Source organism: Hemicordylus capensis, chromosome 11 (genome assembly GCF_027244095.1).
Source record: "Hemicordylus capensis ecotype Gifberg chromosome 11, rHemCap1.1.pri, whole genome shotgun sequence".
Classification (NCBI taxonomy): domain Eukaryota; kingdom Metazoa; phylum Chordata; class Lepidosauria; order Squamata; family Cordylidae; genus Hemicordylus; species Hemicordylus capensis.
In genome coordinates this window covers 10,438,199-10,581,492 of record NC_069667.1, presented here as the reverse complement: position 1 = coordinate 10,581,492, position 143,294 = coordinate 10,438,199, and the positions used below count along the sequence as shown (strand labels likewise).

At 46.6% G+C, this 143,294-nt stretch overlaps 4 protein-coding genes across 8 annotated transcripts in view; 2 read left to right on the top strand and 2 right to left on the bottom strand.

Moving 5' to 3' along the window:
* Positions 1–53,799: 53,799 nt before the first annotated feature.
* LOC128335595 (endothelin receptor type B-like) lies at positions 53,800–78,431 on the top strand. The gene is made up of 7 exons (XM_053274139.1): positions 53,800–54,255; positions 67,751–67,863; positions 70,550–70,754; positions 72,601–72,750; positions 75,125–75,258; positions 77,304–77,412; positions 78,282–78,431. Exons 1-7 carry the CDS (start codon positions 53,800–53,802, stop codon positions 78,429–78,431), a joined length of 1,317 nt encoding a protein of 438 aa, XP_053130114.1.
* Positions 78,432–89,928: 11,497 nt separating this feature from the next.
* Positions 89,929–100,674, bottom strand: LOC128335273 (DNA-directed RNA polymerases I and III subunit RPAC2-like). The gene is made up of 5 exons (XM_053273263.1): positions 100,521–100,674; positions 96,932–97,029; positions 94,940–95,016; positions 91,548–91,630; positions 89,929–90,077 (listed from the first exon to the last, which is right to left on the bottom strand). The coding sequence occupies exons 1-5, from the start codon at positions 100,563–100,565 to the stop codon at positions 90,030–90,032; spliced, it is 351 nt and encodes a 116-aa protein (XP_053129238.1). The 5' UTR covers positions 100,566–100,674; the 3' UTR covers positions 89,929–90,029.
* A 2,116-nt stretch (positions 100,675–102,790) lies between these two features.
* VAMP7 (vesicle associated membrane protein 7) lies at positions 102,791–125,647 on the top strand. The gene is made up of 8 exons (XM_053274143.1): positions 102,791–102,950; positions 112,549–112,706; positions 113,797–113,854; positions 115,666–115,803; positions 116,894–116,984; positions 118,307–118,374; positions 123,047–123,139; positions 123,809–125,647. Exons 2-8 carry the CDS (start codon positions 112,561–112,563, stop codon positions 123,875–123,877), a joined length of 663 nt encoding a protein of 220 aa, XP_053130118.1. The 5' UTR covers positions 102,791–102,950; positions 112,549–112,560; the 3' UTR covers positions 123,878–125,647.
* An 8,163-nt stretch (positions 125,648–133,810) lies between these two features.
* The window catches only part of LOC128335653 (SLAIN motif-containing protein-like), a 21,887-nt gene continuing 12,403 nt past the window's right edge, over positions 133,811–143,294 (bottom strand). For 3 of the 5 annotated variants that reach the window (XM_053274269.1, XM_053274268.1, XM_053274270.1), the window contains exons 5-10: positions 142,536–142,685; positions 139,474–139,614; positions 137,229–137,543; positions 136,970–137,107; positions 136,092–136,413; positions 133,811–134,833 (exon numbers count right to left, since the gene is read on the bottom strand). In XM_053274269.1, the coding sequence (XP_053130244.1) occupies positions 134,776–134,833; positions 136,092–136,413; positions 136,970–137,107; positions 137,229–137,543; positions 139,474–139,614; positions 142,536–142,685 (1,124 nt within the window). In that variant the 3' untranslated portion in view covers positions 133,811–134,775. The remainder of the gene's footprint in view (positions 134,834–136,091; positions 136,414–136,969; positions 137,108–137,228; positions 137,544–139,473; positions 139,615–142,535; positions 142,686–143,294) is intronic. The other 2 variants (XM_053274271.1, XM_053274272.1) reach the window with 2 other exon arrangements.

Below are 143,294 nucleotides of genomic sequence, written 5' to 3'. Positions count from 1 at the left end.
GCTTCTCCCAGTCAATGGATGATACCAAGGACTGAACCTGAGACCTTCTGCCTGAAAAGCAGATGCTCTTCCACTGAGCTACAGCCCCATCCTCACACATTTCCCCCAATGGTAAGCTGTCAGAGTCAGATCATTGGTCAGTCAATCAATCAATCAATCATCTTTATTATGGTCAAAGACCAGCACAGGATATAAGCACAAGACTTGTGTTTTGGGTGGTATATAAAAATGTCGAGGGGGGGGAATACAGATACAGTAAAAGAGAAGATCATGTGGCAATAAAATCATATTCCCTGCTAACCCCTGCTAACTGGGCAAAGAGGCACCTTTTAACGTGGTGATTCTCTTTATTGAGCAGGGGGAGAGTAACTGGCCCGATCCACCCCCAGCACAGCATCCCTCCAGTGACTGTTGCTGGTGTCTATCTTGGGTTTCTTTTTAGATTGTGAGCCCCTTCGGGGGACAGGGATCCATCTTATTTATTTATTATTTCTCTGTGTAAACCACCCTGGGCCATTTTTGGAAAGGCGGTATAGAAATTGAATACATAAATAAAATACATACATAAATATTCCATTAGAATTATTATAATCTTGAAATAGTTACAACTAAACTACTACAAATCCATTTCCTATAGACTATGAAATTATAATTTATAAAATACAAGTCTAAAAATTGTGGGGAGTCCTCTGGCCCCTAGGAACATAGGAAGCTGCCAATTACTGAGTCAGACCATTGGTCCATCTAGCTTAGGGTTGTCTACACTGACTGGCAACAGCTTTCTGAGGACTTAGGCAAGAGTCTTTTTCAGCCCTACCTGGAGATGCTGCCATGGATTGCACCTGGGACCTTCTGCCTGAAGAGCAGATTATCTGCTCCTGAGCTATAGTCCCTAACCCTCTAACAAAATGGCACAGGCACTGGGGAAGAGAAAGGAGTGCATCACCAGTAACGTTACAGTCACTAGCCAGTAGGTACACAGTAACATAGGGAGCTGCCTTATACGAATATGATGAATATTTATATACCGCTTTTCAACAAAAAGTTCCCAAAGCTGTTTACATAGATATAAACAATCAAATTTAAAAACACATGAATAAACAAACAAACAAACAAATAAATAAATAAATAAAATGGCTCCCTATCCCCAAATGGCTCATATAATCTAAAATAGAAACATAAGAGAGGCACCAGCAACAGCCACTGGAGGGCTGCTGTGCTGGGGATAGAGAGGGTCATACTGAGTCAGGCCATTGGTTTATCTAGCTCAGTAGTGTCTACACCATCTGGCAGCGGCTCTCCAGGTTTTCAGGCAGGAGTCTTTCTCAGCCCTGCCTGGAGATGCTGCCAGGGATCGAACCTGGGACCTTCTGCAGGCAAAACAGATGGAGCTACAGTTTGATACCTCTTCAAAATGGCACAGGCAGAAGGGGAAGAGAAAGGAATGCATCATTCATCACCAGTAACGTCACAGTCACTAGCCAATAGGTACATAGTAAAATAGGAAGCCATACACCGAGTCAGACCATTGGTCCATCTAGCTCAGTATCGTCTATGCTGACTGGCAGCGGCTCTCCCACATATCAGGAAGAAGAAGATTTTCCCAGCCCTTCCTGGAGAGAGAAGCTGGGGCCTTCTGCAGGCAAAGCTGATGCTCTTCCACTGAACTGCATCCTCATCCCCTCTCTCAGGTTCTTCCATTTCAGCCTGCTGTATACTCTTCAGCCATCCTGCGTTGGGGCTTTCTTCTTTCTTATGCTATATTCCAATGAAGCCACCAAGGGATTAATAGAAGAGAGAGGAGAGCTGGACCTTGAGAGGAGAGCTGGTCTAGCAAGCATGACTTGTCCCCTTAGCTAAGCAGGGTCTGCCCTGATTGCATATGAAAGGGAGACTAGAAGTATGAGCACTGGGAGATATTCCCCTTAAGGGATGGAGCTGCTCTGGGAAGAGCAGGAGATTCCAAGTTCCCTCCCTGGCAGTATCTCCAAGATAGGGCTGAGAGAGATTCCCGCCTGCAACCTTGGAGAAGCCGCTGCCAGTCTTTGAAGATAATCCTGAGCTAGATAGACCATTGGTCTGACTCAATACATGGCAGCTTCCTATGTCCCTATGTCCCTAATACAGGTGTGATCTCGCCCTTCGCCCGGCCACACGACTAGCCCCCAGCTGTGGCTTCCAAACCAACAGCCCCATTGCTTTGCTGAGTGCTAGCTGTCCTGGGCCCGCTCTTTCACAGAGGTGCCTGCCTTCCCTTCCCTTCCTCTTCCTCCTCAAGGCCTGAGGGAATCCTGCTCCAACCCCGAAACAAGGGATGCCGGCCTACTATCGAACAGGCTTCAAAAAGTATCCGGGGGAAGATGGAGAGCCTGAACGTGGCTATCAATCAAAGCCGCAGTTCCATTAGCCACCCCGAGGAACACCCCCCCCCCGACCTCCTCCCTACCCAGAATCCATCTTTGCTTTGTGGGTTTTGAATGGCTGCTTGTCTTTGCGCTTTCGGTAATCTTATGGATGTCATAAATAACTCCGTGGAACCCACATAGTGAATTTAGCCCGGTGGGGTTATTTTTACAGCATCGCTGATAGGAAAGGAGGCAGGGGAAGGGGGAATTTCTTCCCAACCAGGAAACCACTGCTTGAAAACTCCGTAGGAGCCGAGCATCAATGCCGTGACTTTCCTGCCAGCACCATCTACTGGCCACGCAGGGCAGTGACGCGGCTTTCCCCGTAGCCCACCCCAACACTCACACTCCAGGCAGATTCAGCCAATCAGCAAGCAGCCAAATATGCATAGAGAAGAGAGCACTTTGGGAAGAGCATCTGCATGCAGAATGTCCCAAGTTCCCTCCCTGGCAGCATCTCCAAGATAGGCCTGAGAGAGACTCTTGCCTGCAGCCTTGGAGAACCCGCTGCCAGTCTGTGTAGACCATAGAGGGCTAGATGGACCAAGGGTCTGACTTGGTATAGGGCAGCTTCCTGTGTTCCAAATACTGCATTAATTATTATTATTATTATTATTATTACATTTATATCCTGCTCTTCCTCCAAGGAGCCCAGAGCAGTGTACTACATACTTAGGTTTCTATTTCACAACAACCCTGTGAAGTAGGCCAGGCTGAGAGAGAAGTGACTGGCCCAGAGTCACCCAGCAAGTCTCATGGCTGAATGGGGATTTGAACTCGGGTCTCCCCGGTCCTAGTCCAGCACTCTAACCACTACACCACGAATGCATGGACTCGAAGCATATGCTTTCACAAGTACATGCAATAGCATTGTCAAGCACCATAATATACATTATATTTTGTCATATAATGTATAGCTTTCAAATTTCTCTCTGCCAGCTAGGGGTAGCAAGTGACCAGAAGAAGAAGCAAGTTGTGTGCCTTTAATATGCATTATAATAATTAATAGTTGAAAGCAGCGTTTCTCAAACTTGGGTCCCCAGATGTTGCTGGATTACAACTCCCATCAGTTCCAGCTACAATGGCCAAAGACCAAATTTGAGAACCCTGGCTAAACATGATTGTGTTCATACAGTCATAGAGATCCTGGTTAACCAGGATAGCTGGGTCCTGCAGAGCCGATTGTTAGAACCCAGAAGATCCTGGCTATCTATCCTGGTTAAATGCAGCTTGACCCCAGAGGTTTGACCAGGATTGCCTGGGAAATCTGTGTTCTTGCCAGAGGCGCTCTTACACCTGGACTTCCAGGCCAAAATCCATTGCCTCCACACCCGCTAGGGGCCACCAAATCCTTTTTAGTCTGTCCTGGGTGGTGTGGCCGTGTTAAAAATGTGTTTAAAATACTGTGTGTGGGGGTAGGGGGGCCCTCCAAAAGCCTTTAGTTCCAGGCTCCAAAATTACCTAGGTGCACCTCTGGTTCTCAAAACCAGCTTGATGGGGCTCAGCAATCCTACTTAACTCCGTAACCAGGATCTCCGTGACTGTGAGAATTCAACCTGTGTACAAATTGGTAGGCAATCCTTTCCTCAGCATTGTCATCGGGGCCGGCTTGTCTATGAAGATACCTTACGTAGCAAATTTGGTGAGCAGCAAATTTGGAGCCATTCTCTCTCTGCCTGTTTGTTCAGTTCTGCCACAGCTGGCAACACCAAAGAGCAGTGATGCAGATACTCTAGCCAGCCTAGAGTGGCCCAGCCTATTCCAGCTATGGGTGTCAATCTCTCCCTTCCACCCTCCCTCCTTTTCATCCTCTGTGGCTGCCACTGGAGAAGTATGGAGACCGAAGAGGTGATACCGCTATGCAAGCCAACTGTACCTAAAGTAGGTAAAGTCCAGCATTCCCTGTCACAGGGATTCTCAGGCGTCATTGACTCCCATCAGCCCCAGCCAGAGGTCACTGCAGCAGGGGATAATGGGAGTTGTAGTCAACAATATCTGGGAATCCATAGGAACATAGGAAACTGCCATATACTGAGTCAGACCATTGGTCTATCTAGCTCAGTATTGTCTTCACAGACTGGCAGCGGCTTCTCCAAGGTTGCAGGCAGGAATCTCTCTCTGCCCTATCTTGGAGATGCTGCCAGGGAGGGAACTTGAAACCTTCTGCTCTTCCCAGAGCAGCTTCATCCCCTGAGGGGAATATCTTGCAGTGCTCACACATCAACTCTCCCAATAGGGGATTCCTTCTCACTGGGGAATTGACCTCATTTCTTCCCGGGGCGGTTTAGTCCACAATCAAACTGAACCAATTTGGCCCGGTTTGATGGTCTGACCAGACACGGAACCGCATCGGGCCGGGCTGGTTCAAATTTGAACCGAACCAGCCAAACCAGTTCCGTATACACCCCTATTCCCAGGTTTGCAGTGTTTGCCTAGGCTGCTGCCGCCATGAAAGACTGATACGTTTGGACTGTCGAGAGTCTCTCACTGGGACCAAAATGTCTTTCTCAAAGCACTGCAGTTTAGCACGGCGGCACTGGATGGCAGCAGGCAGTGACACAGAGCATCCTCAGTGCAGACCAAACAGCTATTTGTTTACATACATTAAAGCTATTGCTGGACTAAAGAACCATAAACCTCTAAGCTCTCTGCATATCATTATTTACCCATATCCAAGATGAGTTTCCCCCCTAGTTCCTGTTAAATATAAGGGTCCCCCCCTCTTGAATTTGGCTTCCTCTTTCATTCAGGTAAATACAGGTATCAAGGCAGAGACTGCACACCTACCAGAAACTGCTGTGCAGGGGCCGGGGGTGGGTGGGGGCGTTTGTGCACACACACGCACATACACACGCTCACCAGAGGGAACAGTGGTCCTGACCTTTCTGAATTACAGATAAAATGTCTCACAATCACTTTATCAAGGTGGATCATTCTTGGAAAAGAATTATACATAACCCTCCTTGAGGACAGTGTTTATGGGATTATGTTCCCACTCAATAACTTCAAATTTCTTGGATTTATTTATTTATTTATTATGTATTTGTCACATTTATATACCACCCAAACTTTCGTTTCTGGGCGGTTAACATAAAACATTTAAAACACATATAAAAAGTTAAAACAATTCAACAATTTAAGATCAATCACAAAATTAAAAACAACAAATTTTAAAAGGCTGAGAAAGCTTGGTTGAAAAGATGGGTTTTCAGAGGTTTTTTAAAAATTGCCAGAGATGGGGAGGATTGTATCTTAGTAGAGAGCGTATTCCACAATCTCGGGGCAGCAACTGAGAAGCCCCGTCTCTGTGTAGCTATCAGACGAGTTGGCAGTAACTGGAGAAGGACCTCCTCAGATGACTTCAATGGGCGGTGGGGCTCATAGTGAAGAAGACACTCTCTTAAATACCCAGGGCCTAAGTCGTTTATAAGTTATAACTAGCACTTTGTATTTTGCCCAGAAGCCAATTGGCAGCCAGTGTAACTCCATCAGCAAAGGAGTAATGTGGTCTTTCCGAGATGACCCAGAGACCAACCCAGCTGCCGCATTCTCATCCAACTGAATTTTCTGGACTACGTACAAAGGCAGCCCCACGTAGAGCGCATTACAGAAGTCAAATCTGGAGGTCACCAACAGATGTACCACTGTTTTGAGGTCATTGATCTCGAGAAACAGCCGCAGCTGGCGTATCAGCTGAAGCTGATAGAAAGCACCCCTGGCCACTGCCTCAACCTGAGAAACCAGGGAGAGGTGTGAATCCAGAAGTACTCCCAGACTGTGGATGACTGAGATGTTGGCCACATTTGCACATAATATGAAATTGGAAATCCCTTCACTTCTGGAAACTGCTAGGGGTGTGCACAAAACCACCTGGCCCAGTTCGGTTCGTGTTCAAACTGGACTGGGCCAGTTTGGTTTTGCCCTCCATTGAAACTTCCCCCTGTTTGGTTCAGTTTGGGGGTGGGGGGTTGTCAAACCTTTTTTCAAAAAAACTTTTTTCCAAAAAAATGTTCCCCCTTTTTAAAAACTTACCCCCTCGGGGGGGGCTTCTCTGAGGTGGTGGTGGGGGGATCTGTGAGGGTTCCCCCTCCCCCCACCATCCTGCCTTTATGCAAAAATTGCCTGGTTCCAGTAGTCTTCAGCCATTTCCGGGCCTATTCCCCAGTGCAGTGGCCATTTTGGAGGCATGTGCATACTGCTGTGAACCCAGCCCACCACCCCGAACCTTCAAACTGAATCAGTTTGATATTGAACCGGTTTGGATTCGAACCTATTTTCACACCTGTAGAAACTGCATGTCTGAATGCAGGCAACTGCAGTTTCGGCATTAAAAATAAAATGGACCCACGTTTTCCGTCACCGGACAGAGAATTGTACCTTCAGTTTGTAGCAAGGTCCGCCGCCTGGACCTCCAGTTCCATGGTGCCAGCATTACGTCCGAATGCTGCCACCACCGTCTGCCTGTTTCCCAACCAGAGTTAAGAGAGGAAGCTCCTCCCTTACTCCAGATGCTATTGACTGTGTGGGTTGTCCTTCAGGAGAGAAGGAAGCCCACACAGCCAGTTCCCCTCCTCTCTGCAGTCAGTGAGACTGCAGAAAAGAAGCTCTCCATTTTGTCTGAATGCAGACAGGAGAGTGGAGCACGGAACCGCAAGTCCATTGGACCCACAGTTCCATGTTACGTGCGAAGGCTGCCTCTGAAATGCCAACAACTTTTATTCTCATATATGCAGCCCAAACACAGCTGGAATCACCCCATGTCCCGTGTTCTAGAGAACTCTTCTTGTTTCATAGCAGTTTGTTGGGGATCACAGACTTCCAAAAGAAGTGCTGTCTCTGAGCAGATGTGGCTAATTTTGTCACACATAGGATCCCATTGTTTGCAGTTACAGCTGTGGGGCGGGAACCTAGACTCAGCTTTTGGAGTCGACTGCAGTACCCTAGAGTAGAGATCACTTGACATCAACTGTCATGAGGACATTTTTATACAATGCCCTTTTATGCAAAATTTGTTGATTATTTAACTGTATTCTTATCCTTCCCTTTTTCTAAGGAGCTCGAAGTGGTGTACCTGCTGCTTGCGCCCTGCTTTGATTTATTCTTACAACAGCCCTGCAAGGTGGCAATTGCCAAAACCACCCAGTGACCAGGCTTAGTGTATTCTTCAAAGAATGCTCCTTTTATCTACATTTGAGAATTGACCTGATCTGATCTCTCTCCTTTTCTTGATTTCTCTTTTCTCTTCCCCTTAGTTTATTCTTCCCGCCTAGTTTTTTTCCTTCTTTTACCTAGACTCTCCAATTTATCTATACGTCATTTTAAAAACAAAGAAAAACATCTTCTTGGTTTTTAAGCAGGTTTTTGTGAGAAGCTGGTTTGTTATATTATTATTATTATTTCTTGTTTACACAGTCAGACAGGTGTTATTGACTGGTTTGTTTTATCCAGACATCGAGTCCTTCCCAAGGACCTGGGATGCCAGAATTTTATTGTCAATGGTTATAGATATCATCGCAGAATATAGGCTGTTCCCAGTAAAGCTGCTTTTTGTAATCGGCTGATGGTGATTTCTGTGGCCCCGATGGTGTTGAGGTGCTCTTCAAGGTCTTTTGGAACTGCACCCAGGGTGCCAATTACCACTGGGATTATTTTGATCTTTTTCTGCCACAGCCTTTCAATTTCAATTTGTAGATCTTTGTATTTTGTGATTTTTTTCTATTTCTTTTTCTTCTATTCTGCTATCCCCTGGTATTGCTATGTCGATTATTATTATTATTATTATTATTATTATTATTATTATTATTATTTCAATTTCTATACCGCCCTTCCAAAAATAGCCCAGGGTGGTTTACACAGAGAAATAATAAACAAATAAGATGGATCCCTGTCCCCCAAAGGGACTCACAATCTAAAAAGAAACATAAGATAGACACCAGCAACAGTCACTGGAGGTCCTGTGCTGGGGGTGGAGAGGGCCAGTTACTCTCCCCCTGCTAAATAAAGAGAATCACCAAAGGTGCCTCTTTGCCAAGTTAGCAGGGGTTAGGGTTAGGGTTAGGGTCATAACATCTCCAGCTGTTTTGGAAGTACATAAAAGAGTAAACTTTAGTCCTTAAAGGGATTGGGATAAAAGATCTTAGTTGGGTCTTTCTAATATGCGGGGGGTGGGGGGGAGACGATTTCTATTTTTCTATTTCTTTTTCTTCTATTCTGCTATCCCCTGGTATTGCTATGTCGATTATTTTGACTTGTTTTTCTTTCTTCTCGACTACAGTGATATCTTATTATTATTATTATTATTATTATTATTATTATTATTATTATTATTAAAACTTTTATACCGCCCTTCCAAAAGGCTCAGGGCGGTTTACATTAAAACACCATTAAAATAAATTAATCATTAAAACAAAAATTATAAAACATAAAAAAATAATTAACAATTAAAAACATCATAAAACAACAATTAAATATTCAGAACTATTTAAAAACAAGTTTTAAAAAGCTGAAAAAGCCTGGTTGAAGAGGTGTGTTTTCAGGTATTTTCTGAAAATTGCGAGAGAATTATATGATGAGCTAGCTTGTGAATACATATCTGCTTTTAAATAGGTTTTTATGATAAGCCTTCCAGGTCCCCGACTTGCTCCATGACAGAGCTGGTAATCATCTGGGTGGCTGATCCAGCCTCCCAGGGTGGGCTAGCCAATAGTTTGTGGGGAGTGTGGGTCAAACCTGCTCCCCCCACAACCCCCCTTTAGGTTCTCCACAGTGCTCATGTGGAGTGCCTCACTATCTTCAAATTTCCCTTGCCTTGTAATGTTATAGTAATCATACATTTTTAGGATTTCAGAATCTTCAGTCTAAGAGAAGAGTTGAAGTTATTATGTTACAAAAGCCATTCATGTATGTGTACACTCACAAAATCCAGATTGCTAATTTTTTTTACAGCCAGCCAGTCTTAAGTGCCAGTCTTAAGTGTGCTATTTTAAAAAAAATGTTGTTGAATATCAGTATCCTGTGCACTTTTATATTGTTCTTACATCATTACATAAACTTACCATGTATTTCCTCCATTATTTATTTATTGAATTTTTATACTGCCCTTCCCAATTTGGCCAAGGGTGGTTTACAAACAAAACAAAAACAGTTAAAATCAGCCAACAACAACAAAAAATCCTAAAATACCATAAAACAATCAGTTAAAAAACAATTAAAAAACCCCCAAAACCCAGTACATTAAAAACCCCTTACAACAATTTAAAAACCCTGGAAGGTCAGGCCAAACAGACAAATCCTAAGGGCTCTCCTGAAGGTCAATAAAGAGTTCAAATTACAGATGTCTGCAGGGAGCGCATTCCACAGTCCAGGAGCGGCTACAGAGAAGGCCCACCTCTGAGTTGCCACCAGATGTACCGGTGGTAACTGGAGACGGACCTCCTTAGATGACCTTAACATGTGGTGGGGATCATACGGAAGAAGGCGCTCTCTAAAGTAACCTGGACCTAAGCCATTTAGGGCTTTAAAGGTAATAACCAGCACTTTGTATTTTGCCCGGAAACATATCAGGAGCCAAGGCAACTGTTTCAAAACAGGCATAATATGGACTCTCCGAGTTGCCCCGGAGACCAATCTGGCTGCCGCACTTTGAACTAACTGAAGTTTCCGAACTACGTATAAAGGCAGCCCCAGGTAGAGCGCATTGCAGTAGTCAAGCCTGGAGGTTACCAGCTGGTGCACCACTGTTTTGAGGTGTCCAAGGAATGGACGCAGCTATCAAATCAGCCGAAGCTGATCTGGCATTATTGCCAAATTTCCTGGCATATCTGATGAGTTTTATATTCATCAGATCATGACTGGTAAATAATCAAGAGAATCACAAAGCACCAAATATATGGATTCCCACCTCAAAACTGCAATCTTCCATAGAATCCAAACTGAAATTATACCTTCTTATATAACTTCACAGAGGTTTTAATGAAAATATTTAGAATCAATATAAGAACCTTAATATGAAAAATATTATATATTTAATCCAATATCAATATTATAAAGCTCATAGCAGAGTTATAAACTCACAGAAACACAAAATACCGTCTTTCAAAAGGCAATATTTTAAAAAGGACAAATTAGCCCCATTGATCCTGAAATAGGAAATTGCCTTTAAAAGGATTTATCTGATAGCCACAAAGGTGAAGTTGCAACACAGAATTGTGGAATCTACTGTAGCTTGCTAGTAGGATCGTTACTTGAGAATGATTCGCAACTGATTCGCAAATCCAAACTGTTGACATCAAATTCATGACATCCGAATGATTCGCAAATCCGAACTGTTGACATCAAACTGCCAAATGCAGCCAGAAACATTTTTGCTGCGATCTGTATTCACCGACAGACTCCTGAACGGTGTGTACTCTACGCTGTGCTTTATGTATCTTATGAATGATTTGAGGGTTGTTTGTTGTTTTAATTGTGTTGTACCTTATGCCATGTTTTTAAGGCTTATTTGTTTCTTACGAATTTTCTAAAGTTTTTCTTGGATTTATTCGCTTGGTTTATGGGCCTTGTGTGGAAGGCATCTAGTATGATGCTGGTCAAAAGACTATTTAAAAAATTTCTATCCTATTCTACGAACGTAACATATAATTTGGCCCTTGGTGTGTAGTGGAGCCAGCGAACTGTCTGGAGATATAGGTGCTCCTGAGGAATAATCATGTGCAATCTGAAACATGGGGGCGGGGGAGTGGGATTGCTCACTGACACCCCACCCTAAATGGGTCTCTCCCTCCTGCAGCAAGAGCAACATCTCTGCCCTCCCTTGCCCCTCAACATCCAAAGTGGCCTCTGACTTTTATTTATTATTTACTGAGGGCCATGTGCAGCCAGGGCAAAGATCAACAGAAGGTTAATAAGATGGAAATGTTCCCTGAGGAGGCTGAGCTGTTGCATATCTCTGAGTTGAGAATACAGAAAAGCCACTCTGCTTTTGCCTCCGTGAACAAGATTCGGACATTTTCCTCAAATTAAACTCTGTAGAATAAGGGTAGCTCAGCAGAACGAACTTTACCAATGTGACTTTTGTCATATTGCCAGGACAGTGCAGTACACAGAGCAAGCAGGAATTGTCCTCTTTGCTAAGCAGGTTCTGCCCTGGTTTGCATTTGAAGGGGGGACTGCATGTGAACACTGTAAGGTACTCCCCTTTGGGGATGGGGCTGCTCTGGGAAGAGCATCTGCATGTTTGCTTACAGAAGGTTGCAAGTTCTCTTCCCTCTCTGGAAGCTTTAGATAGGATTAGGAGAGACTCCTGCCTGTAACCTTGGAGAAGCTGCTGCCAGTCTGGGTAGACAATATTGAGCTAAGATGGACCAATGACCTGACTCAGTATATAGCAGCTTCCTATGTTCCAAATGGCCCCTACGGGAATATCTCACAGCAGACAGCATTCACAAATAGTCACCCATCCAAATGCAGACCAGAGCAGACCCCAATTAGCAAAGGGGACAATTCATGCTTGCAGAAGCAAGACCAGCTCTTTCCCCCAGTTCTGTAAAGAAAATGAAGATCTGGACCAGAATTTTTAGCACCAGGATTTTTACAAATATAAATATCTATTTCCAAGAATTCCTTGGGGGAAACCATGCCAGCTAAATTGGTATAAATTCTAAGGTTTATAATGTCATTATGACCTGTTATGTCCTGTTACTGCTCTACTGTTAGATTCGGTAATCCAATGACCTAGGAGTGGACCGCATCTGGGAGAAAACATCCCAAGCAAAGTCTCTGACTCAGATTTGCTCCTGAACTGAAGGTCGCTCATTAGCAGTTTTGCTTTCCAGCTTGGTACAGCTTTGGAGCAGGCAGTGATGGAAGCCTTAGGTGGGTCCATAGACTAGCACAGTGGGAGAGCAAAAGACCAAGATACCAGCTCTGGAAAAGTCTCCCTGTCTCTATCCATTACTCCTTGCTTCACCAATTCTTTCTTCAAGCCTTCTTCTTTCGCATAGCTCTTCCGGTTCCTGGCATCTCTCCAGAGCTGCAAACACAGAGTTCTGCCAGAAGTCTTGGAGGGAGATGGAATGGAGTTAGGTGGACCAATTAGAGATGTGCATGAAGCAAATTTTTCAAATCTGGTCCAAACGTTCAATTTGAATCAAATTTGAATCTGTTCGACCCTGTTTTGGTGCCTTTTTTTATCCGACCAGGGGGCCTGAATGGTTTTAGAAAGGTGCCAAACTGCTATCAAATTTTAATCGAATCAAACTGCCCTTTTAAGGGCTGATTCAATTCAAATTAACCAGATTTGAGTTGAATCGATTTGCACATCCCTAGGACCAATAGTCTAACTAAGCAAAGGCAGCTTCATAAGGTAGTTTTTTCTGGGGGTGGCTCCAACCTGGAACCCTGAACAGCTGCTGCCAGGCATAGCAGACAACACTGAACTAGGTGGACCAATTTATTTATTTATTTATTTATTTTTACATTTTATATTCCGCACTTCCTCCAAGGAGCCCAGAGTCCTACATACTTAGGTTTCTCCTCACAACAACCCTGTGAAGGAGGTTAGGCTGAGATAGAAGTGACGGGCCCAGAGTCACCCAGCAAGTCTCATGGCTGACTGGGGATTTGAACTTGGGTCTCCCCGGTCCTAGTCCAGCACTCTAGCCACTACACCACACTGGCTCCAATGATCAACTCAGTGGAAGGCAGCTTCTCACTACTTTGCAGAAGGTCCCAGGTTCAAACCCAGGGATCACCAAGTAGGGCTGGGAGAGACGCCTGTCTGAAATCCTGGAGAGATGCTGCTAGTCAGAGTAGAGCATACTGAGCAAGATGGGCAAAGGATTTGACTCAGTAGATGGCAGCTTCCTATTTTGGGGGTGAGGCTATAGCTCAGTGGTAGAGCATCTGCTTGCATGCAGTAGGTCCCAGGTTCACTTCCTGGCATCATCTCCAAGTGGGGCTGGGCAAGTCCCCCTGAGTCTGAAACTTTGGAGAGCCTCTACCAGTCAGTGTAGACCAGGGATTCTCAGCATTGAGTCTCCAGATGTTATTGGACTTCAACTCCCATAATCCCCAACCAAAGGACACTGGGGCTAGGAATTATGGGAGTTGAAGTCCAATAACATCTAGAGACCCAGTGTTGAGAATCCCCGGTGTAGACAATACTGAGCTAGATGGACCAATGGTTTGATCCCGTATCAGGCAGCTCCCTATGTTCCGAAGACATGACTTTATATGGAACAAATTCATCCTAGGTTGTTGCTAACCTCTGATTTGAGACACGGAGAAGCTTGCAGCATGGGGAAATGTGGATATGGGGCCAAAGCCCCACAGAATCACCCCAGTCCCTCTGTTCTTAGAGCCCTCATTTGGACTATGCTTCCATTTTTAATTCCAGACTTGGGAAACACAAAATTGTCTAAGGAAATGGAAGAAAAACAGAGATGAATGGCCTGCAAACAAAAAAAACCCTCAGCACAGATGTTTTATTAACACCGCTTGCACAGCGGGAGGTGCATTTCAAGATTCCTTTTGCGAGTGATTAAAGCAACATGGCCTCCAGCATGCCCAGAATCCTCTGGCTTTGACTCTGCACACATAACAACTGTCGGCAGGAGAAGGAGTCATAGGACCAAACCATAACCCTGGAGCCAGGTGCCCCAAACTTTGGGAGCGTTAGAACTTTGTGGCATGGGCCCAGAAATGTACTTTCATCCGGTGCTTGTAGCATGCATGCGTGCACACACACAAACACACACACACTCCTGTCATTGGTAAAAATTGGCAGAACATGACAAGTATGGAATATCCGTACAGAGCATTATGGGCTAGTGGCAACATTTTTCACAACTATGCTCTACTCAAAGCACTATTAGAACATAGTGAGTATGTCATTAAAAGCATGCAAACCACTTTCACATTTGCATCAGGAAACTAGTTATACTGGACCTTGTTTTGTTTGAGGCAGAAACTGGCAATTTTGATTGGGTCAAAAATTCTCGTTGAAAATGAATAGATTGTGCGAATAATATCCAACTGGCCATGCTTTGTGCCCTTACTCTGAATTGATTTCATGATGTTGCCATGTTGCCATTTGAACCGAACTGCCTTTCTCCAAACTGGTTCAGTCAAACCGACCAGCCAGTCCATTCAGTTTGGTCGAACCGGTTCAGAGGTTTGAGCGCCAATACTTGTAAGGGGGAATCAAGTTCTTACCTCCCACCCTTCGTATTGCGCATCCGTGGAGGCCGGAACCATGCCGCTGGGTGGGCAGCCTGCTTAAAGATGGAGGCGGAAACGATCGGGTAGTTCCAGGGGGTGGCAAGCCGTGGTGTCAGCACCTGCACCAGGCTGGGCAGTAGGAACTTTAGACTACCTTTCTTGCCAACCCCCCGTGCCACTGCTTCTCGTAATTGAACCGGTCCCCTTGAACCAGCTTGATTGCAGACTGAAGTGACCCCGGTTCAGTTAGCAATCGAGCCACCAAACCGGACCAGTTCAATACAAGTCAGTTCAACTTCGAATGGTTCATGCACACCCCTAGGTCCTACTCTGGCATAAAAGGAAAGAGAAGCGGCACCAAGGATGAGCATGAAGCATGTTTGCCACCAGCACCATAACGGTTGCCACTAAAGTGGGTAAACACTTCACACAGGCTCTCCCTGAAGAACCACCAAAAGGGAGGTCCTCTTCTCAGCCTTTGAACCCAGCAATGAAATTTGCTCTACTTTTGAGTAAATATCCGATCTGCAGCTCTCCAAAAGCTTCCCCCCCCCAATCTAACAAACAGGCTGCTGCTTAGATAAGAATGACACGGAGAAGACAGTATCTTGCCATTTCAGGAACTCTAACACAAAACTGGGGGTTGGTGGGCATGAACATAGCCCAAGTCACCCATGTCCTAGGTTCATGCTATTAAATATAAATTATTTGGAGCTCTGGGAGACTGTGAACCTGGCCACGGAAAGAAACATCTCTGTTCACCCAGAGGCCTGAAGAAGCAGGAAGTCCCTGTGCTGGGATGGCCATCTTTAAACTCCCTGTATTTGGGGGCAGGAGGTTAATTAGGAAACCAGGTAATAAGGAGTCATTAAGTCTGCCTGCATAATGCTGTTACCATAACAAGGGCAAGCTAAGAAGGTTAGAGCCCAGATTCTTGTTTGCCCCATGACTTCAATTAACCTCTCGATGTTTTCAGGATGCTCAAACCTCCTGAGATGGGTTTCCTGGTGTCCTTTTGGAGGCTGCTAATTAGCAGGATATGGAAGACCTGGCACAGAAGGCCCTCCTGTCCACACCAAGATACCAGCTCTGAAAAAGTCTCCCCGTCTCTATCCATTACTCCTTGCTTCACCAATTCTTTCTTCAAGCCTTCTTCTTTCGCACAGCTCTTCCGGGAAAGGGGGACAACCTCTCTAAGCACTCACAAGCCAATGAACAATATAATGGGGCTTCTGGGAGGAAATACAGCCTGGAAACCTCACAATATTAAGGAATGAGGGAGCTTGCCTTTCCATGCATAAAAGAAAAAGATTGTTTCGGTAGAGGCGATTGGTGTACGCAAGATCATCCATTCCCATTGGTGGGCTGATTCATATGAAGTTTCAGGGCTGGCCAAGTATACCAGAAAGTTCAGCCACCTAATGGTACAGTGGGGAAATGACTTGCCTAGCAAACTTGAGGTTGCCGGTTCAAATCCCCACTGGTATGTTTCCTATATCAAGAGCAGCAATATCGGAAGATGCCCTCCTGTATTCTAGAAGACCCCTCCTGTATTCTACCAAAGAAAAACCACAGGGCTCTGTGGTCGCCAGGAGTCGACACCGACTCGAGGAGGAGTCGACACTGAGGAGGAGAAGGACACCAAGAAGGACACTCGAGGAGGAGTCCGACACCGAGGAGGACATGTGAGGAGGAGTTGACACCGACTCACCAGGAGTCAACACTGACTCCACGGCACACTTTACCTTTATCAGGAAGTTGAGTTTTTGCCCTTGACAGTCTCACAGCAGTATCTCATGTCTTGCAATATTTCACAGGTACAAAAAAAGGGAGTTGCTTTATTGTTATACCAAGAACTGCTCCCAAAGCACTGCCTCCCCAAATATATATTTTGAAGAGCTTGGTGGATGTGTTTGTGTGAAATAAAGTCACACTTCCCGATTGCCTACAGATACCAGATTTTGTGTACACAATCCTGCCACTGAAATTAGCTGAGAATCCCACCACTGGAATTTTTACACCAGAATATGCTGGGGGAGGGGGAGATTTAAATATTTATCATTATTATTTGTGTTTACACTGTCAGACAGGTGTTATTGACTGGTTTGTTTTATCCAGACATCGAGTCCTTCCCAAGGACCTGGGATGGCTGAATTTTATTATCAGTGTTGTTGCTGTTATTATTATAGATATCGTCACAGAATATAGGCTGTTCCCAGTAAAGTTGCTTTTTGTAATTGGCTGATGGTGATTTCTGTGGCCCCTATGGTGTTGAGGTGCTCTTCAAGGTCTTTTGGAACTGCACCCAGGGTGCCAATTACCACTGGGATTATTTTGGTCTTTTTCTGCCACAGCCTTTCAATTTCAATTTGGAAATCTTTGTATTTTGTGATTTTTTTCTATTTCTTTTTCTTCTATTCTGCTATCCCCTGGTATTGCTATGTTGATTATTTTAACTTGTGTTTCTTTCTTCTCGACTACAGTTATATCTGGTGCATTGTGTGGCAGATGTTTGTCTGTTTGTAGACGGAAGTCCCATAATTTGCATCTTAATTTTCTTCAACTTTTTCAATTTGATGATCCCACCAATTTTTGGCTACAGGTAGCTTGTATTTTTTGCAGATGTTCCAGTGTATCATCCCTGCTACCTTGTCATGCCTTTGTTTGTAGTCAATCTGTGCAAACTTTTTACAACAGCTGATTAGGTGGTCCACGGTTTCATCTGCTTCTTTACAAAGGTGGCACTTGCTGTTTGTTGTTGAGTTTTCTACTTTTGCTCTTATTGCATTTGTTCTTAGTGCCTGTTCTTGTGCAGCCAGTATTAAACCCTCTGTTTCGTTCTTCAAGTTGCCATTCTTAAGCCATTGCAAGGTCTTGGTGATGTCTGATTTTCCACTTATATTGTGCAAATATTGACAATGCAGGGGCTTATATTTCCATTTTTCTGCTCGGTTCTTGACTTGTTCTTTTTTGTAGGCCTGCTTTGTTTCATTGGTGTTGAATAGTTTCCCGTTCTTGACCATTTGAAGTGCATCTTCTTCACTGTCCTTGATATATTCTTCAAGGCCTCTTTGCTCCTCCTCTACTGTTTGATGGACTTGCAGCATTCCTCTTCCACCTGAAGTGCGAGGGAGGTATAGCCTATCTACATCACTGTGGGGGTGCAAAGCATGATTGATGGTCATTATTTTCCTGGTCTTACGATCTAGCATCTCTAGCTCTGCCTGGGTCCAGTCTATTATTCCTGCAGTGTATCTGATAACAGGTATAGCCCAGGTGTTTATGGCTTGTATGGTGTTCCCGCCATTGAGTTTGGACTTGAGGATTTTTCTAACTCTCCTGATGTATTCACTTCCCATTTTTCTTTTAACTTCAGTGTGTGCGATGTTATCAACCTGGAGAATGCCCAAGTATTTGTAAGGTTCTTTCTCTTCCACGTTCTTGATCTTGCTTCCATTGGGCAGTTCTATTCCTTCTGATTTTGTTATTTTTCCTCTGTTCATTATCAATGCAGCACACTTGTCTAGTTCAAACTCCATTGCTATATCACTACTGAATATATGGACAGTGTTTAGCAGTGATTCGATTTCTGATTGGGACTTTCCATACAACTTCAAATCGTCCATGTAGAACAGATGGTTTATTTTACTTGATGTTTCAGATGTTTGGTATCCAAGGCCTGTTTTGTTCAGTATTTGTGAAAGTGGAGTCATGGCGATTACAAACAACAGAGGAGATAGTGAGTAGTAGTAGTAGTAGTTGTTGTTATACATTCTGGATATAATCATCAGAATTTAACTGTTATTGTTCTTGTAGTGATGGGAAGGATTTGAGGGAGGACAAGGCCTCACTTACAGCAACTCTTTGGCAGGTGGATCTTTCCTAATAAAGTAAAATGCCCAGGAAAATCAGAACAGAAGGCCCAGTCCAGAGGACTGGGTGGGAACTACAATCACAGCCATCAGAAGCAAAAGAGAAAGCTTTGTTATGTTTGTGTGTTCTGTCCCAAGAGTGCCTTGGGGAAGCAGCTGGCTGAGAAGCTGCTGGGGAAATGGGAAGGCCACAGCCTGGAGGCAGCAGGAAGATCCCTGCCAGTGAGTAATCAAAGAGGGACCAGTTAGATGTGTGGGGGAAGTTAATTTCCTTTATGGTATTGCTTGAAAATTGTTCTTATTGCATTCTCTTGTTTTCCTTTTAATCAAATAATAACCCTTGTTGGTGTGTGCTACTCTTCATTTTGGGTCTGCCTTAGTCGCACACCTCTCTGGCCTAGGAATGCTCAGCCCCTTCTAGGGAGGGTTTTGTCACTTTACCCCCCAGGAATCTTATATGGATGGAGAGAGTGGTTTGTCCCATATCAAAATAAAGTGGATGGTGGTGGCAGCCTACTGTGAATCACTTACAGTTAAGGATTCACCCCAGTGAACTCCCCCCTCCCCCTCTGGCTCTGGTGGGAGCTATGACATTCCTCAACAGATTTTAAACACTCAGTCAGATCACCAATTCCATAATGACATTATAAACAAAAGAAGCAGAATATCTTTCTCAGAGTCAAATTTACTATAATTCAAATATGCCATATATGGCGTTTATTCAATAACAAGTATAATTTATTTATCATATTTATCATATTTTTACACCGCCCAAAACTTACATCTCTGGGCAGTTTACAACAAGATTAAAAGTAAAACATTAATTAAAAACAAAAACAAAAAATTTAAAAGCAAGACATTTAAAACACAATTTAAAATTTTAAAACAATATTCTAAAAACAACATTAAAACAATCAAAACAATATCAAACAATGTTTGAAGTCAAAATCCTACAGATTTTGAATTGTTCTGTTATTTCTCTTTTGCAAGTGTATCTATTTTTTAAAAAAATTCTACGACATATTTAATTGCTTTAACTTTCCTCTAAGTGTAATCTATGCAAGCTTCCTTTGCCCGGTCAAAAATGGGCCTCACTTACCAGTTTTATATAGCTGAAGGTTTTGTTCTGTCGGCTGCAGGGGGTCTCAAACGCGAGTCCCCAGATGGATAACAACTCCTATCATTCCCAGCCACAATTCTGTGCTCATATTGGAGTATTCACCATATTAAAAGGTTATTACAAATTAGGAATGTCCGAACCAGTTCAGAATCGTATGCAGAGGCCCGAAACAGCCCTCAGCCGGCCCGGGCTGTCATTTTGGAGGCCAGTGGGAGGGTGTTAGGAGCTCACCACCAGCTCTGCTGCCATCCCCACAGTTGCTGCAGTGACCACCCTTTACTTGTATCCTTGCCAGAATCCCCTTTACAGGTATAGTCATCAAGCCCCTTGAGCTGGCTCAATGGTGGAACCAAACTGGGCTTGATCAAGCCCAAGCCTGAGCTGCCTGAGGCGGTTCGAATCCAGTTCGGATTTGAGCTGAACCGGGCAATCTGGTTCTGTGCAGTGATTCAAGTGCTGGACTAGGACCAGGGAGACCTGAGTTCAAATCCCCATTCAGCCTCATGATACTAGCTGGGTGACTCTGGGCCAGTCACTTCTCTCTCAGCCTAACCTACTTCACAGGGTTGTTGTGAGGAGAAACTTAAGTATGTAGTACAATGGGCTCTGGGCTCCTTGGAGGAAGAGCGGGATAGAAATGTTAAAAAAAAAATTAAAATAAAATTAAAATAAATATTACAGATCTTTGGAACTTTCAAGTCTGTTACTGATCTTAGCAAAATGCTTTTCCTATTCGATAGCCAAAACTGCTCTTCAATAGCATGTTTTGTTTTGTTTTAACACTCGTGGACTATCATGTCCCCCACAACTTTTCTTTTCAGGAAGAGACAAGCCCAATTCTGACCACAACTTACACTGAAATTATGTTTTTTTTTCTTCCTCCAAAGAAGAGCCTTAGAAGTGTTCCACTCCCGAACTAATTCCCATAGCCTCCAACATGTCACAGATGAAAACAGGGACACGCTTATAACATCTCCATCCTCATCCAAAAAGACACTGGCTGACATCCAGGTTAATGCTACACCCATGTGCCAGTGCTTTCTGTCTTGTAAAGGAGGATGGGCAGTCTTCAACGCTCACTGGTGAGCATAACTGAGGGGTTGAATGGGCAGTGATATAGGACAGTTCCGGGCTAGAAAATGTTGGGAGGGAGGATGGGCTCCAGGTTTGAAGGGCCAGGGGACAAATTGCCCTCTGTAGGCAGGCCCCCGATGAAGTAATGGCAGCATTACAGCACAGCTGCTATTTCCCTTCCCCCCCAGTGAGACTGTTTTCACAAGCAGCCAAGAGACTAAGGCAGCCAAGCCTGGTCTTGAGAAGCAGCAGAGTCTACAGCTTAAACATGTTTAAGGTCGCAAGCACTCCTTAGCGCCATTTTAACGATCGCCTACTGGCTCCGGCTTGCAGACTGCGGGGCTCCTGGCCGGTGCCAGGTAGCGGTGTGCAAACAGGCTCGAAACTGAACCAGTTCGATGTTGAACCAGTTCAGTTTGAAGGTTCGGGATTGAGACGAACCCCCCCAAGTTCGGGGTTGACCCCCACCCCCAGGTTCAACTCTATCCTGAGCCAAACCCTGCCCCCCAGTTCAGGGGTTAGACAAGCCTTTTATTTTTTTTAACTTACCCCTGGGGGGCTTCTCCAAGGTGGCGGGGGGGGGGTTCAGCAGAGGTCCACGGAGGTCCTTCCTCCCCCCGCTGGCCTTCCTTCCTTTAAAATTCACCTGGTTCGGTCATCTTTGGCCCTTTCTGGGCCTATTCCCTGGTGCAGCAACCATTTTGGAGGCCACCGCGCCTGCACAGTGGAACCCTGCATGTTTGGGTCATGGCCCAGGCCAGTGGGTGGAGGGGGTACCTCTGCAGACCCCCCTCCCACCACCTTGGAGAAGCCCCCCAGAGAGGGTAAGTTTAAAAGAATTTTTTTTAAGGCTTGTCGAACCCCCGCAGACTGAACCGAACTGGGGAGGGGTTCGAAGGGGGCCCAAAACAAACTGGTCTGGTGCAGTTCAAATTCGCTTTGAACTCGAACCAAACCGGGCCATGTGGTTTTGTGCACATCCCTAGTGCCAGGGATTACCCACAATGCACTGTGGAGGTTGACAAATCTGTGGCCTTGGGGGCTCCTCTGTGTCTGTCAGATCTACCTGTATGATCAAGCTTGGTTGGGATGACTAAGCCCAATCTCCGCCTGGGCTTCCAGCTCACAGATCCTGGATTCAGGTGGTCCTGAGCCCTCAGACCTTATGAGATCTTCCTGGGAGGTTGTCAGGATTTCAGCTGACTGGGAATCCTCCAGTGGTGTTGGGGGGAGCCTCACTGGAGCCCTCAGGTGAATCAGGCTTGTCCACACCTGGATTATCTTCCGGAGGAGTGTCCTTTTACTCTCCTTCCCCTACGGACTCTTCTGGGAGTTGGCAGGAATTTGGAGAACATGTCTGAGTCCATCTTGTCTGGGTCCTCTGAGAAGAAACCTGGATGTATCACAGCAGCCTTACAGTTGTGCTGAGGTCAGGCCAGTGGGGTGGTGACGCAGCCAAATGCAGGGAACAAAAGCCCTGCTGGATCAGGCCAAGCTCCATCCAGTCCAGCATCTCGCCTCACACAGCAGCCAATCAGGTGTACTCAAAAAGCTTGCAGATAGGGGAAAAGAGGGAAACTGCCCCCTCCCCCTTCGTGTTCAGGGACATGCCACTCTGACCCTGATGGGAGTATATAGCTTCCAAGACTAGCAGCCACTGATAACCATATCCCCCATGAATTTATCTAATCAACATTTAAAAGTGTCTAGATCAGGGTTTCTTAACCTTGGGCTCCCAGATGTTGTTGGACTACAACTCCCATCATCCCCAGAAATGGCCTTTGTGTCTGAGGATGATGTGAGTTGTAGTCCAACAACATCTGGGGGCCCAAAGTTAAGAAACCCTGGTCTAGATTGGTGGCCATCACCACATCTGGCACCAGTGAATTACACAGTTTAATTACACATTGTGTGGGGGTGTATTTTGTACATCAGTCAGCAAGAAACAAGGATGCATTTCACAGCAGCTGAAAGTACCCAGGCTCTGGGGACCTTCTGACTGGCCTCTGGTTTTTTTAAAAATATACTCTAGAGATGTGCATGAAACACATTTTTTTGATTCGTTTCAAATTTGAATTGAATTCCAAAAAATTATTTTGAATTTGAATCGACTCAACCCTGTTTTGGTGCCTTTTCTAACCAATCAGGGGGGCTGGATGGTTTTCTAGAAGGTGTCAAACAGCTCTGGAATCTAACTTTAATCGAATTTTAAGGGATGATTAGATTTGAATTTGAATCACTCGAATCACCCAGATTAGAGCTGAATTGATTCAAATTCGAATCAATTTGCACATCCCTAACATACTCGCTTTTCTAGTCCCTAAGGACTTTAAGTCTTGGAGATGAAACCTTTGCCTGGAACCAGCTAGTTATCTTGCTGTCCTGACAGCACCCAAAGATCAGAAAGCTTTTTCAAGGGCATGATTCAATGTCCTCCCATCTGCGTTCCTAGAGGGTAGGTCTAGCAACATCCCTTATGAAGAATGTGCCTGTCCACACAGATCAGCAGCAATGGAAAGAGTTGGGCATGTCCCATTTAACTGTGCCTTTTGTAGCGATTTACATAATAAGTTAATTGCAGCTTTTGAAAATATATTCTCCAGGTCGATCAGATGAATGTTACACCAGCTTGCTATCGCTCATAATGGTTGTTCTCATGATCAGATTCTGGACTGGGGAGGGCTGGGAAGAAGGCAGAAGCATACCTGCTTTCCCCCAAACAAACTGAGCCCGAATAAGGCTCCATCACTCATGCACCCAGACAAGCAAAATGGCGGCCAGGGGGAGGTGGAAGAAAGACAGCCACACTGCCAGATATCACACAATGCACGATGGAAGCAGCACAGTGCATCGGGATATCTCCCTGCTTCTGGGCCATTCCTTCCCCTGACCTCTATGGCCAAGATGGCTGCTGGCAGATGGAGTGCCAAAACAAGAGCTGGTCTTGTGGTAGCAAGCATGACTTGTCTCCTTAGCTAAGCAGGGTCCACCCTGGTTGCATATGAATGGGAGACTAGAAGTGTGAGCACTGTAAGATCTTTCCCTTAGGGGATGGAGCCGCTCTGGGAAGAGCTGAAGGTCCCCTGGCAGCATCTCCAAGATAGGGCTGAGAGCGACTCCTGCCTGCAACCTCGGAGAAGCCACTGCCAGCCTGTGTTGACAATACTGAGCTAGACGGACTAATGGTCTGACTTGGTATATGGCAGCTTCCTATGTTCCTATGTTCCTAACTGGGCAGTGATGTAGGAGGTGCATGCATGTCCTCCTATTTTGTTTTTAGCTTGGGTTTAAAACCAAGGCTAACTCAATCCTACTGCCAGGACTGGGAATGATCCTGGCACTGCACATGACCAGCCCTGCCTTGGGTAGCCCTCTTCTACCCCTGTAGGGCTGGTCATGTGAATGACCTTACGATGTTGCCAAGTTTTGTGTGTCCGCTTCTAGATTACACCGCCAAATTATGATGGGTTCCTCTAATGGCAGAAAGAACAAAGAAAATAGTGCCTGATGTGTTGGTTTGTGGTTACTGTATATATGCACAGGCAAACCTTGACATTTCCAGATGCAACACCCACAATTTCATCTTTCCGCGGTTGGGTAATTGGCACCTAAGCCTGACACATGCAATAAAAACCGGCACTCAGAGTTTTAAGATCTGCGTGTCCGTGGGTCGAGGGTGGGTAGAAATGACCTCTGAGGTCATTTCCACCCGCCATTTTGCAACTAGGAGCCATTTGATGCTCATTTTGTTTCTTTAAAGCTGTGAGGCATTGCTGGAAGCCAGTGGACTATGGTAGGGCACTTTAATTAGAGTTTCTCCCTCGTTTTTGCTCTTTTGTCCACAATTTTCAGGCCTCCAGGAACCTAACCCCCACAATGCCCTTGCCCCAATTACTTGGTATTTGCAGTTTCAGTTTACGCAGCACTAGCTGGGAATGGAACCCCTGCAAATGCCAAGGTTTCCCTGTATGTCTCCTTTTAAAAATTTGTATTTTTACGTTTACTTAAAGCTGTTCACCGTAGGTGTCATTTATGTCGTTGGTTTCATTGCTGGTCTCTCACCATAATAAAGTTATTCATGCATTCATACTCGCTCTTCTAATCAGAAAGCACCCAGTTCCAGCCATTGTTCAAGATGGGCCTGAAAGAGTTTGTTATGTACTGCAATGCCCCACCAGAAGTCATGTTCCTAAAGGATTCCGGCCTTCCGAAAACATAACTCATTGTCAGCTCTCTTGAACGAGGATAAATTTCTGACAGGACGGTTTTCCTGGAAGAGTCTCTTCTTAGCTTGACCACTATCTGGATTTCTAGATAAGGCTTTCTGAATAAGAGCCCTTATGGAAACGGAACGCAAATGCTTCCCCAGTCACATGCTCCACTTGTGACTTTCCAGTCGCCACTGGGCATCCTTGATTCCACAGAGAGCGCACTGTCCTCGGAGGATAAGGACTCCATTCACAGGCCTGACAGAAAACCAGTCACCACTCATGTGCATGACCAATGTTTACCCCGACCATTCTTGATTAATGCACAGGACCTATTTGATTTTTTTTAAAAAATATGAACCTTCATGTATTTCCAGCTTCTGCTTTCATGAAGAAAAGCCCCCGAGGCCTCCTCAGTCAGCAAAGCCTTATCATTTGACAGGTCACAGGCCAAAGTATTGGCTTCATCCTAGCTTTTTGAGCCAACCTCCTTAACCTGTCAAGGAAGGCTCACCACACAACTCAATGAGCCCTCACGGAGCCAGTCCAGAATCTCTGAGGGAAGGAGCGTCACGCCTCATATGACTTCCCCCCTCCTCGTTTTTCAAGTTCATCAAGGAAAATCTTGTGATGGATCACTTCAGAAGGCCTTGCTGCTGGTGCCGATAAGGAGCAGGGCCTTCTCTGTGGGTTTTCAGTCCTTTCATGAGGCAACTGTGGATATTTTAACCACCCACTCCAGATGGGATTTATTTTGTTGGCTGTGGTTTTGGTTGCTTTTTCTTCATTCTCTGCCGTTCCATATTTATTACTCCCAGTTACTATCTTATGAATTAATTCTGTTGTTCTAAAATGCATTGTAACTCCTTAATACTCCAGTGATAAGTAAAGTAAAGCTGTGGTGTCGAGTCGGTGTCGACTCCTGGAGAACACAGAGCCCTGAGGTTTTCTTTGGTGGAATGCAGGATGGGTTTACCATTGCCGTCTCCCGTGCAGATGATGCCTTTCAGCATCTTTCTTATATTGCTGCTGCCTGATATAGGTGTTTCCTATCATCTGGGAAACATCCCAGCAGGGATTCAAACCAGCAACCTCTGGCTTGCTAGTCAAATCATTTCCCCACTGCGCCATCAATTATCTTGTTATTCATTCATTCATTGTAATTTCAGAGAGCAGTGTGAAGCCCTGGAGAGTCTCTGCCAGTCAGTGTAGGCAATACTCACCTCGCTGGACCAAGGGTCTGACTCAGGAGACAGCAGCTTCATTAGTTGCATACATTCAAGCAAAGAAACAAAGTTCCAAATTGCCATGAAATTGCACTGCGGCAAAATGCTATGGCATTTCTACCACAGGATGCCAATGTAATTAATAACTAACTAACTGACCTGGCTCAGAGCATCTGTGCCCCTAGTTCTCCCTGTCTCTCCCCTCCCCCTTCAGCCCCATTTCATTCTCCCCCCCCCACCTCAGTTTGTTCTCTCCCTGCCCTGCCCTAGTCTCTGCCCGGATAATACTGTAAGGCGTTATTTAGCTCTAGGAATGAGGTACCAGTATTAAGGAGGCTGATGAAGCTTTGCCCGCGAAACGGCGAGTATCTGGAATAGCCGTTCTACTTTGACTTGTTTAGTTTACATTCCTCCACAGGGCATGCAGTGGGCTTTATCTTTGATTTACAACATCTTTTGAAGCCACGCTTGACTGGTTCTCTGCAATTTGCGTCTTTGCTATTGGGAATTGTCACTCCTGTGTGGATGACACTGAGCATTCTCCGACAAGCCAGCACCCCTCTTTCTTTTGCCCTCAGCTACATCTCTACGCGTTTAGTTTGCGTTCTCTTGAAAGGGCATGAGGGACGGTGAAGTCAAGTGAATGTTGACTTCCACACCTTATTGAGACGACGTTTGATGCGGCTTTTCTGCAGTTGGGAACTTCCATCACTGTATGGATGACATTGAACTTTGCCCATTTACTCAGCAGCCCTATTTTACCTTGCTGGTGACACCTCCTCTGGAAACTTTGGACTGTTATTGTATATGTTTATACTCTTGTATTTTGTATTATGTGATGGTATGAATATTATTGTACATATTATTATTCTTGCCCAAATTTGTGTTTGGATTTATGATTTATGGTTCATGAGTATCAGGAATTAGAGATTATTTTACTATTGGTTTATTGTCTTCAATATCTATTTCCAGAGTTTGGTTGCTTTATATCATTTGTATATATGTTTGCCACAGTCACGGTATAGTGTGTTGCAACCAGCCTCTGAGAGCAGCCAGCCCAGGACAGAAGCATTCGCTCAGGAGGTCGGTTGTGGTCTGTTCTCAGAAGGGCTGGAGTTGTGTCTTGGACTGCAGCCGTCGGCTCATTCTCCCCCCCCCCGCCCCAGTTCGTTCTGCCTCGGCGGCCAAGCTTTCCCCTCCCACCTGGCAGCCAGCCGCCACTTCTCCTCCCCACCCAGCCGGCCTGGCCTCTAGTTTGCCGCCGCCACCGTCTTCTTCCCCCGCCAGCCTCTACCACCATTCGCCCCCTGCCTCACCCGCCTGCCCGCCGCCGTTGTTGCCGCCGCCCTCCCTCTTTCCCCCCCCTGGCCACGCCACCACTTGCCAGCATTTTGTTTCCCAGCCGCCACAGCCGCCATTCTTTTTCCTCCCAGCCATCTCTGTCGCTATCCCAGACCCTCACGAGAGCTGCCACGCATGGGATTAGTGACGGGTATGTTTAAAAGGATTATGAGACGAGAGCTGGTCTTGTGGTAGCAAGCAGGACCTGTCCCCTTAGCTAAGCAGGGTCTGCCCTGGTTGCATTTGAATGGGAGACTTGACATGTGAGCACTGGAAGAGATTCCCCTCAGGGGATGGAGCTGCTCTGGGAACAGCAGAAGGTTCCAAGTTCTCTCCCTGGCAGCTTCTCCAAGATAGGGCCGAGAGAGATTCCTGCCTGCCACCTTGGAGAAGCTGCTTTCAGTCTGTGAAGACAATAATGGGCTAGATAGACCAATGGTCTAACTCAGTATACGGCAGCTTCCTATGTTCCTATAATATCGGTGTGGGAAGTGAGCTTCATAATTACACTCCTGAATGCATTTAGCTCTCCAGGAAGGGAAGAAACAAGACAGAGGAGTAAATAGTGCGGTGTTGTTGTTTTTTACCCATTTGCCAATACTGTCTGCAGTTTCAAACATGTGATGACTATATGGTTTCGTACTCAACCCTTCTGAGAACATCTCCTTCATTTGCCGCTCATGATGAGTCAACATATTGGGACTATGAATACTTGATAACTTGAATATGTGAAACATCCAGAAACAGTCATCCTAGAAAACATACCTTTTCATCATGGCTGAGAATTACCCAAAATGATTACCCAATTTGTGGGTTGGGTGGTAGGCAGCACCCACCATGCCCTACTGCACAACCCACTTTGGTATCCCTAGGAGCTACCATGGGGAACAATGGAGTGGAAGCACTGGAAACATTTTGCGTTTGTTTCATCGCAACAGCCAGCTTGGCCGCCGTTTTGATGAAACATTTCAAGCATTTTGCATTTCCTTTCAAGCTCGAAACAAAACACAGAATCCATTTCATGCACAGCCCTAGGGTCTTTCCCAGCCCTACCTGGAGATACCACCAGGGAGTAAACCTGGGATCTTCTGAATGCAAACAGATGCTCTACCACTGAGGTGTGGCATCTCCAAAGGGGAATATCTTACAGCAGACGACACTCACATGTACTTACCCAGCCAAATGGAAACCCTGCTTAGCAAATTCATGCTTGCTATCACAAGACCAGCTCTCCCAACACAGACCAGATCTCCTCCCAGCTATGGGCTATTGTCCTAGCTATGGTCTTGTGTGATTTTTGAACCTGCAATTGTGGCTTAATCTTGCTTTGTTTCATTAGCTCTGCCCTTGCACCTCCACCTCACATAGAGCGAGGTGGATCTAGATCATGGAAGGGGCATGAACCAAACCAACCAAGATCCGCAGAAACAAACCAAGATTTGGTGATCATCTTTGGTCCAATCCAGGTTTCTCAATTAAACTGAAAGTTGAAAGTGATATTAGAAACAAGAAAGGGAGGAAAGAGAAAAGGGAAGCAAGAGGCATCAGTGAGGCTAATATCTGCCTGGAGATAAGAGGCGTGCTTACTCTGCTTTCTGCCCAATTTCTTGCACTCACAAGCGATCATGGGACTCTAGCTTCATTTTGTTGTTGAGGCCTGAGCATCCCAAGCCCCCAAATAAAAAGAACAAGAAAGCAGTCTATTAATACAGCTTCATAGCATCATTAAGCGTGGTATCATTCTAGTTCGACAATTGCAGTAAGCATCCCCTAAGGCAAAGAGGGATCTTTCAAACTGGTGATTATATTTAGCAGGGGGAGAGCAACAGGCCCTATCCAGCCCCAGCACAGCATCCCTCCAGTGGTTGTTGCTAGGGTCTAACTGGTGTTCCTTTTAGATTGTGAGCCCTTTGGGGACAGGGAACCATCTTCTCATTCTTCTGTGTAAAATGCTTTGAGAACTTGGTTGTTGAAAGTGGTATGTTTAGTAAGCTTGAGGAACCACCTTTGAAAAATTCACCAACTTTAAATTTAAAAATGTCTTGGTCTCTCTCATGAAGGCTAGTGTGGAGTCAGGGTGGGCAGAGTCTTGTAGCTACAGGCAGAGCATGGATAAATCCAATAAGCCAGATTCAAGGAAGGGGCAGAGTCAAGGTGAACTGGGAACCGTGCAGGTCGCAATTAGAAGGCAGGCTGGTACCTCGCAAGCGATGAGTGAAGCCTAGCAATATCTGGTAATTTAGTGGTTGAGCCAAGGAAGACCCTAGCAGGTTATAAGTAGCAAAATCTGATGGGTTATGGGTAGAGCTGATTGGATCGGACGTGGTGTAGTGGTTAGAGTGCTGGACTAGGACCGGGGAGACCCCAGTTCAAATCCCCATTCAGCCATAAGACTTGCTGGGTGACTCTGGGCCAGTAACTTCGCTCTCAGCCTAAGCTACTTCACAGGGTTGTTGGGGGGAGAAACTCAAGTATGTAGTACACTGCTCTGGGCTCCTTGGAGGAAGAGTGGGATATAAATGTAATAATAATAATAATAATAATAATAATAATAATAATAATAATATTGGCATCCCAGACCCCAGTCCTTATTGTACTGGGATCTGAGAACTACTAAAGTCATCTGCTGGTCACCTCCAGACTTGACTACTGCAATGAATTCGAGTCGCTTGAATCACCCCGATCCGAGACAAACTGATTCGAATCAATTTTCACACCCCCTAGTGTTCAACACACTGTGTGAATAACTGTACCTGTGTACAGCTCTGTACCTGTGTACACATATATTTGTCACACAAGTGTTGAACATGATGGGAATAGGGCTAAGGAGGTGAGCGGGTAGGCTGCTGACTTCTGAGTCACACCACTGGTCCATCTAGCTCAATTCTTTTGCAGATGCTGGATGTTAATGGCTGGGTTATTTCCAAGCATATCAGAATGAGTGTGAACCAACTCTGAATGCACCCTGACCAATCGGCTGCCTCGACAAAATAAAATCAAACACATCCAGACAAAGCAAGTTGTGCAAGCAGAAACTGCTATGGCATAATGGGCTTTAGGTAAGTGACTCTGTATGGGAACACTTGTTCACCTCTGGGGTACGAACATACCCCAGGCAGTCTTTTATCCACAGAGGCCAAACTATGTATTTTAACTGTTTATTGTGGCAGGGTTTGCATACTGCGATGTCCTTAGAAGATATTATAGAACCACAAAACAACAATTAATGCACGTTGTGAGCATTGTGGGGTCCCAAACCACCCCACGATTCTAACGGAGGGTTAGCTACCTGCTGCTTTTGTGCGATTTGATATTAAAAACATTGTACAGCATCCAGAATAGTTAGTCATGACTAAACACCATTGAAATCAATGAGGAAAGTTAGTTACGACTAAATTAAGTCCTATTAATTTCAAGGGACTTAGTCATAACTAACAAAGTTTACAACATGTCCATCAAGATAAGGCGTTGAAATGGCTGAAGATCTAGTTAAGCAACCGAAATACTTTCCCCCTCGCTCAAAGTCACCAAAATGTTGAAATCATTGTTTTTCACCATAAGGTGGAGATTTTTTCTTCTGTAACTCCACTATGTGTAATCAACAAGATTAAAGCTGAGTCTGGATAAACAACTCATCACATGGTCTTTGACTGTGGCACTTCAGGTCATGGGTAAGTGAAATCATTCATTTGTATGCTTGCCCGGGAAAATCAAAATTCTTACACAGAAAACTAGCCTATCAACTGGAAGAAATTTCCAGTACCACTAAAAATAAACAGCTAGGCAAAGCATAGGAGTTAAATCAAACTTGTGAAACTAACTGCATATTTGAAATCAAATAGTAACCAGCCTTCCATGGTTGGGCAAGGTAATTGAGAGGGTTGTGGCCTCCCAGCTCCAGGCAGTCCTGGAGGAAGCTGATTATCTAGACCAGGCCTGCTCAACTTCGGCCCTCCTGCAGATGTTGGCCTACAATTCCCATAATTCCTGGCTATTGGCTGCTGTGGCTGAGAATTATGGGAGTTGTAGTCCGAAAACAGCTTGGGGGCCTAAGTTGAGCAGGTCTGATCTAGACCCATTTCAAACTGGTTTTCAGGCTGGCTATGGGGTGGAGACAGCCTTGGTTGGCCTGGTGGATGATCTCCTATTGGGAATTGACAGAGGGCGTGTGACTCTGTTGGTCCTTCTGGATCTCTTGGCAGCTTTTGATACTATCTACTATAGTATCCTTCTGAAGCATCTGAGGGGGTTGGGGTGGGAGGTACTGGTTTCAGTGGTTCTGCTCCTACCTTTCAGGCAAATTCCAGATGGTGTCCCTTGCAGACTACTGTTCTTCAAAATGTGAACTTTTATATGGCATCCCCCAGGGCTCCATACTGTCTCCACTGTTTTTTAACATCTACATGAAACCTCCCCAGAAGGAACAGGCACACAGTCTGTGAGTGCTTCTGGATCTGGTGTCTAAGGTTGAGGTGGTGGACAGAGGTGCTTTCTATCAGCTCTGCCTGATACTCCGGCAGTGTGTATGCTTTGAAATAAACGACCTCAGAACAGTGGTACATATATTCTGCAATGCACTCTACTACAATGAAAGCTCTACTGCAATGCACTCTATGTGGGGCTGCCTTTGTATGTAGTCTGGAAACTGCAGTTGGTACAGAAAGTGGCAGCCAGTTTGGTCTCTGGGTCATCTCAGAGAGACCATATTACTCCTATATTAAAAGAACTACACAGGCTACTGAAAAGGTTTCCAGGCAAAATACAAAGTGCTGGTCACAACCTATGAAGACCTACACAGCTTGGGCCCCGGGTATCAGAGAGAATGTCTTCTTCAGTATGAGTCCCACCACCCACTGAGATCATCTGGAGGAGTTTGTCTGCAGTTGGAACCTTCTCGTCTGGTGGCTACATGGGGATGGACCTTCTCTGTTGCTGCCCCGAGACTCTGGAATGCGTTCCTTGCTGAAATAAGAGCCTCACCATCTCTTTTTAAACAACTTTTTAAAAATTGCAAAAGATTTATTCACCCAAGCTTTTCAACTAGACTTGTGGTTCTAAGGTTTAATTTCTGTTTTAATATTTTAATGTTGGAAACCGCCCAGAGACAGAAGTTTGGGGTGGTGTACAAATACAATAAATACATACATACATAACAATCGTATAGAGCAGGGATGTGCAAAGTTTGCTCTCCAGTTGCTGAACTACAGCTCCCAGAATCCCCAGCCACAATCCCCAAGCCAGGTTTGCCCACCCTCAGATGTAGAGGAATGATGGGAGTTGTAGTCCAACAACATCTGGGGACCCAAGTTTGAGAAATGAATTTCAGAAAAAGTGTCTTTCTTTGAGTCTGGTATTTAATTATATTTCAGGAGCACCTACCAACACAAATATAAATTCTGCAGCTGAATATTTCAACTTCGTATTTAGTAATTTCAGTATTTTGATTTAGTATTTAGTAATTAATGCATATTTTATATATTGCTATTTACACCGTTATTTTTACATTATTGATATTTTATCATTTATTGTGTATATAGCAACTTCTGTTTCATTTTATTTTTTAAAAAACCCTAATTTATTAGGGAAATATGGAACCCTATTCAGTCATACTATCTCCCTTCTGTAGTCTGAAGTGGTACACAGTCCCTTGACAGTTGTTCCTAGTTATAGTGTTGAAATTTGTAGACTTGTTTCTGAATATAACTTTTCTTCAGCTTGTGATGCTCACCAGTATTATGAATCATGCGGCATCTCCTCCACAACAACAACTTCAGCTTGAATGAAAAATGAGATGCTGCCCATGATCTTTGAAGACAATTTGATAATGCACATGCACACAACACCATCAGCATGCATGTGCAAACACAACGAGACTAAGAAAACTGACCAAGAATGCTTGTAAATATGATGGACGTCATCTATTCTTTATTTTTAGCCTGTGAACTGCTGCTTCTTTCCACTGGGCTATAGAAGTATCCAGTTTGCACCAAGTGAGCTGGTTGAATCACGTGACCAAGTCATTAACTCTGAACCTGACCCTCTAACATGTGGATCGGACATGGAGGATTCACACAGTGAGGGGCTCAAGACTTAGGAACATAGGAAGCTGCCATATACTGAGTCAGACCATTGGTCTATCTAGCTCAGTATTGTCTTCACAGACTGGCAGCAGCTTCTCCAAGGTTGCAGGCAGGAGTCTCTCTCAGCCCTATCTTGGAGAAGCTGCCAGGGAGGGAACTTGGAACCTTCTGCTCTTCCCAGAGCAGCTCCATCCTCTAAGGGGAATCTCTTAGAGTGCTCACACTTCTAGTCTCCCATTCATGTGCAACCAGGGTGGACCCTGCTTAGCTAAGGGGACAAGTCATGCTTGCTACAACCAGACCAGCTCTCCTCTCTACCCACAACACTAGATAAGATGCCAAAACATCACAGGAGAAAGCGGAGCTTGAGAGGCCTCCACCTTCAATACCAGCAGTGTGTTCCCTCTAACAGGGATTTCCAGATGTTGTTGACGACAACTCCCATTTCCCCAGCCAAAGCGCACTGCAGCTGGGGATGCTGGGAGTTGTAGTCAACAACATCTGGAAATCCCTGTTAGAGGGAACAGTGAATACCAGTGGTCCCTGTACCTCCTGATCACCTCAATACCCCTTTATGCGGGCTTAGGGGAAGGAGCAGGGTTACTGCCAATTCCACCAGTGGCAAGGTAGATTCATAATAGTCAGTAGGGATGTGCAGATTCAAGCTATTTGAATTTGAATTGAATCACCCCAATTCAAATTCGAATTGAATTTTCTAAACTCAATTTGAGAGCTGTTCAGCACCTTATTTTAGCCAATCAGGGCCCTGATTGGTTTTAAAAGGTGCCATAACAGAGTCAAATTGATCTGAATTCAGAACAAATTTTTGAACCAGATTCAAATTTGAAATGAATTTTCAGAATTCGGTTTGAATTTGAAATGAATCAAAAAAATTCATTTCGTGCACATCACTAGTAATCAGCGCCTGGGAAATAGGACATGACCAGGCTCTTCAAAACTCGACCAGGAACATTCCTTTAGCCCAAGTGGGGCCACAGTTCAAGCTCCTTCTTTAAGCCTTCAGCTTGCCTCTGTCTCCTGCTGAAGCAACTTGGTTGGGCATATGCTCTGATTGATCCTGGTTCCCTGTTCTTGAGATTTCCTGGCATCTGACTTCTTGCTTGTTTTGACTGGCTGAGCTTCAGGGACGTAACTATATTAGGGCAAGTGGAGACAGTTGTCTGGGGGCCCACTGCCTTGGGGGGGGCGGCATAGGCAAGTCACATGACTAACTCCCCCAGCTGCGCACCCGCCCGGCCTTCCTTCAGTTGTACTCATCCTTTGAAATTGATGTGAGCGTTAAGAGACCTGGAGCTACCAGAACAGCATATCTTTCTCTAGTACCATTACATGACTTGCATCGTCCACAATTTACAAAACCTTTAAAAAATAATTTAGGATGATGTTCTATTGTGTCACATAGGAGATCACACACACACACACTGCTTTTTGTTACCACTATTCAGCCTCATTTAAGATTTCTTTATTTCATGAGCTGAGCTTCAGTGAATGGGGTGCATTTTAAAATCTCGTCTCTGGGCCCACTCCAACCTTGCTACGCCCCTGCTGAGCTCCTGCTTATTCTTGACTCTAATCCAGAGTCGAGATTCAAAGAGTGTACCCTGGCAGTTGCTTCCCAGCTCCTCATCTCCTGGCCGGCTCTCTCCCAATGCATCAGCCCTGCCCACTCACAGAACCGAGTACCGCACGGCTAACCCTGTTGAAAGTTAGAATGGTGGCGGGATTTCCCCTAGCCGGAATGTAAAGGGTTAATCTCACCTCTAGGGGTGAAGGGTTGTGGGGAGTTTCACAGGGAAATGGATTCTCTGCGTACCTGCCTTTGTGTCAACTGGGCCCAGACACACAGAAAAAAAGACAGAGACACACAGACACCGACTTCTCTCTCTATCCAAACAGACATGCCGCTCTCACCTATGCTCTGTCTTATTTCCCAAGCAAAGTTTCTTACCGTTGTTAGCTATGGTTCCAAGTTGTTTGCATCAGAACCCAATGCGGCTAACACTCCCAAGGATCGCTGGCACCACCGGAGACGCCTGGCTTTGGTGCCCCCACCCCCTTTAGGTGGGCACCTCTTATAATCAGAATGGGGGGTGTTTAGGTGGCCAGACAGTTCCTGTCGACTGAGTGGGTTGGTGGGTGGGCAGTCCCTGTTGTCTAGGTGGAACATAGTAACATAGGAAGCTGCCATATACTGAGTCGGACCATAGGTCCATCTTGCTCAGTGTTGTCTACACAGACTGGCAGCGGCTTTTTCAGAGTTGCAGGCAGGAGTCTCTCTCAGCCTTGGAGATGCTGCCAGGGAGGGAACTTGGAATCTCCTGCTCTTCCCAGAGCGGCACCACGCCCTAAGAGGAATCTCTTCCAGTCCTCACATTTCTAGTCTCCCTTTCCTATGCAACCAGGCCGGACCCTGCTTAGCTAAGGGGACAAGTCATGCTTGCTACCACCAGACCAGCTCTCCTCTTGTTGCAAGCCAGCAGCAACAAGAGTGGCAGATGGACGTACTGAGGAGAGCAAGTGGGTGGCTGGGCATGTGGCAGGGATGGGAAGTGCCCTCTCAGTTGTCTGCCCACTTGGATGGGTGGTGAGCCTGCCTATGGGGACAGTGGGCTCCTGCACTAGGGACGTGCGAACCAGTTCGGGGGCTCGGGGGTTCAGTTCAGGGGTTCAATGGCTCGGGGTCGAACCGAACCCCCTCCCGGTTCCATCCAGAACGGGACCGAACCTGCCTCCCCCTGCCAGTTTGTGATTTTTTTAAAAATAAATAAATAGAAATTTACCTCTTGCCCCTTCAGGGGGCTTCCTCTAGGCCGCGGCGGGGGGGGGGAGGTCTGCGAAGGTTCCCCCTCCCCCCGCCAGCCTTGTTTATCACTGCCACAGCCCGGTTCACCCCCTTTAGTAAGCTGGCAAGGCAGCCATGTTGCCTGCGGCCACGCATGTGCAACTAGCCTCTGCGTGTCAGACCTTCTGCAAGCAAAGCAAATACTCTACCACCGAGCTACCCTAAGGGAGGGGAATATCTTACAGCAGACAGCACTCACATGAGCGCTTCCTACCACAAGACCAGATCTCCTCCCCAAGAGTTAGTAACAGTAACTTCTATCCTCCCCAGCCAAAGTGGCCAATAGTGGGGAAGCAACAGCCAGACAGTCCTAAGAACATACCGGCAGAAGGAAACCCTTCTTGACACAGCGCAGAATTAACCTATGGGATTCCCTGCCACAGGATGTGTTCACAGCCTGGATGGCTTTAAGGAGGGCTTAGACAAATTCGTGGAGGACAGGTCAATCAATGGCTACTAGTCTGGGGGCTATAGGCCACCTCCAGTCTCAGAGGCGAAATGCCTCTCAATCCCAGTTGCAGGGGAGCAGCAAACCTTGGGGGCTTCCCAGAGGCATCTGGTGGGCCACTGTGGGAAACAGGATGCTGGGGTAGATGGGCCTGATCCATCAGGGCTGCTCTTCTGTCCCGCCAGCTGTCACTCCCAGACTGTGGCTGGGCAGTCTTGGTCTAACCCATACTGGGGCAGGCATATTCCTGCCTGCCCCAGTTTTGAAGCTGCTAGTCCTGGCCTGGGAAGCAGCTTCCGCCAGGCATGTTATCTCATCCCATTGACACCTCCAGTCCCAGTCACACAGCTCTCCTTCTGTACTCCAAAGTGTTTCCTTTTTAACTTCATGCTCCATCATCAACAAACGTTTCTACTCCAAAGTGAAGGGAGACCAAATGCCATTGGTCTCGGATAATGCCTCCATGCCTCCCCTTCTCTGTGAGCCTTTATGCTCCTTTCTTGGATCCAAATTCCCATGCATTTGTCCTTTCACTGACAACTAGTTTCAGCCGGTTTGTTTCTCCCAGAATCAGTCATGGAGCAATTCTGCCTTAGACCAAGGAGAGACTGTTTTCTCCTTCCTCGAAGAGGAGGATCTTGGAGTTTCTCCATGCCAGCTATCATATGAAAACATTTAGAGCATGCAGCCAAATGAATTGGGACTTCCCAATGGAGGACATCAGGACAGAAGAGCAGTCCACTTATATGATGATTATATGGTAAATATGGGAGGTTAAGAAAATTACCCACTTGAGAGAAAGTGGAAATAAAGTAAACGTATATATAGCAACAACAAATATTTATATATCACTTTTCAACAAAGCTTTCCAAAGCAGTTTACATAGAGAAATATTAAATAAAAAGTAAGATGGATCCCTGTCCCCAAAGGGCTCACAATCTAAAAAGATATATAAGATAGAGGCCAGCAACAGTCACTGGAGGTACTGTGATGGGGGTGGATAGTGCCAGTTACTCTCCTGCTAAGTAAAGAGAATCACCATGTTGAAAGGTGCCTCTTTGCCCAGTTAGCAGGGGTTAGAGTGCTGGACTAGGACCAGGGAGACCCGAGTTCAAATCCCCATTCAGCCATGATACTTGCTGGGTGACTCTGGGCCAGTCACTTCTCTCTCAGCCTAACTTACTTCACAGGGTTGTTGTGAGGAGAAACCTAAGTATGTAGTACACCGCTCTGGGCTCCTTGGAGGAAGAGTGGGATATAAAATGTAAAATAAATAATATATAAAGCATATGCTATGTTAGCTAAATTGATCCATTATATAAAGGCTGGAGGAGGTGGACAACATTGTAATGAAAACTGGTGAAATTTTATTGGAAAAACAGAATAAGTATATTTATCAGTGTAGATCATTGATTAGGGATGTGCGCTAATTGAATTTGAAACATTCATTTCAAATTTGAATTGAATTCAAAAACTTGTTTCTAATTTGAATTGAATTCGAATCTATTCAACCCTGTTTTGGTGCCTTTTTTAACCTATCAAGGGGCTTGAATAGTTTAACACAGGTGCCAAATGGCTCTCAAATTGAATTAATTATAATCAAATTTTGAAAAATCGATTCAATTTTCGAGGGGTGATTCGATGCAAATTCTGGTCACTCGAATCACCCAGATTTGAGTTGAATCTATTCAAATTCTAAGCAATTTGCACATCACTATTATTGATCCAATTTATGATGATGAACATATTATGGTGATTTTATAATACAAATTTTAATTCAACAAAAAAGAAGGAATAAGAAGTCCAAGGGCCAAGACTGAGAGGATCAGGACAGAAAGAATCTTCAATAAAAGTCTTGTTCACACAATCATTTAAATCTAGGTTTAATGTGGGTTACCAACATTAGCGTGATTTTGTGAACTACGCCAAGGTGAGAATCTCAGATTCATCTCGGGCCATAATCCATCACCTGTACAATAATATACTATCCACAGTTCTTTAGTGATGTAGGGCGGATGTTATCAACCTTGGTCCACAGATGTTTTGGGACTACAATCCTCATCATGATGGGAGTTGAAGTCCCACAACGTCTGGGTCCCCAAGTTTTAGAACATCTGCCCTACATCACTAAAGAACTGTGGATAGCATCCTGTTGAACAGCTGAAAGTTTAGATGTTGTTTGAAACATGTGTCTGTTCCTCCAGACCAATCACCATCTCCTTCCCTATTAAAAATAGTAGAGCTAGCTATTCATGTTAGCCTTGTGAAGTTGATGCAACTGCTTTTGGGGGGCTGGTTTATGGATTTTAGCTGACCCACCAGAAATGGAACTACCACACAATACATTATTGAGAAGATTTTTCTCTTCTGCACTGCTAAGGTTGTGATAGTGGAAGTCAAGACCTGGGCTTTTTATAGAACTGGACATACTTGGTTATAAATTCAGAAGAGGTATGTAATCATTAGCTTGCTTTTGTCTACAGGCCAAGACAAAGTCTTGATTAAAGTTTAGACATATCATTGGCCTGTGGGCTGGCTTTGTTCTTTTCTGTAAACAAGAGAACAATCCAGAGCAAGACCATGGTGGAGGAGATGGTGGTCATTAACCCCTGCCCCAGTCCTGGACCAGATCACGCCTTCTGCATGTGCTATTTTCTCGGGTGGGGGGTTATCTTAATTTGACTCCAACAGGAGCCCTTTTCCCAGGACAAATAATAGCTGCAGATTGTCCTGTCAAAGTTCATCTGGAGACAACACCGGGTGCTATAGGGTTCTAACAATGACAGTCAGACCAAACAAAGATCCCTAAAAATTATTAGAATACCCAACACAATATATAAATTATAATGTGGACATTTAATAATATCAAAAGCAACAACATTTCTGTAAAAAATCTTGAAAACCTGAATAAGTCAAATAGAGACCTATATGAATATGTCCTTCCCAAATGGGGAATTCCATGAAATTCTTCAAGTGCATCTTCAAAAGGGAAATTTTTGTGACAAGTCACATTTTTGTGACAAGTCACATCCTCACTAAATATAATAAAATCCAGTTCTAGATAAAACAAATGTCTTTTCAAAGTGGAGAATGAAATGGAATCCTCAAAAATATTCATGGAATCATCAAAAATATTCATGGAAATAAATATATAAAATGCCAAATGCCAAGTTGCAGCTCCACCAGTTATCATAAGATCCCATTCTCAGATGGAATGAGTGTCCTTCCAAAGTGGAGTGTCAAATGGGGTCACATAATATTTTTAATTTTAAAAACCCCATAAGAATCTTCATGAGGATATTTTAAATGCCAGATGTGTTTCGACAATAAGTCTTCCTCAGTGCCATATATCAGCTATCTATATACAATTGATTGTTTGATTGATTGATTAAGTGCCATCAAGTCTGTGTCGACTCTTAGCGACTGCATAGATAGATTCTCTCCAGGCTGATCTGTCTTCAACTAGGCCTTTAAGGTCTCTCAGTGGTGAATTCATTGCTGTCATAATCTAGGTACTGTTTTCCATATGTATTCCCATCTACTCACAGTAGTTCGTCCTACTCTTTTCAGGTCACCTGGATAGACAATACTAAGCTAGACAGACCAATGGTCTAACTTGGTAGAAGGAAGCTTCCTATATTCCTATGTGCCTAGGTGATCTAGGTGGTTGCTGAGGGCGCCAAGTGGTAGGGATGTGCACAGAACTGGGCAGGGGTGGTTCGAAGGCGGGCGGGTGAATCTCTAAGGGTGGGGAAGGGTGCACTTACCCCTCCCTCTGCTTTCCCCCTGCCAGTGCTCTGTTTTCTTAAAGTCCATCGGGGTGGCAGAATACCTCCCTGCTGCCCCGTTGCCCCCTTTACCGGAAGTAACCAGAAGTATCCAATGCACCTGTGGGAAGTTACCCCTGCTAACTTGGCAAAGAGGCACCTTTGAACGTGGTGATTCTCTTTATTTAGCAGGGGAAGAGTAATTGGCCCTATCCACCCCCAGCACAGTACCTCCAGTGACTGTGGCTGGTGTCTATCTTATGTTTCTTTTTAGATTGTGAGCCCTCTGGGGACAGGCATCCATCTTATTTATTATATCTCTGTATAAACCACCCTGAACCATTTTTGGAAGGGCAATATAGAAATCGAATTAATAATAATAATAATAATAATAATAATAATAATAATAATAATAACTACTACTACTACCTTGGCATTGTTGTGGGGCTTGCATGCTCTGAGGAAGGTGAGAGCTATGCCGGAGGTCCAAGCATACTGGACAGGTCTCACCAGAGGAGCCAGACGAAGAGTGCCTCTCCCATCAACAATATGGTGAGATGTAACTTTAATAAATCTATACCAGATCAGTCGTTGCCTGGGTCAACAAGGACCACGCCAGGTGCTGGAGTCCCTGGACATCTGGTGGCAAGGGGGCTACAGGACTCAGGATCTTCAGTTGAGCAACCAGGGCTGGAGACTGCAGGGTTACTGGAAGAAAAGACGCTTAAGCGGAAAAAATATACGAAAAACGCCAACAAGGAAATAATGATTTGCTGTTACAGGTCTAGTCCAACTAGAAGAGGTTATTTAAAAATAAAAAATGAGAAACTATTAAACACCAATGAAACAAAGCAGGCCTACAAGAAAGAACAAGTCAAGAACCGAGCAGAAAAATGGAAAAATAAGCCACTGCATGGTCAATATTTGCACAATATAACTGGAAGATCTAACATCACCAAGACCTGGCAATGGCTTAAGAATGGCAACTTGAAGAAAGAAACAGAGGGTTTAATACAATTTAATGTTGGTTTAATACAGGCACTAAGAGCAAATGCAATAAGAGTAAAAGTCAAAAAATCAACAACGAACAGCAAGTGCTGCCTTTGTAAAGAAGCAGATGAAACAGTGGACCACCTAATTAGCTGTTGTAAAAAGATCGCACTGACTGACTACAAACAAAGGCATGACAAGGTAGCAGGGATGATGCACTGGAACATCTGCAAAAAATACAAGCTACCTGTAGCCAAAAATTGGTGGGACCATCAAATTGAAAAAGTTGAAGAAAATGAAGATGCAAAAATATTATGGGACTTCCGACTACAAACAGACAAACATCTGCCACACAATACACCAGATATAACTGTAGTCGAGAAGAAAGAAACACAAGTTAAAATAATCGACATAGCAATACCAGGGGATAGCAGAATAGAAGAAAAAGAAATGGAAAAAATCACCAAATACAAAGATCTACAAATTGAAATTGAAAGGCTGTGGCAGAAAAAGACCAAAATAATCCCAGTGGTAATTGGCGCCCTGGGTGCAGTTCCAAAACAACTTGAAGAGCACCTCAACACCATAGGGGCCACAGAAATCACCACCAGCCAATTACAAAAAACAACTTTACTGGGAACAGCCTATATTCTGCGATGATATCTATAACAATTGACAATAAAATTCTGGCATCCCAGGTCCTTGGGAAGGACTCCATGTTTGGATAAAACCAACCAGTCAATAACACCTGTCTGACTGTGTAAACAACAACAACAACAACAACAACAACAACAACAACAACAATAATAATAATAATAATAATAATAATAATAATGTGCTGTTGTGCTCTACACCCCCTTCACCCACTCAGGCAGGTGTACATACCTCCTGTCATCTGAGTGAGTAAGCAAGTGGGAGGGCAATCATATGGGTGCTCCCATCCCTACCGCCTGCCCACCGAGGCCCCTAATGGCTCTCCTTGACACCTCTGCCCACCATTCCCAGTTGCTTTTGGGCAGCCAGTCTATTGTGCTGTGTTATGACAGAAGTTGCCGGCAGCAGCAGGAGTGTTGGGCAGAGGCAGCAGAGCTGCAGGGACAGGAAGTGGGAGGGCAGGAGGGTGATGGGGACCATCCACCCACCTCGACAATGGGAGGCACCCTCTTGTATGAGCGAAGAGGGTGGGGTGCCCAAGCCAGGCTTTGCCTGGGGAACCATCGGCCTTTGGGCTGGCCCTGGTGGCAAATTGTGCTACAACTGAACACCTGGCCTTGGTGTGGGGAGGAAGCAGGACACCAAAGGGCCAGCTCTAATAAGGCAGCTAATAAGGAAGGAATTCATTTGTGGTGCACTTGTCCTAAGATTAAGTTCAACTAATTATTAAATAATAATAATAATAATTATTATTATTATTATTATCCATTAAGTTCAACTAATTATTAAGTTCAACTAATTATTAAGTTCAACTAATTATTTAATAATAATAATAATAATAATAATAATAATAATAATAATAATCCATTATCTTGAACAAAACAAACCATGGATACCAAATTTCAAAAACATCAAGTAAGCTTTCCCACCTTTTTTTTAATAGACGATCTAAAGCTTTATGGAAAGTTACCATCCGAAACTGAGTCATTACTCAATACGGTTAGAATTTATAGCCGTGATATCACAATGGAGTTTGGACTGGACAAATGTGCTATATTGCCAATAAATCGCAAATAAATGACAACTAGTGAAGGAATTGAGATGCCAAATGGAAACAACAGAAAGAGTCTGTCAACTGAGGAAAGTTTAAGTGTTTGGGCATTCTCCAAAGTGACAAGATCAAGCATGCTGAAGTGAAGACCAAAGTTAATAAGGAATATATTAGGCGAGTAAGAAAGACACTGAAGTCCAAACTTAATGGTGGTAATGCTATCAAAGCAATCAACACAGGGGCAATTCCTGTAATCCCATATACAGCAGGTATTGTTGATTGGACACAAGCAGAATTGGATGCGCTGGATCGGAAAACCAGGAAAATAATGACTATCAATCATGCCCTGCACCCAAGAAGTGATGTTGATAGGCCAAGAAATGAAGGTGGACGTGGAATGTTGCAAGTCAGATGTTGAAGAAGGAAAAAAGAGCATTGGTGGAATACATCAATGAAAGCCAAGAAGAAATGCTACAGGATGTGAGTAAGGCAGGACTGTTGAAAATAAAGGAATCAAAGGATGAATACAAAAAACAGCGGATGAGGAATCCATGAGAAAAATGGCACAACAAACCATTGCATGGTCAGTTCTTTAATGACATACAATCAAAAGTCAACAATAGCACAACATGGCAGTGGTTAAAGAAGGGGACGCTAAAGAAAGAAACAGAAAGTCTCGTTTTTGCAGCCAGGAACAATCACTACAAAAAATGTTATAAAAGCAAAAATTGATAAGACCCAGAAAGACAGTAAGTGTCAGTTATGCAAGGAAGCGGATGAGATGGTTGAGCATCTTGTATGCTGTTGTAAGAAAATTGCACAGATTGATTATAAGGAAAGACACAATAAAGTTGCTGCGATGATCCACTGGCATCTTTTCAAGAATTACACATTGCCAACAAGCAAGAATTGGTGGAATAATCCAATTCAGAAGGTCACAGAAAATGAGGAGGCAAAAATCCTTTGGGATTTTAGAATACAAACTGATAGGCATTTAGTGCACAATACGCCAGATCTGACAGTCATCGAGATTCGAGAAGAATCGGGTTCTGATAATTGATAGTGCAATCACGGGGTTGGCAAAAAACAACTGGAGAAAATACTAAATACAAGGACCTTCAGATTGAAATTGAGCAGCTCTGGAAAAAGAAAACAATAGTGGTGCCAATAGTTGTTGGTGCCCTTGGTGCAGTATCAAAAGAACTTGAACAGCATCTTGACACCTTGGGCATCGATAAAATTACAACACATCAGCTACAGAAGAACACACTACTTGAGACAGCATGAATACTATGACGCTATCTTTAATTTTTCTTTAGTTATCCTAGACCCTTGGAAAGAGCCCAATAATTAAAGTACCAAATCCAGTCAATAACATCTGGCAGACTGTGTGTAAATATCATCAGCATCAGCATCAGCATCTAGTAAATATGGGCCCAATAATTAAAGCACCAAATCCAGGCAAAAACATCTGATAGACTATGTGTAAATAGCATAAAAATTAATAATGAAAGCATTGTTAGCCACCCCATACCAAATTGTTCTCTGGGTGGCTCATAACACAGTATTAAAGCACTGAATAAAAACACAGGAAGGAATGTACAAAGCTGCCATATACCGAGTCAGACCATTGGTCCATCTAGCTCAGTACTGTCCACACAGGCTGGCAGTGAGGTTGCAGGCAGGAGTCTCTCTCAGCCCTATCAGAGAAACCCACTCGCATTTCTTAAAAGAGTGTGTGGTAGCCAAAAGAGTGTGGCAGGGAGTAAGCAAGCTGTTAGAGTGGCCTGATTTGGAAAAACAGACTTGGGAAGAACTAACTGCAGGTTTGAGCGATAGAACCTCCTTTCGAGGTCCCAGAAAGAAACCTTCAAGGAAACGGGACGGAACGGGTGCCCCCAAACTAGGGAATCGGAACGTTCCCCTTCTCGTAATCAGGTTAGTAAACTTGTATGTCATTTATGCCATGCTCCTGCATAGGAATAGGGAGGGAAGACGCGACCAAGAGGTTCACGCAGATGAGACAGTAAATCTCTTCTGGAAAAGTTTGTATGGTTATGTGCAAAAAGACAAGAGTATCTCTTCTAAACAGCAATGGGACAAATTGTGGAAATGGACATTGGACGTAATCCCCCCAATTACCTGATGTGCCTTGAAATCCCCCACCCCCGAGTTACAGTACTGCCTGCATATACTTCATAACCTTGTGGGTTTCCAAATCCTTGTGTGTAAATCTTTGTAGATATATCATGTGCAAACAACCACTTTGTATATAATTGTGCTTTGGCAACGTACTGTATGCTTTGGTAGTTTGTTGGTTCAATAAAAATATCTTGTCCTATCAAAAATCTTGTCCTATCTTGGAGATGCTGCCAGGAAGGGAACTTGAGACCTAGATGCTCTTCTCAGAGCAGCTCCATCCCCCTAAGGGGAATATCATGCACTGCCCACACATGTAATCTACCATTCATAAGCAACCAGGGTGCCCTGCTTAGCAAAGGGCACAAAGCATGCTGGCTACCACAAGACCAGCTCATAAGGATGATGCATTTCGCAGAGGCAGAAATGTTCATGAAAGGTATCCCCCTCCTCCCCTCTTCCCCGCCCCCCCCGTTCAGCTCAATACAAATGTGCCTTGTTTGAAACATTCAGACCTCAGACACATATCAAAAGCCCCTGCAGGCATAGTGCAATTCCATGATGGTTTTCTTGGGTAACATCAATTTGTTTTCTCTTTCCCTTTCTTGGGAATAATTAAAAACAAAAAACAAACAAACAACAACAACAAATGGTGCGGCTATTGTTGGTGGCAGCTCTGTCTATCACTGCTAAAGTCTGGAGACAGCAGGCAAGATCCAGATGGAGTTAGTTCTGTCTAAGTGACACTGAAATAAATGAGACAAGTTAGGCGTGACGAATTCATTGCAGTGGGACTTAGTCATGGGACTTAGTCGTGACTAACTCAGTCTGGGTCTAGCCGGCACTATGAACCATCTGTCTGGTTCAATAAGCTACAGGGGGTTTCAGTGTAGGATACGACCTTATACCAAGTCAAAAGTCTGGCCCTCCAGCTCCAAATTACACTGACTGGCAGCAGCTCTCCAAGGTTTCAGGCAGGAATCTCTCTCTCAGCCCTACTTGGAGATGCTGCCAGGGTCTGAAGCTGGAACCTTCTGCATATTCTCTAGGGTTGCCTCACAGCTCTGGAATGCGCTCCCAAATGAATTCAGCACCTCTCCATCTCGGGCTGTTTTTAAGCGACTCTTGGAATCGCTCCTATTTGATCAGGCTATTTTTTTTAATTTTAATTAGTTTTATATGATTTAAGGTTGTGGTTGTGGTGGTTGTGCTTTAATTTGTAAAATGCCCTGAAGTTTTTATATGGGGCAGTATATAAATGGGAGAAAGAAAGAAAGAAAGAAAGAAAGAAAGAAAGAAAGAAAGAAATGATCTTCCATGGAGCTACAGTATTGGGGAATATCTCACAGCAGTCACATATAGTCGCCCATCCAAATGCAAACCAAAAGAGACCCTGCTTAGGAAAAGGGACAATTCTGGCTCACTACTGAGCTCGAGGCACTAAGGGCCTGACTCTGTATAAGGCAGCTTCCTATGTATTTAAAAAATGCCAAATGGGGAGATGCATTTTGCAGAGGCAGACATGTTCATGAAAGGCGTCCCCACCCCTGCCCCCAGTTCAGCTCAATACTGGCTAAAATGTGCCTTGTTTGACACATCCAGACACCAGATAATTGAGCCAAGACTTCATGATGGCTCTCTGGGCCTCAATTCCGATACACGGATGCCTCTGTGCTTCGGGGCCTCCCTCCTCCTCTTCCTCTCTGCCTGAAGCACACAACTTGTTTATGACTCTCTTCTCCCTCCTGACCGCTTTCGTGTTTGTTGTCCTGTTTCCCTCTTCTCTTCTCATGCCCATTGGCTGCCGCCTCCAGAATCCAGAAGAGGGGCTGGCCCCTAACCCCTATAACAACTGCCCACTCCATTGAGAAGGACTTAGGCCAGCTTCGTTGGGCCATGCATTGCAATGGCATCTCCTTCATTGCACCACGGCCAGGAAGTGGCTGGAGCGAAATCCCTCTGATCCCCAAAGAAGCCATCCCACTCTGTGTACAGGATAAGTCTTCTGGATTCAAAGGATCTTCGGGGTGAATGAGAGCAACGCAGACAGCCTCCTTCTTCAAAGGACTGAGAAGGTAATGACATATTCTAGAGAATTTAGAGAATTTTCCTAGGATCGTTCACCGTTTACATTTTTTACAGGTTGTTCACAGAGGCATATCTAGGGGAAACAGCGCCTAGGGCAAGCACTGAAATGCCCCCCCCCCATCAAAACATCTGACACCCGTCTTTCAGATAACTTTACCATAATAGCCGACTCTAGAGACCTTGGAGATCTGCTGCCAGGTAGTACTGGGCTAGACGGAGAAAAGATCAGACTCCACAGGAGACAACTCATTACAAAATAGCTTGCAGTTCTTCCCCAACCTGCAGCTGGCTCTTCCACAAATGTGCCTAATGGTTGGAGTTCTGTCTTCCAGATGTCTGGCACTCTTTAAAAAAAACCTCAAGCAAGGGGGTAAGAACTAAGGGGAAAGACCAGTACAAGATGGTTTATTTTAAAACTGCAGCAGCCAACAACCATAGTCCATCATGACAAAACCATCAAAGACTCTCCTGTGTCTGACATTCTAAAGACTAAAAAACCCATTGCCTCCTAAGCTCCCACAGGCTAGAAAGCCCCCCAAAAGACAGACAGATCTGACAAATTGCACTCCGCCAGACCCCAAAAAACATCTGCCACCAATCTGTTTGTCCCACTCATTTCCAGGACAGGAGAGAGAGGCAATCATAATATTTACTCTACTTCCCTACTAAAATCAATAAGGACTCATAGTTGCTTTCCCCCCCCCCTACGGGATCCTTTGGGCAAGCAAGCTCTCACTTCTACCACAGTCAAACTGCAACTATGCACACTTGCTCAAGAGTAAGCCTCCCTGATCTCAAGGGGCTTGCCGCTTGCTTCTTGGCAAAGCTCTTCATTTTCGAATGGATCTCAGACATTAATGCCCCTGACAACAAGTTTTCCCCATCCCAACACACATGGGGCTGGATCTTTTGCAAAAGAGAATGGGGGGGGGGAATGGGGTGTGTGCTTTTTGTATCATGCAAAAAAAAAGAGTAGGTTTTTGCATCACCAATTTTAAAAAGAAAACGCTGCACTCCTCTTCCCATCTCCGGGGTCTTTGGAAAGAAATGCCGCTGTTTGTTTACAAACACGGGGGAGAGTCCCCACCCGATAGGCGAGAAACTGCAGTAAAATGTGCGAAATACTGCAGTTGGTGGGCGCAGGGACAAGTCATGCTTGCTACCACAAGACCAGCTCTCCTCTCTGAAAGCTGAAATTGCTGTGAAGGAGAACATGGGGATATGGTTATATACCCTACACAATGGATGAAGGGACATGATGAAGTCATACTTCCAAAGCTAAGCAGATGTATTGGTTGGAATGCTGGACTAGGATGGGGAAGACCTGAGTTCAAATCCCTTTTAGCCATGAAACTCACTGGTTGACTCTATCTTCTCTCTCAGCCTCAACCACCTCACAGGGTTGTTGTTGGGCTAAACATACACCATTTTGGGCTCTTTGGAGGAAGAGGCAGATAGAAATGTAAAAATAAGTGGCCGCCGCCACCATCATGATCAATCTCTCATATGGCAAGGACTGGCAGGTTTACAGCTCTCTCTCTCTCAGTTCTGTAGGTAATTGTGCATGGCCATTGATTGATGACACACTTTGGTTAACTTTGAGAATAAATGGCATGCCCGCTGAATCATCAATGTCCAACTTCTTAGAGGGACATGGCAATTAGCCACCTGGGATTGGGTAATAACCGATCCACAATGCCCTTAGACGTCTGGGGTGGCATGTACATTGATTGGCTCTGTGTATCTCCACTCAACTGTCAGAGTAGGGTAGACACACACTCTACTTGTGAATTTGAACTCCATTTGTAAGGGAGATTGGGGATTGCAATTATTCCCCATAAACAATGCATTCTGATAAGTGCTGGTCATAAACTCATGTTGAATTAAGCTCTACTTTGTTCCTTGTACATTGTCTGTTGCTACCACTGATTGGATAGTCTCATGAAGTCCTTGGATTAGCCCCATTGGGAAGATTGTTGAGCTTGACCGTTTAGATAAATTAAAAGTTGTAACAAGTTTTGTTAAAGGGACCTTCTGTGATGGAAGACCATATGGGACCCATATGTAAGCCGTCCTTTCTCTCCAAAGAATCCAGCAGCTTATCAATCCAATAAATAAATAAATATGATTATTAAGCATTAGTGGCCCATCTCCCCAGTCCTCTTTGTTGCCACTGCTGGCCCATGCTGCTGGAGGGATGTGTGTGGGGAGCTTAGAGGACCCTCTGCCACACTGCCATGCCACTGAAGGTGGTCAGGTGTCCTCTTGCTGCCGCCCCAGTTGCCCTTACAAAATCTTTCAAGGATTCCTCCACCCTTTTGCATGTAAAGGTGAATACTTACCGGATTCCCCTTTACAAGCATAACCCTTGAATGGGGTAGAACGGGTCTATATCAGACCGGGTTGGGTTTGGTCCAGTTCGAACTCAGACTGGCGAGCATTTGAAGGGTTGGTCCGCTTTGAGCTCAAACTAATTGAACTGAGCCAGTTCAATTCAAACTGCACACCCCTATCCAATGACTGCTGGTCATAAGAACACGATCTGTGATGGAATGGATTCTACTCATGTGCAAATTGTCCCCTGTGGTGCCCACAATGAAACATTTGTGCTGTAGTGTGCAGGACTGTCAAGGACAAACTAGCTGTATGCTTTCCCATGCGGAAATATGGGGGGGGGAGATATTTCAGAAATGGAGGGATAACTAACTTATCAGTCAATATACTAACCCAAGCTAAGCTTCTATTATTGTTGTTATTTTGTTTTATTTTATTTTATTTCTATATCGCCCTTCCAAAAATGGCTCAGGGCAGTTTACACAGATAAATTATAAACAAACAAACAAATAAATAAATAAGATGGATCCCTGTTCCCAAAGGACTCACAAAATCTAAAAGAAACATAAGACAGACACCAGCAACAGTCACTGGAGGTACTGTGTGCGGGAGGTGGATAGGGCTCATATACAAATACCTGGAGGGCTCATACCAAATGTGGAAGTTACTTATATGTTGGCTCCTGATGGAGACTATGTGGAATATACCCCATGGCTCCCAGCTTCTTCTCAAAAGTGCCTTCTTCTTCATCAACCCCATTGCCTGTAAAGATCATTTGGGGAGGTCCGGTTATGGTTGGAACTGGCTCGGTTGGTGACGATTCTAAACCAGGCCTTTTCTAGAGTTCTCCTGGGACTCTGGAACACGCTTCCTAACGAAATTAGAATTTCCCCTTCTCTGAATGTTTTTAAGAAGGAGCTAAAAACATGAAGGTAAAGTGTGCCGTCAAGTCGGTGTCGACTCCTGGCAACCACAGAGCCCCGCAATTGACTTTGCGTACAGAATACAGGAGGGGTTGACCATTGCCATCTCCCGTGCAGTATGAGATGATGCTTTTCAGCATCTTCCTATATCATTGCTGCCCAATATAGGTGTTTCCCATCGTCTGGGAAACATACCAGTAGGGATTCGAACTGGCAACTTTTGACTCGCTAGTCATTTCCCCACTATGCCATCAGGTTTCCTAGACTATGGGAAACACCTCTATTGGGCAACAGCGATACAGGAAGATGCTGAAAGGCATCATCTCATACTGTGTGGGAGATGGCAATGGTAAAACCCTCCTGTATTCCACCAAAAACAACCACAGGTCTCTGTGGTCTCCAGGAGTCAACACCGACTTGACGGCACACTTTACCTTTACTTAAGAGCCCCTGGTGGTGCAGTGGTAAAACTGCCGCCCTGTAACCAGAAGGTTGCAAGATCGATCCTGACCAGGGGCTCAAGGTTGACTCAGCCTTCCATCCTTCCGAGGTCGGTAAAATGAGTACCCAGAATGTTGGGGGCAATATGCTAAATCATTGTAAACCGCTTAGAGAGCTCCGGCTATAGAGCGGTATATAAATGTATGTGCTATTGCTATTGCTATTGCTATTGCTAAAAACATAACTGTTTAGTCAGGCTTTTAGTTTATAGTTTTAAAGCTCGAGTTTCAGAGATTTTATTGTATTTTAAAATTGTTTTAATTAAATACATGTTTTAATTGGCTTTATATTGTGAACTTTTCTGTATGGGGCAGTATAGAAATCTATAAAATAAAATAAAATAAAATAAAATAAAATAAAATAAAATAAAATAAAATAAAATAAAATAAAATAAATGGCATAATGAGCTGATGGGATTCCCTTCCACAGGATAAAGTGATGGTTGTTGTCTTAGATGGTTTTGAAAGGTGATTGGACATATTTAAGGTCTAACCAATGGGTGTTACCCATGATAGCCATAGGGAATTCTCAGGTTCAAGGCCATTGACTGACATCTGAACACAGCATGAAGGAACACAGTCCTTGGGCTTAGAAAGCAAATACTTTTGCACTTGCCCATGCTTTATTACAAATACTTTCAGAGCTTGCCCAGGCTCCACAAGCAGACTGAGAGTGGACCCACATTACTGAGTGATCACCCATGAGATAGGAGCTGGTGAAGGTGGCTCACCACCAGGCATCCCCAAACTGCGGCCCTCCTGATGTTGCTGAACTACAACTCCCAGCATCCCTAGACACAATTTTTTTGTGGCTGGGTATGCTGGAAGTTGTAGTTCAGCAACATCTGGAGGGCCGCAGTTTGGGGATGCCTGGCTCACCTCATTAAAGTGCTGGGTACGACGGGGCTGTCCTACCCTCACACAATGTCTCAGACAACGGGGCTGTCCTACCCTCAGACGAGGCTGTCCTATCTCAGACAATCACATCTCTCTCCTCCTACTTAGTTGTTTGCTAGCAGCAGGGGCACACGCAGGTAATTTTGGTGCCCGGACATGAAGGGCTTTGGAGCACACACCTTAATTTTTAAGGTGGCACCCCCTTAATTTTTCTAAAGGATACAATACCTCTCCCTGCTGTTGCTCCTTCCTCCTAAGGGGCCTCCAAATGATCTGGGGGCCTCCCCATAGCCCCACCACTCCTGCCCTGCTGCTGATACTGACCTGCCAAAGCCGCGCCACTATTTTCCCCTTTTCACCGCCGGGGGGGTGGGGGTTGAGCCGAGCGGAGTGGGTCACAGTGGTGCCAGTGCAATTTGAGTATGGCGTGTCGCATGTCCGTGACATCACAGGCACTGTGTCCTGCAGCTGCCGCCACTACCATGACCTGCTCTGCACGGCTCACTGCCCACCCACCCCCAGCATTGAAGAGGCCCCCCAGGAGGCAGGAGGCCATGGACCCTGTCCCCATGGTCCGTCGCTCAGTGCGCCTCTGGCTAGCAGTTGTTCAAAAACTGGGTGCATGCACAGCATCCAAAGCTGAGTAGGACACTCCCCCTACCCACCCGATCCCGATCCAGATGTTATCCAAAAGCCCAGATGTTGCTGGGTACAGCAGGGCGAAGCAGGACAACGCTCTGCCCCCACCATGTCCACCACTCCTCACTGCTCACTGCTCTTTCCTGAAGAGGGGAGAGCCCTCCCCCTGGTCGACCCACTCTCTCAATCACAGATGTGCCCGCCACCAGCGGGAGAGCCCTTCCCTCCTCAGGAAAGCCCCGTCCTATCCATGAGTGGCAGAGGCGAAATGTCTCTCTGCTTTGCCCCAATATACACAGCTGCAGCAGAGCTTTGTAAGAATGTCTGAAGGAGGCTTCAGCGATTGTGTGAACTGACTGGCTATGTTCAATATCACTCTCTTGGTCCTGCACAGAACCCAGATTCCTAGCACCTGGTCCTGTGGAAGCAAGCACGAATCGTTCCCTTTGCTAAGCAGAGTCCACCCTGGTTTGCATTTGAATGGGAGACTACACGTGTGAGCACTGGAAGACCTTCCCTTGAGGGCAGGCTTCCCCAACCTGCGGCCCTCCAGATGTTGTTGCTGAACTACAACTTCCAGCATCCCTAACCACAATTTATTGTGGCTGGGTATGCTGGGAGTTGTTGTTCAGCAACGTCTGGAGGGCTGCAGGTTGGGGGAGCCTGCCTTAGGGGATGGGGCCGTATCCCAGTGGAAGCGCATCTGCATACTTGCATGCAGAAGGCTCCCAGTTCCCTCCCTGGCATTGCCAGATAGAGCTGGGAGAGACTCCTGCTTGCAACCACGGAGAAGCCGCTGCCAGTCTGTGCAGACAAAACTGAGCTAGATGAACCTGTGGTCTGTCTCAGTATATGGCAGCTTCCGATGTTCCTGTGTTCCTTTTGCAGGTGAAGCCATCTTTAGCACTTTCACTTGCAAGCAGACCTGAGACGCTGGGCGGCTCTTGATCTTGGCTTTCCAATGGGCAGGTTTCCGCCTCTCCTCCTGTGGGCCTCTTGCCTGACATGTCTTACCCTGAGCATCTTTGGGCAGACACCCAACACCTTCAGCGACAGAACCATTGCATGGCACGCTCTGCACCAAGAGAAAGCTTACAGCCTTGTCCGGCCGGGCATTGACCTAGACTCCAAAGCCACCTCCAACCGATCAGAAGACCTCTCTGGAGACGGCGTCAAGCAGGCCCCGCGGCTCTTCACCGTGTGTGCAAAGCGCACGGAGATCAAGCAAGCCTTTAAGTACATCAACACCTTTGTATCCTGCACGATCTTTGTTGTGGGCATCATTGGGAACTCCACCCTCCTGCGGATCATCTACAAGAACAAATGCATGAGGAACGGGCCCAACGTCCTCATCGCCAGCCTGGCTCTGGGGGACCTTCTCTACATCCTCATTACCCTGCCCATTCATGTGTATAAGGTAAGCACTTTGGACAGAGGGGCAAAGGGGTGAGAAGGACCTTGCTTGGGGGGAATTCATCAGCAGTGTGATTAGCCGAGTTCCAAAAATGGCAGAGAGCTGCTGCCAGTCAGAGCAGACAAGACTGAGCAAGGTGGACTGACTCAGCACAGCAGGTGAAAGCCTCACGTGCTCATAGAGGGCTTCCAGAGGTCTCCCACCCAAGGGCCTGATCAAGATCAAACCTACTTAGCTTCAGGAATGCTTGGTGAGCAGCAGAGGAGCCAAGTGGTCGTTGGCTTTTGTCTCCATCTGCCTCCCATCAGCCCTGACTGTCTCCACACCTTGGATCTGTCAAGTAAGGAACATAGGAAGCTGCCATTTACTGAGTCAGACCATTGGTCTATCTAGCTCAGTGCTGTCTTCACAGACTGGCAGCGGCTTCTCCAAGGTTGCAGGCAGGAATCTCTCTCAGCCCTCTCTTGGAGATGCTGCCAGGGAGGGAACTTGGAACCTTCTGCTCTTCCCAGAGCAACTCCATCCCTGAAGGGGAATATCTTACGGTGCTCACACTTCTAGTCTCCCTTTCATATGCAACCAGGGTGGACCCTGCTTAGCTAAGGGGACAAGTCATGGTTGCTACTACAAGACCAGCTCTCCTCTCCTTTGCTGACAGGTCCCTCCCTGATTAAGATGTTTGAGACCCCCCCTGAGGGATCCTGGCCCCCAGTTTGAGAGTCCCTGCCTTCGATATTATAGATGGTTCTGAAATGTACAAAGTATCTTGGTAATGGAATCAGACACAATGTCCAAAAATACTGATTCCATTACCAATGTGTATTGCATGTTTCAGACACTATGGGCACCTTCGCAAATAACGGCAAACCGTGGATCCAACGGGCCCACCATTCGCCTTCACCACCCCTGCACTCTCCCAGTCAATCACAATCGCTGCCCGTGAACTGGCGTTATAAAAAATTGAAGCAAAGGGGGGCACTTTCCTCTCTCCCCATGCCGCCACCCGTAGAGACAGAGAGGCACCGCATAATTTGAGAAGCCGCTCCCCATATTTTGCCGCCGTAGGCAGATGCCTCCTCTGCCTCTGTGCTAATCTGCCACTGACTGCAGGGAATGGACCCTCAGTTGGGTGAGTACATCTCACTACAAACCGAGGGTACATTCCCAGGTTTGGGGTCAAAATTGGAACCGTGGTTGGGTCCAGGAACCATGGTTCCGATAATTCGGACAGCATGGACGCCGAACCTGAGGTGAGTTTGCCTCCAGTCTGGCGTTATGTCCGAAGGGGGGCATTCTATAATATTAACGGGTTTGGGTTAAAATATCACCTTCAGAAAATGGATATACATAACTTGAAAATTTGCTTGTGGCTACAGCCATTGAAAATGTGGTAACCTGCCTGATTCCGTTACCTTTGGAATTGCCCTTGAGATCCAAAGAATCGCTGCCAGAGTTGACGAGACTGAACTGGATAGTCCAACTCATGTGAGAGGTTTTTCGACTCCATACGCTCCAAAATATTCAGTTAATTATGTGCAAGGTCAATTATTTCTGTGGCATAATGATGGCTTTCTGGTTGGGGGATATGAAATTTCAGTTCCACCCCCATGCCATCCATAGAGCAGATTCACCACAGCTGACATTGGGATGGACCACAGCTCTGATTCCTTCACCAACTGGAAACTAGACCCAGCCATTCTGCAGACTGAACCTGGGACCTACTGCCCACAAAGCACTTCATCTGCTATCACCCACTTGTGGTTCTTCTTCATGCCTGAACTCTGCAGGGGCACATGTGTTTGCGGGATCTGTCTTTGCCACATTTGGGCATCTCAAACCACAACCACAAAGTGTGTGGTGAAAATGCTTTGAATTCAGAGGCTGCCTACCTTGCTAATCTTTGTAGAACATCTCACAGATCTCCAAATCCTCCTAAAAACAGGCAGGGCGAGATCCATAATGAGGCGAGCTGAGACGGTCTTCTCAGGTGGTGGATTGTTGGACGGTGGCCGCAACCACCCTGCTAACCTGCTCCTCCTTGCTGCCCCCCTCCCCCTCCTCCATCTTCTCCCCCTCCCCTCTTCTCTGCCTCCATTCCACAACACGCAATGTCCTCTCACACTAGCAGCATTTGAAAAGGAAGATGGTGGGATGGAAGATGGTGGGATGGAAGTGTCAAGATGCTCTCCTCTCTCCTCAAATGCCGAGAGTGTGGAGGCGAGGGACTCTGCATGCTGCTGCTACCAATTCTGAGGGCAGCACAGATGAGGAGAGTGACAGAGGAGGTGGTGATAGACACCGGGGCAGAGGTGACTTGGGTACCATTTCAAGCACCCAAGCATCAGGTGGCCCCTGAAAATGGGATCTTAGAGTGCACAGTGGTTTGGTGCTTAGATGCTTGGGCATTGTGAGAAATTGCAAGCAGAAAAGACCAGAGGCTCATCCACATGGTCAGGAATTGGGTAGGACATGTGTCATACACACACACCTTGAGAGCTGTGTGGACTCCAGTTTTGGGATCAAGTGAGAAAGGAGATAGGAGGCGTGAGCAGCAATTGTCTGCTAAGCAGCAGCTGGGCGGGAGGGCTTTTCCTCCGACCTCATTCAGTACAGCTGCTGGCTGGGACAAAGACTGGGTAGAGGGGCATTTGATTGGTTGGTTGGTTGGTTGGTTGGTTGGTTGGTTGGTTGGTTGGTTGGTTGACTGATTAAGTGCCGTCAAGTGTGTGTCGACTCTTAGCAACCACATAGAAAGATTCTCTCCAGGGTGATCTGTCTTCCAATTGGCCTTTAAGGTCTCTCAGTGGTGCATTCATTGCTGTCATCATCAAGTCCATCCACCTTGCTGCCGGTCGTCCTCTTTTTCCTTCAACTTTCCCCAGCATTATGGACTTCTCAAGGGAGCTGGACCTTTGCATAAAGTATCCGAAGTATGATAGTTTGAACCTGGTGACAGGGACATAGGAAGCTGCCATTTACTGAGTCAGACCATTGGTCCACCTAGCTCAGTATTGTCTACACAGACTGGCAGCAGCTTCTCCAAGGTTGCAGGTCGGAATCTCTCCAAGCCCTGTCTTGGAGATGCTGCCAGGGAGGGAACTTGGAACCTAGATGCTCTTCCCAGAAGAACCTAGATGCTCTTCTTCTCCATCCCTTAAGGGGAATATCTTACAGCGCTCACACATGGAGTCTCCCATTCAAATGCAAACCAGGGCAGACCCTGCTTAGCTAAGGGGACAAGTCATGCTTGCTAAGACCAGCTCTTCTACAGCTGCTGGCTGGGACAAAGCCCTTCAGTGGGCGGCTAGCAGGCAATCACTGCCCATACCTCCTACCTTGTGTTTTTACTCTGTCACAATACAGTATTGTGCATGGCTCTTTGAACATGGCCAAGCTCTGATCATGGGAAGGAGCCTCGCATATTTTCTGAGCCTTTCTCACAACTCCCAGGCATAATCACAAAACCCAGAACACACACAGCTCTTTCTGATCGTGCCAATGAGCCAACAAGGGTCCTGTGGGGCAGATTAATGCAGTTCTGGCAGCAACATGATACCTGGTTCCCAGGTGAAGAAGAACACTGAGCTAGACCGGGCAGGCATGAGCCTTATTGTGATGGCTTGCTGCTGGGGTGAACCACTATGGACTGCAGGTAGGGGTGTTGAACATCTGGATGCTTTGTCTCATTTTTTTTTAAAAAAAAAAAAACCCTTCCTGCACTACCGTGCCAGGAAAGAAGCTAAACTAGGACCTTCTTCCTGACATGCAAGTGTTATGTTGGCGAGCAGTCAGATATGCAGCACCCTATCAATAGTCCGAAATGGTACAATCCAGCTACAGATATAGGGCACCGCCTGGTCTCTTAACACATCAGCTCAGGCCTCGTTCAGCCAGCAAAATCTGGTGGGAATGAAATCATGGACACCTGAAATGGTAGCAAACTATACAACATCAGACTTTGGAGCAGGAACATAGGAACACAGGAAGCAGCCATATACTGAGTCAAACCCTTGGTCCATGCAGCTCAGTATTGCCTACATGGGCTGGCAGCGGCTTCTCCAAGGTGGCAGGCAGGAGTCTTTCTCAGCCCTATCTTGGAGATGCTGCCAGGGAGGGAACTGGGAACCTTCTGCTCTTCCCAGAATAGCTCCATCCCCTGAGGGGAATATCATAGCTCACACATATGGTCTCCCATTCAAATGCAAACCAGGGTGGTACCTGCTTAGCAAAGGGGGCGATCCATGCTTGCTGCCACAAGACCAGCTCTCCTCCCCACTGTAATTTATCTTACAGTGCTCACATGTAGTCTCCCACTCAGATGGAAACCAGGGCAGACCCTGCTTAGGAAAGAGGACAATTCATGCTTGCTGCCGCAAGACCCGCTCTCCTCCAGAGGTCACCTCTAGTGTAAAGCGGCATGGTTCATCTCCCCGTCGCATCCTCGCTCTCAGCACAAAGGGAATGTTTGCCGTCAAGGAGGCAGCACTCAGGGGCAAGAGGGAGATCTCTCTTTGTGCCCCACAATTCCTTCGTCCAAGACAAGAGAGCTCACTACTGAGCCTGCATTGTCCACCCGAGAGCCGGAGGTTGGTCAGATGTCAGAAAGGAAGCAAAGCGAGGTCTTCACATGTGTTCAGCTGTGGGGCCTCCAGGGCAGAATATACACGTGGGGCATATCTGTTTGCGTATGAGATATTTTGCGTTGTTTGGGGTCTTAGCCAAGGCGCCTTCTGATTGGAACCATTGTGATTGTCTGGGGGAATAGCCCTGGGGGGTTTCCATGGAGGGGGCTCTGCGTAGGAGGCCTGCCTCTCCTGCCACCTACTGGCTAGAATTGGGATTTCGGGGATTTCCAGTTCCCCTCTCTCAGACTCTAAGGCTATATATGGATTTATGAAGTTGCCTTATCTGGAGTCAGAGCATAAGTCTGTCTAGATTGGCATCGACTACTCAGACTGGCAGCAGAGCTTCGGGTAAGGGGTTGTGTCCAAACTGTAACTTCAGGGGCAGCCAGCTAGCGAGGGATCCTCCACCATCGGCGGCTTATTTGTGAGACAGCATAGGAACCTAGGAAGCTGCCTTCTACCAAGTTAGACCCTTGGTCCATTTAGGTCCCTGTTGTCTACACTGACTGGCAGCAGCTCTCCAAGGTTTCAGGCAGGAGCCTTTCCCACCCCTACCTGGAGATGCTGCCAGGATTGACCTTCATGAGAAGCAGATGCTCTTCCACCGAGCTACGACCCCAATGCCAAAAGCCTTGTCAGTGCTGTACATTGGAAGCTGCCTCCTACTGAGTCAGACCCTTGGTCCATCTCGCTCAGTATTGTCTACACTGACTGGCAGCAGCCCTTCAGGATCTCAGACAGGAGCCTTTCCCAGCCCTACCTGGAGATGCTGCCAGGGAGTGAACCTGGGCCCTTCTGCATGTGCAGGAGTATCCATGGGAATTTCGGAAGCTGCCTTATACCAAGTCAGACAATTGGTCCATCTAGCTCATTATTGTCCACTCAGAGGCAGCGGCATCTCCAAGGTTAAGGCAGACGTCTCTCTCACCTTATCTGGAGATGTCAGGGAGGGAACTTCGGAGAGCTGGCCTTGTGGTAGCAAGCATGAATTGTCCCCTTTGCTAAGCAGGGTCTGCACTGGGTTGAATATGAATTGGAGATGACATGTGTGAGCACTGCAAGATATTCCACTTAAGGGATGGAGCCTCTCTGGGAAGAGCATCTAGGTTCCACGTTCCCTCCCTGGCAGCATCTCCAAGATAGGGCTGAGAGAGTCTCCTGCCTGCAACTTTGGAGAAGCCACTGCCAGTCTGTGTTGACGGTACTGAGCTAGATGGACAAATGGTTTGACTCGGTAGAAGGCTGCTGCCTATGTCCCTATGCAAGCAGATGCTCCTCCACTGAGCTTTGACCCCATCCCCTAGGAGGAATATTTTACAGCAGACAGTGCTTGCATGTAGTCACCAAAGGCAAACTGAGGCAAACCCTGCTTAGCAAATGGCCCAATCCATGCTTGCTACTGCAAGACCGGCTCTCTCTACCCCATATTCTTCATCTTCTCTTTCTCGCCACCTCCGCCACACTGATCAGTCCATTACCAAGACATTGAGCTGCTGTTCATACCCTCCCCTCGAAGGGTGTTGAATGTGGTGGCAGAGAGAGAGTGAATTTTCTGAGCCTCAGATTTGTTTGGGAAAGTATCTTATCTTTTCCCCAGGAAAGAAATGGGATACTTTTCAAACAAATCTGAGGCCAGGTCTGGGGTGTTCACCCCTTGGACGGCTGCTCAGTGATGTGCTGATATCTTTTTGAAAACCTAAGCGAATGCTAATGAATAAGGCATTCATACCTATGTACATGTTTGAACAGAATATTCAAATGGACAATGCTCACTTCATTCCATAGTGAGGATGTGCACACAGTAAGCGCCGTAGGAAACTGCTGTCTACTGAGTCAGAGCATTGGTCCATCTAGCTCAGTATTGTCTACACTGACTGGCAGCGGCTTCTCCAAGATTTCAGGCTCTCCCAGCCCTACCTGGAGATGCTGCCAGGGATTGAACCTAGGACCTTCTGTGTGCAAAGCAGATGCTCTGCCTCTGAGCTACAAGCCCATCTAGTTTATAAAAAGAGCAGAATCAAGTGATAAAAGATGTTTTGGGCTGTCTCAGTTCCAGACTACAGCTGGTGATGGATGTTGGGGAAAGCTTCCATGTTTCAAATCCCTCTCAGGGGAAAAAAAAAAAGTACTCCCTGCACAAATAAAATTAACACGTCAAGGAGAAGGTTAGTTTGAATCTTTTCCCTCGACACACTAGCTTTCTACATGCAGGCAGTTGTTTTTTGTGTGTGAGAAGCAACATACAAACATTCAGACATCCACCCACATGCTGAAATGGTATAAAGGTAAAGTGTGTCGTCGAGTCAGTGTCGACTCCTAGCGCCCGCAGAGCCCTGTGGTTGTCTTTGGTAGAATACAGGAGGGGTTTCCCATTGCCTCCTCTCGTGCAGTATGAGATTATGATGCCTTTCAGCACCTGCCTATATTGCTGCTGCCCGATATAGGGGTGTCTGGGAAAGATACCAGCGGGGATTCGAACCGGCAACCTCCTGCCTGCTAGTCAAGTCATTTCCCCGCTGCAGCATTAGGTGGCCATTCTTAAAAGGAGCTTATTTAAATTCTCCCAGTGGCTGAACATGGTCAGTTATGATAGTGTATTCACACGTTATGCTCAATACAGTGTGCAAAGGTTCAGATCTGGGTGCGGGTAAAGTTATTCACATTGTTATGTTGAACACAGTTATGGCAGTGCTTATATCTGGTAGGAGTTTTTTTAGTTCTCAGTTTTAAGCAAGTCATTTCCCCACTGCACCATTACAGGTGAAACTCGGAAAATTAGAATATCATGCAAAAGTCCATTAATTTCAGTAATGCAAATTAAAAGGTGAAACTGATATATGAGACAGACGCATTACATGCAAAGCAAGATAAGTCAAGCCTTAATTTGTTATAATTGTGATGATCATGGCGTACAGCTCATGAAAACCCCAAATCCACAATCCCAGAGAATTAGAATATTACATGGAACCAAGAAGACAAGGATTGAAGAATAGAACAATATCGGACCTCTGAAAAGTATAAGCATGCATATGTATTCAGTACTTGGTTTGGGCCCCTTTTGCAGCAATTACTGCCTCAATGCGGCGTGGCATGGATGCTATCAGCATGTGGCACTGATGAGGTGTTATGGAAGACCAGGATGCTTCATTAGCGGCCTTCAGCTCTTCTGCATTGTTTGGTCTCATGTCTCCCATCCTTCCCTTGGCAATGCCCCATAGATTCTCTATGGGGTCAGGTCAGGCGAGTTTGCTGGCCAATCAAGCACAGTACACTGTATTCTTTCCGGAGGTCCGATATTGTTCTGTTCTACAATCCTTGTCTTCTTGGTTCCATGTAATATTCTAATTTTCTGGGATTGTGAATTTGGGGTTTTCATGAGCTGTACGCCATGATCATCACAATTATAACAAATTAAGGCTTGACTTATCTCGCTTTGCATGTAATGCATCTGTCTCATATATCAGTTTCACCTTTTAATTTGCATTACTGAAATTAATGGACTTTTGCATGATATTCTAATTTTCCGAGTTTCACCTGTATCTGGTATGGGTTTTTTCTAGTTCTCAATTATTAGCTATTAGTTTTCTATTATTTATTTATTTATTTATTTATTTATTACATTTCTATCCCGCTCTTCCTCCAAGGAGCCCAGAGCGGTGTACTACATACCTGAGTTGAGTTTCTTCTCACAACAACCCTGTGAAGTAGGTTAGGCTGAGAGAGAAGTGACTGGCCCAGAGTCACCCAGCTAGTATCATGGCTGAATGGGGATTTGAACTCAGGTCTCCTCAGTCCTAGTCCAGCACTCTTAACCACTATACCATGCTGGCTTTCATCAATTTTAATGACTTTTGATTTAAAAAATTTAAATGTTGTAATTTTAAATGTGGTTTTAAAGTAAAGTAAGTAAAGTGTGCCGTTCAGTCGATTTTGACTCCTGGCGCCCACAGAGCCCTGTGGTTGTCTTTGGTAGAATACAGGAGGGGTTTACCATTGCCTCTTCATGCACAGCATGAGATGATGCCTTTCAGCATCTTCCTATATTGCTACTGCCCGATATAGGTGTTTCCCATTTTCTGGGACACATACCAGCAGGGATTCAAACCGACAACCTGAGCCGCCCTGAGCCATTTTTGGAAGGGAGGTATAGAAATCGAATGAATGAATGGACGAACCTCTGGCTTGCTAGTCGAGTTATTTCCCTGCTGCACCATTAGGTGGCTTATTTAAATGGTATACCTCAGGAATAATTTGTTTGATTCTGTTAATAATTAGATCCATACAAACTGGATCTAAGCAATGACAAGGCAGGCTTGTGACAGTTATCTACAAGAATCCACTTACAAGCATGATGAGACCCAGATTTTCAAGCTGGGTTACTAATGGAGTTCATTCTTAACTGTAATTACTAAAGCACAGAAAAAGGAAGGTTCTAATTTATGGTGTGAAACAACCTCTCTGAAACTTGGACAAGTTGTTCCGAACATAACTCAAAGAAAAAAAGATAGTTGTGGTTGTTGAATGGTGCAATTTATTTCCCCTTATTATGCTATCAAACCATGGTATTTTTATGATGGTTTTTTAATATGTGCGTGTAATCCAGTTTTCAGCATGAACTGAAATAACTCTTCGCAGTCTAATCCAAAATCAACCAGTCTTGTATCTAAACTTTCTTTTCTGACAGATGCTTTAGGAACATAGGAAGCTGGCTTATACCAGGTCAGACCATTCCATCTAGCTTAGTATTGTAATGTCTACACAGACTGGCACCGGCTTCTCCAAGGTTGCAGGCAGGAGTCTCTCTCTCTCTCTCAGCCTTATCTTGGAGATGCTGCCAGGGAATGAACCTAGGACCTTCTGCTTGCAAGCAGGCAGGTACTCTTCCCAGAGTGACCTCATCCCGTAAGGGGAATATCTTACAGTACTCACATGTAGTCTCCCATTCAAATGCAAACTGGTGCAGACCCTGCAAAGGGGACAGTTCATGCTTGCTAGGGATGTGCAAATTGATTCATAGCGATTCAACTCAAATCTGGGTGATACGAGCTATTTGAATTCAAATCAACCCTTAAAAGGGCAATTCGATTCAAATATGATTCGCTTTTTAAAAATTGAATCTAAATTTTATTTGAGATCTGTTTTAAAAAGATGCCAAACCATTCAGGGTCACTGACTGGTTAAAAAGCACCTAAAGAGGGTCGGATCAATTCAAATTTGAATTGAATCAAACATTTCTTTTGTGCCCATCTCTAATGCTTGCTACCACAAGACCAGCTCATCCCCTTAATCCCTATCTTATTTTTTTACGACCCCTGAGGAGATTTCTCCTCCTTCAGGAAAAAGAACTTCCTTACTGTAAATGCTCACTACGGATCATGAAAGGAGGATTTCCATAAATTTCACCAGTGGTTTTAAAACTGAGATTTTACTTTTTTAAAAGTGGCTGCTCTATTCCTGCAGCCTTTCCATGTGCTCCCAATCCAAATTCATCCTGCTGGGTCCTCAAAAGGAGTAATACAGGCTGTTACTAGCCTTTATATATTCACCTAATGGCACAGCAGGGAAATGACTTTTCTAGCAAGCCAGAGGTTGTCGGTTCGAATCCCCGCTGGTATGTTCCCCAGACTATGGGAAACACCTCTATCGGGCCGCAACAATTTATTTATTTATTTATTTAATTGATTTGATTTGATTTATATACTACCCCTCCAAAAATGGCTCAGGGCAGTATACAACAAATAAAAACAATTAAAATCAATTAACAGTTATTAAATCAACCCAACAATTAAAATCATTTAAACATTAAAAACAGTCACATTAAAATCATTTAAAATCAGCATTAAGAATTTAAACCATACATCTAATTAACAGTCGGGGGGAATAGATGCATCTTCAGTGCCTTTTTAAAAGTTGCCCGATATAGGAAGATGCTGAAAGGCATCATCTCTTCCTGTGTGGGAGGAGGCAATGGTCAACCCCTTCTGTTTTCTACCAAAGACCACCAGAGAGCCAGCGTGGTGTAGTGGCTAGAGTGCTGGACTAGGGAGACCCGAGTTCAAATCCCCATTCAGCCACGATACTTGCTGAGTGACTGTCTCTGGGCAGGTCACTTCTCTCTCAGCCTAACCTACTTCACAGGGTTGTTGGGAGGAGAAGCTTAAGTATCTCTGGGCTACTTGGAGGAGGAGCGTGATAGAAATGTAATAAATAAATAAATAAATAAATAAATAAATAAATAAATACCTTTTACCTTTTACCATGGTGATTCTCTTTATTTAGCAGGGGGAGAGTAACTGGCCCTATCCACCCCCAGCACAGCATCCCTCCAGTGACTGTTGCTGGTGTGTGTCCTATGTTTCTTTTTAGAATGTGAGCCCGTTGGGGACAGGGAGCCATCTTATTTGTTTTATTTCTTTTTGTAAACCGCCCTGAGCCATTTTTGGAAGGGCGGTATAGAAATTGAATTAATAATAATAATAATAATAATAATAATAATAATAATAATAATAATTTTAAAAAATGGTCAACCCATTCTGTATTCTACCAAAGACAACCACAGGGCTCTGTGGGTGGGCACCAGGAATCAACTCGACACCGACTCGACGTCACGCTTTACCTTTAACTTTACTAGCCTTTATATACAATCTGTGTGCAGTGTGCACATGTACAGGTCTGTACACAGGTACAGTTCTTCCCACAAAAACCTGGACCTCTGTGAATGTTTGTAGAACAGTAGACATCCTCTCCGTAGGAAGTTTTTCCTGTCTGTACCATGTTACGCTGAATGCATTATCTACATTCAACATGCTTATAAGGACTGTACGTACAGCAGGACACTTCCTAGCTATATCGCATGGAACAGAGGAAGCTGCCTTGTACCGAGTCAGATGGTCCGTCTTGCTCAGTCTATTGCCTGCTCTGACTGTCAGCATCCCTCCAAGGTTTCAGGCAGGAGTCTTTCCCAGCCTGACCTGGAGATGCTGCCAGGGATTGAACCTGGGACCTTCTGCATGCAAAGCAGATGCTCTGCTACTGAACTATGGCCTTGCCCCAACAACAACAACAGTATGCTGAAAGCATGTTGGTAGCATTATATCTCGTTTAGAGCAGCCCTTCCCAGGTTAAGCTGCTCGTGAGAACTGCCAGGATCGGTCCCGATCCTCGTGCTTTTTGGCTGGGTTTTTAAGCCGGGCTAAAAGTGAGGTGGGGGGGGCAGGCACTCTCTGCTACCCCACTCCCTGGTCATGAGGCAGCACAGACTGTGCCGGCAGCCCCATTCAGGCTAGTGGTGTACACAAAACTAGTTTGGCTGGTTTGATTCGATCCGAATCGGACGCAAACTGAACGTGAACATAGGAAGCTGCCATATACTGAGCCAGACCATCGGTCCATCTCGCTCAGCATTGTCTACCCAGACTGGCAGCGGCTTCTCCAAGGTTGCAGACAGGAATCTCTCCCAGCCCTATCTTGGAGACGCTGCCAGGGAGGGAACTTGGAGCCTAGATGCTCTTCCCAGAGCAGCTTCATCCCCTGAGAGGAATCTCTTCCAGTGCTCACACATCAAGTCATGTGTGATCAAACAGGGCATGTTTGGTTTTGTGTCCCACCCCGCACCACAGACCTCCGGCTCATCTTGAATTTGAGCCAGTTTGGGAGGGAGGGTTCTAATGTTTTTCTGTTTTTAATTTAAACTCACTGCCGCGTCCAGCAGTCTCCGGCCACGCAAATGGCCAGGGCACATGCATGGCAGCCTCCAAAATGGCCTCTGCCACCAGAGAAAGTTGCAGCATGTCCCCAAAATGGCCCAAAACTGCCCTTGGAAGAGCGGCTGGAAGGGAAAATGGCAGAGACCCTCCCCCATGGCTGTGGCAGCACCCTCGGAGACGGCTGGGCCCAGTGGTGAATGTTTTTAATGTTTTTTAACACATTAGAACCCCCTAGCCAGCCTAGGGGGATTGGCTCGAGGTCGAGCCAAACCAGGTCCAGCTTGAGGGCGAGCCTTTGTGTCGGACCGGTTTCGTATCGGACTGGTTTGATGGCGAACCAGCTCAACTTCTAGGGCGAATCGGCTCAACCTCGAGCCGGTTTGTACATCCCTAGTTCAGGCTGCTGGTAGCCCGTCCTACCATAGAGGCTAGGGGAAGGAGCGTCCCAGACTCTAGAATGGCCACAACGCACCGCACCGCTGGCATGGTGTGTTGTGATATTCCTGGAGGCTGGGAGGCCATGCCCCAGCCTCTCTCTTGCTGCACCGCTCGTCACAGCAGTGATGATGTGGCTGCGTGGTGCAATAAGAGGGCACTTGATGGCCAGTCGTGTAGGGGAAGGTAGGAACACTCCTGTCTTCCCCCCACCTCTCCCTGACCCTGGGACTATTGGTCATGTGAATGATGCTATTGAATGCATGTACAGCGGTATCCTTCCTATCCGTACCATGCATTTGAAGAAGCAGTACTTAGGTTCACTTTTTAAATGCATGTACATTCCTGCACAAGAACACATGTACCTGTGTGCAGACAGCTGGATATACAGTTTTAATGTCTGAATAGTGCTACTGGTATCCTGGTTTGAGGTGGCCTGGGGACCTTGAACTGAACTTCGTGTGCAAATTTAACTTAGAAATTCAAAATAGTGCTTAGTATTTGATCATATCAAAAAGTTGACATGCAATGGTATATAGCATTTGTGTTAGACGTTGCAATGGTGTCAGGATTATTCCCAGCCAGAAAGTACAGAGTTGGCAGACACCCTCTAACATTTTGTGAGGATTTGGCTGAAACTCCTCTCTCCTCTTTCCACAAAGTAACACATTCTATAAATTATCCAATTTTCCGCTGAGATGATCTACTAATTGTGCTTTCCCTTTCCCTCAGCTGCTGGCAGCAGATTGGCCCTTTGGGGTGGAGGTGTGCAAGTTGATGCCGTTCGTTCAGAAGGCCTCCGTTGGCATAACTGTCCTCAGCCTTTGCGCTCTCAGCATAGACAGGTAACAGCTCTCCCATGGAGCCTAAATTTGACAGTTCACATAAACAGTCTCATTCCAAGTCATAAATTATTTGACATGCAATGGTGGTTAGTACCAAGAGCATTTGAAAGAGAACATGCAATGGTCCGGAAACGGTCCGGAAACTGCAGCTGGTACAAAAATAGGGGTGCAAGATTATTAACTGGGACTGGATGTTTTGATCATATTAGGTCAGTGCTTCATCAGCTGCACTGGCTTCCAGTCCATTTCCAGGCCTAATTCAAAGTGCTGGTTTTAACTTTTAAATGGCTTGGGACCAGGTTACCTGAGGGAATGCCTTGCCCCATATGTCCCTACCCGTACTTTAAGATCTTCTTTGGAGGCCCTCCTCCAGGTGCCCCTGCCAAACGAGGTGGGGTGGGTGGCTACAGGGGGGGGGGCTTTTTGGTGGGTAAACCCTGTTTATGGAATAGCCTTCCCAGAGAAGTTCGCCTGGCTTCATCACTTTGCTCCATTTGACACCAGGTAAGGACCTTTTTGTTCACCCAGGCCTTTTAAATTCAGGGTTTTCAGATTTTATTCTGATTTTTAACTAATTTTAAAATGAGGTTTTAAGCTGCTGTGTGTTGTGTTTTGTATTTTCTTTTCACTTTTTTTCATCTGTTATGATTTAATGTGTTATGTGTGTGTTTTTTGTATCCTTTAATCCTCTTTTGTAAGCCACCCAGAGAACAACAATTTGTTATGGGGTGGCTAATAAATAAAGTTGTTTATTACTCTGCAATTTACACACAGTCTACCAGATGTTATTGACTGGATTTGGTACTTTAATTATCAGGCCCTTTCCAAGGGTCTAGGATTATTAATTAATTTATCATCATCATCATCATCACATGGGCTCCTTGGAGGAAGAGTGGAATATAAATGTTAATAATAACAACAACAACAACAACAACAACACTAATTAATAAATAATAAATTAATTAATTAATAACACTAACACAAAAACAGCTTGAAGAAAGAAACAGAGGGTTTAATACTGGCTGCGCAAGAACAGGCACTAAGAACAAATGCAATAAGAGCAAAAGTAGAAAAGTCAACAACAAACAGCAAGTGCCGCCTTTGTAAAGAAGCAGATGAAACCGTGGACCACCTAATCAGCTGTTGTAAAAAGATTGCACAGACTGACTACAAACAAAGGCATGAAAAGGTAGCAGGGATGATACACTGGAACATCTGCAAAAAATACAAGCTACCTGTAGCCAAAAATTGGTGGGTCCGTAAAATTGAAAAAGTTGAAGAAAATGAAGATGCAAAAATATTATGGGACTTCCATCTACAAACAGACAAACATCTGCCACACAATACACCAGATATAACTGTAGTCAAGAAGAAAGAAAAACAAGTCAAAATAATCGACATAGCAATACCAGGGGATAGCAGAATAGAAGAAAAAGAAATAGAAAAAAATCACCAAATACAAAGATCTACAAATTGAAATTGAAAGGCTGTGGCAGAAAAAGACCAAAATAATCCCAGTGGTAATTGGCGCCCTGGGTGCAGTTCCAAAAGACCTTGAAGAGTACCTCAACACCACAGGGGTCACAGAAATCACCATCAGCCAATTACCAAAAGCAGCTTTACTGGGAACAGCCTATATTCTGCGACGATATCTATAATAACAGCAACAACATTGATAATAAAATTCAGCCATCCCAGGTCCTTGGGAAGGACTCGATGTCTGGATAAAACAAACCAGTCAATAATACCTGTCTGACTGTGTAAACAAGATAAAAACAACATCAGGAGAGTCAGAAAAATCCTAAAGTCCAAACTCAATGGCAGGAACACCATACAAGCCATAAATACCTGGGCTATACCTGTTATCAGATACACTACAGGAATAATAGACTGGACCCAGGCAGAGCTATATTCTGCGACGATATCTATAATAACAGCAACAACATTGATAATAAAATTCAGCCATCCCAGGTCCTTGAGAAGGACTCGATGTCTGGATAAAACAAACCAGTCAATAACACCTGTCGGTCTGTGTAAATAAATAAATAAATAAATAAATAAAATCACCCAGGGGTTTTATATTTTTATATGAATGTGATAAATAATATTTTGATAAATATTTTTTATATAAATGTGATAAATAAATAAATGTAGCCAGGATGTCAGCCACTGTAATTTGAGATTTAGGAGCCATCTGAATTTGTTCATTTCAGCTCTTTATGGAAGCTGCAATTCAGATCTTGCTTACCGTATCTTAAGAAGGACATTGTAGAACTGGAGAAGGTACAGAAGAGGGCAACCAAGATGGTCAGGGGCCTGGAGCACTTTGCTTATGTAAAGCAAATCAATGTTCCCTGTAAAGGGAATTTCCAGATGCTATTGACTACAATTCCCATAATCCTCAGCTGCAGAACAATGGCCTTTGGCTGTCCATTATGGGCGTTGCTGCCCACGACACTGGGGAATCCCGGTTATAGTGGTCATTGCTGTAAGCGTGCCTTTACTTTCTGCCAACTGAACCATTTTTGGAAGGGCGGTATATACATCAAATAAATAAACTCTGAATATCCAGTTAAGGGAGGCTCTATGGGTGAGGTCATATACTAGCTGCATTTGTGTTGTTGCTGGGCAGGAAGTCAGGGATGTGAATTGATTTCTTTCTTGTGCTTGGGGGGCGGTGGGGAAGGTACCGAGCCGTCGCCTCCTGGAGCCGGATCCAAGGAATTGGCATCCCCATGTGGAAGGCAGTCGAGGTGACCCTCATCTGGGCGGTGGCCATTCTCCTGGCCGTCCCCGAAGCCATTGCATTTGACTTGGTCCCATTGAACCACCACGAGGAGAACCACTTGGTCTGCATGCTGGCTCCCGAACAGAATTCCACCTTCATGACGGTACGTTCGCATTGGTGGGGAGGGCAGTTAATGTGAACAGCCAGTCAGGGGCAGATCCATCATTGAGCGAACGGGTTCAAAGAACTCGGGCCGCCAATGAAAAGGAAAGGGCCGCTGGAGCCCTCGTTGCATGTGATGTCACGTGCCAAGGAGGCGTGGCCTGATTGCCCGAAAGCCCATCCCAGTCCTCCTCCTCTAATTTACAGGCAACACTTGCTGCCTGACAGCATTAATTTCCCTTCCTCTCCCTCACAAATGCTGCCCAAAATGAGATGGGGAGAGCTCGCTCAGGACTCTCCGGAGCCCAAGCCATGCCCCTGTGTGGGTGATGTCACACACACGGGGTGCCACTGGCTGGGACACTGGGCGGGGCCAAATACAGGCCACCATTCAGCTGGCTCCACCCCTGCAGCCAGTGGTCTTATTTTTAATACTCATCCCTCCCACCTTGGCTACTCAAGCGTTAACAAAGGTGGGGGTGGGGTGACAGAAGGAGAAGGGGCAGGCCTTCCTCTCTTGCCTGTGAGCTTTCAGATTTGGAATGCAAATTTGGAATGCAAATTTAACTTATAAATTCAAAATAGTGCATAGTGTTTGATAATATCAAAAATTTGACATGCAATGGTATGTAGCATTTGTGTGGGACGTTGCAATGGTGTCGAGATTATTCTCCGCCAGAAAGGACAGAGTTCATCTCACCTTTAGAGGTGAAGGGATGTGGAGGGATATAGGTGAATGGATTCACCTGCTTTGTGTCACATAGGCACACAGACATAGACATGGATTCACAGTCACAGGCTTCTCTCTCCATCCAAAACAGATACCTATGAATTATGGTTGTGAATGGTTTCTTCAGAACCCAACTCTGCTGACAATCTGAACTCAACAGAGTGATCTCCCCTGCTAATTGAGCAAAGAGGCACATTTTCAAAGTGGCGATTCTCTTTATTGAGCAGTGGGAGAGCAACTGGCCCTATCCATCCCCAGCACAGCATCCCCCCAGTGACCGTTGCTGGGGTCTATCTTACGTTTCTTTTTTAGGTTGTGAGCCCTTTGGGGACAGGGAGCCATCTGATTTATTTAATTAATTGTTTGTTTATTTCACTATAAACCGCTTTAGGGACTTCAGTTGAAAAGCGGTATATAAATACTTGTATTTATTAATTATTAATTATCATTAAGTTCGCAGAAATGTGTCACACTCAGAAAGTGGAGAGTAGGCCTGGATTCTTGGGCCTCTCTCCTGATGGTCTTGCTCAGGTGTGGTGTGGGTAGTGGTGGAGCAGCCTGACCACGGTGTCTCCTCGTGAGGAGGGCTGCCCAAGGCATCTAGGAAGCAGCAGCAGGGCCTCTCCAAGACATGAAGGCCTTCAGCTGTCATCAGCACTCTGCTGGTTCAACAGCTCCCTAAGAGAGCTTGTGCTTCCAGCTTGCCTTGCTGGACATGGACTTGGCCAAGGGGAGGCAGAGCTGGATAGTGCAACACAGATAAGAATGTTGCTCTAGTGATTTCTCTTATCAGATTGTTAATAGCTGCTGCCTAGGCAGGATATAAACAAACCCTGCTCTTTTTCTAGGGAAGACTCAGCTTCTTAAAGGTTGGGAAGGGGGGAAGCCTTGTTCACATTGTACCCACCCCATTTGAACTCTCAGAACTTTTTCAACCTTCATTGCAGCTAGGGATGATGGGGTTGTAGTCAACACCTGGAAATTGCTGTTACAGGGGACGCTGGTCATGGCCAAAGTGATCAGGAGTCCTGCTCCCCCACCCCCATGACACTGAGCACAGCTTAGAGAATCCAGAGAGCCGAGCCGGCTTGACGTATCCTTTCCCTTCTCTCGGCAGTTCTACAAGAATGTGAAGGATTGGTGGCTCTTTGGCTTCTACTTCTGCCTCCCTCTGGCCTGCACGGGCGTCTTCTACTCCCTCATGTCGTGCGAGATGCTGAGCAAGAGGAACGGCATGAGGATCGCCCTCAATGACCACATGAAGCGGGTGAGGTCCCCCGAGCTCCAGGAAGCTCTGCCCCAGGGCTGGTATGAAGGCAATTGGGCATGTGACACTGTCTTAGGAAGCTCAGTATTGTCTTCACAGACTGGCAGCAGCTTCTCCAAGGCGGCAGGCAGGACTCTCTCTCAGCCCTATCTTGGAGATGCTGCCAGGGAAGGAACTTGGACCCAAGATTCTCTTCCCAGAGTGGCCCCATCCCTAAGAGGAATACCTTACAGTGCTCACACATGTAGTCTCCCATTCATATGCAGCCAGGGCGGACCCTACTTAGCCAAGTGGACAAGTTATGTTTGCGACCACAAGACCAGCTCTCCTCCTATATATTATATCAGACCACTGGTCCAATAATAGTTTTAATATTTATAATATTGGGTTTTAGATGTCTTTAATGATTTTAATTGATTGATTTAATGTTTTAAATGATTTTAATTGTAAATTGCCCAGAGATGCAAGTTTTGGGTGGTATAGAAATATTTTATATAAATAAAATAAATAAACTGAGTATCGGCAACAGCTCTCTAAGATCTCAGGCAAGGTCCTTCTCAGTGTCTGAGATTCCTGGCAATGGGTTCACCATAGCTTAGTGGTAGAGCATCTGTTTTGTGTGCAGAAGAAAACCCTGGCATTTCCAGGGAAGGAACGACTTCTGCCTGAAACCCTGGAGATCTGCTACCACAGCATAGTGGTAGAGAGCATCTGCATTTCATGCAGAAGGTCCCAGATTCAGTTCCTGGTGGCATCTCCAGGTAGGGTTTTGGAGAGACTCCTGCCTGAAACCGTGGAGAACTGCTGCTGCCAGTCAGTGTAGGTAATACTGAACTAGATGGAGCAATGGGATAAGGCAACTTCCCACGTTTCTTCCTATGTTTAACTGGAGATGTCAGGATTCAAACCTGGTGCCTTCTGCACAGGGCGTGTGCTCAGCCACTGTGGGCCATTGTGGCTGGAGATGTTGGGAGCTGTAGTCTTACGGCATCTGGGGATCCAGGGTTAGGAATCCCTGAGTTAAGGAATTCATGGGGCTCTGCCTCGGGAAATGCGATCTCCCATGCTTCAACAAGGTTCACTGGTCTGTAAACTCTCAGCTCAAAATTATATGGCACCATAAGCTGAAATGAAATGACTTAGTTAAGCATCTGAGATGGAATATGTATTAGAGCACGGTTTCTTAACCTTGGGCCCCCAGATTTTTTGGACTACAACTCCCATCATCCTCAGCCACAAAGGCCATGTCTGGGGATGATGGGACTTGTAGTCTGACAACATCTGGAGGCCCAAGCTTAAGAAACCCTGTATTAGAATTTTTAAGAATGATTTATTGTTGGAGTAACTTAATACGTCTATGGGAATGGTTGGTAAATGTTTTACTTTGTGTTGGTTTTGGTTTTGTTGTGTTGATTTGGGTTTGTCTGTTTGGTTGGTTGGTTGGTTGGTTTAGTGTATTTCTATCGGGCATAACTAGGAGAGAGGGGGCCCATGTTCGCCCCTCTCCCTGGAGGCCCCTCAGAGTGAGGGAGATAATGAAGAAAATAGGGAGGGGTGGAGCTGGGGGCCCCGGGTTCATTGACCCCATCCGCTCAATTATAGCTACACCCCTGATTTCTATACTGCCCAATATATGCATCTCTGGGCAGTTCACATGATTTGAAATGCAGGACAGACACAGCATACAGTTCTGGGCACTGAATCTCAGAGTTTGTTGGTTGCAAACAACAGGTTCTAGCCTTAACTGATGCAAAGATACACTGAAAACTCAAATGCCAGAGGGACAGTCGAATAACATTTCTGGTGGTCAACGGAGGCCTCTCATCCCTCCCCATGATCACTAGAAGTGCCATCTAGTATGCACAGAACAAGCACATTGCATAATACAAGTTGTTTGTTGGCAAAGATTTGGGGTCACCTGATTACAAAAAAATTGTTTTAAAGAACCAAATCTTGGTATTAAATAAAACGTTCTTTCACTTTCTTTCTCCCCCTTTATCTTTCCTATGTTTTAGTGTGTACTTAGCCCAGTCCCTGGTCATATGGCAGCACCGAACTGCCCCGTTCAGGCTGCTTGCAGCCTATCCTACCACAGAGCCTGCAGGAAGGAGCTGCTTTATTTTGATTTATGCTAAAAGTCAACTTAAAAAATAAATAAATCTGAGAACCAGGGGAAAAAATAATGACGATAGAGCATAAAATAATAGGGCATCAAATAATAATGATAGGGCATCAAATAATAAGGATAGGCATCCAGGAGAAAGAGTGGGGTGGGTGCCACAGCAGTGTCAGGGAAGAGAGATTCGGAGGGGCTTGGTATGAACAATGAAGTCGGCTCTATAAGACGCAACTTCCTTGGTCTTGTGCCTTGCAGCGCCGGGAAGTGGCCAAGACGGTCTTCTGCCTGGTGGTGATCTTCGCCCTCTGCTGGTTGCCTCTCCACCTCAGCAGGATCCTGAAGAAGACCATTTACAACCCACAGGATGTTTATCGGTGTGAGCTGCTGAGGTAGGCACAGGGGTGAGGACTCTTCATGATAGGAGCCCGGCTGGACCAGACCCAAGTCCGGCCTCTGGAGCTTGCCTCGCATCCTGTTTCCGCAAGAGCCAATCAGATGTGCCTCTGGGCAGGCCAGAGGTAGGGGCAGGAAGACAACTGCCCTCCATTGCTATGGCCTCCCACACAGGGGTGACTCTAGAACAGACCTGCACAACGTAAGGCCTGGGGGCTGGAACTGGCCCGCAGGGAGTTTTTTTGCTGGCCTCCAGGTGGGAATATCTGTCGCAACAGCAGGAGCCATGAAGAGCTCATGACCTTTCCCACTGATGGTCGGCAGCTCAATGCACTCGGCCGCTTGAGACCAGATGTCCCCCTCCCATGGACTGGAGCTGACTGACATCATCCCTCTTTCCCCTCGCCTTTCCCCAGGACTCCCACCCTCTGTCCCCTCACTTTTATCAATATTTAAAATAATTTTAATGTTGTAATTAATGTGCATAAAATTGACCTCGGCCCCTCACAGCAAGTCATGGTTGGTACCGGCCCACTGGGGTATTTGAGTTGTGCATCCTTGCTCTAGAAAAACTATACACACACACACACACACACACACACCACACGTTTTAACCGTTTCCAAAGCAGTTTACAGGGAGAAATAATAAATCAATCAATAAGATGGCTCCCTGTCCCCCAAAGGCTCACAATCTACAAAGAAACATAAGACGCCAGCAACAGTCACTGGAGGTCCTGTGCTGGGGGTGGATAGGGCCAGTTGCTCTCCCCCTGCTAAACAAAGAGAATCACCATTTTTAAAAGGTGCCTCTTTGCCCAGTTAGCAGGGGATTAAAACAGGGCTGAACTTACATAGGAACATAGGAGGACACTGTCTTCTGCGGAGTCAGACTATTACTCCATTTAGCTCAGTACCGTCTAAACAGACTTGCAGCGGCTTGTCCAAGGTTGCAGGCAGGAGTCTCTCTCCGCCCTATCTGGAGATGCTGCCAGAGAGGGAACTTGGAACCTTCTGCATGCAAGCATGCAGGTGCTCTTCAAAGCGGCCCCATCCCAAGGGGAATATCTTACAGTGCTCACACATTTAGTCTCCCATTCCAATGCAAACCAAGGTGGACACTGCTTAGCAAGGGGACAATTCATGCTTGCTACCACAAGGCCAAGCCACCTTAAGTGGCACAGCAGGGAAATGCTTGACAAACGAGCAGAAGGTTGCCGGTTTGCATCCCCGCTGAAACTATATCGGGCAGAGGCGATATCGGAAGATGCTGAAAGGCATCATCTCATACTGTGCAGGAGGAGGCAATGGTCAACCCCTCCTGTATTCTACCAAAGATAACCACAGGGCTCTGTGGTCGCCAGGAGCCGAAATCGACTTGACGGCACACTTTACTTTACTTACCACAAAGCCAGTTCTCCTCCCATTCTTCAGCCCTCCTGCAGACGTTGGAGAACAACTCCTCTCATCCCTGACTGTTGACAACTGTGGCTGGGGATTATTTCATTCATTCATCACATTTATATACCGCCCAAACTTTCGTCTCTGGGCCGTTAACATAAAACAATTAAAACACATATAAAAGCTTTAAAAAATCAACAATTTAAAATCAATCACAAAATTAAAACCAACACATTTTAAAAGGCTGAGAAAGCTTGGTTAGAAAGATGGGGTTTTCGATTTTTTTAAAAAAATTGCCAGAGATGGGGAGGATTGTATCTTAGTGGGGAGCACATTCCACAATCTTGGGGCAAACGGGGCCAATGTTGAGCAGCCCTGCCCTAGAACTACGAGTTTGGGGGAGCAAAGAGGTGGCATTATTGGGAAGTGCAGATTTGACTATGGGGAGGTAAGGAAAGGTAAGGATAAGCTTGGGAGCGAAATGTTAATTCACCCCTTCCCAAGAAGTGTAGACGTCACATTCTTTGCTGCAAATCCAAAGAGGGGGCAATCCAAACGGGCTGCCGACAAGTGACGTGTTTCCTTCCGTATGTGCTTGGCCCCTTCTTGGTATCCCCAACTCGCCTTTTTCTTCCTCACTCAGTTTCCTCCTCGTCATGGATTACTTTGGCATCAACATGGCCTCACTCAACTCCTGCATCAACCCCGTCGCTCTCTACTTTGTCAGCCGGAAATTTAAGAACTGCTTCCAGGTAGGAGAGCGACTGCAAGGATGGCGTGGGTGCAATCTGGAGCTAGGGAGGTGGTTTGCTGGTAGGAAGGGGTTCATGAAATCCACAAGCCCCATCTCCTGACTGCCCCAGATTCCATCAAATCATACCATCTTTAGTCTTTCATAACAGTATATAGCAATACAGGAAGCTGCCTCATACTGAGTCAGACTCTTGGGCCATCCAGCTCAGGATTGTCTACCCTGACTGGCAGCAGCTCTTCAAGGTTCCAGGCAGGAGTCTCTCCCAGCCCTACCTGGAGATGCTGCCAGGGAGGGAACCTGGGATCTTCTGCATGCAAAGCAGATGTTGTATCACTAAGCTATGGCCCCATCCCCCATCTCTGGAGGTGTCACAAAAGGTAAGGGGTCCCAACTTCCACCTGCTCCCGAACGTTGGAGGATAAACTTTCTTGAGTTGGCTTCTCCCTGCCTCAGTAAGTTCCAGTTCTGGGTGTTGTTGTTTTTTGCATGGCTACACTTGACAGGCACAAAGAGGCACAGGGAGTAAGTCGTCCCAGTTCCCTGTACCGTCGGATTGCATTTTGGCTCCATTGAAATGATGTCCCGTTCTCCCACTGGGACACAGATGTCCAGCTTGGATGTCCAGAAGCCCTAACCTCCTCTCTCTCTCTCTCTCTCTCTCTCTCTCTCTCTCTCCCCCTCACCCCCTCCTTTCCTCTCCCTCACTCACCCCTCCCCTCTCTCCCCTGCCTCTCTCTCTTGCTCCCTCACCCTCCCTCTCCCCTCCCTCCCCTCCTCCCTCCCCTCCCTCTTCCCTCCCTCCCTCTCCCCTCCCTCCCACGCTTCCTCCCCTCCCCCCCCACTCTCTCTCTCACTTGTTTCCCACAGTCCTGCCTGTGCTGCTGGTGCCAGAGACCAGCCCTCGGCATCATGCCGACTGATGACAAAGGCTCTGTGGGGAAGTGGAAGGTGAATGGGCAGGAACTGGGCCTTGACCAAAGCAGCTCCCACCTGAGTAACAAGTACAGCTCTTCTTAGACGTGTGGGGAAACCAGGTGAGGAGGCTCCATCTGCTCTCTGGGCCAGCCTTGGCTCCACAACGGTGGTCTTGCAGAACTGCTTGACTTCGTTCCCCTTCCTTTGGCAGAAACATCGCCTCCCAGACCAGCCAGGTCCGGGGAAGCCTCTCGGCCAGGCCCTGCTGATCTGATATCCTCCTCGAACGTCGGAATGATTCACGAATGCCTTTTTGATCCCTGAATTGCCCCGCAAGAATGACTCTTTTTCTAGACTGCGGAGCCGTTGAAAATTTCCTGTCTGGAGCGGTCCGTCTCGTCCGGCTTAGCGCCACCTTTGTCTCCCTGGACATCGCCCTCAAAAATATCTGGGCACGATTCCGATCACCCTCTCCCCTTGCATGGGAGGGCATGGAAGATGGGGAGTCAGAAGTGATGGGGCAGCAGGCAAAGGCTGGACTGGGGGGCAGGATCTGGACCACACAGATTTCCTTCTTCCTGCCTAAACTGGGTGCCTAGATCAATTGCAGAGAAGAGCTGTGTGCCATGACTCCCGGAGTCGGCCCCGGAGAGGCTACTGTATTTCCCTGAATCCAAGACTAGGTTTTTTCCAAGTTCTTTGAGGTTCGAAAGCGGGTGTCTTAATTCAGGGTCCTCTTCCTTTTAGGGTAAATAGTATAACCCATATTTAACCCATATTTTCAAAGGGGGTCATCTTAAATTCAGGGTCATCTTCTATTTGGGTAAATATGGGAGGGGCAAAGCATTTCCTCTAGTGGCCAGTCCCTCTCCACTCTTCCTAGCCACAACTTCACTTGTGGGTCCTTCTCCTTTATGGGCATCTCTGCTCCGTTTACATGGAAAATTAGGAGCTAGATTAGATCCCCTCATTTTGACTATCCACCAATGCGGGGCTTCTCCCACAGAGGTCCAGTATTCCCTCTAACAGTAAATCCCAGATGTTGAGGACTACAATTCTCATAATCCCCAGCCAAAAGCCATTGCAGCTGGGAATGCTGGGAGTCGTCGTCAACATCTGGGAATCCCTCTTAGAGGGAACACTGCTGAGGTCCCCAGCTGTAGTTGGACTACAGCCCCCATCATCCTCGGCCATGATGGCTGAAGGCTGATGGGTTTTGTAGTCCAACATCTGAGGACTCGTGTTTAAAAACTCCTGCACCAAAATTTACACACAGGGGCCAAACCACACAATTATTTCACACACCATGCTCCCTGGTTGCTTTTTTTAAAAAAAATTGCATTTAAATACATATTTTTCTTAAATGAAGCTTTGTACATAGGAAGCTGCTTTAGACTGAGTCAGATCCTTAGTCCATATAACTGACTGGCAGCTGCTCTCCAAGGTACCAGGCAGGAGTCTCTCCCAGCCCTACCCAGAGATGCTGCCAGGGTTGAACCTGGGACCTTCTACATGCAGAGATGCTCTTCCACTGAGTGATGACCCCAACGCCAACAGCCCTTTTGTATGCTTTACACTGGAAGTTGCCTTCTACTGAGTCAGACCCTTGGTCCATCTCACTCAGTATTGTCTACACTGACTGGCAGCAGCCCTCTTCAGGATTTCAAACAGGAGTCTTTCCCAGCTACTTGGAGATGCTGCCAGGGATTGAACCGGCGACCTTCTGTATACAGAGCGGATGCTCTGCCACTGTGTGGTCCACCCATCCCATCATTCCTCTTTCTAGTTTTACAGCGTTACATCGGCATGAAGAGGATTTCCCTCCTTCATTGGAAGAGACAACCGACTCTGTATAGCTGATTGCTAACGGGTGTGGACATTATGCACTGCACAACCTTCTAGAGGTTTCAGACCGTCGTTTTCCTCTGCAACTACCGTGGGCGTCGCTTTTTCTTTAAGGAAGCAAACTTGGGGGCAAAAGCCCCCGCAAGACATTTTCTACTTTCATCACTGCCAAGAGGTGACCAGAGCTGTGGTATAAAGCAGGGTTTCTCAGACTTGGGTCCCCGGAGGATCTTGAACTACAGCTCCTATCACCTCCTGCCAAAAGCCGCTGTGGCAGGGGATGATGGGAGTTGTGATCCAACAACATCTGGGGACCCAAAGTTCAAGAAACCCTGCTGTAAAAGGATTCAGAAACACATTCTGAAATGGAGGCATTCTTCGGAGCAGATGACCTGTAGTGAAAGAGGGAACTCGAGTGCTTTTTTTCTTTGGGGAAAGGATGGGATTGGGTGGGGTCCTTGCCAGTCTGTTCCCCAAAGGCCCATCAGAAAATAGCTTAGAGAATTTTAAAAAGCATTAGGCAATTCAAGGAAGATAGGTCTACCGACAGCTATGAGTCAGGACCTAAACGAAACCTTCAGATTCCAGGGGCAGTGCACCTCGGAATACCAAATGCAACAGGAGAGATGTATGCCTTCTGCTTGGAAGCTTGATGGCAGACTCTCATTCGCATAGTCCTCAGTGTCCTGCAAATGGAGTAAATGTTGTTCCTGATCATGGAGGCTCTGTTTCTTAGCTTCTGGGGCGAATCACTTTTCTCCATGAATTTGTTCTAACTTTTTTTTTTTTAAGTCATCGAAGTTAGTAGCCATTGTCACATCCTGTGGCAATGTGACAGAGTAATCACTTTGTTGGAACTTAAGGATCGTGACCTGTCTGAAGAATCACGACCCACTTCAGGGCTTCTCTCCTGAAACAGGGACTGTGGGTGCTAAAACTGTCAGCGGGACGGTGGGGCACAGGGGCGGGAGAGCAGAAGGAAGGAACCCAAATCCCACACCCTCCAAGTGATGCAGAGAGGTTCCCCATCCCAGGCATGAAGCCCCCACCCAAATATGGGCTTCTCCTTTCTCAGTGGTCCCATCTCCTCCTTGCTGCGAAGATGATTCTTGGGGAAATGACTTGGAGAAGTGCAGAGGTGACAAAGCTCATGCTTGGGGAAGCAAGGAGAGGGGGCCTGCTGGCAGCTATTGCTGGGGAGGGGGACTGACTTGATGGCCTGCTAGCTGGAAGATTGTCCCACCCCCACCCCACCCAGCTTCCCTGCCTCCTGGGTTGCAAAGAGGGAGAAGAGAGGGAGTTGAAATCCCTCACCACAGGGTTCTCAAACCTGGAGGTTGCCAGACTACAACTCCCATCACCCCCTGCCAAACCATGGGGATGATGGGCATTGTAGTCCGATGGCCTCTGGAGGCCCAAGCTTGAGAACCTCTGACTTCGAGGCTTCCACTTCAGGCCCAGAGAGTGAGCGACTGCCTTGGCGAGGACTTGGCCGTGATTCGCTGCTTTCCGGCCCAGGTGCCTTGGGGTCGCAGAAGGGGTGGAGCAACCCTGCCTTGCTGCCACCGTCGCTGGTTTCTGCTGCATGGGACTCTTCCTCCAAGGCAGAGAGCTGACCGGGGAGCAGCCAAGGAAGCCAGTGAGGAGGCAGCTGGTGGCAGGTCCGTCCCGTCCACTAGGCAGACCTAGGTGGCCGTCTAGGGCGCCAGTTCTTGGGGGGGCGCTACAAGCCTCCCTTTCCCTCTCCAAGGAACCACTCGCATGCCTGACGTGCTGGAGTGCCCATGCGCTCTCCTCCCTGGAGGGGGAGTGGGGGGCACGGGGGGAGGGCGGAAAGAAAGAACGTGCCGGTGAAGCCAACCTTGCCTTGTTTTACTCGCTGCCTCCCATCTAAAACTCTCTCCCATCCTAGCGAACGAGCCAGCTGTGCACCTCGAGTTAAAGCCGGGGTGGTGGTGGTGCTGAACCCAAATGTTGCCCACGGTGACAAAAACCCTGGAGCCTGCCCTGGCTAGTGATCCTCGTTGCTGCCAAGGAGCTCTTGCTGGTGGGTTTTGGCAAGCCGCTGGTGACCCTGGCTCCTGATACTGGCAGTGTCTGCTTGATGCTCTCTGTTAGGATCCCTCCCCCCTTGAATGGAATCCAAACAGAACTTGGGGGATCTCCCCACCACATGCCACGAGCCCTATCACCCAAATAAGTTCCCCACTATTCAGAGGGACGTTTCTGATTCCAGGCCATGTTTAGGCCATTTGGAACTATAAGTGACTTTCACCTTATTTTATACTGCCAACTGTGCTACACTGTATGTATGTGTGTATGTATGTATTTTGCAACAGTTTGTGTACTCCTTGTGTTCAGATTAGTTGTCTATGTGCTGCAGTTTCACTAGAGGGTAGGGATAATATATAATGTGATCCAAGGCACCACATTCAAATTCCTGATAATCACAGCTTTAAAGGGGGGGCGAGATGTGCAAATCAATTCAAATTTGAATCGATTTGACTCGAATCTGGGTGATTTGTGAGATTCGAATTCAATTTGATTACCATTTGGCACCTTTTAAAAGCTATTCAGGTCCCCTGATTGGTTTAAAAAGGCACCAAAACAGGGTCGAATCAATTTGAATTTGATTCAAATCGAATTTTCAGACCAGATTCAAATTTTATTTGAATTCTAAACTCATTTTCAGAATTCAATTCTAATTCTAAATGAATTGAAAAATTCATTTTGTGCACCTCTCTTTAAAAACAACACCACCCAAGTTACTAGTCCTTATGGCTGCAAAGACAGAGAACAAAGGCCATGGAAGGGGGTGATCAGGTAAGTATGCATAGCTTTTCAGCTAATTAAACAAACAGGTAAGCTGTCCTCAGTCAATGTTGGGTAAATTTTGCAGTTTGTGTCGGAAGGAAGTCAAGTCCTGAGCCATTTTGGAGGGGCGGTATAGAAACTGGATAGATAGATAGATAGATAGATAAGATAAAATAAAAGTAGGTCCTAACACTAATACATAGACACAAAGAAAACAAAAAATAAACCCCAGAGTAGATAAAATGTCAGCTGATGATCCAACAATAAATGAAAAGGTTCTAGCTTTCTACAGCTTTCTACAGGCTCGTTCTCATTATCACAAAAGCATCTGCTAAAAGTTAAATCTGAGATTAATCCGGCTGCTTGCTCCCAATTGCCATGCCAGCTGCAAGAACCTGGAACTTTTCCTCGGTGTCATGCTGCCAATATGCTAGCCCAACTTTTAACTGAGAGACAATCATAGTTCAAATCCTACATTAATGATCTAGGTTAAATGTCAGGTTAAACCTGACATCAACAGGAACGCCCAGGTTCTTGGAATCTTCACCTTAGATTTAATGTTTAACAGACATTGCCATGATCACGATAACCACTCCTCAAAAGGCCTTAAAACTAACCCATATAATCAGAAAAACAGTATTCCATAACAAAGTTCCAAATGTGGGGTGGTGTTTTTTTTCATTTTTACTTTGATCAATTAGCTGTTCTTCAATTGCTTTTTAAAAATTCAACTATGTACAACTGTGATAAACTCATAATATTGGATGTGATAGTTTACATTATTTGCTCATGAAATAAGCTATAAATATGCACCTGAAAAGCAGGCAACGATCATCATGGCCTGACTGTTTCTCCCAACTTTAAAAATACTTCCAGGGTCCCTGTTTAGCAGCAATGCATGTTCCATATCTTAGTCTGAATAAAATTGTCAGAGGTTGGGAAAGGGACATTGATGTCCTACAGAGCTTGGCTTTCCACTTCTGAGGTGCAAGTGGGCTAACTTATGAACCGTCTAACTGATTTGAACCAAATTTGCTACAGCGGTAGGGAGAAACGGTCTCCCTTTTGGGATGACCAAATGCCACAATGGGATGCCACAATGGCGTAGTTTGTGATGATGTCGTCTACCCCAGTTCAAGATGCAGGACACGCGAATGGTTGAGGTACAAATGGGCTAACTTGTGGACTGCCTAACCGGCTGGAACCAGATTTGGTACAGCTGCTCTCAATGGCATAGTTTTTTTATGCCATCCACCGATTCAAGATGGTGGACATGTCAACATTTGAAGTGTAAGTGAGCTAACTTATGAACTGCCCAACCAATTTGAGCCAAATTTGCTACAGCCGTGGGGGCACATAGGGACACCTCACTGTTGTAGTTTGTGATGATCTCATCCACTCCAGTTCAGATGGAGGATGCGTGAATAGTTGAGGCACAAGAAGGCTAGCTTGTGAACCACCTGATTTGAACCAAATTTGCTACAGTTGTAGGGGCATATAGGGACACCTCAATAGTCTCATTTGTGATGATGTCATCCACCCCATTTCAAGATGGTGGACATATGAATGGTTGAGGCACAAGTGGGCTAATTTGTGGACTTCCTAACTGATTTGAATCAAATTTGGTACAGTTCTAGTGAGTGAAACATAGGGACACCTCAACGGCGTAGTTTGTGGTACCATCCACCCCAATTCAAGATGCAGGCCTGTGAACATTTAAGGCTGAAGTGGGCTAACTTGTGAAGATGGTAATTATCAATTATGATTCTTGGGAAAGGAAAGGAGGAAGATTACAGGTGAAACTCGGAAAATTAGAATATCGTGCAAAAGTCCATTAATTTCAGTAATGCAAATTAAAAGGTGAAACTGATATATGAGACAGACGCATTACATGCAAAGTGAGATAAGTCAAGCCTTAATTTGTTATAATTGTGATGATCATGGTGTACAGCTCATGAACACCCCAAATCCACAATCTCAGAAAATTAGAATATTACATGGAACCAAGAAGACAAGGATTGAAGAACAGAACAATATCAGACCTCTGAAAAGTATAAGCAAGCATATGTATTCAGTACTTGGTTTGGGCCCCTTTTGCAGCAATTACTGCCTCAATGCGGCGTGGCATGGATGCTATCAGCCTGTGGCACTGATGAGGTATTATGGAAGACCAGGATGCTTCATTAGTGGCCTTCAGCAATTCTGCATCGTTTGGTCTCATGTCTCTCATCCGTCTCTTGGCAATGCCCCATAGATTCTCTATGGGGTCAGGTCAGGCGAGTTTGCTGGCCAATCAAGCACAGTACACTGTATACTTTTCTGAGGTCCGATATTGTTCTATTCTTCAATCCTTGTCTTCTTGGTTCCATGTAATATTCTAATTTTCTGAGATTGTGGATTTGGGGTTTTCATGAGCTGTATGCCATGATCATCACAATTATAACAAATTAAGGCTTGACTTATCTTGCTTTGCATGTAATGCGTCTGTCTCATATATCAGTTTCACCTTTTAATTTGCATTACTGAAATTAATGGACTTTTGCACGATATTCTAATTTTCCGAGTTTCACCTGTAGTTCTTACTTGAACAACTCTTTTATAATCTACACAGCTTTTGGGGCCCAGAATCCGAGATGCCAGGGTGCAGAATTTTAATGGTGTGTTATGTTGTGTCAAGGGGTATGAAATGATGGACTTTCCTGAACTCATCTGGGAGGATGTGACCTTGGAAGCAGTGCCTGCTTTTTCTTCCAGGAGAGCTGGTCTTGTGGTAGTAAGCATGACTTGTCCCCCTTAGCTAAGCAGGGTCCACCCTGGTTGTATATGAATGGGAGACTCCATGTGAGCACTGTGAGATATTCCCCTTCGGAGATGGGGCTGCTCTGGGAAGAGGATCTGCATGCTTGCAGGCAGAAGGTTCCAAGTTCCCTCCCTGGCAGCATCTCCAAGATAGGGCTGAGAGAGACGCCTGCTTGCAACCTTGGAGAAGCCACTGCCATTCTGTGTAGACAATACTGAGCAAAATGGACCAGTGGTCTGACTCAGTATAAGGCAGCTTCCTATGTTCCCCTGGGGTTTCTGGAATGCAGCACTGCTACTGGGGAAACCAGGAATTCCTTGAGAAAAACAGGAGTTCCTATTCCAGCCTCTTCCTTGGCTGAAGCACTCCCTGCAGTTTTCTTGGCTGCATCTGAATATAGTCTTTACGACCACAGTTAAGACGGGGTGTGTTGTGCATGGAGCCTGGGAGGGTGCTCAAAGTATTGTGAGGCTGGTCTCGTGGCAGCAAGCGTGACTTGTCCCCTTTGCTAAGCAGAGTCTGCTCTGGTTTGCATTTGAATGGGAGACATATGTGAGCGCCATAAGATATTCCCCTTAGGGGAGGGAGCCACTCGGGGAAGAGCAGAAGGATCCCTCCCTGGCAGCATCTCCAAGACAGGGCTAAGAGAGACTCCTACCTGCCAACTTGGAGAAGCCGCTGCCAGTCTGTGTAGACAATACTGAACTAAATGGACCAATGGTCTGACTCGGTATAAGGCAGCTTCCTATGTTCCTATGCTCATATCCCATACGAGTCATTGGAGCAAACCAGGGCCTTTGTGGCCACATTGAAAGTCCCTGCTGGTTGCTTCTGGCCATGTTTGACTAGCTTTAGGCCTTTGGTGGCCTTCCAGCTAAGAGATGTTAGGACCATTGTTTGCAGCGCCATCACAATCTCCTGCTGAAATGCACGCATAGCAATGGACTTGATATCAAGAGTACTTGAAGGATAAGGCATTCCCCAAAATGTCCCATGATCATCACAGTTTGGGACAAGACCAGTGCTAAATCAACCTCAACACAAGAGCTAGGGGCTCCAGATTGGGTGATCTGCATACATTAGGCACATGGGCTGTCACCTGGCCAAGGAATGTTGTGCAATGTTCACAATTAAATATTGTGACATATTGTGCAAGGCTGCATTTGCAAGTGCAAAAAAGTGTACAAATGCCATTATACAAGGGAAATCCCATTATTTCCAATAGGATTCCTGGCCGCTCTGCGCTTGTGCACAAACACAATGCCACAAGTTGCACGCTGTAGCCAGTGGGTGGCTACTGGGAAGCCTCAATTTTCTTTTGCCCTGACAAATTGCCCAGCGCCACCTGTGATTGATTGATTGATTAAGTGCCATCAAGTCAGTGTTGACTCTTAGCGACCACATAGATAGATTCTCTACAGGATGATCTATCTTCCACTTGGCCTTTAAAGTCTCTCAGTGGTGCCTTCATTGCTGTCGTTATTGAGTCCATCCTCCTTGCTGCTGGTTGTCCTCTTCTTCTCTTTCCTTCAACTTTCCCCAGCATGATGGGCTTCTCAAGGGAGCTGGGTCTTTGCATAATGTGTCCAAAGTATGATAGTTTGAACCACTTTTTTTTTATTTTTACAACAAATATATCCAAGGGGGAAATGCAGTTTAAAATGAGGTTTGGACTCTGGGAGCAAACGTCAAGTGCTAAGCTTCTGGGCTGTACCCGGGCACTCAGCCTGGGAAGACTCTGGCACTAAAAACATATTGAGCTTGCATAGCCATAGAGCAGGGATTCTCAACGTTGGGTCCCCAGATGGTACTGGACTTCAGCTCCCATAATCCCCAGCCCCAATGGTCTTTGGTTGGGGATTATGGGAGTTGAAGTCCAATAACAACTGGAGACCCTACGTTGAGAATCTCTGCCAGAGAGGATACCCAGAGAAGGCTGGCTATGGGTCTGAAAATATGTCAGCCAGCAAGGGAGCAACAATGGAAGAGGGGTGTGTCTTCATCAACACAGGAACGTAGGAAGCTGCCTTCTACTGAGTCAGACCCTTGGTCCATCTAGCTCCGTATTGTCTGCACAGACTGGCAGCGGCTTCTCTAAGGCTGCAGGCAGGAGTCTCTCTCAGCCCTATCTTGGAGATGCTGCCAGGGAGGGAACTTGGAACCTTCTGCAGGCAAGCAGGCAGGTGCTCTTTCCAGAGTGGCCCTATCCCCTAAGGGGAATAGCTTACAGTGCTCACGCATGTCATCTCCCAGTCATATGCAACCAGGGCGGACCCTGCTTAGCAAAGGGGGCAAGGCATGCTTGCTACCACAAGACCAGCTCTCACCGACAAGACCATCGCCAGCTGGTGGACCTCCTAGAGGCATCTAGTTTGCAATTGTGAGAAACAAGATGCTGGACTAGATAGGTCCCGGGCTGATCCAGCAGGGCTGTTCGTATGTCTAAATGGGACAAGCTACTTTGTGCTGCGAGATATGCAACATGTCACAAGTCAAAGACTCAGCAAGATCTACACTGATATGTTTATTGTGGTGACCCACGTCCACTCCTGCTGACAACTCATGATAGAAAGCTTCCCTTTCATGCTCCATGCAGGAGAATCTGGTTACATGCAAAACCACTTCTGTATCTTCGCTTGTGAACAGCAGTCATTTGTACCACTACTGCCATTTGGAGAGATTTCTTTGGCAAAAGAAACAGTGCCAAGAACTGGAAGGATCACCTTGTCAGAGAATCTCCCCCCACTCCTGTTCACTCTAGCAGAGACTGACATTTCAAATTCCCACCAGTGTGTCCCCTTCTGTTCTGCCGCACAGCTGGGCATCCAAGATGGCGATTTCGCTATCAAGCTTTTGAACCTTTTGCTCTGTGCTGGTATTTCCATGTTTGCCTGTGTAAGTTTGTGTCTATATTGTACAGAAAGTCAATCAAGCTTGTATCAAGCTCCTGCAAATGTTGGACTACAAATCCCATCATCCACAACTACTGGCCAGTGGCAGGGGATGATGGGAATAGTAGTCCAGAACCAGCTGGAAAGGCCCTGCTCTGCTAAATAAGGGGATTATGTGGTCCAGCACTGACAGGCAAATATCATTCACTTGCAGAAAGAGACAGAGCAGCTACCCTAAGCATGCCACCCAGTGGGTAACTAGAGCAGGAAATCCACAATATACAGGAACATGATCAGCATTCCTACTGGATGGGCACCACCAGAGCTGTGCCTCGTTACCCAAATCTCATTTCCAACTGGTTTACAAAGGGTGTGTAACAGCATAAACATACTGTAGGTTCATATGATGATTCCCATGTAGTCCGATGTGAGAGCTATGGAGGAGAGCTGGGTAGCAAGCATAAATTGTCCCCTTTGCTAAGCAGCACCCATCCTGGTTTGCATTTGAATGGGAGACGCACATATAACTAACCTATTAGAGGATGGGGCCGCTCTAAGGAGAGCATCCGCCTGCTTGCAAGCAGAAAGTTCCAAGTTCCTTCCCTGCCTGGCAGCATCTCCAAGACAGAGCTGAGAGAGACTCCTGCCTGCAACCTTGGAGAAGCTGCTGCCAGTCTGTGTAGACAACCGTGGCCTAGACGGACCAAGGGTCTGACTCGGTATAAAGCAGCTTCCTATGGATTAAAATTTATCGATTGGGGCACAAGCTTTTATGTGGATAAAATGCTGACTAGAGGTGGCAGGCATTAATGGTAGGGGCAGAAGGCCCGATGTATCAGTCTGGTGCTGTAAATCACACATTTCCTGACTGTTGCCTTGAGTATAATGGTAAAGTGTGCCATCGAGTTGGTGTTGACTCCTTGTGACCACAGAGCCCTGGGGTTGTCTTTGGTAGAATCCAGGAGGGGCAATGGTCAACCTCTCCTGTATTCTACCAAAGATAACCCCAGGGCTCTGTGGGCGCCAGGAGTCAACACCGGCTTGACGGCACCACTTTACCACAAGACCAGCTCTCCTCCCAATCTCCAAACATTTATGACACAGCCGTGTAGACAGGTTTGCCTAACCGCTTCCCATCACTTCTCTCATGTTTTGTTCTTGCAGAATATGCCATTTTAACACAAGATTTCTCAGTGGTTCCCAGAAAAGGCACTTCTCCAAAAAAAAAAAAAAAAAAAAAGACAACCCATCAGGTTTATAAATATATATGTATGTATAAAATTCCTCTCTTCAAATTGCAGTCCCAATGCACTGATTATATACAGCCGGATCCATCCGTGCGCCATCCGGTTACTCCATACTGACATCTTTCTGAGCCTTGTAGTCTTCCACACTGGCCTACAAGAGAAAGCAAACGCAGACCCTGAGTGATGGGCTCGAGGGCTCCACTTTCAGGAGAGCAGAGCATGGGAAGGAAACACAAGAGAACCTCCGTATTTGTGGGGTTGCGTTCTCTGCTAGGGTTGTGTGTGAACCTGTTCGGAGACCCTTCTGCAGGCCTCCGAACAGGTCCGAAAGACGGGTGTGTGTGTGTATCTTTAAGGACCGGGGAGGACGCTCTTACCCCTCCCTCCACGTTTCCCCCACCGGCACTGCATTTTCAAAGCGTCCGGCGGGACAGCAGCGTACCTCCCTGCCGGCCCGTTGACTCCTTGGACTGGAAGTGACAGGAAGTACACAGTGCGCATGCGCATGTCGGGCACGTGTGCACATGCACGTTGCGAGGAATAAATGGGATGGCAGGGAGATATGCTGCCGCCCAGGGGCGTAGCAAGGTTGGAGTGGACCCAGGGACAAGATTTTAAAATAGGGCCCCCCCCTCCACTCACTGAAGCTCAGCTCATGAAGTAAAGGAATCTTAAATGAGGCTGAATAGTCGTAACAAAAAGCATAGTTATATATATATATATATATATATATACACACACACACACACACACACACACACATATATACACACACACATATATCCTATGTGCCACAATAGAACATCATCCTAAATTATTTTTTAAAAGGTTTTGTAAATTTGTGGACGATGCAAGTCATTTACTGGTACTAGAGCAAGACATGCTGTTCTGGTAGCTCCAGGTCTTAACACGCACATCAATTTGGGAGGATGAATACAACGGAAGGAAGCCTCAGCGGGTGCACGGCTGGGGGAGTCAGTCATGTGACTTGCCTCGGGGGGACAACTGTCTCCCCTTGCCCTATTATACTTACGCCCCTGCTGCCGCCCCGCTAGACCCTTTGAAAATGCAGCGCCAGCGGGAAAAATGTGGCGTGAGGGGTAAGAGCACCCTCCCACGTCCTTGAAGATATCCACACACCCCCACCACCTTTGAACCGGCCCCCGCCGGTTCCGTGCACATCCCTATTCTCCACTGCTACCAAAACCGCCAATACGGAAGCATTGGGGCAATTAGATCCCGGGGGTTAGGTTCCTGTTCTCCATTTCTGGAAAAAATATGCCTACTCTTAAAACCAAACCATAAATGACCTCAACTGGGGGCAGAAATGGAGAAAAGGACCTGTAAAGGTAAAGTGTACTGTCAAGTCGGTGTCAACTCCTGGCGATTACAGAGCCCTGTGGTTGTCTTTGGTAGCATACAGGAGGAGTTTACCATGGCCTCCCCCCCGCGCAGCATGATGATGCCTTTCAGCATCTTCCTATATCGCTGCTGTCAGATATAGCGGTTTCCCATAGTCTGGGGAACATACCAGCGAGGATTCAAACCTGCAACCTCTGGCTTGCTAGTCAAGTCATTTCCCTCCTGTGCCATTATAGGTGGCTGAAAGGACCTGACCCACCTCAAATTTGCTAAGCACATGTTGGCACACATCCATGAGTTCCTCCAGCCCCTTCTGGAAAGTCTCGACTGCAGGGAGGCCACCTGTAGAAAAAGAGGGAGGCATTTCAGGTCAAAAACTGAAAGGTGTTTTTCAAGACACACAGACGCAGACACACCATTTGGTCATTCACACAATCAAAAACCATGTTCTACCTGGGTTTGGGAGCTGTGTGTGCTTCCAATTATTGGTTGTATGGACGCAAGCAAGGAGGAAAACCTGGGTAACTTTTCCTCCTGCTTCCAGACAATCACTTCTACCCAGGTTTTCCTCCTACCTTGCTTCCACACAACCAATAATTGGAAGCACACACAGCTCCCAAACCTGGGTAAAACACAGTTTTTGATTGTATGAATGATCCTCCCGCCCACCCATAGGAACATAGGAAGCTGCCATATACTGAGTCAGACCATTGGTCTATCTAGCTCAGTCTTGTCTTCACAGACTGGCAGCGGCTTCTCCAAGGTTGCAGGCAGGAATCTCTCTCAGGCCTATCTTGGAGATGCTGCCAGGGAGGGAACTTGGGGCCTTCTGCTCTTCCCAGAGCAGCTCCATCCCCTAAGAAGGGGAATATCTTGCAGTGCTCACACTTCTAGTCTCCCTTTCATATGTAACCAGGGTGGACCCTGCTTACCTAAGGGGACAAGTCATGCTTGCTACCACAAGACCAGCTCTCCTCCCACTCTCCCTCCCTCCCTCCCTCCCTCCCACACACATACACCCCTATGCCCAAATCAGCTGTGATAAACAGCAACCAGGGAACCCCCATTATGATGTGTGTGTGTCGTCGTCCCCCCCCCGCCATTCCATCCCACATGCCACTGTGGCCTTTATCACTCTAAATATTTATATACCACTTTTCAACAAAAATAATTCATCAAAATGGGTTTACACTGCAAAAGAAAACAGAACATGGTTCTCTGTCCCCAAAGGGCTCAACATCTTAACAGAATCTTGTGGTTTTAGCTGTAGGTTGCTTTTGTGTTCAGTTGTTTCAATGTGTGGGGTTTTTCCATTGTATTTATTGTTGTACTTCACGGCTCTATTGTTTGTGAAAACAATTTGGGATGAGGTTGTCATACAAATAAAGTATAAAGAAAACAATTATTAATATACATGCACAAACCCAAACACAACCAGCATAAGCAACAGCTCCTGCTAAGCCAGGAAAGAGGCACCTTTCAAAATGACAATTATTTTTCATTTAGCAGGAGGAGAGCAACTGGCCTTATCCAGCCCCTGCCCAGTATTTTCCCAGTGGCGGCTGCCAATGCCTGCCTTCTGTTTCTTTTATGATTCTGAGTCCTTTTGGGACAGGGAACCCTCTAATTTCCAATTTATTTTCTAAGTTAACCACTTTTAGAACTTATGCGGAATACTTGTAGAGTTAGTAGTGCCCTGGTGCAATACCAGGAGTCCTAGGAGAAGAGTTCAGGGCTTGCCTGAAGTGTGAGTGACTCGTTGCCAGTGCTACAATGACCTCACCCCACTGGCAAAGAGGAAAGTGAAGCAATCCCAGTCCAGTCCCAGAAAGCGGAGTCTTTCCACACCACACAAACAAAACAAGGCCACTTTCAGGGCAGGGAGAGAGCACAAAGGAAGCTGCCATATACTGAGTCAAACCATTTGTCTATCTAGCTCAAGATTGTCTTCACAGACTGGCAGCGGCTTCTCCAAGGTTGCAGGCAGGAATCTCTCTCAGTCTATCTTGGAGATGCTGCCAGGGAGGGAACTTGGAACCTTCTGCTCTTCCCAGAGCGGCTCCATCCCCTGAGGAGAATCTCTTCCAGTGCTCACACTTCTAGTCTCCCATTCATATGCAACTAGGGTGGACCCTGCTTAGCAAAGGAGACATGTCATGCTTGCTTCCATGAGACCAGCTCTCCATGATTGCATCCTGTTCATCACCCGATGCTGCTTGTATTCTCCAAACATCTGGTGCGGCAAGCAAAGCTCAAACAGGGGGAGAGCTGGTCTGGTGGCTGCGTTGTGCCGTCAAATCCGTGTCGACTCCTGGCGCCCACAGAGCCCTGTGGTTATCTTTGGTAGAATACAGGAGTGGCTTACCATTGCCTCCTCCCATGCAGTCTGAGATGATGCCTTTCAGCATCTTCCTATATCACTGCTGCCTGATATAGGTGTTTCCCAGAGTCTGGGAAACATACCAGCAGGAATTTGAACCAGCAACCTCTTGCTCCCTAGGCAAGTTACTTCTGCGCTGCGCCATTAGGTGGCTTGGTCTGGTGGTAGTGAGCATGCAATGCCCCCTCTGCTAAGCAGGGTCTGCCCTGGTTTGCATTTGAATGGGAGACCACGTGTGAACACTGTAGGATATTCCCCTTAGAGGGAGAGGCTGTTCTGGGAAGAGCAGAGCTTTCCAAGTTCCCACCTTGGCAGAATCTATAAGATAGGGCTGAGAGAGACTCCTGCCCACAACCTTGGAGAAGCCGCTGCCAGTCTGTGTAGACAATGCTGAGCTAGATGGACCAAGGGTCTGACTCATTATAAGGAAGCTTCCTATGTTCTTATGTTCCTATGGCCCTATTCAATCCCAACACAGCATCCCTCCCTTGGCTAGCAACCGCTTTGGGTTTCTGTTAAGACTATGAATCCTTTGCGAATAGGGGACCATTTTATTCCTATCTGCATACACTGCTTTGAGATCTTTGCAGCTGAAAAGCCGTATATAAATAGCAGTATTAACAACAGCCACTGAAGAGGTGCTGTTCAGGACCGAACAGGGATAGATGCTCTCCCCTTGCTAAATATAAGAGTCGCACTTTTTGGCATTTTGAAGCTTTGCCTAGTTAGCAGGCGTATCCTCATTTAAACAGGAGAGCTGGTTTATGAGAGGAGAACTGGTCTTGTGGTAGCAAGCATGACTTGTCCCCACAGCTAAGCAGGGTCCACCCTGGTTGCATATGAATGGGAGACTTGATGTGTGAGCATTGTAAGATATTCCCCTCTGGGGATGGAGCCGCTTTGGGAAGAGCAGAAGGTTTCAAGTTCCCTCCCTGGCAGCATCTCCAAGATAGGGCTGAGAGAGATTCCTGCCTGCAACCTTGGAGAAGCCGCTGCCAGTCTGTGAAGACAAGACTGAGCTAGATGGACCAATGGTCTGACTCAGTATATGGCAGCTTCCTATGTTCCTAAACACCAACAGGTTAGCCACAATGTTGAGTGTGGGGATTGGCGGCAGAATCTCCAGAACCCACAGTGGGATGCCAAAAGCTAAAGGCAGGCCTCGTCCAAGTGGCAATGGACTTGACTGGAGACAGCGCCTCTCATCCACGGAAGGACTCGGCAGGCTAACTCTTATTGAGTTTCCCAGCAAGCAAAACTGGCTGCTTCACCTCTGGTCTGGATCCGGAAGTTGATCTTGCTTTCGGAAGGATGGGTTATACTATAACCGCAGAACTCCACTTCGGGACTGGGGAGGGAGAAAGAGAGAGCTGTCAGCGCAAGAGAGAGAGAGACCTCGGTGTGGGCTCGGCGGAGCTGGGAGGCTCTTGAAACAGAACCAACTAGTGGGCCCAGGCGCAGAGCATCTGTGCCTCTAGTTCTCCCCCCCCCGCAAGGCAATCCCTTATGCCGCCACTTTCTCCCCTGCTGCCACTTTCTCCCCCCCCTCCAAAATAACTCCAAATAATCTCACTTCAAACTCTACACCAACGAAAGCTGGAACCCGTAGCCTCCCCAAAAGAAATGCCATTGCTAGCAGCAGATTTTTGCAAGCTACTGATGGCAGATAAAGGCCATTCTTGTGAGCATCCTAACCCTGCTCGTGTGGAGTGCCAGGATCCACACAGATCCCAGGGCTCCTGCCCAGCCGAACCCGGCTCCCAAGCCCGGCTCTTTGACGAGGTAAAGGGAGCAAGCACTCCCTGAACCCGGCTGCTGGGATCGTGTCTCCCCTTGGGCTGCACACAGCCCAAGGAGAAACAAAGAGGGACGCCTGGAGCGCCCATCTGATGGAGGCTCCTGTCAATGCAAGGCAACGTGCTCGTTCTGCAGTGCATTGTGGGATACCCAGAGACTGGGACACTTCATCCCGGCCTCTGGAATCCACACAGCATAGTGCAGCACGGATCGTCTGGGAGCCCTGTCCACACTCCCAGCAGCAGTTCCGTGCTTGTCTGGGGGCGGGTAGCCAAGTTGCACAGTGCATTGTGGGATATCCAGAGGTGGGGATGCATCGCCCCGGCCTCCGTAGCTCAACACCCTGGATTGTCTGATAGCGTGGCATTTCTCCCAGTGGCATTTCTGTGCTTGTCGTGTGTGTGTGTGTGTGTGTTTGAGCCTTTCCTTGGGGATTCTGGGCGTTGTAGTCAACAACATCTGGGGATCCCTGTTAGAGGGAACACTGGTTGGAGCAGCCTCCCCCTGCCCGCCCACGTGAATGGCCCCACATCCTCAGTTTGGATATCATACTAAACCAGGGAGGCACAACCTTGGCCCTCCAGCTACTGTTGGACTACAACTCCCATGATCCCAAGCCACAGTGGCCAATAATCCTATCATCCCCAGACACAGTGGTCAATAATCCGGGAAGATGGAGTTCCAGTTCAACATTTGCAGGAGGGCCCAGCGTGTGAAACCCTGTACTAAACCCTAGTCACGGAGGTTTATCTAGGGTCTTGTGCAGTGTTTCCCACCATGGGGCAGATCACCAGGCATGATCACTAAGAGGGACAGACACTGGGAGGAACAGAATTCGGTGGAAAGCATAAACTCTCTCTCCCAGCACCGCAGACCTATTCCAACTGGTACACTTCCCCCAACTGTTTTTAGCCATGGGAGGCCTTAATCACAGATCTGATACGGCAGCTCTAATTGCACACCGAATTAAGCCAATGTATAGTGCACCAACAGGCACTTTCCATAGGCTCAATGGCGACAATCCACCATCATTGCCGGTTTAACAGACTCTCCAAATCTAAAGCTACAGATGAGTGTGCAGTAAGGATTGTGCACAAACCATGTGCACGAACCAGTTCGTAGCCCATTTTATGGGCCTCCGAATTGGTTCGATAGGTGCTCCGGTTCGACAGGCGCATGCGCACTGGGCACTTCCAGTCAGGTGACCAACAGGGCAGCAAGGAAGTACACTGCCACCCTGCCAGACTATTTTTACACAGAGCTCCAGAGGGGGAAGTGGGGCAGGGGTGGTGGTGTATGTGCACCCTCCCCCATCCTTAAAGCTACCCCCGCCCCACCGTCGGCTCGAAGGGTGCCGGTTCCGTGCACATCCCTCATGTACAGGCTCATAGTCTCCTTATGGGGCGATACAGAGTTAGGTAACCCTCGCTGCTCCCATCATTTCAGCCGAAAGGGAACTTGCTTACTCTTTCATGATCATGTACCGAAGCGAGTTGCCAAGGGTGTGGTCCTCATCGTGCAGCACAAACGTAACACAGCTCTTATCAGATCCTTCCGCACGGACCTGCCGGGAGAGGCACAAGGCAGGCAAGAATATCATCAGATCCCTCAAAACGTGCCCTGACCTTCAGTGAGCAGTGAAGGGGCTCAATGTGGCAGTAGGTGGATAAAACCCCTTCATCAAGAAAAGCAGCAGGATAGACCCATCTGGATGCTATCGCCGATGTGTTCCAGGACGCCACCATTTTCTTTTAAAATTTATAGACGGCCTTTCACTATCAGCCTCAAGGCAGTACACAGGATAAGACATACAGGATTATCATCCTAAAACAACAGAAGCAAAAGCAGCATAGCAAAAAAAGGAGCAGTATTTTAAAAGAAGAAGTATACATAAGAACAGCCCTGCTGGATTAGGCCCAAGGAAGTCTATCTAGTTCAGCATCTTGTTTCCCACAGTGGCCCACCAGATGCCCCTGAGAATCCCACAGGCAGAGGGTGAGGGCACCCCCTCTTGGTATTTAGAGGCATTTAGAGGTATTAGACCGGTTCGGCGCTCCTTTTTTGGAGCTCCGAACCAGTCCGGACAGCCAGCATTTGAGCTGGTTTGAAGGGCGGGGCGGGGTCTCTTTAAGGGGCAGGGAATGTTCTTCCTACCTGTCCCTCCCTGCCCCACCACTCAGCTATGAGCGTGGTGATACTGAATGCAGCTCCAAGCAGGGAGCTGCATTCCCAAGCAGAAAAGTGAGCGCTGGAGGGGAAAAAGCAGTGGGGCAGGGAGGGACAAGTAGGAAGAACCTTCCCTGTCCTTTAAAGTGAACCCCACCCACACACCATCCCAGGAGTGCACGGAATCCACTCTCCACTCCGTGGCAGCAAGGGCTGGATTTGGCAGCAAGCATGTTGACTTGCATTTAAGAGGACCATGTGGCCCAGCCTAATGGCGCTGGGTCACTCTTTCAGCTCTCCTGCCTCTGCTCCTTCTCACTGTCTGGCGCTGCAGGAGAATGCTAGCCCTAACTACCTCCCCCACCACAGGGGATGCAGCCGCTCCGGGAAGAGCAGAAGGTTCCAAGTTCCCTCCCTGGCAGCATCTCCAAGATGGGGCCGAGAGAGACTCCTGCCTGCAACCTTGCAGAAGCCACTGCCAGTCAGTGTAGACAATCCTGAGCTAGATGGACCAGTGGTCTGACTCAGTATATGGCAGCTTCCTATGTAATGGAGAGGACAAACTGCAGCTTGGGGGGCGGGATGAGCTCCCAAACTCTGCGGAGCAATATTTGGGTGCCAAGTCTGGGCCCCTCTTCCTCAATGGTGGAGGGGGCGGAGGTGAAGAAATGTTCACCAGCCAGACAAAAAAATTTCTTGTCGAGCCTTGTTGGTATATTATACATCAGGATTTCCCCAAACTTGTCAGGCATCATTTTTCACTCGTCTCAGACATGGAGACTAGTGGATTTCCTGGGAGGGGGTAAGTACGAACAACTCCACAGAGCCACCGGTGCCCTTTCCAGACCTAAGCGGGCCCGGTGCCTATCCTCCATTCGCACACTGCATCAAGGTTCTCGTTACTACAGTCAAAACTGTGAATATCATAACGCCCCTATACAAACTGGCCATACTTGGAGTACTGCATACAGTTCTGGTCACCATATCTGAAGAAGGACATAATAGAAGGTTCCGAAGAGGGCCACCAAGATGATCAGGGTCCTGCAGCACCTTCCTTATGAGGCAAGGCTACATCTAGTGGGACTTTTTAGTTTAGAGGGAAAGTGACTGAGAGGGAAAATGACAGAGGTCTCCAGAGAGGAGGGCTGGTCTTGTGGTAGCAAGCATGACTTGTCCCCTTAGCTAATCAGGGGCTGCCCTTGTTGCATATGAATGGGAGACCTGATGTGTGAGCACTGTCAGAGATTTCCCTTAAGGGATGGAGCAGCTCTGGGAAGAGCAGAAGGTTCCCAAGTTCCCTCCCTGGCTTCTCCAAGATAGGGCTGAGAGAGATTCCTGGCTGCAGCCTTGGAGATGCCACTGCCAGTCTGTGAAGACAATACTGAGCTAGATAGACCAATGGTCTGACTCCGTATATGGCAGCTTTCTATGTACAAAATTATGCACGATGCAGAGGAAGTTGATAAAGAGAATTTTTTCTCCCTCTTGCATAACACTAGAACCAGGAGTCATCCCATGAAATTGATTGCCAAGAAATTTAGCACCAACAAAAGGAAGTACTTCTTCACACAACACATAGTCAACCTATGGATTTCTCTGCCACAAGATGTAGTGAGAGCCAACTGCCGTGGATGGCTTTAAGAGGGGTTGAGATAAATTCATGGAGGACTGGCCTATCAATGGCTGAGGGCTATAGGCCACCTCCAGCCTCAGAGGCAAGACACCTCTGAGTACCAGTTGCAGGGGAGTAACAGCAGGGGGGAGGGCATGCCCTCAGCTCTTGTCTGTGGGCTCCCCAGAGGCATCTGGTGGGCAACTGTGTGAAGCAGGATGCTGGACTAGATAGGCCTTGGGCCAGATCCAGCAAGGCTGTTCTTCAGTTCTAGGTGTACCAAGGTCTTGCCCAGTAGATGGTAGCTTCCTAGGGGAAGGGGCCATTGCTCAGTGGAAGAGTATCTGCTTTGAATGCAGAAGGTCTCAGGTTCACTCCGCAGCAGCATTTCCAGCTAGAGCCGAGAGAAACCCCTGCCTGGAAGTCATAGGGGAGGAGAGCTGCCCTTATGGGAGCAAGCATGAATTGCCCCCTTTGCAAAGCAGGGTCTGCCCTGGATTACCGGTACATTTGGATGGGGGACGACGTGTGAGAGCACTGTCAGAGATTCCCCTTAAGGGATGGGACCACTCTGGGGAATGTATTTGCCTGCTTGCATGCAAAAGGTTCTAAGTTCCCTACCTGGCATCTCCAAGATAGTGCAGAGCCACTCTCCTGCTTGCAACCTTGGAGAAGCCGCTGCCAGTCAGCGTAGGCAATACTGAGCTAGATGGACCAATGATCAGCTCAGTAGGTGGCAGCTTCCTAAGTTTCTACATTATTCCACCTCCATCCCTGAAATCAAGGAGGCCTACCACTGCCCGGGGAGGCTCCCAGAACTTCAGCTCCTTAGAAGAAAGACAGGATACAATCCTAATAAACGGACTGCAGAAATGCTAGCGAGAGAGAGAAGGCTTCACCTGTTGAGTGTCCGCAGCTGTTACAGACACAGGAGCGCTGCCTGCACCCCCAAACCCACAACTGGCCATCTTACCCCGTGGCACAACTCCTATGGCGCACGTGATGAGGTCTGGGTGCCATAGGTGCTGCTTCTTCACCCAGCAAGCATTGCCTGGGGAGCGACGCGTCTCTCTGTGTGGCAGTTTTGCACTAATTGGGGGAGGGGAAAACGTTTGGTCAAAGGTGCTACCTTTCCTAGGCGGAGAGGGAAAGCTTCACCAGTTGAACTTCAGCCTGCCAAAGGAAGGTATTACATGCACAGGAGGAGCCCTGCAAAAAGGTGGTAATCTCAGACCACTGGTCCTAGCCGCCGTACAGCCCGCAATCACCCCACTCACCATCTGCAGCACCGACGGCTTCTTCTTGCCCTCTTCGTCGCCCATCTTCAAGCCGGCACGCCGACGAGCGCCAAGGACGCTGGGAGTTGTAGTTCCAGGCCAGGCCTCAGTTCCCGTCGTTCCCCGCCGGCATGCCTCACATTTCGCGAGAGCCAGAGCTTTGCCGCAAAAAAAGCGACAGCAGGGAGAGGGTTAATCCACAGGGCATAGGGGGCGGGTTCTGCCCGCTCTCGACCAATCCGGCCGGCGCCTCAACCAGTTTTACGTTCAGCGACTGCCTACTACGACAACTCCCGAGAGGCAGCGCGGCAAGCAGCCCGCGTTTTGTTTTGCCTTCCTTGGCAAAGCCGATGTAAAAAATAAGATATTTATCTAATTTTTAAAAAATCAAGAAAATATTGCAATATAAGATTGCAGTAACGGGAAAATGTCTTTTGCAGCTTGGAATTCATTAAGATACAGGAGCAGTTCAAAACTGTGCCGTGATGTAAGAAAGAGTTTTGAGGATCTTTAATTTAAAACATATTCTACACATGATTTATAAATGATTCACATGATTTATAAATTATAAATCCACAAAGTTACAACTTTAAAGGTCTGCAGCAGCATTACCCATTACACGACACAACATACTTCATAAAACACACGTACAATGCGATACCATACAGTCCATGAACTTATGTTTATGGACTTATGCAAGTCCTATACTTGCATAAAGTTCAGTAAAATATTCCTCATTTAAGATTGGTTTTAAATATTATTAATATTCACGCAAGATATCAGAGCTTCTGATAGGCTTGTCTTCAGGGGAGGACTGCAAACAAAAAGACCAGAGCATACTCCCAGCTCTCCACAGGGGCGTAAACTTTGTGGGTGGCAGTGAGGCTCAAGCCCTCCTCTGGATTTCCTGGGGGAGGCAATGTGTGCCCCCACCCGTAACAGCAGCAAGCTCTCGTGTCAGTCAGTTGAACAACTCAAGTCAGTCTGGTGTTGTCTTTGTAGGAGCTCAGCAGGTTCTTAGTAGGCCCAGCTGACTCTCAGGGTGCTTTCACACTATAATTCTAAAAGCTAGTGGTGCTGAGTGCATGCAGCAGATGCTCTTCCCAGAGTGGCCCCTTCCCCTAAGGCAGGCCAGCTCAACTTTGCCCCACCCCCAGCTGTTTTTGGACTGATTGATTAAGTGCTGTCAAGTCGGTGTCAACTCTTAGCAAACACATAGATAGATACTCTCCAGGATGATCAGTCTTCAGCTTGGCCTTTCAGGTCTCTCAGTGGTGCCTTCATTGCTGTCGTCATCAAGTCCATCCACGTTGCTGCTGGTCGTCCTCTTCTTCTCTTTCCTTCAACTTTCCCCAGCATGATGAACTTCTCAAGGGAGCTGGATCTTCGCATCATGTGTCCAAAGTATGATAGTTTGAGCCTGGCCATTTGTGCCTCGAGTGAAAATTCTGGATTGATTTGTTCCATGATCCACTTGTTTGTTTTCCTGGCTGTCCATGGTCTCCTCAAAAGTCTCCGGGACCAAAGTTCAAAAGCGTCAATGCTTTTCCTATCTTGCTTCTTCAATGTCCAGCTCTTGCATCCATAGAGTGTGACGGGAAAAACCATTGTTCGAACGATTCTAATCTTTGTAAGGGTAGACACGTCACAGCACCTGAATATCCTTTCCAAGGCCTTCATTGCAACTCTACCAAGTGCTATTCTGTGGCATATTTCTGGATTACTGGCTATTTTACTTTTGGTGGTGGATCCTAAAAGGCAGAAGCTATCCACCACTTCAATGTCTTTTTGGACTACAACTCCCATAATCCCCAGCCACTGTGGCCGAAAGCAAGGGATTATGAGAGTTGTAGGGTAACATCTGCAGGAGGTCCGAAGTTGAGCAGACCTGCCCTAAGGGGAATTATCTCTCAGTGCTCACCAAGGTGGACCCTTCTTAACAAAGAGGAGAATTCATGTTTGCTACCACAAGACCACTTCTCCCATGTGCCCCATGGGAAATTGAGAGGTCATTTGTCTTAATAACATAACCTTTGTAGCCTTTCCCTCTTCGGCTATGAGTTATTCCGTGCGGGAAAAACACGTGCCACAAAACCTGGGGCTTCCCTGCAGAATGTGCATCCCCTTTTATCCCCCACCCCACTTTTGAAGGCAATCTTTCAGGAGGAGCTGCGGTCGCAGAGCAGGAAACAGCACAGCTTCCTTCGGCCTTCCAGGGAGCAGCATGCGCCCCTGCCTCCGAGCATGCTCAGTTGTCCCGGAAACCAGAAACCCGCACGAGAAAAGAGAACGTTTCTGAACTCCGTTTCCCAGAGGGCTTTGCGGCTGACGGCGGAAGTTCACGTGCTGTTTGCTTCTCCTGCCCGGCCCCGTGACGCGACCCGACCGAAGAGGGAAGAGAAAGGAGCCTCCGGGCGGGCGCCCAGCCAGGTAGGCAGCGAGCCGAAGCGGCGGCTTGGAAGGTTGCCTCTGCCGGGGATGGCGGAGGGAAGTGTGGCCCCCCCTGCCCTGTCGCTTCCCTCGAGGGGAGGCCAGCCTATGGCCATGGGGAGGGGGCTGCTTAATCTAGGAGCGCCCGCCTGGCCTCCAGGTAGGCCCCGCTCCCTGCCGTAGCCATAGCAACGCCCCCGGGGGCCCTCTCTGCCCACCCCTTTGGAGGTGCCCGACGGGCTGCCAGTCAGAGTCTGTTGTTCTAAGCCTTTTTCCCTGGTAAACTTATTACCCTCTTATCTATCTTCTATCTGTCTTTTTATACCAGCTAGCGTGGTGTAGTGGTTAGAGTGCTGGACTAGGACTGGGGAGACCCGAGTTCAAATCCCCATTCAGCCATGAGACTAGCTGGGTGACTCTGGGCCAGTCACTTCTCTCTCAGCCTAACCTACTTCACAGGGTTGTTGTGAAAGAGAAACTCAAGTATGTAGAACATCGCTCTGGGCTCCTTGGATGAAGAGTGGGGTATAAATGTTAAAATAATAATAATATGTACATCCCTAAGAGGTGTACAAAACTTAAAATATTTAAGTCAACACAGGTTAAAATACATGGCACAATAAACAACAACAAATATGTATATACTGCTTTTCAACAAAAGTTTCCAAAGCGGTTGGTATAGAGAAATAATAAATAAGATTGCTCACAATCTAAGATGAAATGTGGTAGACACCAGCAACAACAGTCACTGGAGGTACTGTGCTGTGGGTGGGGCCAGTTGCTCTCCCCCTGCTAAATAAAAGAGAATCACCATGTTAAGGAGGTTAAATATGGGTTAAAATAGTATGGGTTAAAATACACGACCCAATACAAACAATTATTTATTGATTGATTGATTTGATTTGTATACAGCCCTTCCAAAATGGCTCAGGAAGGGCGGTATACAATAGCATGAAGCAGTTACTAAAACAAGTTATTATCATTAAAATATGCCCTTCTTGGCAACAGGGAGCATTTTTTGTTGGGCGTTTTACAGCCTAAGAGCTCATGCATATAAGAACATGAGAACAGCCCTGCTGGATCAGGCCCAAGGAGGCCTATCTAGTCCACCATCCTGTTTCCCACCAGATGTCTCTGGGAAGCCTACAGGCCAGAGCTGAAGGCCAGTGTTCCCTCTGTGCCAGGCCTGCTCAACTTGCCCCCCCCCCCCCCGCAGCTGGTTTTGGACTACAACTTCCATAATTCCCAGCCACAGTGGCCAATAGCCAAGGATTATGGGATTTGTAGGCCAACATCTGCAAGAGAGCCGAAGTTGAGCAGCCCTGCTCTAAGCCGTGTGCATGTGCGCGTGCTCACGTGTTTTTTAATGCATGTCTCAGGGCATGTTTTCCAGGCAATCAGTTTCATGGGATGAGCCCTGGTTCTAGTCTTAAAGGAGGAAGGAAAATTTATCTCTGTCCATATTACGACTTGATACTGGTGACCAGGGACGAACAACAAGCCACCCGAGGCATTCTCTGCTTATCCATCTCTGTGATCCATTACACCCATTTAATATCTAGAAATTATCTGATCTCTTCAACTAGCATTCTAATTAGTAATAGATGTGACTCTAGCTACTGATCAGTGGACAGAGATTTACTTTCCATCTTATGGAGAATACTGATCTTCCAAGTAATTGCTACCAGCCAGTGGAGCCCCCCCACCCCCCATCGCTGTGAGAAACCTTTTCTAATTAAAAAAGAAGAAGAGAAACTGTTAGAGGGAAGGAGAATGAATGGGAAACTTAAGATAAAGTGGCAGAGAGGGAGAGAGGAAGGATAGGAAAATTTAAGAGATGGAAGAAGAAGGGGCCTTTCAGAGAAGGGATGAGATTATCTTCCTTCCCAAACCATAGTTGAGGACTGAGGCTTTTTTCTCATATTTCTACAACTCTGTTCCTTATTAAACTTCCACCCACCCACCCCTCAGCTGCACAAAAATCTAGTTCCCACTGCACAAAAGGCGTCCAGCTACACATTAGAATAAGCCCTGCTCTGTGTGTCCCCAAAGGTCTGTCTTCCCATCAGGAAAGCTCAAGGCTGGGCATCCCCATCCCGGCCTCCCTACCTGTGCTGCTAAATATGTGCAAGGGAACCCAGAACAGCAGAGGTTTGGGTACAAATCTGGCAGAGAGAAGAATCTTTCTCTTGAAGGAGTGGGGATGCAGGGCCTGGAGAGCCATAGTCAACATGAAATTCACTGCAGCAAGATGTGGTTATGATGGCCACAAGCTCAGCTGGCTTCTTCTTTTTTTTAAAAAAAAAAAAAAGGTTACACTGTTGGTCACTTTAGTTGGTCACTTTTCTATCCATCTTGACTAGCCAAAATGGAACCTCCAGCTTCAGGGCTTGTATACCTCTACATACCCAAAACTAGGGGGATGAGTGTTGGACGGGGTCATTAAGAACATAAGCGAAGCCCTGCTGGATCAGTGCAGTCCAGCATCCTGCCATACGCGACTCTCCCTCACATTGGTGTGCTCTAGCACCTGGTATTCAGGGGCATGCCACTTCTGATCCTGATGGAAATATACAGCTACCATGGCTAGTAGCCATTGATATGGATTTGAAAACCTTTCAAACTGGTGATCATCGCCATATCTGGCAGCAGCTAATTCTATCATTTAACCACACATTGTGTAAAGAAGTACTTCCTTCTGTCTTTCTTGAATTTCCCAGCATTTAGCTTCAACGGATGAGCTTGGCTTCTAATATTGAGAGGGAGAAAAACCTCTTTCTCTATACTTGATCCACACTGTGCATAATATTATGCAACTCTGTCATGTCTCCCCTTAGCTGCCTTCTAAAAGGCCCAAACGTTGTAGTCTTTTCTTAGGGGGAGTCACTTCAACCCTTCACATAAGTAAACCGGGGATGGCCAATGGCCAACCAGTGGACATCTGGGCGCTCTGCAGAGTACAAAAAGAAGATCCTGACCTGAGAAGCCTACAGTTTCAAGTTGAAAAAGGGGTGGGGCTGTCACTCAGTAGCAGAGCATCTGCTTGGCATGCTCACGATCCTAAGTCCCATCCCTGGCAGCATCTCCAGGTAGGGCTGGGCAAAACCCTGCCTGAAACCCTGGAGAGCTGCTGCCGGTCAGTGCAGACGATACTCAGCTATTGATTGATTGCGTGTTTATACCGCCTTGACAAAGGCACCCAAAGTGGTTTACAATATTAAAGAACAAAGAAATTAGGTAAGGTGAAAAGCATTGTTGTCTCAGGCTGTTGGTCTTTTCAGGAGCTGAGGGCAAGAGCTGGCTGGGCTGGGCGCATCCTTTCTTGCCTCCCTCACAGAGGCAAAGGTGCAGTTTTCTGAATCCCTAGCTTAATATATTACAATAGCCTAACCCCAAACATACAATGCTGCCTCTTTCAGAGTCACGCCCTTGATCCATCCGGCTCCGCACCGCCCACTCTGACTAGCAAACAGTAGATGAACCGAGGGTCTGACTTGGCATCAAGTAGCTTCATATGGAATCATAGACTTCCAGAGTTGGGCCTTGGAGGTCTTCTAGTCCACCCCCCCTGCTCCACGCAGCACATTGCTACAGCTTCCCAGACAGACAGCGGTCCAATCTGAGTTTGAAAGCCTATCGTGAAGGAGAGCCCCCTGTTGCAGGGGTCAGACTGTTCCTCCACTGTCAAACAGCCTTGACAGTTAAGTAATGATTCTTAATGACTAGCCCAAATCTGCTTCCTTGCTATTTCAACCCATCGGTCAGTTCTAGTTTTGCCCTCAGGAGCAAAGAGAACACTCATTGTTCTGTGACGACCCCTCAGATACTTGAAGATGGCTATTGTATTCCCCCTTGCCATTCTCTTCTGTAGGTTAAACACACCCAACTCTTCAGCTGTTCCTAACGGGATATGGTTTCCAGACCCCTCACCATCTATGTGAACTCATTCCAGATTTTAAAAATGTTATTCCCCAGAACTGAGCACTTGCACTGAGTAGTCCAAGCGAGGTCTGACAAACACAAGTAGTGTTCAAGATCTGCAAGATGGAGGCACAGTTAAACGGGGGAAATATATGCTCACTTACACATGAGCTTTTTAGTTCAAGTTTTCATTTGTTATCCCCTCTCAAAAGTAGAAAGAAGAGTTGTTTTAAAAACTTCTCAGGAAAGGTGGGTTTTGAGGAAGGATTCAAAGAAGATCAGAGAAGTGATAGCTTTTGGGAGTTTGGGGAGATTCTTCTTTCATCCGCTTTTTGTTATCTTCCACAACATTCCTGAAATTTCAGTGGCCTGCCTGCCAGAGAGCAATGAGAACATTGGCGTTAATCAGATGTCTTGGTCAGTTTCGACTGAGCAGCTGCTCCAGCTAAAGTCTGGAAACCAGCTGTTTATGAAAGAGGGAGATGTAGCAACAGAGAAACCGTTTGCCTTGAGGCTAGTTGGCTCCAGTAGGTCATAGGGCCACTGCACAGCCTGGGTATGAGGAAGGTGGTGAGGTGTTGCCTGTTGCTAGTGATGCCACAGTAGGCCTTGATTGTGATTTGATTGCAGCCACGTGTGTTCAAAAGCACGTAGGTTCACAGTGGCCCTGCCAAGCAGGGTTCCCTCTTAACAGGGATTCCCAGATGTTGTGGACTACAACTCCCATAATCCTTAGCCAGAGGCCATTGCAGCTGGGGATGCTGGGAGTTGTAGTCAACAACACCTGGGAATCCCTGTTAGCTGGAACACTGCTGCCAAGCCAGGGAAAGAATTGCATTTCTCAGGAACAAAGTGTTTCGAAAACTATGAAATATTGCAAAAACAGAAACACTCCTTTGGGATAATGCCTATATTTTGTGCACAAAATGAGCAGTGACTGCTCATTTGTTGTGTGGAATAAGGAGATTATCTAGAAAGGCTCTTAGACTTGAATGTGGGCATGGAATGAAAGTGCCTGAAGGTGTGCAGCATGGACCAGGCGAAGGAGAAAATGAGCTGTTGAGGGAAACGGTCTTGGGCACATTGAGTAATGGGGTTTTTTTGTTTGGTAAAGTGAGTGAGTTAGGAAGAGAAAGAAGACAGTTCCTGTGGTCTCTTTCTGGTGGGCCTTTGTGCAAGAAACAAGACTTAATAAAGAGCCAGGGTTTGCAGGGCCAGGACTGGAACCTGATTTCAGTGCAAGGACTGCACCTTGGAACATCTGAATTAGTAGTATAGAAAGGATTCCATTGAGCAAATGTGGCTTTTGCTTACCACTCTGGGCATTGGAAAAAGCCTTCCAGATTGAGGAGGGGCTTTAGCTCAAGAAGAGCACTTGCTTTTCATTCAGAAAGTCCCAGCTGAGAAAGACCCCCTGCCTGAAACCCTGGAGAGATGCTGCCAGTCCGTGCAGACCATACTTAACTAAAAGGACCAGTGGTCGGACTTGATAGAAGGCAGCTTCTTCTCTTAGGCTTTCGGACCACTTGTGCCAGAACTCAAAAGCTGCAACTTTCAGACAACTTGAATATCTACGCCTCTCCTTTTAAATGTTAGGAAACTGGTTAGTGGAATTGAGAAGCTGGATTAAAGCTGCCCTTTTTGTAAGCAGCTGAGGATGCTTATTCAGAGATAACTATTTTTTAAGAAAGATGAAAACTCCTTAGCTCCTATTAAGTCTGTCTGTCTGTTTAGTATATTTTTACATCATCTCAAACTTGTGTGTCTTGGCGACTTATAACAAACATAAAACAAATTTAAACATTAAAACAGTGTTAAACCACAAATAAAAGCTTGAATGAACAAATGCATCCTAAGAGGGTTTTTTTCAGATGGGGAGGCTCTTATTTTATATATGTATGTATGTATGTCTGCATGCATGCATGCAGAGATGCATTTTTTTAAAAAAATCAAACTGCTCACCTGAGTTATGAAGGAAGGGGATAAGACTGAGAGCTGACTTAACTTGCCAGTGCAGTGTTCAAGAAACTGGTGTGTGTAGTAGTTGCAAAGCCACATTGTGGGCTGTTTAGAGAATACATCTGTCCTGAAGAAGCTCTGAAATACAAGAGGGTGTTGTGCATTCGGCAACCACATTCTTAAAGAGGGGTTGAAATTCCACAACTTGCAGAGCAGGAAGTAAATAAACCCTAAATTACCCAGTCACATGCTGGTCTGCAAGTTGCTGTAAATGTGGGCCAACACAGTGACTCCTTAGAAAAGCTGCTGGTAATGTGATCTCCTTGAGAGTAGATCAAAGCGCCCAGTTAGGAATAAGCTAACTGCAAACTAGATAGGGATCAGATTGATAGGGCATGGAAGTGGGGGGGGGGGGCGGGACAGGAGGCAGCAGCCCCATTGAATTCAGTGGGGCATACTCCCAGGTTAAGTGAGTATAGGATTGCAGGTTTTGCTTCTGCCCCAGGAAAACGTCCTGTAGATGCCCATGGCACTCTCTTTTTTGGAGCTCCTTTCTCTGGGGGTGATCAGGATATCTCTCAGCAACACTGGAACTCTGCCTTAGTTGAGCCAGGAACAGAGAGGTGGGCAGGGAAATTTCCCCACACTTTAATTTTTCCATGGAAAATTTTCCATTTGTAAAACTTCATTGGATGACATGCAGACTAGCATTGCAAATGTGCAGCTGAGTGAGTTCCAGGCTACCGCTGCACTGTTGCTTGAGTGGAAAGGGGCAATTTTTACTATACATCACCGAAATAGGTCCCTGAGAATCTCACTCGTGACCCTTTATGGTGGAGGAGGGTTTTTTTTAACTCATTAGGTCAAATAATGCGCCAAATCAGATTAAGCTATATAGGGCATCAGAACAAATGTGTACAGTAATTGTTTTCAGGGATGGGGGATCAATGCGGATTTTATGCAAATGAGGGTGAAGATTGTATAGAGAAATTTTCCAATTCAAAATTTTCCAGAAATGGGACGGGAGTACACTGGACCTCTAAATGAATGGTGTGATTGTTTATAAATGGTATCTTGCTCTGTTGAAAGGAGACCTTTTGGAAAAAATGTAGTGCCATTAGGGAACTGCTAGTAAAAAAGGGCTTGTGTGTGGAATGTTGTTCACTGGTTGTGGACTACTTCTTCTTCTTCTTCCTTTTTGCATATTTGCATAAGTTGCTGCTTCCGTGACTAGCTCACTATTTGAGCTTTGCTTGCTACACCAGATGTTTGGCGAATGTAAGCAGCGTCAGGTGATGAACAGGATGCAGTCATGTGCTCTCTCCCTGCCCTGAAGGTGGCCTTGGTTTGTTTGCGTGGTGTGGGACACTCCTCTTTCTGGGACTGGACTGGGATTGCTTCACTTTTACTTTTGTCAGTGCAGCCCTGGTAGCCAGTCACTTAGACTTCAGGCAAGCTGTCGCCTCTTCTCGTAGGACTCCTGGTAATGCAGGGACCAGGGGTGCACCAAAGTAATTTGGGCACCCGGACCACCCAGCTGCAAGGCCCCCCGAAATCTCCTTTGGGGGGCCCTCCCCGCCAAAGCTCCGCTCTTTTTTTAAAAAAATGCTTACCGTGGTTGAGGGGTGGTGGGGGGGCAGAGAGCAGAGCAGTCCTTCTCCCTCCCTTGGTGGCAGCGGCAACCAGGAGAGATGGTGGACCCATCCGTATGGGCCAGTGTCTTTAAGAAATTGTGAGGCACGCCTGCGCAGTTTAGAGATTGTCACAAGCCCATGACTGATGTCTTGGGCTTGCGACAATCCCCTCTGTGCAGGTGCACCTCACAATTTCTTAAGGAAAGGCAGCGGCCACTGGGGAAATGCTCTGCTGGGGCTGGATAGCAGTGTTCCCTGTAACAGTGATTCCCAGAGGTTGTTGACTACAGCTCCCAGCATCCCCAGCTGCAATGGCCTTTGGCTGAGGATTATGGGAGTTATAGACGCAGCGGGGAAATGCTTGACTAACAAGCAGAAGGTTGCTGGTTCGAATCCCTGCTGGTACCTGTATCGGGCAGCATCGATATAGGAAGATGCTGAAAGGCATCATCTCATACTGTGCAGGAGGTGGCAATGGTGAACCCCTCCTACCAAAGACAACCACAGGGCTCTGTGGGCACCAGGAGTTGAGCATACAGTTGCAAGGTACATCAAGAGTGGATTTCACTGGCGGACGCTCCATTCAGAAGAAGCAAGCTTAGGAGGAAAGATGGTTTAATCAAATTAAGACAAAGACATGCAAATAGTCTGGTGTCATTCTGACTAGTAAATGTATGTGATGAGGTAATGCTTACCATAAGGAGGTTTGTACATTTTCCCTTCTTGTAAATGTACATAATTCCAGGTAGTGTCTCTGCAGCTGGGCTCCGTCTGCAAAATATGCTTCCGGTGGGAGTGGCGGGTGTTTGAGAAGCAGAAAGGCAGGGATGCATAACTTTGGCCCTCTTGCAGACATTGGTCTAGGACTCCCATCATCCCTGACTATTGGCCACTGTGGCTGGGGATTATGGGAGTTGTAGCCCAACACCAGCTGGAGGGCTGGAGTTATGCTGCCCTGATCTAGGTCGCTATTGTCTACTCGGACAGGCAGCAGCTCTCGAGTCTAAGGCAGAGGTCTTTCCCAGCCCTTCCCAAAGGAGGACATCTGGGAGGAGATACGCCCTCTGAATCTGAGAGAACTGGTCTCTGGGAGGAGAGCTGGTCTTGCAGTAGCAATCATGAATTGGCCCCTTTGCTAAGCAGGGTCTTCCCTGGTTTGCATTTGGATGGGTGACTGCATGTGAGCACGGTCTGCTGGCAGATATTCCCCTTAAGGGATGGGGGCCATAGCTCAGTGGTGGAGCCTCTGCATGCTTGAATGCAGAAGGTCCTGGGTTCACTCCCTGACATCTCCTGTTTGGCATGGGAGAGACCCTTGCCTGCAACCTTGGGCAGCCACTGCCAATCAGGAGACCACAGATGGACAAATGGTCTGACTCGGTATAAGGCAGCCGTCTGTCTTCCAGTCACGATTATTTTTTAAGCAATGTGCTGGATTACCTGAGATCTTAGGCTGAGAACTCCGTCCCTAGTTGGACTTCACCTTGACCTCCACATGGACTTGCGGTATTGAATCGGATAACAAAGTTCCTGTGTGAGGCCTCTTAACTCCCCCCCACACACACACAAACACACACTGTGCGGTGCCTGGCACCAGCTGCAGCTCATGCAGCTCAGACTTGCATGCCTGGGTTGCCACAGTCCTCTCTGGATGGAGGTGTCGGTGCAAGTCTAAGCTACTTTTCTTCCTCCCCAGTTCAGCAGCACTTGTTTTCCTTTTGGTGCCCCATGTCCTGGAAGATTCAGGGATGTACAGCAGGAAAAGTCTTTGGGAAAAGTTCAGGTGGCATTATTTTAGTTGATGCGAGGAGGAGCAGCAGATTACATATTTCTCTTGTGATGTTGCTCATCTGAAATATGGCTATCTGCAGGCAACCTTTAGACAGGCACCATTGCAAAGGACCTGAAAGCAACTCAGGTTTGCAAAACAATTGCAAAGGAACTGACATTTGTAGAATTGCGGTGTGATTTATTCTTTTTTTTTGCCCCTTGCCAACATGTCCAAAGTTTGGGGGCAGTGGCTGAAATCTGGCTCTTGTCCTTTGTTCTGGTCGACAAATGGTTTCATTCTGTGTCCTTGACAGCCGTCTTGCACCATGGCTATCCTGTTTGCAGTTGTAGCCAGAGGCTCCACCATCTTAGCCAAACATGCTTGGTGCGGAGGGAACTTCCTGGAGGTGACGGAGCAGATCCTGGCCAAGATATCCTCTGAGAACAACAAGCTCACCTACTCCCATGGAAGGTGAGTCCTGCTCTGGGGAAGGGAAAGAATAGGAAAAGAGCAGATCTGTGGTGGGTGAAGGGATACTGCAAAAGCTGCCTGCCTAGGGGTCCATAGCAGTGTCATCTCTAAGATGTGTGCGTGCTCACACGTTATTTGATGTCCGCTCAGTTAGTTTTTGATCCCGCTGAGGTTGAATTAGGAAGGCCCCACTCTGAATGCATATGTGCACACACTGCCTTGATCCTGCCTCCCAGAACAAAATTCATTCCGCGCACAGACGAAGAAAAATTAGAGGGAACACTGGTCCACAGGTTTTGGCCTTGCTTTCTAGCCAAACCCATTACTGGTACTGATCTCTTCCCTGCTTTTCCAGGAGACAGAAGGAAGTTGTACACATGAACCGAGTGGAAACCCAGGGGTAGGGGCTTGAAACACAGGAGGACCTTGATATTTGTGGGGTTTCCATTCCATGGTACAACTGTGGATACAAAAATGGTGAATATTGAGTCATTACGCCAGTGGGAGATTGGGGGTTTGGTTCCCGGTTTGAAGAAAACTGTTAAAAAACAGCAGATTTCCAGGGGGAAGCTGCCTACCATCTTAGCTGCTCCCCTGAGTTGCAATGTGCCCCCGAATGCCTCCAAATCGACCGGAAATGGCCAGGTTTTTTTCTTTTTAATTTTTTTTTAAAAAACCAGCCATTTTGAGGGTCCGACACACAAAATGGCAGCCGGAAATGACCTCCATTGTCATATCCAGCCACCCCAACACACAGATCCCTGAGGTCCGTGCTCTCCCGCCCCCCGCATATGCTGAGGTCGGGTGTCTTTTACCCAACTGCCAATAATGAATCCGCGGATATTGAGGTCTGCCTGGATCATTCAGTGTGTGGCACAGTATGGCCTAGATCCAGGCTGTACAACGGTGCTATACTACAACTCCCGCCATCCCCAGCCACAGTGGTGAATAATCAGGGATGATGAGAGTTGCAGTCCAACATCTGTAGGAAGGCCAAAACTGTTCGGCCCTGGTTTAGATGCTGCTGGGCCTCCAAATCTCTGCCCAGCCAGATCCTTATGCTGTACCTTCTCTATTGACTTTTCCACAGTTACCTGTTCCACTACATTTGCCAGGACCGGATTATATACCTCTGCATCACTGATGATGTAAGTAAGTGGGCAGTTGCTGTGGGCGTGCTTCTGTGAGCCTGCGTGCTCTCTGACAGTGGTTAATGGAAATCCACACCCAAAGTGTGTGTCCCAAGGGACTTCCTGCATGCTTCCAGTGCACAGATAATATTCTTTTATCGTGGATTTTATGTTTTGATTGTAAGCTACCCCAAGCAGCAGTGTGCTGGAGGGGCAGGATATAAATAAATAAAATGCGGAGCATGATTTAGACCAGGGATGCTCAACTTTGGCCCTCCTACAACTCCCATAATCCCTGGCTTTTGGCCACTGTGGCTGGGGATCATGGGAGTTGTAGTCCAAAAACCGCTGGGGGCGGGGGCCTATGTTGAGCAGGCCTGATTTAGACCTTGCATTTACACTGTAAAGTGTCTATGCCTGGATGCATTAAAAGTTGTTGGCCCTCTTTCTTCAGTGCATGTAGCTTTTTCCTTTCACCTTTCATCGCCTTATAGGTCCCTGCTGTGAGCTTTTGAATGTGCTGTTACTTTGTGAAATGTCCTGTTTACTCAGTTGTCATGTGGCTGCTGGGAAAGTTTCTCGTGGCTGGTGGCTGTTTGTTTATCTTTCTCAGTTTTGCAGAGACAGAGTTCAGAGAGATTGACCTAGTTCAGACGTCATGCGGAATCTAGTTCCACATGATGTGCATGCACCTCGGGCATCTATGCTCCTTCATCTTTGAGGATGAAAGGAAAGAGGATTCTGCTTCTAATCCTGGCTTAGAACCAGTCTGGTCAGACCTGAATGCAGGAAATCCTGGCTTGTTCTAAAACAAGTTTGCAAGCCAGCCAGGAACTGCTGCTGGGATACAGTCCTGACTGGTTTGCTGACTCTGTTTAGAACAAGTCAGGATTCTCTGTGTTTGGACCTTCTTGGAAATCCTGGCTTGTTCCTTCCCCTGCATGTGAAAGGGAACAGGGAGTCCTTGAGGCTGGGGAACAAAGTGCAGAGCCACTATTGGACCATTGTTTTACATGATGTCTGTATGGCACAATGCCTTCAGCTGAAAATTTGTGCTCCTTCATCTCCTCCTTTTTAACTGGCATGCATCATTGGTTCCCAGATCTGTAGAATTCAGTGGCAGGGATGATAGTGGAGCTTCCTGGAATATATGTACTGCTGCACTGGTTGGGAGATTCCTCCCAAGGACAGTCTGCTCAGCAATTGGTTACATGCTCAGATGGGGGAAGTGAGGGCACCAGTTGACATCCCCACTACTAAAATGTAATAAACCTGTTTTGCTGGATCACACTTAGTCAAAGCGTCCTGTTTCCAAACAATTGCCAGCCAGATGGCACTGGGCACTCACAAGCAGGAAAAGAAGGTATTTCCTCGTCTAAAGCCAGGCTTCTCCACATTTGGTTCCCAGATGTTATTGGACTTCAACTCCCATAATCCCCAACCAAAGGCCACTGGGGCTGAGCTGAAGTCCAATAACATCTGGGGACCCAACGTGGAGAATCCCTGGTCCAAAGCATAGACAGATACTCTGAAGTATCCTGCTTGCATAGACAGAGGCTCATTACTCATACTCTAAAGCAGGGCTGCACAGCTTTGGTCTGCCTGCTGTTGGGGGACGACAACTCCCATCTTCCCTCACTATTGGCCATGTGGCTGGGGATGATGGGAGTTGTAGTCTAACATCTGCAGGAGGGTCAGAGCTGTGCCGTCCTGCTCTAAGGATCCTGCCTCTGCAAATGGAGATTCCCATGAGCTGTTGAAGTTCAGAGTTGTTGACAGACCTTCTGTCCATGAATGTGTTGATCTGATGGCGTTGTCCTGCCTCCTAGGATTTTGAGCGCTCCAGAGCTTTCATGTTTCTGAATGAAATCAAGAAGCGGTTCCAGACCACCTATGGCTCTCGTGCCCAGACGGCCTTGCCGTATGCGATGAACAGCGAGTTCTCCAGCGTTCTGGCTGCACAGCTGGTGAGCATCAGTGACGTCTGCCTGCTTGGTCCCGCATGCAACTCTACAGAGACTTGGTTAGATTAGTTATGACTAACTTGTCTCACTGATTTCAACGGTGCTTAGTCATAACTAACAATTCTGGGTGCTGCCCCCTGATGTTAGGGAAGGGGCTTCACGATTGGCTGCTCTGCCCAGGGCTAAAGCAGATTTCCCCCCCGACTTCTGATACTAGAGTTAGATCCCCCCACCACCTGCCACCGATTTGAAATTGGAGGCATAACACACTATTTCTCTCCTCTTACTTGTTGGTATATATTCTTATCTGCTCCGAGTAGCCATATTCTGTCGCACTGCCACTGCTTCTGCGATTGGAAGGGAGCAATGACTCAAGCAGGGTTGCAACAGGCAGTCTCCTCTGCATGGGGATATTCTGGGCTTATAAGAGCCGTTCTTTCTCATGGCACGCTAGTTTTTGTGCTGGCATGTTGTTGGGAGCTACTGAGCTAAATGCTGAGCATTCCAGAGTAAGCTCTTGTAGAAGGAAATGGCTCCAGTAAGCTCCTGTCACCTTACAGGGCAGTGCTGGAGGGCAGAGGTGGAAGGGAATGGGAGGAGAGCTGGTCTTGTGGTAGCAAGCATGAATTGCCCCCTTTGCTAAGGTGGATCTGCCCTGGTTTGCATGTGGGTGTGAGCAATGTAAGATATTCCCCTTGGGGGATGGAGCTGCTCTGGGAAGAGTACTTGCATGCAGAAGGTTCCAGGTTCCCTCCCTGGCATCTCCAAGAGAGGGCTGAGAGAGACATTCCTGCCCGCAACCTTGGAGGAACTGCTGCCAGTCAGTGTAGACAATACCAAACTAGATGAACCAATGGTCTGACTCAGTATAAGGTGGCTTCTTATGTTCCTTATGGAGATTCCTGCAGCTGGAGAAATCACCAAAGTGGAGCTGCAGCAAATCCATGTGCAGCTTCCACAGTGGCAGGACACTGCCTTGCTCGTGAAGAGCCATTTGGGCTTCTTGATGGGGCCTCATCCCTTGCCCCTTTGGTTCTACTCAGTTACGTGAAACCCCGTATTTCTCTCTTGTCTGTTTTTTTCCGCCTTCCAGAAACACCACTCTGAGAACAAGGGTCCCGACCAAGTGGCAGAGACACAGGCCCAAGTGGACGAGCTCAAAGGGATCATGGTCCGCAATATAGGTATCGTACAAAGATGCAGCAAATGGGCCCCTTTGTGTGTATCGGGTGGCTGAGGATAGCATGGCCTGGGGGTATATTTTATTTATTTATTTAACGTATTTTTATACCGCCCGAAACTTGCGTCTCTGGGCGGTTTACAACAAAAAATAACAGAAAAGTTAAAACAATTAAATGACGACAACAAAAATTAAAACATTGGTTAAAATAAATGACAGCAAAAAGTTGAAAAATTGCAACGACTTAAAATTTTAAAACAATATTTTAAAACCATGTTAAAACTATTAAAGCAGTATTTAATCAAAACCCTGGGTGAACAGGTGTGTCTTTAAAGATATATTTTTTAAAAAATGTCATGGATGGGGAGGCTCTTGTTTCAGCAGGGAGCACGTCCCAAAGCTTTGGAAGCAGCATTCCCCTTTCCTGGGCCAGCACAGATGCGTGTATGGCCATAGGAAGCCGCCTCCTGCAGGGTCAGACCTTTGGTTCATCTGGCTCAGTATTCTCTGCACCAGGGTCCCACAACTGTGGCCCTCCTGCAGATGTTGGGACTACAACTCCCACCATACCTGTTGGCCACTGTGGCTGGGTCCAAAAACACCTGGAGAGGGCTGGAGGTATGCAGCCCTGGTCTAGACTAGGGATTCTCAACGTTGGGTCCCCAGATGTTACTGGACTACAACTCCCATAATGCCCAACCAAAGGCCACTAGGGCTGGGGATTCTGGGAGTTGAAGTCCAATAACATCTGGCTCTAGACGAATTGGCAGGGGCTCTTGAGGGTGTCAGGCAAAGGCCTTTCCTAGCCCTACCTAGAGATGTGGAGGATTGGACCTGGGGTCTTCTGAGTGCAAAGCATGTGCTCTACCATTAAGCTGTGGTCCTTGCTTCTGCCTGGAGCTTGCATGGTTGCAAGGAAGGATCAGTATAGGGAAAAGGACAGTCCTCTGTGTTGGCTGTTGATCCTCTTATTCTGGTAAGCCAGGCTGTCGCATTAGGCTTATCTGGTGGATGGGGCAAAATACAAGCAATGGTTCTACTTCTACACTGACCTTAGCACAGACTGGCAAGGAGCTTGTGATGAGTGACACTCAATCCCTGTGTTGCTACTTCTGCAAGGTTTTAGTCCTTCTGGACTGTCTACATTTCCAAAGAGTACTTCTCTACTGTGCCAGATCCTTGGTCAAAGACCTGGTCTCGAAGTCCAGTAACAGCCACCAAAAGCCTGGTCCAGAGAGCGAGAATTTATGCCGTCAGTCAGGGCCGGTAGTTCTGGGACAAACTGCTTTTCCACTGGAGTTCTCACTTCTACCCTCTTCATCCCAGATCTGGTGGCCCAAAGGGGAGAAAAGCTGGAGCTGCTGATAGACAAAACTGAAAATCTCGTGGATTCGGTAAGTTCTGGAAGTGGGACAGGGAGACCCACTCACCAAGGGGCTGAACAATTGAACTCACCAGGCTGTCTGTAATACGTGTGTGCACAAAAGGCAGGCCTGGAAGGCGAGAACTTTCCTCCACCTCCTGAGGAAATAATTGGAAAGAGATAGCTGGGTCACCTAGGTGGTGTTGAGCAAATGAGATGATGGCGTTCTTTGACCATCTATTCTTTACAATGCAGGGTGCATATTTCCAGATTGCACAGAGCACTTCTTCTAACCTAGGTGTTCCGAAGCTCAAAATAAACTAGCTGTTTAATTGCTTAGTGTGGTATTTACCTAACTGAATGTTATGACGAACGAGAGAGACGGACAGGGTTGGATGCTGTAGCTAGGCCTCTGTGAGATTATTCTGCAGACAAAGTATATCACAAGAAACATGCAGGCTTCAGAAAAGGAGAAAAATGGCCCCAAGGTCAGGAGGTAGGTAAAAAGGTAAAGTGTGTCAAGTCGATTTTGACTCCTGGCACCCATGGAGCCCTGTGGTTTTCTTTCGGTAGAATACAGGAGGGGTTTACCATGGTCTCCTCCCACACAGTATGAGATGATGCTTTTCAGCACCTTCCTAGATTGCTGTTGCCTGATATAACAGTGTTATGTTAATCATGTTTTATATTGGTTTTCTTATAATCCACTCTGAGACCTTTGGGTATAGGCCGGGCTAGAAATCCAAATAATAAATAAATAAAAAGTAGTGCCAGCGAGGATTCAAACTGCTTGTTAGTCAAGCATTCCCCCGCTGTGCCATTAGGTGGCTCAAGAGGTAGGTAGTGCATCCTAACCATCACCAGAGAAAGCCAAGGAGGACTTCTTCTGGCTCCCAGCAGAGGGTGATGAAGTGCCTCCTCTACTCTCGACTTGCTGCTCTTTTCTCTCCAGGCTTGGGTGCCTTTCTGTGTGAAAGGCAGATTTGACAGGACTCTTGCAGCAGACATAGGGAGGAAGGGGTTGAGCAGACACAGGATGTTCGCCAAGGGAAGAGAGAAGGTGCCCTGGGCACAGGGGTAGGATCACTTTCTGTGGCAACTCGTGGAGTGATCATAGGTTATGGCCATCTTAAACAAATAGCTGTTGTTGAAACTAATGTGAACTGTGTTAGTTTTTGGTTTCAGCTGTGGTTTTAGTGTATTGTTGTTATGTAAACCACCTTGAGGGGCTTGGTTTTGGCAGTATGACAGTAAGTTCCAGGTTGAGCTCAAGCACAGCAAGGCCAGTGGAACTACTCTAGGTAGGGAAACTGGAGCTGTTGATGAATAAGCAGCAGCTCTCAAGACTAGGAGCCATCTGTTGGGCATGGCCTTGAGCTTCACCCTCGCCGGTAGAGCAGTTGGGACATCCTTTCGGAAAGTGCAAGAGAGATGCCATTCTGTGGGAATGACCTGTGTCTTCTCTTCCCCCACCCCATCTTTTGAACCATTTCTTACCTCCTAGAATCATAGATACTTAGTTGGGAGGAATCCCAGATATCTCTTGATACTAGCCCTCTGCTCGGGTCAGGCAACTGTGCCAGCATCCCTGACAGATGGCCATCGGGCTGCTGAAAGCCTTCAGCAAAGGGGAGCCCAGCATGGCACAAGGCAAGTGCCTCTGAGAGTTCGGACATTCCTCCTGGAAGTTGAGCTCCCTTGGTTCTCATCCTGCCCTCAGCAGAACAGAGAACACGACTGTTCCTCTTTTTATGTGATGGTCGTCAAATAGTTGAAGGGCTCTCAGATCTCCCCTTAGTCTTCTTCAGGCTAATCCTACCCAGCTCCTTCAATTATAAGGAGCTGAGTAGGATTTTGATCTCTTATCAGTACTGTAAGTTTTGCCATCTCCGCATGTTCCAAAATTTTTATCAGCCAATCTTTTGTGGGCAGTTCATTGTCCTTCCATTTCTGTGCATATGCTATTCTGGCCGCCGTGGTTGCATACATGAAGAATGTTAAATTGCTTGTGGAAAGCTCTCCTTGCGTTATTCCCAACAGGAAGGATTCTGGGCTCTTAGGAAATGTCATTTAAATTTTTTTTTTAACTCATTATATATCATGTCCCAAAAGGCCTTTGCCTTCCTACAAGACCACCACATATGAAAAAAAGTTCCTTCACAATGTCCACATTTCCAACATTTGTTTGAAACATTTTTATACATTATCGCCAATGTTTTAGGCGTCAACTACCACCTGTACATCATCTTATAATTTTCTTTTAAAGTGTAACATGCAGTGAACTTTAAATCAGTGTTCCATAATTTTTCCCAAGCTGCCATATCTATATTATGACCCACATCTTGAGCCCATTTTATCATAGTCGTTTTAACCACTTCATCTCTTGTCTCTTCCAAAAGCAACAGCCTATACATCTTAGACACTAATTTTTCATCATTTTCACATAGCTCCTTCTCAAATCTCGGCATTTGATCCTCAAATCCAAATTTGAAATCCTTCTTTAAAACTTCATTTAACTGATAGTACTGAAACCAATTACTAACCAGATTTTGTACTTCAATTAAATTTTTTAACTTACAGCCCTTTTCTTGAAAACACAACAGATCCCTATAGGTACCCCATTGCGGTTGCATATTTATCTCTTTATGTACTAAAGCTTCAATCAGGGATAACCATAATGTAGTTTTAGGTTCCAGCCATTTTTTATATTTTATCCACACTCTCATTAGACTCCTCCTTACATAGTGATTCAGAAAATCTTTATGTATTTTACTTCCCGTGATCTACTAAATTGGTAACTACCAAGAAAGAAGATTAGTCTGGCACAACTTGTTCTTGACAGCTCCTGCTGGCTCCTAGTAATCGCTACATTCTCTTCTGAGTGCCCGCAGACTGACTGCTTAATCACCTTTTTGCTCATACCTGTTTTCCAAATTATGCTAACTGCCTAAGGGACAGGCATACACAGTGAGAATGAGAAGCCATATCCTGTGACAGATGACTCAGGCTGCAACCCTGTGCATGCTTATGGAGGAGTCAGCCTTTGAACTCGGAAGTTATTTTTAAATAAACACAGATAATCATGTTACTGATGTCTCACCCATAGAAACTCTCAAAGAATTTTTGAAGTAATTGTAGTAGGGAAGTAGTAAATGTATTACGGTCCTTAGACCAACGTTTAAAATAATACATTTATAATTTACAAAATATTCAGATTGCTAATAGAAGCTCTATGAAGTTTGGATGCAACAAAACAAAACTTGGCCACATTAAAAGAGGTAACAGATTTTAAATTTGACAGCAAAAAATCCAGATAAAATTGATCCATATGGCCAGGATGATTCTTTAAGAGAGGAGCAATGAACTTAATACGAGCATCCCTATAAAACTGACAATACAGAATAACATGAACAACTGACTCTGTATCCCTTGAGCCACAAGGGCAACAACGCAATGCATATGGAACGCGTTTATATTTCCCATCTAAGAGTGCAGAAGGAAGGGCATTCAAACATGCAGGGGTGTAATCGTAGTAATATTCTAGAGGTGAAGCCTAGATAGTTTTGTCAAATTATAAACTCTTGAATTTAGATACTACTTTTCTCCTGGCTGTTTGAGCATTTATGTCAAGTGGTTTGAATTTTTTTTTGTTAAGTATTAGATTTTTTATTTGGGGAGGGAATCGACATGGGGTGCACAACTCCAACTCCAGGTGGGCCAGAACCAACCATGACTTGGTGTGCAGGAGCTGAGGTCAATTTTCAGCACATTATTACACTAAAATTAATGTAAAATGCTAAGTGACAGCAAGGGGGCAGAAGGTTGGAGCCAGGGGATAAGGCAAGGGCAAAGAGGGGCAGGACTGTCAAGGCAGGTGGGGAACATCTAGTCTCAAGTGGCCATGTGCACTGAGCTACTGCTGCTTGCCACAGGACAGGCCAAGAGCTCTTCACGGCTCCTGCTGTTGCTGCAGGGTTTTCCTTCCTGTGGGCCAGCAAGAGAGTCCCCATGGACCAGATCCAGCCCCTGGGCCTTAGGTAGAGCAGGCTGGTCGCAGATGATCATGAAACTGATTGCCAAGAAATTTAGGACCAACAAAAGGAAATACTTTTTCACACAACACATAATCAACCTATGGAATTCTCTACCACAAGATGTGGTGACAGCAAACAGCCTGGATGGTTTTAAATGGGGTTTAGATAAATTCATGGAGGACAGGTCTATCAATGGCTACTAGTCTGTGGGCTATAGGCCACCTCTAGCCTCAGAGGCACGGTGCCTCTCAATACCAGCTGCAGGGGAGGAACAGCAGGAGAGAGGGCATGGCCTCACCTCTTGTCCGTGGGCTTCCCAGGGGCATTTGGTGGGCCACTGTGTGAAACAGGATGCTGGAGATCGATGGGCCTTCTGGGGCCTGATCTAGCAGGGCTGTTCTTATGTTCTTATCATGCATTTAATACATGAATACAGAAGTACTATCTTTACAAGCAGGTTGTGTATTTCAGAAATGGAGGGTGTCCGTGTCAAGGGTTCATTTATATACGCGGGAAGCATGCAGATTAAAAATGGCTATTAGTGGAGGCTAATCTTCAGGTCACTACAGTGGCTGAACAGACTTCTGGTGGGGTGTTGACGGGAGATCTTGGGTGACAGGTGAAAAAGTTGTGGGGTGCCTGTTGGACTCTCCTGTGCTCTTTCCACAGTCTGTCACTTTCAAAACCACCAGCAGGAACCTGGCTAGAGCAATGTGCATGAAGAACCTCAAGCTCACCATCATTATTGCCATAGTATCAATTGTAAGTTGCTGGGTACCACATCTGGTGGGGGAGGAAGGAGAGCTTTTCACTTTGCAAAAGGAAAAAAGCCCAAGTGTCCTGCATCCCTGGAAGCTGGCCTCAAAGGGGACTTCATGATTGGGTTATCTCTCTGCAGCCCCTTCCTCTTTTTTTTTTTTTTTTAATTTTTACATTTATATCCCGCTTTTCCTCCAAGGAGCTCAGTGGTGTACATGGTTATTTTTATCGTCACAACAACCCTGTGAGGTATGTTAGGCTTAGAGATACATGACTGGCCCAGAGTCACCCAGTGAGTTTCATGGTTGCATGGGGATTCGAACCCAGGTCTTCCCAGTCCTAGTCCAACACTCTAACCACTGCGCTTTTCTTCCCTTCTGTGACAGCCCCCCAACCCCATTTCTTCCAGACTTTTCTGCAAGAACATTGGAAGAAGCTGTGGCCCTATAGAACTCTGGGTGCTACTGATCTTAAAGGATTGTGATATCTCCTGGCCAAGGGTGATCCCCCCCCCCCCAAAAAATACATGCTCTGAGCAGCTTGCATGCCCCTCCACAGCAGAATTCGATGACATGTAAAGTGGCTCAAACCTGCCCTAAGCACTAGGGGGCCCAGTTTCCACTTAGTCCCTTCTGCCAGGGTTTCTGTGACCAAGTGCTTTGTCCACCACAGGTCATAATCTACATCATTGTGTCAGCTGCCTGCGGCGGGCTCTCATGGCCAAGCTGTGTACAGAAGTAGCTGTTGGAGCCCGTTGACCACATACGAGAGCACACGTGAGCAAGAACCTATGTGAAGGAACAGCCGTCGTCCAACTCTGACCTCCTTGCTCTTCATCCTTCAAGGACACCCGAGTCTTTTTGCCTTGGACCCCCTAGCCCCTGCCTCCAGGGCAAGGTGCCACTTGCTTTTAAGCCCGTGTGGCGTTCCACTGTCACAAACCTCGGAGCGTCCCAAGAGAGGAAAGGAAGGCATCATTGGCATGGGGAGAGTCTTGAGTGTACTTCTGTGTTCATGCTTTGCACTTTACTGTCTTGAAGCCCTGCTGGAGGGGGAGACCGGAGGAGCTGCAGTGACCCTTGGGAGGGGGAAGGAGGACCACCAAAGCCCACGGGTTCCTGTTCATGTCTCCTCACCCCAGGTAGGTGGGGGGGCCCAGCCCCCTCCCACACTGCTTTCCCAGTGGTGCCTTTCCTAAACTTGTCGGGCTGTGGCTTCGTTCTTGAGGAGATGCCCCCCCTGGGGAGGGGGTACTTGTTAGGCATGTTGTGGGGGCTCGACCTTGTGACTTGGATGACTGGTGAGTGTGTGTACTGTTTAACATTGCTGTGATGTACCTTGCTGTTTGTGGCTGTGTGTGTGTCTTTTTTGCTCTTCTGTCCTGCCTGGCTTAGGATGTTCTTTCAACCTCTGAGAGAGCAAGAGAGCCCTGTGGGAGAAGAGCTGTTGGCCTGGTGGTCTACCTGATGCGGGAGCCTAGTGGGGAAGGAGTAGACTCAGTTCTTCCATCCGAATGGGGTGGGGGAAGAGGAGGAAGGCAGAAGGTAGAATTTTGAGGCCGATTTTCAACATGGAAACTGCCCATCAAACCAGTGTCCCACCCCCTTCTGTGCACGGCATCACACCGCTTGCAGCTTCTCCCCACCACCAGTGCCAGCTATGGATGGACTATATAGAAGTGTCAGGGTTGCGCAGGTGTGACTTGAGAGGCGATGCGCTTGGTGCGGACCACAGGCCTGCGGAAGAGCTTTTTGGCCGCCTCTGTGCTGCGAGATCATGGATGGCCTTCGAGGTGGGACCTTGGCCTGGACTGAAGCAGGGGCATTGAGCGGGGATGCCCGCTGGCAAGCACGGAGGACAGCCCTGTTGCGTTCAGGGCCTCTTGCACCGTCTCTCCTGCCGGGACTAGACCAACTCACTGAGCTACCCTTATTCTCAAGTGCTGGAGATTTGGTCTTAAGGCTTCCTGTGTTGAACAGATTAGGAAGTTACCACACACTAGAATTCTGGTTTAAAGTGCTGGCCACAGAGTGCCACACCCTGGGAAGCCATCTGATACGGATAGTCCTTGCCCTGTGTTGGGTGAGGTGGTGCTGAGACAGCCCTGCCTCCCCCTCAGTGGGAAGACGCTTAGCATCCCGTCGGGCTGCTGTTCCATGCCCAGCCCTACAATTTCCGTAGCTGGTTCTCTGCAGCCCCAGCCGGTCCTTCCCGACACCTAGACACACAAGGACTGCTGCTTGCCTTGCCCTCCTCCCCGCTGCTGAGGTTTGGGCCTCCTGGGGCTGCACTCAGTTGCCAAGCTCCGACAAGCCTTGTCTGAAGGGCTCTTCTGCTTTCTTCTTCCTCCCCACCGCTCCAGGCACAAGTCCATGTTTAACTGTGCATGTGTTAGGGATTTGTAACAATTTTCTATTTTAATTGAGTTTATGTAAAATTAAAACTGCTTACTCTGGTTAAATGCACTATGATGCATTATTGTAAAAAATAAAGTCAATCTGTTTGAATAAACCTACTGTGCGGTGTATTTTTGTGGGGGGGGGGTGGGCTCTCTCATTCGTGGAGCTGTAGCTTGAATCCCCTATTGGGTTGAGAGTTGTTATCCCACCTAGTGAATGGCCTGGCCCTATTCCATTGACTTTGCCCCTGCCTGGAACAGTTGTGAAAGGGGGATCTGGGTGTCTCAAAGGAAGAATTGGACACCTTGTTGGCTTTATCGTCCTTGGAAGGAGATGACATGGCCTTTTTGTCTCAAGCAGAACCAGGTCAAAAATGTTCACCAAATAACTTGCCACCCTTGAAGGGTGTGGGAACCAGGTTGGAGAACACGCTTAAGTGGCTCCTAATAGTCACATCACATGCCAGGGCTCTGGCAGAAATCTGCATGGCATCCACTGTAGTGTCATTCTGAATTGTGTAAAAACTTATGGGCATCAGCTAGTATCCTCAATACAGTGGGAAGGTGGAAAGACCACTTAGTTACTCTCCCAATTCTATGGGCAGAGAAAAGGGATTGTCTCAGATGGAGATTTTCTGTTCCATCTTAGCATCACTCTAGGATGAGGACACACCGACCTCAAGGAGACTTCTCTCTGCAACCCTATTCACCCTGCCAACAGGAGGTTTCTCGGGTTCATATACAACAATCAGCACCAACATTGCACACTTCCTTGTGGTCTGAGCTAGGGATGTGCCAAAATGTGATTTGGCATCCGAATCACCAGCACAATCCCTTTTAAAACTTGGGATGTGACTTGTTGGAACTCCAGGCGATCAAATACATTTCCCCTAACTTTCAGTTGGTTCTGATGCATTGTCATGTGCTTATCAGAACTGACAACTTTACCACCAAAATCTATCTCAACTGGAGGAGCATAGCATAAAGTCTAGGTCACTGCTGTTATAAGCACAACTGATTTTAATGTGACTTCTCTCACAGTCAATCTGCAGGAGGAATTGCATGTGTTAGTCTGGTTAAGCCACCAATAGACTGACCAGGCAGAATGCTTTTCAGCTGTCAGGCCTTTTTTCATGCATAGTGTGCAGTTCAGTCAGCTGGTGGTGGATTTATTTGCTAGCTGGAGAATCCAAGTTGTCTTGCTTCCTGTCTAGGCATGTGCAGGAGGTGTGGAAGAGAGAGGTGCCTTGATCACCAGCTGGCCCTAAGGTCTACTATACATATTCCCTCCAACAGTCATAGTGCCCGAAACAATAAGCAGAATCTCCATGGCACCAGACTGTCCACATTTCACAGCTTCACCTGGGACAATGACCCCCCCCCCCATTTTCTAGGCTCCAATCCTTGTCTCCTATTCCAGGGCTCAGTGGTTCATTCAGATCTGGACTGGATAAAGCTGTGTGACTGGATGCTTGGGGGCCAGTGGCTACATTCCATGGATCTTAAGACACCATTTTGGCACCATGAAGGCCTTCCACAAAGCAAGTATTCAGGCCACATTGAAGGTTTTTGCAGCGTGGTACAGGTCTAACATTCAACCTCTATTTCCTTCCATGGTGCAAATTCTTACCCTTCTACAGTAGGGCTTGGATGTGGAGTTGAGAACCAACACCTTAAAAGATAGGTGCCAGCCATTGCATCAGTTCTGGTCAGCCCCCTGCAGCTGTACAGGTGGAGAATGCAGGTATGGTCATAATAGCATAAGCTGGGTTCCTTGCTATACAAGACCATGGCAAAAAGCCCACCCTCTAGTTGTGCCAGAAGTAGGTGGTCTTGTAATAACAGGTTGCTTACCTGTAACTTTGGTTCTTATAGTGGCCATCTGTGCTCTTACACTTATGGGCTTGTGCCTGCACAGAGACCTCTATTCAGAACATTCCAAGCGGAAAGAATTCTGGTGGGAGTCCCACCTCCTCTCCTTTATGCAGTTGTGTCTTACTCTCCCTCCTCAGTCTGAGTCCACCCTAAAATTTATCATTTTTTTTGTAGAAGAGGGGAGGAAGGGAGAGTGTGTAAACACACAGATGACCACTACAAGAATCAAAGTTACAGGGAAGCAACCTGTTCGTCATGGTCTTCTGTGCCTTACACCAAGCTTAGGCTTACCTGGAGGTAGGATCAAGCAAAGAGCGACTGAAGACCTGTCCACCCCAAAGCAAAATGTCCGCATGCTTTGACATCCAAGGCGTAGTGCTGACAAAGGACAGCAGTATGGACAAGGTGGCCGCTTGGCAGATGGGCTCCAGAGGAGCAGAGCAATGCAAATGATCTTGAGGAATGCCAGTTGATAGGCGAGGTATATGGTATTCACAATCCAATGGGAGAGGGTTGGTGCTGAGATCTGATAGCAGGGGCGTAACTACCATTAGGCAAGGGGAGACAGTAGTCTTGGGGCCCTACTGCCTCGAGGGGCCTTGCAGAGGCACGTCACATGACTCAACCTGTCCGTGTTGCACCCCCTATGAATCATGTTGAGTCTCTTGGAGATTGGCAGTAGCAGAGAGTAAAAAAACCTAGATTCAATGTGAACTAGATATTCACCATATTCATAATGGGGATGTGAGTGTGAGTGCACTATATATTGTGAAGTGTGTTTGTGTATATCAGCGAGGGGCCCATTTTAAAATCTTGTCTCTGGGCCACTCCAACCTTGCAACGCCCCTGTCTGATGGCCCTTTGGGGGGTTGGCAAAGAAGACAAACGAGGGTGACGTATGCCAGGGGGCTGTGCAGGGTGTACGTAGAATGCCAAAGCTCATCAGATGTCGAGAGAATGGAGCGTGCACTCCGCTGAGTCTTTGGGAGCTGGAAAGAAGCTTGGAAGAACAAGCGGTTGGGCATGGTGAAAAGACTACTTTAGGTAAAAAGAAAACATCTGGATGGAGAACCACCTTGGAGAAACTGCTGCCAGTCTGAAGACACTACTGAGCTAGATGGACCAATGGTCTGACTCAGTATATGGCAGCTTCCTATGTCTTTGTGGAAGATCAAGTAAGGAGGATCCACTCTTAAGGCTTTGAGTTTGGTCACGCAGTGAGCCAAAATGATAGCAACCAGGAAGGCGACCTTCCAGGATAGGAGATGAATGTCAGTGGTACCCATGGGTTTGAACAGTGGACACATGAGGCAGGAGAGAATGAAGGAGGGGTCCTAAGCCAGAGCCATGAAGGGATTGTCAGGAAATTCGTGTTGTAAGCCCCAGAGAAATCGTTTGACTCTGAACTATGAGGGGCATGTAGGTCACATGTAAATTACAATAGCAGCCAAGTGTACTTGAGGAGATAAGAATTTTAGGCCCTGCTCTTTGAGATGAAATAGGTAAGAGCAGAGGATTTCGGAAGTTAGAGGGGCATCCAGGAGACTCTTAAGAGGAAAGGAAATTCTGGAAGCAATTCGACTTCCACAAACAAGACGACCTGGTAGAAGGCTTCCATGCTGCCTCTATGATTTGTTGAAGTCTGTCTGGGAATCGGGTCGTATCCTCAGTGAGCCTGAGGCTGTGGAGGTCTGGATGTAGAATTCAGCCCCTTGATTGTGTTAGAAGGTGGGAGCTGAGATGAAGGGGGTGTGTGGACTCCAGCTGAGAGATGGAGCAGTGTGGGGAACCACAGACGGCGAGGCCACTACGGGGCGATGAGGATGCAGGCTGCCGCCTCCTGTTGAATTTTCAGTAGGATCTGTGGTAGCATTGGAACTGGAGGAAAAAGGTAGAGTAAGGAGCTGGTCTCTGAAATGGCAAATGCATCCCCTAGGGAGGCCTGCACCTGTCCCACCCTGCAGCAGAAGAGGGGGCACTGGGAGTTCTCCGGCAAGGTAAAGAGATTGATTTCAGAAGTCCCCCATTTGCGAAAAATGGGGAGTATCCTCTGGTCCAATTTCCATTCATGACTATCTGTCCTCAATCTGCTTAGGGCATTGGACTGCACACTGTCCGTGCCTTGGATGTGTACAACGTGGGGGGTAATGCGATGAACTATACAACACCCCCAGAGGACCATCGTGAGCACACAGATTGGGGAAAGCAGAGGCCATGTGGCTGAAACCGTGAAGGAACCAGAGGCTGGGTGGCTGGAGGATTGAAACTGTGAAGGAACCAGAACTGCAAGGTGCGAGAGTACAGGCGAGTGTACAGGAGAACATGGGTAGTCAAGGCCATGTGTCCTAGTAGGCGTTGTAAGGTTTTTGCCGATGAGGTGGGGGCAAAGGCATGTTGGTGGCTAGAAGAAAGCGGGGCTAAATCCTGCAAGAGGGGAGAAACACTCTGGCCTGACAGGAGTGGAAAAAGAGGCCAAGGAATTCGATGGTCGTGGTTGGCGTGAGGTGCGATTTCTTGAAATTGATGGCTAGGCAGGGGTTGTCCAGTAGGCGGATCGTGGTGTGGACGGCGTCTAACTTCAGAGGGAGAATCTCCCACAATGAGCCAGTCGTCCGTCCGTCTATCTATCTATCAATCTATCAAATTTACACCCTGCCCAAACTTACATCTCTGGGCGGCCAGAGTTATGGAAAAAGGAGTATTCCGGATTCTTGGAGAAAGGTTACAACCGGGGCCAAGCATTTTGTAAATACACGGGGAGCTGAGGCAAGTCAGAAGGGAAGGGATTTGAACTGAAAGGTGTCCTTGCCTTGTTTGAAGCGGGGAAATTTTCGGTGGTGGGGCCCGATTGTGAGGTGATAGTAGGCGTCCTTTAGGTCTAGGGACACAAACCACATCATTTTTTGGGAGAAGAGTGAGGATTGCTGGAATCATCACCATCCAAAAACGCTTATAGATGATGCATGTGTTCTGTCCCCTGAGATCTAGGATAGTTCAGATGCTCCCACTGGCCTTGGGGACTGCAAAATACAGGGAGTAGAATTCCGGGCCTGGGGAAGGCGGTACCAGTTCGATAGCATTTTTCTCCAAAAGGGAGGCAATTTCCTTTCACAAAACCTCTGTGGGACTGGTGGTTTGAACTGGGGAGAAGGGTGGGGTTTCTGAAAATTCCAGGGCATAGCCCATGCATATGATAGAGAGGACCCACTAGTTGGATGTCACTGCTTCCCAAGCCAGTAAATAAGCAAGTGCCTACCCTGGAGAGGAGGGAACTTCTTTGTTTTGGAGAGGAAGGAGGATTAGGGCCACTGTTTGTGGAAAGGCGGCTTGTTATACTGTAACTGTTGTAAGGTGAAAACCTTGGGGAACAAAAGGACCAGTCTCTCTAAGAGTAACTGGAATCCTGGTGCGGTGGGGTGGACAAGACCAGCATGTGGGTTTATTAGTGTGAAGAGGTTGTGATTGGAGACTCATTCAGCTAGCTGTGCTGCTCAATGCACCTTTTAACCTTTGCAGCTTTTGTGGAGTTTCATCAGTTTTTTCTCTGAACAGACTATCACCGAAGGGGAAATCTTCGATGTGGGAGAAGGCTTCATAAGTGAGTCCTGAGGACCTCAACCAAGCATGGCAGTGAAGACCAATAGCAGTGGCCATGACCTTGGCTGCACACTCAGCTGAGTGGTGAGCCAAGTAAAGTTCTTTTTTGACAAGGAGTTCTGTTTCTTTCAGGAAGTGTTTAGCAGGATCTTCATCATCATCAGCAGGTAGATGTTCAAGGAAGGGTCCTAGTTCTTCCCACAATAAATGGTTTTATTTTACACTGTACGCCTGATAGTTAGCCACTCGCAGGTGAAGAGTCCAGTTTACGGCCTTCTTTGATGGAGAAGAGGCCACACACATCTCATTACGAGATTGGGAGGTTTCCACTACCATGGAATTTGGTGTGGGATGTTTGAGTAGGAATTTTCCCATTGATTCGTCTTCCTTATGCACGCAGTAGAAACTTTCAAGACATTTGGTTGGTTGAGGCAGAGAAGATGGTTTGAGTCAGCAAGATTTTGCAACATCCAGAAGTGTTGCATTTTGTGGCAACAAGACAGGTGCGTGAGTGTCTGCATCTATAAGCCCAAAGAGGGGGTCTAGGTCTGTCGTACTTTGTTGGTTCAGCTGTACGCCTAGTGAAGATGTCATGTGGGTCAAATAGTGAGCATATTGTTTAGAATCCTCTGAGGCGGAGGCTGGTTTCTGGTCCACAAGCTTGTCATTAGGGGACATACCGAAGGAGAGGGTTTTGGCGGAAAGAGAATCTTCCACTGGGATGCTGTCGTCCACATACTTCTCTTCCTTTTCTTCTTCTGCTGACTCAGGGTCTACTGGGTCAGGGTCTTGATAAATTGAGGCCCGAGTCAGGGTCTGTTCCTGGTCCTCCAGCTTGGCCAGAGCAGGGGAGATGGCTGGAGGAGTTGTCTGATTCATATGCAACCAGGGTGGACCTTGCTTAGCTAAGGGGACAAGTCATGCTTGCTACCACAAGACCAGCTCTCTGCCCTCTCAATCAGAATGGATCAGGTATCAATGGTAGTAAGAGTCTCTCAGGTTGCGAGTACGTTGATGCGGATAGTGTTCCTCGAATTCGACCTCAAATGCCAAAATCAGCAACTGAGCATGGTCCGGATTTGAGTAAGCCTCCTCAGGCTCATCTTCTTACAACTGTGCCTTGTATTCGCTCCCCCCCCCCACCCTGCCGCTTTGGAAGAGATTGTTGTGCTGTTGGTACCAAGACCGATTCCAATTGAGCCGTGGGCTCCGAGTGCAGCTTTGAGGTAGTGCTAGGACCCAATTGTTTCGCCAGGAGTGGCACCAAAGGTACAGGGGCTGAAGTACTTTGTTTTTGCAGAGGGGTTTTGGTCCCACCAGACTGCATTTTGGCAACTTGGGAGGCGTGCAGGACCTGTTCTCAAAGCCAGGCATGGAGCTGAGAGGCTCAATTCTTTTGTGCCTGTTTAGTAAAGTTAGAGCAGTGGGTGCAGGTTTCCACAACGTGTTGTTCCTTGAGACAGAAAAGGCACTGGCTGTGGCCATCTGTGGATAGCAGTTTAGAGGTACAGTTGGTGTACTTCTTGAAGGTAGCCTTAAGAGGTTTTCACAGCCAAGCAAGGGAGAGGCCTGCAGGAGAGAAACACTCCCAACAGGGAGAGACAGGGGAGTGGGGCGCAGGGAGAAATAAAATGCAAAACTAAAGATAACACTGGGATTGGAAAGGAGAGAAAGAATAAATGGACAACTTAACTGAAAGATTTGTTTGGTTTGAAGGAAGCTTGGAGTATTCTGCAAGAGGTCCCTCTGTCCGCGGACGAAGAAAGACTGAGGAGGGAGAGCTGGACGCAACCACATAAAGGAGGGGGGTGGGGCTCCCACCAGAATTCTATCAGCTTGGAATGTTCCAAATAGAGGTCTCTGTGCAGGCACAAGCCCATAGGTGCAAGGCACAGAAGACGATGACAAAGAAATCAGTTTTCTTAGGCCTGCCTACTTTCAAATTTATAATGAATTTTCAAGATACCTGAGAAATGTTAAAAAATAAATAAAATACAACTGTTAGTGTACTCCAAGCGATACAGCGCTTTCAAACCAGTCTTGTTCTACTTGAAGACAAACTCATTTAATACCCAACTTAAGACTTCACATCTTCCTTCATAGAGTGATATGTAAATTTGAAGCCACCTTGTTGCTAGCTTAATGCATACTGAAACAAGTGGCTGGCCGTTTGTTTAAAATAGCTGCTCCTTACACTTAATTTGAGTTGGAATGAAGATTGTAAGTCAAGCTCCTAAATATCCTTTGAGAGTTCAGTTGTACCACACTTCCATGATGCATCTTCCTGAAAACATGAGCACACCTACAAATGTACACCTGAACAATCTGCCAGAAGCAGTTAAACAAGCCGTCTTAATTAACAGGTTTAAGTATGAAATGTCATTAACTCTTCTTGATCAAAGCAGAACAGTCAGGAAGGAAAGTAAGTGTCAGATTGCACTGGGCATTCATTAAGTGTGTTAAGTGATTTTACTAATGGGTAAGCTTTGATGTAGCTCAAACTATTTAACATTCTTTGGGCCTAACCCACAGCTTGAGAGCCAACTATATTTGCTTGGCTTCACCATTTGAAACAAGAAGGTTAGCTCCATGGAGGTGAGCACAGCATATTCAAAATTTAAGGACTCCAGCTTTACAAAGCAAGTGTGCTTGTACAGACATACTAAAGTGGTAGGAGATGGTTTCTCATTTTCATAAAAACCCACACTGCCTCACTCCTATGGAGAAAAGTCACCATTTTCTTGTGGTTGGCGAGATATGAAGCCCCAAGGACACACAACCCTGTGAACAAAGGAGGAGACAGCTTTGCTACTAAAGACAAGGTACTACTAGCCCCTTTACATTTATTAACTACAATATCAAGTCACATTGGCAGCAGAAAGTAGGGCTGGCAGGCCAGTGTGCATTCCCAGGTACAATGATTGTGTTCTTGCATTCAGCAAGCTCCAGCAGCCACTGATTGAGTTTAAAAACCAGAATTCCTTCATCCAAAAAAGAAAAGAGACACGGTAGAAAAGACTGGTACAAAATCAGGAAGGGGCATCTGTGTATCTGGGTTTAGGTGAAGATACTAGAGAGAGGAGGGGAAACACATACTTCAGGTGTGTGTTCAGGTTTCAGAAGTGGTACTGCCACTCACACCAAGGCAGAACAAGGCCAGGTCTTGCCTGACTGAAGATATGGAAAAGAGCAAATAGGTACACAACCGCCCTGCAATCCGGGGTGGTGGTGGTACTGCTTTATAAAGCTTAAGACACTCTCCTGTGACAGGTGATACAAATCAAGTGTACTACCAATTATAAAAACTGGGTTCAGCCTCTACAATAATAACAGACACCTCCTATTACAGGACAAGTAAAAAAACCCTCTGCATTTCCAAGGAAGTTAGGGTGCTCCAGGTGACACTGTAAGCGGTTCTAATTACACCTATTGCTCTGGCCCTCTGCAAGCTTCTTGCTGGTACAGAGCCGCCGATCCAGGCTGCTCTTCTCTCGCTATGGACATATGAGCAAGTCTTCATGTGTACACAGGCTACTTCCAAACAGTCCTCTAGGCTCAGCAGCAAGAACAGAACAGCAGTCCCATTGCCACCATCGAGACAAAGTGAAGGCAAGAGGTGGTCCAAGTTGGGAGAGATTGTGCCAGTCAATTAAGTCCAGTGATCACGGAGAGAGGAGTGGCGTTCGCCTCCTTCTGCCCAGCCAGCTGAGCTCCTGTTCAACGCCTTACCCGCTACTCGTTGTCTGTGGATCAGCATCTTCAAATCAGTTCAGTAACACCCATCTTTCCAAGAGTCATCAGCAGAAACATTGGCCTTTGGGAATCTGCTGGAAAACACAGATTTGGTCCTTTAGACAAATAGCCACATGACACTACTCAAGTGCGAGCCAAAAGGCATAGTTGGATCTGTGGCTGGACCACACTACTTCAGACTGCCACAGAAGGCTGCTTATTGGCTCACATAAAAGGCAGTGACTGACAACAGGTTTCCCAACATATAGGCATGAGCACAATACAACTGGGGGCATTTTTCTCCCTATACACCCACCGGAGACATCAGGTATCAATTATATGTGCAGTTTGGTTATTCAAGTGAAACAACTCAGAATCCCTCTGTGAAATCCAAGGTGATCTGGTCAGAGTGAAGTATCATGGAAGGAGAGCTGGTCTTGCTTAGCCCCCTTTGCTAAGCAGGGGCTGCCCTGGTTTGCATTTGAATGGGAGACTACATGTGTGAGCACTGTACGATATTCCGCTTAGGGGATGAAGCCGCTCTGGGAAGAGCACCTGCCTGCTTGCATGCAGAAGGTTCTAAGTTCCTTCCCTGGGAGCATCTCAAGATAGGACTGCCTGCAAACTTGGAGAAGCCACTGCCAGTCTGTGTGGACAATACTGAGCTAGATGGACCAATGGTTTGACTCGGTAGAGGGCAGCTTCCTATGTCAAAGAGCTGCACGTTTGAGTCAAAGAGCCCTACTATTAGCTGAGATGCAAGATTCCCATTGACATCTGCATTGCTTTTGAGCCAGCCATACAGAAGTCCTATTTACACAACTTAAATTCAAATACCATGTAGTTCCACCCAGGGTGAGCAATCTTCATTTCCTGGAACCGTCCAGTGTTAAAAGCAGATATGTACAGATCTATTTGTTCAGCATCAGCAAGTCAGCTTCTAGTGCTATGCTTTTGCCTCCCCAAATGCGAAACATGAGGGAAGCATAGCAGCAGCAAGAGGTGGCAGAGAGAGTCAAGGGTAGAAGGCTCTGGAGAATCTCACCCTCTAATGCGAGCCCCTCCCCATTCTGCCTCTAAGACTTCTCGACTTCCACGAAGGCTAGAAACTCAACACTGTTCCTAAACGTATCTCCTTGCAAGAAAGTTCCACTGATTTCAGTGGATCTTCTACTCTTAAGTCAAGGGCAGCATTCTTGAAGATGAGAACTCCAGTGGACATGCTGGAAGTAAAAGCTGCAATTGTACTCAAGCAAACAATATACTGCACAGAGTATTGCTCAGTTCCCAAGGGTAGACTGGACGCCAAGAGCACCATCACTTCGCCAAGCACTTCAAGCTTTTTGCTCTTACCTTTTGGCTGGCTGGATCAGTTTGCTCTTTGGGGAAGATGTTCCCCCAACTGATGCTCGGCCTTTAGCCAAGGAATTTTTTGCTCCGGTGGCCACGCTGTTGCTTCTGGCCAGAGAACTGCTGCTACTTGCAGAACCTGCACTGAGTGTGGAAGACGGCAGCTTTCGGACTCTGCCAGCAGGACTGGCATAACCGGTGGCTCGGACTGGCTGCCGTGATGTTAGGAGAGAGTTTGCACAGGAGCCTGCTTTCATCGGCTGTCGGACTGTTAAGGGGGACTGCCCAGCACCAGAGGAATAGCGGAGCTTACTTGGAGCCAGACCTAGAGGTGGAGTGGAAAGAAAGCACACTAGGGTTGGGTTCACAAATTGCATGAGATCTCCTTGTCACGGGCTGTGTCTATCTGAACCCAGCCAAGGCAGAAACCCAAATTTCACATGGGCATCAAACCGAGATGCGTAACCAAGATATGTAGTTGGATTGCCAAACCAAATGCTGCTTGCCCTGAAGAGAGCAGTACGGTCTGAGCCCACAGGCTCCGTGGTCTGCTTCAGGAGAGCCAGCCCCCTTTGCAGTCGGGACCAATGAATGACAAGCATAAGATGTAATGGAGGCTTGCCAGAGGGCAGAGCAAGGCAAGCTGGGATAGCAGCCAGGGCCTCACTGAGAGGTGCAGCCAGGGAGTCCCTCTGGCTCAACTCGGCGACTTCTAACAAACCAAGATGTGTGTTTGTCTAGTGCCAACTTCAGGTTCCCTATATATCTCAGGCTGGGGGGGACCACAGGTTCCCCGCTGTGCATGAACTCGCACGAGGGTTTTAACCAGAACAGCAATGGACCTGGCACGAGAACATTCACAGAAGGAGAAACCAACTTACTAGACGCGGGCTGCTGGATTCTGGAGAGCCTGTTACTCGGAACCTGCAGATCTGACTCCAAGCTCCGGCTGTTCCTTACAGACTCCAAGGAGCGCAGACCTGTTCTGGCTAAGTTAGGCATGCTGTGCCGTAGCTCTTCTGTGGAGGAAATGCAGCGACGGTGAGGACTCCAAACTGCTTCCATGTATTCACTCCACCCACACCCCATGTCTGCTAGAGACACACATTTCAGAACAGGTTCGGCAACAGCACCACATACCTTCATTCCCAGAGTATTTCAGCCTGTCTTGCATGGAACTTTGCATTGTTCTCCGTGGGGGCCGGATCCGGGGGCCGGCTGCCCTGCCATAGTCTGTGTTGGAGGATGGGGACTGGCACCGCGGAGAACTGAGAGGGGATGGTGAATATCTGTGGCTGCTGTGATAGGAAAGGGAGCAGTCATCATCCTCATCCTCCAAACTGTATGTGTCAAAGTCCTGGTCGCTGTAGGTGCCTCGGCGCAAGGAATGCAACGAGGCACTTGAACTGCGGCGGGAAACTGAGGCTGAGCTGGAGGCACAGTCCTGACGAAGACCTAAATATGAACAACGGCAGGACACACTGTTATTTCTCTAGCATGCTGCCCAAAGTTCCTGCTCGACTCACTTGAGCTGGGATTCCAGGATGAGTGGTCTGCAAATGAGCTTCCAAAACAGTTACAGAATAAACCCTATTTCTGCCTATTATTATTATTACTACATTTATATCCTGCTCTTCCTCCAAGGAGCCCAGAGCGGTGTACTACATACTTTAGTTTCTCTTTCACAACAACCCTGTGAAGTAGGTTAGGCTGAGAGAGAAGTGACTGGCCCAGAGTCACCCAGCTAGTTTCATGGCTGAATGGGGATTTGAACTCTGGTCTCCCTGGTCCTAGTCCAGCACTCTAACCACTACACCACGCTGGCTCTCTCCTATCCTAATCAAGGTGGAGAAAAACAGCACAATTACCATTCTGTACAGTCGTTCACCCTTTGATATTTGCAGTAGGTGTACTGCAATCCAGCAGTGCTCATTATTTTTTGGATCTAACTCAAGAACCTAGTCCTGCATGGGCCAATGCTACAATATGGCACTGGGTGATGGAGTTTCCATTTGAATGGGATTGGTTGAATTTTGATTTGGAGGGAGGGATACTGAGAAGCCTGTTAAAAGCTCTTTACAAGCCCCACCCTTATTGTTCTTCCACTTGATAATCTTGCCAACAAAGAGTTGCCCAACCCAAGGAAACATCTGCTGGTTTTCTTTTGCTCCTGTTCTCCTGTAATATCTGATCAGAGGATAAATTAAGCTCCTTTGGTACTGCTTTAAATGCCCAGCAAGCAGGAGCTTCTTCAGTTGAGACTTAAGTCAAGAGTCCAAATGAGGCTCTTAATGTTTAATGAAAGAGGTGGAGGACTCATTTCACACTACAATTTATGACACATCATTTCACGCCTCTAATCCCAAATAATTTTAGAGTTTCAAAAACCAGACTCAGTCTAGCCTCCATAATGATGTGGGAAATTTTTTACACTAGGCCATGGCACCCTTATTAAACATCTATTTTAGGGCATGAAGAAATTACTGGAGATCATCAGTCAACTCTGGAACCTATTTCTAGAGGTCACCAAGCTTTTTAAAACCAAAGGACCTCCATTAGAAAGCAACAACTGGCAATGTGTTTCTCTGTATAAGAGCCTTGAGGCTTTAGCATTTCACATCCAGAATCCTGACTGTCTCCCACATTTGGAGAAATAGACAAACATTCCAAATGCACATTCTGTACCCATTGTTGCAGCTGGTCAAGTCAATTCTTGGTTTGCATAAACACAGTGGAATCTTGCTGCAGTTCTTTCACAACCAAGCAACTTTATGCCAGACTACAACTCCCACCATCCTGGCCACAGTGGCCAATAGTCAGGGATGATGGGAGTTGTAGTCCAACATCTGCAGGAAGGCCAAAGTTGCACCACCCTGATTTATGCCAAGTGCCCCATGAAGTTATTCCAACCTGTTTGATGCAACTGATATGAGGTGAGAGGTCTTTAGGCAGAACCAATATCATTTATTCAACAGAGCAGTGTTCCCTCTAATTTTTTTCATTTGTGCACAGAATGAGTTTTGTTCTGGGTGGCAGTATCAAGGCAGGGTGTGTGCACATGTATTCAGAATGGGGCCTTCCTGATACAACTTGAGTGGGATCGAAAATAAACTGAGTGGACATCAAAAAAACTTGTGCGTGCACACATGCCTTAGAGGGAACACTGCAACAGAGCCATCTTGCTGCCCAGTCTAAATGATCACTTGTGCTGTTGTGTTACAAGATAAAATAGAATTCATGGCAAACACATTTATTTTGGCCTAACTGGTTAGAACTCTCCTTGCAGAAGATGCAGTCCTAACTGCCCTGTGCCATTTTTGGAAGGGCGGTATATAAATCAAATCAATAAAATAATGCAGAGTGGAAAGGAACAGCTTCCACATACTTTCCTCCTGCAGGCGGGCCATGACCTGCACGTCAGTCAAATCCTGCAGTTTATATCCCATTGAGATGGAGTCATCTGAGGTACTGAGTTCACTGTCAACAGAAGACTGAGAGCTCAGTGCCGAATGCATGCTCAAATAACCTTTAGGAAATGGGGAGAGAGAGAGAGAGAGAGAGAAAGTCAAAATGGGTTCCAGAAAATATTCTAACCTCCCACATACATGCAGGTTCATAGTAGGCCTGCCTTGTTTCAGTCGAATAATGAGGGCAGTGAAGCTTCACTATAAAAGCAACCAAGTTCACCATTAGGGCTAATTATCAGCGATTTAATGAGAGTGCTCTCTCCTGTACCCAGATTACAGATTTTTACAGCAATATTTCTTCTCACAGGGTAAAAGAGCCTGTTGGGAACAACCTTCAGCTCAACACACACTGCCAGAAGACCTTACTGGGAGAGCACAGTGAATGGACATTTTAGAGGCACGGCTCCTAGTAAGCCCAGCAATTTTTGGTAGCTGTAACATCAGCGCAGCAAGCAAAATTTTGAAGGGATGGGAGCTGGGAAGAAGGGCGACAGACCATGACATAGTGAAACTCATTCAACTGCTGTCACTCCCCAAGTACAAAGAACTTGCATCTGCAGATGATGTATTTTAAACACACAAAACACGATTAGGAAAGTTACTGTGAGCAGAGCTCACAAAACTACCCTACACCAAGTGTCTTCAGAGTTTGATGTGTTTCTGTAGGATATTTGTTTACAGTCATGACTTTTATGTTACTGAAAACATCTCTTGTTTTGACTTAAGAAAGGCATGCATGCCGATATTCATGTTTTGAAGCATCCTGGGTTGCAATGGTTAAAATCTTCTTCCTCCAGAAGCGGAATTAAGATTAAGACTGCATGAATTTGGATTTAGGCCCAAGTCTCTTGACAAGACACTGGACACTTCACAGATAACTGGCAGTATGAAAGAAGTTCAGAACCAATAACTGATTTCCCTTCAGCTCACTAAAATCTACTGCAAACAAGTTACTAGTCCATTTTGTGTTGGTTGAATGTGGCCTGAAGGGGAAAAGACCCCTTCTTACGGGTGGTGTTTCCCCACCAGGTTGCCTGAGAGAGATTCTTACTTGTCACAGACAAGTTGGTGGTTATTTATCAAAACCTGGAATGCTTTCAAGGAAGTGGGGGAACTTAGTCACTGCCCAGGAACCCAAGCTAATTATATGAGAGGATTCGTTTGTGTGTTGGCAGGATGTTCATTCAACTCTGATCAAAGCAGCCTTAATTCCTCCAGATTCCTAGCAGACAGCTGCTGCCATGCTGGTTCTACAGAAGGGAATTAAGATTAGGAAATACAGACATGGAACAGAACTAATGTGTTGCCTGCTTTGCACCCCAAACTTGTGCTATACTTACCAGGAAAACCACTCAATTCTAGACAAAGTCCAGATAAAACTTCCTTTCTCAAGATACCTTGATCAGCTGGTGGTGCATATGTTTGCACATGCTAATCTCTCTCTCCCTGGCTGCCATCCATACTATTAAACTAGAATCTGAAAACATGGGGGGGAGGTGGATTCTGCCTCTCTCCTATTAGCTGCCCTCACTATCCCTAAAGTGGGAAGGGGGAGAGCTTCCTGTTCAGCAAGGGATTAGCTTGCAAAGGATTCTGATCAAAATTAGACCAAGCTGTGCAGGGGAAGCAAAATGTTGAAGCTCTGAACCACAGGACTGGCAGGCAAGAGAAAAATCCAATTATCAGCAGCAGAGCAGTTTATCAGGAGCTAACTCACTTCCTGTACACTGACTATCTGCTGCTTGCCTCACCAAATTAAGGAGACACTAGCAGCTACAAAATATTGTTTTAGGGGTTTTGTTTAAAAGTGTGTCCCCTGCTCCACCACCACCCTAATAAGCAAACTAAGGATTCTCAAGCAGCCAGTCTCCAGGAAGGGGCAGTTTGTTAGTGTGCCCTCAGATTATTCGATTTATATACTGCTTTTTGAGCAAACTAGCTTTCAAGTCATCTTACAAACAGCATGTTGTTTTTAAACTTGTGTTGTATGCTGCTTTTTTCCTGGAGAGAAACACATTTTAAATATAGTGAAAACTAGACATTTTTCTGTCTCTTCAGTGCTGCAGTTGACCAGGAGGGAAAGGGCAACTGTCTCCAAATACCAAAAAGGAAAAGAAAGACTTATGGCCCGGGCCCCTTTAACAGGATGAGATCTAGTGGCATCAATAGACTGATACCTCCTTAGAGGGCTGATAGGTTTCCCCTAATGTCTGTTTTCTTTCCAGCCCAGACATGCCTGGAAAATTGTGGGAACTGTTCCGACAGCCTCTCACTTGGCTCAGGGTTGTGAAAATCAAACACGGAAGAATTCATTAGCTTTCAAGTACTGTACTGAAATTAAATGTAAGTTCTTAAACCTAAAATTAACCACACAGAAAGTCAGCAATATCTAACAAGCGTGCATTCCAAGGTCTATGTTAAGAGGCTTTATCCCAAGGCAAATGTTAAGAAAGTGGCCTGGATAAAGTGCCAGCACAAGTGCATATGGGTCACACTGCTCTTGTGGGAGGGAGTAACCTTCAGACAGGCAAAAGTGTTCTCAGCATCTAAACACACACCTTTATTTATTTACATATATGGTCCTGGGATTGCACATGCCAAGCTGATCCTCAAATACCACAAAAGAGCTTTTACACATGCAAAGTTCACACAAACACAAAGCAAGAGGTGACAACGAAGAAGAGGAAAGTCCTCCTCAACAGGAGGCTTTATCCCAAGAACGAATCAAATGCTCAGGTGTGCTGGAGGTGAACTTGTAATGTGAAGCTCTTAGAATTCCCCAGATTAGCCAAACAAGCAAGCAAAGGGAAACTGAAGAAAGTACTGCTGAAGCAGTTGACGAAGGGAAGGAAAAGAAACCAGTCATATTACTGGTATCCCTGTTTGGGGAGGGTTTAGTGTGCCCAGTCTCCCCTCCCCCTGCCTCTTACACACCTCCCACCTCTAGTTCTCTAAAAGCATCCCCAATGCCATGCCATACCTGAGCTGCCACAAGTTAGTAGTGGTTTATTAGTTGATTTGTAGTGCCCAGGAGAGTTTAGTGCATTGCTACAGGACCCTGTGTCTGTATTCAAGTTATGCACACTTGGAGACGCCAGTGGACTGCAATACAGGGATTTCCACCTACTGGCTAGAGGGAGATACAAGAAAGCCATGACATGTTACCAAGTTAAACACAGGAATTGAAGGGAGGGAGACACACAGCAAGTTAAACATTATCTGCACGCATCACATGCTAGACACACTCACCCCCTGACCCATGATACAAACCAGTCATTTGATTTCCAGCTATGGCCGACAGTGTAAGAGGTCTGGAATTAGAACAAAGGAAGACAGCTCTCAGTTCTCTGCTGGAACTTCCCTTCCTGACTTAATACAGCAGGCCTGCAAGCTCACCTTGCAACATCCACCTTGAGCACACTCAAGAGAGCTTCACACAGGGCTTGGAAGTGTTGACTGGCCTTGGTCAGGGAAGCCCAAATTTGTGGCTGCCAGGTTCCAGCTCAATCCCAGGCAGGTCTACTTGGAAGTAAGGCCCTGTGTTCAATGGGACATGCTCCCAAGTACTTGTACATAGGATTGCAGCCTTAAGCACAGGCCTATTAATGCTTACCTATGAGTAAATACCATGGAGCTTAGTGGGTCATAAGCATATGCCCAGGATTGCACTGCTGGTCCCAAGCTGTGTGCCCAAGCTAGGTCAGGGTCAATCTCTACTCCCTTTGCCCAACTGAGCTGC

Coding starts and splice junctions, on each gene's coding strand:
- LOC128335595 (XM_053274139.1), top strand. CDS start 53,800: ATGGGCAGGTTTCCGCCTCTCCTCCTGTGGGCCTCTTGCCTGACATGT. Junction 54,256..67,750: donor TGCCCATTCATGTGTATAAG/GTAAGCACTTTG, acceptor CCTTTCCCTCAG/CTGCTGGCAGCAGATTGGCC. Junction 77,413..78,281: donor AATTTAAGAACTGCTTCCAG/GTAGGAGAGCGA, acceptor TGTTTCCCACAG/TCCTGCCTGTGCTGCTGGTG.
- LOC128335273 (XM_053273263.1), bottom strand. CDS start 100,565: ATGGGCGACGAAGAGGGCAAGAAGAAGCCGTCGGTGCTGCAGATG. Junction 97,030..100,520: donor AGCCGTCGGTGCTGCAGATG/GTGAGTGGGGTG, acceptor CTCTCCCGGCAG/GTCCGTGCGGAAGGATCTGA. Junction 90,078..91,547: donor ATGTGCTTAGCAAATTTGAG/GTGGGTCAGGTC, acceptor TTTCTCTTGTAG/GCCAGTGTGGAAGACTACAA.
- VAMP7 (XM_053274143.1), top strand. CDS start 112,561: ATGGCTATCCTGTTTGCAGTTGTAGCCAGAGGCTCCACCATCTTAGCC. Junction 115,804..116,893: donor GCGTTCTGGCTGCACAGCTG/GTGAGCATCAGT, acceptor TCCGCCTTCCAG/AAACACCACTCTGAGAACAA. Junction 118,375..123,046: donor CTGAAAATCTCGTGGATTCG/GTAAGTTCTGGA, acceptor CTCTTTCCACAG/TCTGTCACTTTCAAAACCAC.